Raw genomic sequence first — 140,002 nt, 5'->3', positions numbered from 1 at the left:
ATATATTCTCCAAATTCTAAAATTCCTGGAAGTATTTTAAATCATAAATAAAGGATAAATACTGTGACCACTGTTTTATTATATTTCAGTAGTCAGAAAACACAGTGGCATACGCATGACCAATATGAGATGGGCAGGATTTCGGGCCACCTCTCACATGTAAACCCTACAGATGGGGGTTGCCTCAAAAGTCAGGACTTAGACCTTCAATCAGGGTCTTCAGTGAGTGGACAGAACTTAGACCTGTCTACCAATTATTCCCTCTGCTGACACAGAGGGAATCTAGTCTCGCAGGCAGATCCTGCTACAGGAGCTGCCTTCCCAGGATCTCTGGGCCATATTTCTGTCGTGACACATGTGGTTCCACATCTACAAATCTTTCCCAATTCTAAAAAGCCCAGGAAGGAGAAGTAAATTCATATGGTTGGAGATTGTCACCTCTCAATCTTCCCCGCTTTCCTTGCTTTTTGTATCCCACTGAAAGGTTATTTCCTGAGCCCCGAGGGCCTCCAGGAGCTCTCTGGCCCTCCTGGTCCACACCCACTCTATGGTAGAGTTACGTCATACCTTTATAGGTATAAAAGGTATTTCATACTACAAAATTTTAGTGTGCTTTCTCTGGAGTCCTTGGCACTTTACTAGCAATATGTGATGAAGGCTACAGATACTGTTCTTGGGGGATTTCATTCTAATCACTGAAGTACATGCCAAACTGAAATATATATTTTTAAAAACCCATACAACTCAATAACAAAAAACAATCCAAGTTTTAAATGGACAGAGAACCAAACAGTTTTCCAAAGAAAACATCAAAATGGCCAACAGGCACATGAAAAGATGCTCACCATCACTAAGCATCAGGGAAATGGAAATCAAAACCACAATGGCGGGGGGGGGGAGGGGCTTCCCTAGTGGCACAGTGGTTGAGAGTCTGCCTGCCGATGCAGGGGACGCAGGTTCGTGCCCCGGTCCAGGAGGATCCCACATGCCGCGGAGCGGCTGGGCCCGTGAGCCATGGCCGCTGAGCCTGCACGTCCGGAGCCTGTGCTCCTCAACGGGAGAGGCCACAACAGTGAGAGGCCCGCGTACCGCAAAAAAACAAAAAAAAAAAAACAATGGGATTCATCTCATCTATTAGAATGGCTATCATCAAGAAGACAAGAGACAACAAGTGCTGGCGAGGAGGTGTTGAAAAGAGAACGCTTATATACTGTCTGAATGTAAATTGGTCCAGCCACTGTGGAAAACAGTATGGAGTTTCCTCATAAAATTAAAAATAGATCTACCATAAGATCAGTATATACCAAAAGAAATGAAAATAGGATTGCAAAGCAATACATACACTCCCATGTTTATTGCAGCATTATTCACAATAGCCAAGATATGGAAACAACCTAAATGCCCAATGGATGAATGGATTAAAAAAAAAGATGTAGTATACACACACAATGGAATATTATTCAGGCATGAGAAAGGAGGATCTGCCATTTGCAACAACATGGATGGACCTTGAGTATAGTATGCTGAGATAAGTCAGATACAGAATGACAAATACTGTGTGATATCACTTATATGTGGAATCTAAAAAAGTCAAAACTTTTGAAAAACAGAGTAAAATGGTGGTTGCCAGAGGATGGGGAGTGAGGGGATAAGACTGCTGTTGTTTAAGGGTACAAACTTGCAATGAGAAGTAAATACGTCATAGAGAGCCAATGCACGATACAGTGAATATACACGACAATATTGTACTACAATCATCAAACTTGCTGAGACTAAAACTTATCCCGCCCACTAAAAAGAAATGATAATTATGTAATATGATAGAGGCGCCAAATATCACTGCAACAGCAATCACATTACAACATGTAAATATATCAGATTAACATGTTGTATACCCTAAATTCACACAACGTTATATATCAAATATATTCAATTTAAAAAAGCGAAGAAGTGGAAGAAACTATGAAAATCGGGAAGCACTTGAGAGAAGCTAGACAAAGGCCAGACATGCACCATAGGAACAGACTAGCAGGTGTGGTACCCTCTTCCCCAAGTCACAACCTGGGACTTTTGAATGTTTACACTCAACTTTATCTCAGTGACTCAAATTCCTATTAGAGTTTCATTCAGGTTAGTAAGGTCCTCCTTTGAGTTTTAGTAACACCCCCAGGAGTCTGAGCAGCCATCACTCACTCACCAACGAGGATAAAGTCATCCCGTTGCCTATCCACCTCCTCACTTCTGACTGAGATCAAGGGTCCTGGGGGCGTGGGAGGTGTGACTGGCCGAGAGAAGAGGCTCATCACTGTGGGAAAAATACCGTGCCTGGGTAGACTCCCACCAGGTGTGGGGAGAGTTCTTGGGGCAGGAGGAGGGTGCAGAGGGCATCAGGAGACAGCTCCAGGGCCTGGGAGCAGGTGCAAAGAGGGAGGTAGAGCACATTTTGCCTCCACCCAAGAAAGAAAGGAAGCTCTCCCGTCTCCCCTCCCAGGTTATTATTCCGGGATCTCAGAATTAACTAAAGATACAAACTACAAAATCTGAAGTTTATAAGTTCAACTTAAAACTCTTACTATACTCGGGGAAAGGGCAGGGAGGATAAATTAGGAGTTTGGGATTAACATATACACACTACTATATGTATAATAGATAAGCAACAAGGACCTACTGTATAGCACAGGGAACTCTGCTCAATCTTCTGTGATAAACTACAAGGGAAAAGAATCTGAAAAAGAATAGATATATACATATATACACATATATGTATAACAGAATCACTGTGCTATACACCTGAAACTAACAAACATTGTAAATCAACTGTACTTCAATTTTTTAAAAATCTTACTATTCTACTATACTCTATCAATATGCAAATCTACTTAGTACTCTATAGCAAAATTTATAACCACTGTTAAGCTTTTGTTTAGTCCCATTTGCAAACTTAATTAAATCTCCCTAAGCATTTAAAATTGCACTTATAAACTTAATACATTAATCTATAACATAACACTACAGTAATTTGTGATATACTATAAATTTACTATGTTTCAATTTCACTTATAAATTTTTCTGTCATTTGTCTGACAAAACCTACCTACATACTTACATAACTCTTACAAATATAACAAACATGAATATTGTGGATCATAAGGTATCTTAACCACCTATTTATATATTCAACCAAACCCTCCCATACCTTTTAACTTAAAATTACAAGACTAAAATCAAATACTCAAGTTCAGTTTATTAAATTCTCGAATATGCCAAATTCTCTTAAATATTTCAAGTACTTTACACACCACATAGTCAAAGATAATTTCCAAACACCACACAAAAATATTGGGATGACTGGTTCAGCATCTCTATATTTAAGTTTTCTTAGGAATAAAAGACCCTTACCCAATAAGGAAACTATACTGTTTCAAGACATGTGGGGTGAACTCAGTGGACTGAGGTTATTAGCCAAAGTTTTGGGGCTCTGGACACTGAAGGGGATTTTTCTCATGACCCCAAAGGGAAAGCTGAGCTCTCCTATAGTCCCAATGTTATTAGGGACTCCAAGTGTATGCCTTCCAAACAGGGGTGGCTCATATCCCACTCCCCTAGATTCGTGTATAAATGACCTAGTTCTCAAGTTTCCTCACCTCTGGACCAGATTCTTTTTGTGCTGGAAGGATCTACAGTAGCCATAATTGTGTTTTCTGTGTACAAAAGCTTCCCTCATAAGGAAAAAAGCAAAATCAACAAAAAACAGCTAAGTGACAACATTGATAGATTTTTTTTTTTTTTTTAATTTTGGAGGAGTCTGGGAAATGCATCCCCAACTCCAAATAAGTGGCTGACAATTGTTCTAGAGCACAGCCCATTTCTACCATGGGGATTGTCACTCTACAGAGGGGCCTGTCGCTGTACCTTGGTGCAGCCCTCCCTGGCTCCAAGGCCATCAACACACAGCAGGCTGCAGCATCACTGAATGGCCTGGCGATCCTGCCACAAACCCTCCGAGGCAATGAGCTCAGGGTCCACCCTCTGCCTGAACGGAAGAATTGGGGGAAAGGGAAATATGAGCAGGTGGGTGGGTCTGTGTCTCAAGGTGCTACCCTACCTCATTCTGAATGATCTCAAATGTTGGTGATCTAAAGGGTAGGATCATCTTTGGGTTTCTGGGGCCTACCTGAAAAAACAAAATAGCCACCAGGGATACGGTTTGGAAAAGTAGGACTTAATGAAGGAATGAAACTGGAGTTGGTCTAGAGGCAGAGGGGGGTGGCCCTTAGAAGAGAGAAAGGGATTCCCCAAGGCTGGTGGAGCAGAGGGGTGGTGGGGTCTGGAGTGGCAGGGTCTGCCCCACTCCCACACAGCAGGAGAAGGTGGAGGAGCCTCCAGTGGGGCACCCGTGGGTGACTGTGGACTGGACACTTAGCCCGCACCCTGAGAGCAGAGGTGAGGGCTCTGGGTAGCCAAGGCTGCAGGGGCAGACAGGCCCATTATGAGCAGCATCACTGCAGCCACCAAGAAATGGCGCCCCCGTGTGGTGGAGGACCAGACGCCCGCAGGAACATCCAGTGGCTGAAGAGCAATGGTAGAGTGGGTGACCACCAAAGATAAAGCCCCCAGTCTCATATTCTGAAGCCATAGAAGCCCAGGGATACTGAATGGGGGCATGGGGGTGAGGGAGGAGCCCCAGGAAGAACTGACAATGGAGGTCGGCCGGATGAGTGGGCAGGAGGCCAGAGTGAGAGCAGGGGCATCTGCTGAGCCCCAACAGAGTGGAGCAAACAGAAGGAAAGTCAAGGAAGGGAGGACATGAGGGGCAGCGCCAAAGGGATCTGCACTCGGAGAAGAGAACTGGGCCACAGCGAGAGCGGGACCGCCTCCACGACCCACACTCCCAACGCCAGAAGGTGTTTCTGGAGACACTGTCCATCCAGCTCCGTTCACCAGAGGCAGAAGCAGGCAGCCCTAGACCCACATGCAGAAATGGGGAGCCTGCAAAGCACGTGTACTGTTCTAAGATAAAACTCCTGACCATGTGTTGTTTCTATAAGAAAGAATGGAATACAAGTTAAGAAACAGACCAATGAGGGCTTCCCTGGTGGCGCAGTGGTTGAGAGTCCGCCTGCCGATGCAGGTGACACGGGTTTGTGCCCCGGTCCAGGAGGATCCCACATGCCGCGGAGCGGCTGGGCCCGTGAGCCATGGCCACTGAGCCTGCGCGTCCGGAGCCTGTGCTCCGCAATGGGAGAGGCCACAACAACAGTGAGAGGCCCGCGTACCGCAAAAAAAACAAACAAACAAACAAACAAAAAAAAACAGACCAATGAGCGGTTTAAATGGGTTCAGCAAAATATTGCCTAAGAGAAGTATAGATGAATAAATGATACAAAATGAGAGCAATTAAAATACAAACAAAACAGCCTTGATTTCAGCTCCTAGCTCACACCACCAAGGCTGGACCCCAAGCCGGTTTCTTGAGCCACTACAAATCAGACTTGCATTATTCAGCTCCTACTGACTAAATTTGTTCTTAAAATCAAAAGCTGCCTGTGTTTAAACCAGGCCACATCCTTCACCTTAGAAATTCCACAAAATAGCTCCTGAGCCGAGGGGTCCAGATGGGTGGCTGGGTGGTGGAGCCAGGTCCCAACCCTGCCCTGAAGGGTAGCCCTCAGAAGTCACAGCTTCAGCTCAAAGTACTCTGAGCAAAGGATTCGTTTCAGTCCTTGATCCAAGTGGTGAACTAACACACAAGTTTCGCCTCCGTGAAGTTTAACTTGCTAAGTACTACCAAATTTATACACGATGAAGCACAACAGGAATCCCTGTCGGGAGCATGTGTGCCCACAAAAAAGACTTGTCCAACTAAGCGTGAACATCTGTTGCCACGTTTCAGGTTCTTAACTAAATACTTGTTCAGTAATGCTTATTTTATAGCATCCGCTAGAGTAAGCAGTAGCAGACATCCAAAGTCTAAGAAAAATTTATGGAAGGAAAATTCTTACCGAAAATTTCTCCGTTAATTTATTTTTAATGAGTTATCCTGTTCCCCAACCCTCTCCCACCAGAATTCTGAGGATGAGAGTTCGAGAACCAACATCTCGCAAGTCCCTTCTCACCCTGCGGTTTCTGTGAGCTCCTGGAGGATGAGGACTGTGCAGTTTTCATCTCCATCCCTCCCCTCTCCAACCCCCCACCCCCGCCCACATTAAAGTGTTGAATTGGAAAAGCCAACTGCATCAAGCCCAAGAGCAGTCGGCTTCAACTTCCTGTCTTTCTCCAGAGAATCCACTAGGTGGCGGCAATCCTCTAAAAATAGGCCTATTCTGAACAGACTTTTTTTTTTTAGCTAAAAGACAACTCCTAAAGTTCATTAAAAGTAAAATAACAACTACTACAGTTTATTAAAAACTTACTCTACCCCTAGCACTGTTAACTGCTAATAGTTCAGTGCTTAAGAACTCTTATTTACCAAAACATAACAACTAAACCAAAAACAAGCACCATACATGAAACATCCTAAATTTGAATTATTGCAGATTAGGCTCTGAATGAACACTGAAGCCTCATTTCCTTTGGTTTCTTTCAGGAATTGCCTAGAGAAGCCTTTTTCCATGTCCCTCAACCTAAATTCACATGATAGTCTTCTCTGTGAGCCAAGCAAAGAGCCATTCTCCATCCATTCATTATTCATTCATTCACTCACTCATTCATTCATCAAACACCCAATAAGTAATTACCATGTGCCGCACACTGTGCTAGGCACTGTGAGGGCTACAAAAAAGGTACACAAATGCAGTTGGCTTCAGTCCAGGCCTCTGTATGAGTAAAGTCATTTTCATTCTAGTACTGATCATAATTGTAAAAGTATTATTTATTTTAGAATTAGATGAACCTTAAAGCCAATCTCTAGATTCCCTTGCTCTTAGACTATCTATAACACATTTGTCTATTGGAAAAACCCCAACTTACTTAATCCTGAGAGTTCTTAGCTGGGTCAAAAGAACCTTGTCCTAAACGTCCCACCAGGAAGGATTTTCCAGGGAGCAGAGGGCAGAGTCCCAGGCCAGGGCAGGTGGCTTGACAGAAACTGATTGAGGCAAAAACTGGCCTGCAGGGGGTTTTCGTTGTCGTTTGGTAGTTTGTTGGTTTTGTTAACCTGATCAAACATTTAAAACACGGAAGAGTTCACATAAAAATCTGGATTTCCAGCTTCCCTCAAAAAATCAAAAGCTCTGGCCACACCATCTGCATTCCTGACCAGGAACCTCAGCGAGGGCTATGTCCGCCAGGTCTCCCAGGCCCCATTCAACCCTCGGCACTCAGTAGGCTCCTGCCTGGCTGCTACGGGCGTCTGAGTCTGACTGAGACCCTTAACTTGCCATATCCAAGGTACTCGGCAAAGCCAGCCGGGGAGTACAGAGAAGGGTTAGACACCAGCCCTCTGCCTGATGACCTGCTAGATACCTTGGCCCTAGTCCCACAGCTACTGAATGGCTCAGCCTGGGCTCTAATCCAAGTGTCCTAAGTCCTCGTCCTAGCAGGACTCCGCAAGAAACAGAAGGCTGTCAAATTCGTAACTGAGAAGACATTAATAAAGGGGCTAATGCAGAAGGTAGGGGCAGGTTTCGGGAAACCAAAAGCGAGAATACAGTATCCCTTCCTCTGCTGCCGCCCCACTCCACCCACCAAGCACGAGAGGGGGGCTGTTCCCACCCCTCCCCACCTCCCTTGACAGAACTAGAGGCAAGAGTTGTCACCACTTCTGGAGAGGGTGAGGGCAGTGAGTGCAGCCAACAGGACCTTGGGTAGAGGGGCACAGCCACACCCCACATGTGCAAAATCCCACGAAGGAGCCAAGGAAACAAGCAGCCCACCCTCAGTCTCCTCCCCCTCCCCGATCACTCAGACTCAACCAGAGCCAATGTGCCAGGGGGTCCACTGATGCAATATGCCAATGCCAGCCCCTCTAGACAGAAAGCAGAGGAAGGGCAGGTGGGGAGTGGGCCCCCCTTCTGACCCAGGACAAAGAGAAGACCCCCTACTTCTACTCCACCTTAATTCAGCTCCACCACACTGCCCTCTGCCCCGGGCATTGGACCAAAATATCACACACCAACACAGACAGGAAGGAAAAAGACTAACAGTGGGCTTCCCTGGTGGCACAGTGGTTGAGAGTCCGCCTGCCGATGCAGGGGACACGGGTTCGTGTCCAGGTCCGGGAAGATCCCACATGCCGCGGAGCGGCTGGGCCCGTGAGCCATGGCCGCTGAGCCTGCGCATCTGGAGCCTGTGCTCCGCAGCGGGAGAGGCCACGGCAGTGAGAGGCCCGCATACTGCAAAACAAAACAAAACAAAACAAAAAAGACTAACAGTAACAGCTCGACTCAGAGAGCATTCCAGACACCTTGTACACATTACATCTAATCCTGACAACAACCTGCAAGGGAGGAGGAGGGCAGGGGGAGGAGGGAGAGGATTCCCTTCTTGCAACTGAAGAAACCGAGGCACAGATTGGGAAAGGGACTTGGCAAAGGACACCTACTTTATAAATGGCAGAGACAAGATTCAAACCCGGTGTCCCTGGCTCCATAACCTGAAATTATTATATAGTTATAGAAAATATGCATCAATTGTGCAGAAGAGTTAACAAAGCAGGCCTGAGATTTCTATCCTAAAAGCCTGCTTGCAGTTTTGATCATGAAGAGATGTCGAATGACAAAATTGGTTTTTCCTCCTCTACTACAGGGACTGCTTGGTTATTCTGCTTTATTCTGTTTATACAGTGAATTACATTTTTAGGTGTCTTTTAATATTAAATCATTCCTTAAAAAAAAAAAAAAAGCCTGCTTGCCAAGTTGGCCTCTGGCTGGCACCTGAGAGCCTGGGTTTGGGAAGGGCTACCTCCATTCCCAGAACTGATAAGTGTGGCCCATATTGTACCATGTGGCTTATGCTGAACACCTGCTTCCCTGCCGGGCGTCTGGAACTTTGGTACATGCTAGGCAGAGTGTGCTTGCATGCCCAGCCCCCAGTAACAACCTGGCTGCTGAGTCTTTAATGAGCTTCCCTGGTGGACATTTCACATGTGTTGTGACAACTCCTTGCTGGAGGGGATTAAACACGTTCCTCTGGGAGAGGAATCTTGGACACATGCACCTGGTTTCCTTAAGATTTTGCCCCGTGCCCCTTTTTCCTTTGCTGATTCTGCTTTGTATCCTTTGCTGTAATAAATCATCACCATGAGCTTGTCTGTATGCTGAGTCCTGGGAGTCCCCTAGCAAGTCACTGTATGGGAGGTGGTCTAGCGCACCCCTGAAACATCAGGCACCTCTCACTAGCAGCTGAGTGAGGCCGTGGGGCTTGTCAAGTGCAAAGACGAAATGAAGGGCTATTTCTGCATCATTCATGAGGAAATAAAGAGGGATGCAAAGGTAAAAGCTAAGTCTAATAACTACAAATGCCCTGTGGGACCAGAGGAGAAGACTCACAGTGGAGACCACTGAGGTGAGACCCACATGACCAGGGGCAGAGACCAAATGGTGTGGCTTATTCAGCTAGTCCTGCACCTGGAGGAATTTAAGGTAGAGGCTACGACTCCCAATATCTGCTCTATCCTTCTTTCATAGGCATAGAGCCCACAATTTTACCTGGAACATAGATGCCTGGAATAAGTCTACATCTCCCAGATTTCCTTGTAGTTCGGTGTGGTCATATGACTAAGTTCCAGCCAATGGCATGTAAGCAAAAAAAATTATGGTAGCTCTGGGACTCTTCTTTTTTTTTTTTTTTTTTTGTGGTACTCGGGCTTCTCACTGTCGTGGCCTCTCCCTTATGCGGAGCACAGGCTCCGGACGCGCAGGCTCAGCGGCCATGGCTCACGGGCCCAGCCGCTCCGCGGCATGTGGGATCTTCCCAGACCGGGGCACGAACCCGTGTCCCCTGTATCGGCAGGCGGACTCTCAACCACTGCGCCACCAGGGAAGCCCTGGGACTCTTCTTTTAAAGACAGTTGATGTTTCCTCTCTATCCTTTTCTCCCTCCTCCTACTCTGGAATATGGATGTAACGGCCAGAGGTCCAGAAGCCATCTTCGACAGAGGAGAAAACTTCGGGAATGGAAGTGTCATAGCACAGAACAGGATAGAATTGGTACTGTGAAGTCACACACTGGCCCTAATATTTCTACATCTCGGCTTTTTGAAAATGAGAATTTTTTATCAGCATATTTGGGGCTTTTCTGTTACTCCCAGTTGAATTTAATTCTCCCTAATACAGAAGATACTCAGGATGGGCAAGTGTTTGCAAAGTTATGTATCCAAAACCATAAAATCACCAGATTTTGTATCTGAATGGTGATTAGGGACCATCTTTTTCAACCTCTCCATTTTACAATTGGAGAAACGGAGACCTGGTCATCTCTGATTTGTCAGGGTCCCATAGCTAGTTAGGAGCGGGGCTGAGACTAGATGCCAGGTGTGGGAACCTGCGGGCTCAAGCTTCTCCTTCTGCTGTGAGAACCACCTCAGCTAGGCCAGGTCAGAGGTGAGGTCTGAAACGCTGCTCCCCTCCAGAGCGCTCCAACAGAAAGTGCTAATAGAAGGTACGAGACAAAATTCCAGGAGTCTCCCTGGAGGCCACCACACCTCCTGTTTTGATGGGGAAGACCCAGCAGTGGAAGGTGGGCACGTCCTGGGACTTTGGAGGCCCCAGCTTTTCTTCTCCACACCTTCTTGTCACCCTCACCAGACTTCATGCCTCCATCTATCCTTGGAGCTCAAACCCGAGGCTACTGGGAGTGCCTCTGACCCATGTGGTGCATATTGAGCAGAACCCAGGCTGGACTTGAGCCCCACCTGTGCCTCCTTGGCCAGCTGCCTTTATGAAGCGCACAAAACCAGCAACTTTATACAGCTGACCCTTGAAAAACACAGGTTTAAACTGTGGGGAGTCCACTTAGAAGTGGGCTTTTTTCAACAAACACGTACTGCGGTAGTACCCAGTCTGCAGCTGGTTGAACCTGCAAGTGAAGAAACACATAATACGTAGGGTGGACTGTAAAGTTATACTGGATTTTCCACTGTGCGAGAGGGTCAGCATCCCCAGCCTCCATGTTGTTCAAGGGTCAACTGTACAGCGGCCCTAGTCAGCCTCAGGCTTGAGAAAGAGCTCACTGGCATCCATCTTGCTTCCCAAAGCACGCTTGGCCTTGCTTCCATCAGGGGAACTTATGTTCCTGCTGAAAAACACTGTGGCAGATGCGTTTGGTGTCCATCTCTCTCAGCACTTCTCACTCACTGATGTCAAACTGCCGGCCCTTTGTTCCAGAAAGTTCTCTGGTGCCGAGACAACTTTTCTACCCATGTCGCAGGCTGGAAGTACAAGGGAATTAAAGAGTCCCGGGAACAGGCTCCAACTAGCCCCTCACCTTGTGGGGGGATGCCCCTGAGGTATTGTTGCAATGTACGTAGAAGTGAGAGTTTTCTTTCTTCTCCTGAGGGCAAGGAAAGCAAAGGGAACCGCGAACAGGCTAGAGAAGAAACATAACCTGGCCTGAAAGAGTTAATCACTCCTTGTTTTACTCTGTCACTAATCTGTAGTAAATAGATTTGTACTTTACAAAGCTAACCTCACTCCCTGACACTATGTAATTTACATTTGGCACCTATTATCCCCAACTCTCCGTGAGTTACATCGATAAACCAGAGGCAAATGGATGCAATTACCCGGTGGCCTGACAACCAGCTATGACTGTCTTGAAATAATGTAAAGGAAAGGAAGAATGCAAGACCTTCACTACTTTGATCCTTATCATATACCCTGGACTGCGAGACCCACATATAAAATCTTCCCTGATTTCCAAGGGATGGGGGAGCACAGTTCTTGAGGCACTAGCCTGCTGTGTCTTCCCTTCTGCCCGGCAGAAAAATAAAGCCATCTCTCTCTTCCTCCAAATTCCCTGTCTCCGTATTTTTGTTCGGCACTGGTGCAGAGGGAAGCCGATATTTCGGCAACAGTATGTGTTCTCTGTCACCCCCAGCACGATGAAGCTCCAATTGCCTCAGTGGTAAATGCCTTCTTCTCCCTGCCTCACTCTCCACTCCCCTACCTGGGGTTCCTTCACCTCCAAATAAACAAGCTGTACTCAAATCCTTAACTCAGCGTCTGCTTCTGGATAAACCAACCAGAAGTAAACCTCCCTCTCTACTAGGCCACTTAGATTTTACTTGATCCAGAGTTAGGGAAACTGAGGCTTGAATGGATACTCAGTGCTCATGAACATGCGCACACATACAGACGTAGAAATGTCCAACTCCCCTCTGGAGCAGTCATCCCAAAGATATCCATGTGTCTCAGCCACTTAGCTAGGCTTCACTGTCCCTCCATGAATAGCCCAGAGGTCCAGTAAATAAAAGGAAAACGAGAACAATGAGGGCATAGTGATACTGGATCTCACTCATCTTTTCAATCATACCCGCCGTCCACCATCACATCCAGCCCACAGACTTTGGTAAATGCTCATTAAATATCTGTTCATTAGAGAAGCAGTTAGAAACAGGCAGCTTCCGCTGCACAACAGCCCACCTCCAATGCCCAACTATCTCATCTCTCTGGGCACCGAGGATAATTCCCCCACCCCTACTCTCTCCACACGTAGCGGTGCAGAAACTGTACTTGGTTTTTTTTCAAACTATTCTTCTGCATCTTCAGAAGCATGTGCCAGGAACATGCTCATGAAACAGCCTGCTTGTTCATAAGTACATTTCCATTTTAGCAAGCGCAACTGTCGTTCCTGCTGGTCTCACCCATGCCACCTGCCCAGAGGGAAAATTTAATTCACAGAAACTCAGAGTACCTCCCAATTCAGGGGTTCTCTCAAGAGCCTCCCTGACAGTTGTCATCTCGCTATTTCATGAATACCTCAAGTGACAGGGAACTCACTACCTACAAACGTTTGACCTGATAGGCTATAAGAGGTAGACACTAGCCTTTTGTTGGAAGGTTCTAATTATAATAGTTTTGAATAACAGACATCCATTAGACATTTACTATATGCCAAGTGCTATTAAAAGTGCTTTACCTGTGTGAATTCATTTAATCACCACAGCAACCCCATGAAATAGTTGCTATCGTTATCATCCCCACTTCAGAGCACAGAGAAGTTCATAGCTTGCCCACTATCACAGAGCTGGCAACTGGCAGAAGGAGATTTCAAATCAAGGAAATCTCACACCAGGGTCTTCCTTATTGCCTTTTTTTTTTTTTACTCGGGGTAGAAATCTCCCACCATATTAACTAATAAGCCCTTGTAGGTCCAGATCCTTGTGAAATTGTGATGAAAGCCAAGGACCCTCCCTCTCCCTTTGCTAATGTGCAGATGGACACAACATTTTGCATATAATTTCAGGGAGTCAACCTGCCCAGCCCATGGCACGCAGGTTAAGAACCACTACCAACACACCAACACAGAATATTTTGCATTTGCCTCTACTTGAAAGTCATTTGAGGAGATTTTATGTATCCAAAGGGCTTCCTCATGTTTCTCCAAGCTAAATTCACCCAGTTCCATTATGAAAGAATATTCAACCACCCCTCCCCCCAGTAACCAAAGAAAGACAAATTTTAAAAATAATGAGATTAAACAATAATGAGTGCTATTATGTACTTAAAACAAGCAACAATAAAGAAAGACTTAAAAATCATGTGCTTGAGGGTTGTACTCATTTGTTGCTGCTGGCATTGGACCTACATCCACTACCTTTAGAAAGAAATTTGGCAACACACAGGAAGGAGTGACGAAAATGCCCAAAAGCTTCTGACCTGACAATTCCACTCCCAGAATCTATTCCAAGACAATGATTTATGTGGAAATAAAAGCCATATATAGAAAGATATTCATAGCAAACTTACTTCTAAGAGCAAAAGAGAAAAAAAAGGAAAAACGTAATGCCCAGAAAACAATGGGATAATTATATAGTTATTAATAATGCAACATATCAAACAATGGAAAGCATTATAATAATATTCAGAGAAAAAATGTGTAACAGAGAAAGAAAGTCATGATTGTTGTTAATTATGGAGTGATAGGGCAGGAACGCCCAGAGAGTTTTAATTAGCTTTTTAGTGCCTCACTCTAAAATGTGAGACCAAACAATGACAATAAAAGCAGCTCAGAGGGGTGAGAAAGAGGCCATAAAAGGACCAGAGGAACAAGTAAAAGAAAAAAACTAAATAATACCCTCCTTGGGAATTCCCTGGCAGTCCAGTGGTTAGGACTCCATGCTTTCACTGCTGAGGGCCTGGGTTCAATTCCAGGTCGGGGAACTAAGATCCCGCAAGCTGCGTGGCACAGCATAATAATAATAATAATACCACCCACCTTGAAGTATGAGAAGATATGTGCTATGGTCCATATATTTGTGTCCTCCCTAAATTCATATGTTGAAATCCTAACCTCCAAAGATGATAGTATTAGGAGGCTGGGTCTTTAGAAGATGTTTATGTCATGAGAGTGGGGCCCTCAACAACAGGATTACTGCCTTATGAAGAAAAATAAAAAGGCTACAGAGACAGCCCAGCCTCTTCCACCCTGTGAGGACACAGCAAGAAGGTGCTGGTATGAGCCAGGAAAAGGGCCCTCACCAGAAGGCAACCAGGCTGGCACCTTGATCTTAGAATTCCCAGCCTCCAGAAGTGTAAGCAACAAATTTCTGTGGTTTATAAGCCACCCAGTCAGTGTTTTTTTTTTTTTTGTTAGAGCAACCTGAACAGACTAAGACAATATGCATCCATGAAACAAGAACAGAATGCTATTTTTAGGGAGGGAAAAGAATAATCAGAAAACAGAAAAGAACTCTTGGTAGATAGAATTATGATAGCTAACATAATAAATTCAACAGAAAATCTGGAAGATAAAATAGAGAAATCTCCAATAAAGGGAACACAATAAATAGAAAGTGGGAGAGAAAAGGTGACTAATCTGGAAGGCTCAGTATCTACCTAAGAGGAGTCCAGAAAGAGAGATCAGAGACAATTTCCAGAACAGGGAATTTAACTGGCCAAGGCAAAGGCATATACCCTGCCCACAGCTGGGCAGGGAGGGGAGGATTTGGCCTCTGAGTTCTTTAGAGAAAGGGCACTGCCTCCACCACAGCTATACCCAGGAGTATCGTCTCCAGGAGAGAAAGTAATAAGGTGCTATTAGGAAATGAAGTTTAGATAATGGACAGACAAAAACTACTAATGTCACTACACAGGAACACATGTTGACTCCTAGAAAACATTCTTCTCCAACTTCTGATAGAACACCTTAGAATCCTATCAAATGCAAAATCTCCCATCCTAGATCTTTTGTGTATCATCATAGGATAGATTTCTTGTGGTGTCCTACGTTCCAGTTGCTTCATATAAGTTATCTCATTAAAGCCTTACAACAAAGCAAAAAGGTAAATACTCTTAATATCCCCATTTTGCAAATGAGGAAACAGCTACCCAGAGAGGTTAAGAAGCAAGTTCAAATAAGAACCTGCTGTATAAAAAAATAAATAAAATTGTAAAATTCAAAAAAATAAATGAAGCAAGTTCACCCATCTAATAAGAAGAAAAGCCAGGATTTGGACCGAGTTCACCTGATTGTGGAGTATGCCCCCTTACCCATATACCACAGGACTTGATATTCCTCTCCCAAAAGGCTTCCCAGTGCTCCTAGAGACCCAGATGTCCCACCTTACTCAGGACTCCAAAGAGGATGTAAGGCAGCTCATTAAATGGCCCAGAGCCTCAGCAGAGCCATGTACCAGGAGCATGTAGCTCAGCATCTCAGCTCAGAAAGCCCTTGGCATCCATGGTCACCCACAGGAGGGCCATGAGCCTTCTCCAGGCACTTTTTTTCTGACATAAAACATTACTTTAGTTTCAGTTGTACAGCATAATGATTCAATTGATATTTGTATACATTGAAAAATGATCACAAAATAAGTCTAGTTACCATCCATCACCACACACAGAGACAAATGTTTTCTTCTTGTGATGAGAACTTTTAAGAGTTACTCTCTTAGCAACTTTCAATATGCATTACATTATTATTAACTATAGTCCTGAAATATTTTCCAGGCTAGATCACATGCAAGGCCACAAAACAAATCTCAGTAAATTTAAGAAAACTGAAATCATATCAAGCATCTTTTCTGACCACAATGCTATGAGACTAGAAATCAACTACAACAAAAAAACCTGCAAAAAACACAAACACATGGAAGTTAAACAATATACTACTAAACATTCAACAGGTTAGTGAAGAAATCAAAGAGGAAATTAATAAATATCTGGAGACAAATGAAAACTCAGTGATCCAAATTCTATGGGATGCAGCAAAAGCAGTTCCAAGAGGGAATTTTATAGTGATACAAGCCTAACTCACAAAACAAGAACAATCTCAAATAAACAATTTAACCTTACACCTAAAGAAACTAGATAAAGAAGAAAAAGACAAAACCCAAAGTTAGTAGAAGGAAAGAAATCATAGAGATAAGAGCAGAAATAAATGAAATAGAAACAAAGAAAACAATAGCAAAGATCAATAAAACTAATAACTGGTTCTTTGGAAAGATAAGCAAAATTGATAAACCTTTAGCCAGACTCATCAAGAAAAAAAGAGGACCCAAATCAGTAACATCAGTTATAAAAAAGGAGAAGTTACAAATGATACCACAGGCATACAAAGGACCATAGGAGATCACTATGGGCAATTACACACCAATAAAATGGACAACCTAGAAGAAGTTAACAAATTTCTAGAAATGTAAAATCTCCTAAGACTGAACCAGGAAGAAATAGAAAATACAAACAAACCAATTACCAGTAATGAAACTGAATCAGTTAAAAAAAAGAAAGAAAGAGGGAAAGAACAGAAAACTCCCAACACAGAGGAACCAAGATGGTAGAGTAGAAGGCCATGCTCTTACTCCCTCTTGCGAGACGCCAGAATCACAGCTAGCTGCTGGACAATCATCGACAGGAAGATACTGGAACTCACCAAAAAAGATACCCCACATCCAAAGACAAAGGAGAAGCCACAATGAGACGGTAGGAGGGGCACAATCACAGTAAAATCAAATCCCATAACTGCTGGGTGGGTGACTCACAGACTGGAGAACATTTATATCACAGAAGTCCACCTACTGGAGTGAAGGTTCTGAGAGCCATGTCAGGTATCCCAACCTGAGGGTCCAGCAATGGGAGGAGGAATTCCTAGAGAATCAGACTTTGAAGCCTAGTGGGAATTGATTGCAGGACTTTGACAGGACTGGGGAAAACAGAGACTCCACTCTTGGAGGGCACACACAAAGTAGTGTGCATCGGGACCCAGGGGAAGGAGCAGTGACCCCAGGGGAGACTGAACCAGACCTACCTGCTACTGTTGGAGGGTCTCCTGCAGAGGCGGGGGGTGGCTGTGACTCAAAGTGTGGACAAGGACACTGACAGCAGAAGTTCTGGGAAGTACTCCTTGGCATGAACCCACCCAGAGTCTGTCATTAGCCCCACCAAAGAGCCCAGGTAGGCTCCAGTGTTTGGTTGCCTCAAGCCAAACAACCAACAGGGAGGGAACACAGCCCCACCCATCAACACAAGTGGATTAATGTTCTACTGAGCCCTGCCCACCAGAGCAAAAGTCAGCTCTACCCACCATCAGTCCCTCCCATCAAGCCTCTTAGATAGCCTCATCCAGGCTATCTAAGGAGAAACACATCGAGACACATAGTAATCAAATTGGCAAAAATTAAAGACAAAGAAAAATAATTGTAAGCAGCAAGGGAAAAACAACAAATAACACACAAGGGAACTCCCATAAGGTTAACAGCTGATTTCTCAGCAGAAACTCTACAAGCCAGAAGGGAGTGGCATGATATACTTAAAGTGATGAAAGGAAAGAACCTACAACCAAGATTACTCTACCCAGCAAGGATCTCATTCAGATTCAATGGAGAAATCAAAAGCTTTACAGACAAGCAAAAGCTAAGAGAATTCAGCACCACCAAACCAGCTCTACAACAAATGCTAAAGGAACTTCTCTAAGTGAGAAACACAAGAGAAGAAAAGGACCTACAAAAACAAACCCAAAACAATTAAGAAAATGGTCATAGGAACATACATATCGATAATTACCTTAAATGTGAATGGATTAAATGCTCCAACCAAAAGACACAGGCTTGCTGAATGGATACAAAAACAAGACCCATCTATATACTGTCTACAAGAGACCCACTTCAGACCTAGGGACACATTCAGACCGAAAGTGAGGGCATGGAAAAAGATATTCCATGCAAATGCAAATCAAAAGAAAGCTGGAGTAGCAATACTCATAACAGATAAAATAGACTTTAAAATAAACAATGTTACAAGAGACAAGGAAGGACACTACATAATGATCAGGGGATCAATCCAAGAAGAAGATATAACAATTATAAATATACATGCACCCAGCATAGGAGCACCTCAATACATAAGGCAACTGCTAACAGCTATAAAACAGGAAATCGACACTAACACAATAATAGTGGGGGACTTTAACACCTCACTTACACACATGGACAGATCATCCAAAACGAAAATAAATAAGGAAACACAAGCTTTAAATCACACAACAGACCAGATAGATTTAATTGATATTTATAGGACATTCCATCCAAAAACAGCAGATTACACTTGCTTCTCAAGTGTGCATGGACATTCTCCTGGATAGATCACATCTTGGGTCACAAATCAAGCCTCAGTAAATTTAAGAAAATTGAAATCATATCAAGTGTCTTTTCTGACCACAATGCTATGAGATTAGAAATCAATTACAGGGGAAAAACCGTAAAAAACACAAACACATGGAGGCTAAAAACTACATCACTAAATAATCAAGAGATCACTGAAGAAATCAAAGAGGAAATCAAAAAACACCTAGAGACAAATGACAATGAAAACATGATGATCCAAAACCTATGGGATGCAGCAAAAGCAATTCCAAGAGGGAAGTTTATAGCTATACAAGCCTACCTCAAGAAACAAGAAAAATCTCAAGTAAACAATCTAACCTTACACCTAAAGGAACTAGAGAAAGAAGAACAAACAAAACCCAAAGCAGAAGGAAAGAAATCGTAAAGATCAGAGCAGAAATAAATGAAATAGAAACAAAGAAAACAATAGCAAATATCAATAAAACTAAGAGCTGGTTCTTTGAGAAGATAAACAAAATTGATATATCATTAGCCAGACTCATCAAGAAAAAGAGGGAGAGGACTCAAATCAATAAAATTAGAAATGAAAAAGGAGAAGTTACAACAGACACCGCAGAAATACAAAGCATCCTAAGGGACTACTACAAGCAACTCTATGCCAATAAAATGGACAACCTGGAAGAAATGGACAAATTCTTAGAAAGATATAACCTTCCAAGACTGAACCAGGGAGAAACAGAAAATATGAAGAGATGAATCACAAGGAATGAAATTGAAACTGTGATTAAAAATCTTCCAACAAACAAAAGTCCAGGACAAGATGGCTTCACAGGTGAATTCTATCAAATATTTAGAGAAGAGCTAACACCCATCCTTCTCAAACTCTTCCAAAAAATTGCAGAGGAAGGAACACTCCCAAAGTCATTCTATGAGGCCACCATCACCCTGATATCAAAACCAGACAAAGATACTACAAAAAAAGAAAATTACAGACCAATATCAGTGATGAACATAGATGCAAAAATCCTCAACAACATACTAGCAAACAGAATCCAACAACACATTAAAAGGATCATACACCATGACCAAATGGGGTTAATCCCAGGGATGCAAGGATTCTTCAATATCCGCAAATCAATCAATGTGATGCACCATATTAACAAATTGAGAATAAAAACCATATGATGATCTCACTAGATGCAGAAAAAGCTTTTGACAAAATTCAACACCCATTTATGATGAAAACTCTCCAGAAAGTGGGCATAGAGGGAACCTACCTCAACATAATAAAGGCCATATATGACACACCCATAGCCAACATCATTCTCAATGGTTTAAAACTGAAAGCATTTCCTCTAAGATCAGGAAAAAGACAAGGTTGTCCATTCTCCCACTACTATTCAACATAGTTTTGGAAGTCCTAGCCACAGCAATCAGAGAAGAAAAAGAAATAAAAGGAATACAAATTGGAAAAGAAGAAGTAAAACTGTCACTGTTTGCAGATGACATGATACTATACATAGAGAATCCTAAAGATGCCACCAGAAAACTATTAGAGCTAATCAATGAATTTGGTAAAGTTGCCAGATACAAAATTAATGCACAGAAATCTCTTGCATTCCTATACACTAATGATGAAAAATCTGAAAGAGAAATTATGGAAACACTCCCATTTACCACTGCAACAAAAAGAATAAAATACCTAGGAATAAATCTACCTAGGGAAACAAAAAACCTGTATGCAGAAAACTATAAGACACTGATGAAAGAAATTAAAGATGATACCAACAGATGGAGAGATATACCATGTTCTTGGATTGGAAGAATCAATACTGTGAAAATGACTATACTACCCAAAGCAATCTACAGATTCAATGAAATCCCTATCAAATTACCAATGGCATTTTTTTACAGAACTAGAGCAAATCATCTTAAAGTTTGTATGGAGACACAAAAGACCCTGAATAGCCAAAGCAGTCTTGAGGGAGAAAAACGGACCTGGAGGAATCAAACTCCCTGACTTCAGACTATACTACAAAGCTAGAGTAATCAAGATAATATGGTACTGGCACAATAACAGAAACATAGATCAATGGAACAAGATAGAACACCCAGAGATAAATCCACATACCTATGGTCAACTAATCTATGACAAAGGAGGCAAGATATACAATGGAGAAAAGACAGTCTCTTCAATAAGTGGTGCTGGGAAAACTGGACAGCTACATGTAAAAGAATGAAATTAGAACACTCCCTAACACCATACACAAAAATAAACTCAAAATGGATTCGAGACCTAAATGTAAGACTAGACACTATAAAACTCTTAGAGGAAAACAAAGAAAGAATACTCTTTGACACAAATCACAGCAAGATCCTTTTTGATCCACCTCCTAGAGTAATGGAAATAAAAACAAAAATAAACAAATGGGAACTAATGAAACTTAAATATTTTTGCACAGCAAAGGAAACCATAAACAAGACAAAAAGACAACCCTCAGAATGAGAGAAAATATTTGCAAATGAATCAACGGACATAGGATTAATCTCCAAAATATATAAACAGATCATGCAGCTCAATATTAAAGAAACAAACAACCCAGTCCAAAAATTGGCAGAAGACCTAAATAGACATTTCTCCAAAGAAGACATACAGATGGCCAAGAAGCACATGAAAGGCTGCTCAACATCACTAATTATTAGAGAAATGCAAATCAAAACTACAATGAGAGGGGCTTCCCTGGTGGCACAGTGGTTGAGAATCCGCCTGCCAATGCAGGGGACACAGGTTCGTGCCCCGGTCCGGGAAGATCCCACATGCTGCGGAGTGGCTGCTGGGCCCATGAGCCATGGCCACTGAGCCTGCGCGTCCGGAACCTGTGCTCCGCAATGGGAGAGGCCACAACAGTGAGAGGCCTGTGTACCGCAAAAAAAAAAAAAAAAAAAAAAACTACAATGAGGTATCACCTCACACCAGTTAGAATGGGCATCATCAGAAAATCTACAAACAACAAATGCTGAAGAGGGTGTGGAGAAAAGGGAACCCTCTTGCACTGTTGATGGGAATGTAAATTGATACAGCCACTATGGAGAACAGTATGGAGGTGCCTTAAAAAACTAAAAATAGAATTACCATTAACTAAAAATAGAAAAATGATACAGCAATCCCATTACTGGGCATATGCCCAGAGAAAACCATAATTCAAAAAGACACATGCACCCCAATATTCATTGCAGCACTATTTACAATAGCCAGGGCACGGAAGCAACCTAAATGCCCATCGACAGATGAATGGATAAAGAAGATGTGGTACATATATACAATGGAATATTACTCAGCCATAAAAAGGGGTGAAATTGAGTCATTTTTTGAGACGTGGATGGATCTAGAGACCGTCATACAGAGTGAAGTATGTCAGAAAGAGAAAAACAAATATTGTATATTAACGCATGTATGTGGAACCTAGAAAAATGGTACAGATGAACCGGTTTGCAGGGCAGAAGTTGAGACACAGATGTAGAGAACAAACGTATGGACACCAAGGGGGGAAAACCGCACTGGGGTGGGGATGGTGGTGTGCTGAATTGGGCGATTGGGATATATATGTATACACTGATGTGTATAAAACTGATGACTAACAAGAACCTGCAGTATGAAAAAACAACAAAAAGAAAGCAACTAATACTAAACTTTGAGTTATTTGTATGGAAATAGGTTAATATAAATGTTTCAGACATTACATGAAACTTCTAAAAATCTTATATGTTCTGATATAATAAGTCATAATTCTAGTTATTCCTTTAAAATGTATATCTCAGAAATAACTAAATTTCCTTGTCAATTGCATTATTATGAACTTTCATCAAATCTTTAACCGTGGTCATTTTCTTTTTTTTTTTTTTTTTTTTGCGGTACAAGGGCCTCTCACTGTTGTGGCCTCTCCCGTTGTGGAGCACAGGCTCTCCGGGCACGCAGGCTCAGCAGACATGGCTCACGGGCCCAGCCACTCTGCGTCATGTGGGATCTTCCTGGACCGGGGAATGAACCCGTGTCCCCTGCATCGGCAGGCAGACTCTCAACCACTGCGCCACCAGGGAAGCCCTAGCCGTGGTCATTTTTATGTCTTTTGTCATTTACAGACAGTTCTGGGTGTACTCTGATGCTTTTGCAAAAATGTTCCTATAAAAGGGTTTCATCTTCAAGGAATTCATGGAAAAGACTCTGACAAGTAGAGGTTTCTGGTAACTGACTATACTGCTGAACTGAATGAATAAGCATTTTCAGAACACTAATGGAAAACTGACGAATTCATAAAAGTGCTAACAAAAGATCAAGATGAAAAAAATAATTAATTACATGGGACTGAGTGAACTGACGAGGATGATTATAATTTTTGTGAATATTTGAATAAAAGAAAAATCAACCAACCAACCAAACAACAAAAAATCCCATCAGCCTCCCAGAGGCTCCTATGTGTATTTTAATAAGAATGATCATCATGAATGACGAGGACTACTGTCATCATCTGCTTTGTATTTAGGGGTGGGGAGGGCTCTTGGCTCTGCAGACTTGGCCTGGGGGGCCTCACCCAGGCCTCCCAGGAGGAAGGTGGCCGGTGTGCCTCTCCAGGCTTCAGAGGCACCCCGAGGGGCCTGCCCAGGCCCAAACAGCTGCACCTCAGGAAGAGGAAAGCCCTACCCACCACCACTTACTGTGGCAGGCTTTCCCGGTCCCCAGTCTCTCCTGGGCTACTCATCTGATATCCTTAAGCTTCATGGTTAAGAATGCAGTTTTAGGAGCCAGACAGGCTGGGTCTGAATGTGAGCTCTGCTATGTAATCTGGGCACAACTTCTCTGTGCCCACCTCATGGGATCATTTTGAGGATTACATGAATTAACACATGGATCATGCTTAGAACGATGCCTGGCATGAAGCAAAGCTCAATAAATGCTGGCTTTTATTAACAAACAAAAAAAACTCCCAACAAACAAAAGTCCAGGACCAGATGGCTTCATAGATGAATTCCACCAAACATTTAGAGAAGAGTCAACACCTATCCTTCTCAAACTATTCCAAAAAATTGCAGATGAAGGAATGCTTCTGAATTCATTCTACAAGGCCAGCATCACCCTGATACCAAAACCAGACAAAAAATATATCACGAAGAAAATCACAGGCCAACATCCCTGATAAACAGATGCAAAAATCCTCAACAAAATATTAGCAAACAAATTCAACCATATATTAAAAGGATCATACACCATGATCAAGTGGGATTTATCCCAGGGTTTTGATATCCACAAATCAGTCAATGTGATACACCACATTAAAAAACTAAAGAATAAAAATCATATAATCATCTCAATAGATGCAGAAAAAGCTTTTGACAAAATTCAACATCCATTTATGATTAAAACTCTCAACAAAGTAGGTACAAAAGGAATATACCTCAACATAATAAAGGCCAAATATGGTAAGCCCACAGCTAAGATCATACTCAACAGTGAAAAGCTGAAAGTATTTCCTGTAAGATCAGGAACAAGACAAGGATGTCCACTCTCACCACTTTTATTCAACATTCCAATACTATTCTTAGTATTGAAAGTCCTAACCACAGCAATCAGATAAGAAGAAGAAATAAAGGTATCCAAATTGGAAAGGAAGAAGTAAAACTGTCACTGTTTGCAGATGGCATGATACTATATATATAAAATCCTAAAAGTGCCAGCAAAAAACTACTGGAACTCATCAATGAAGTCAGTAAACTTGCAAAATTAATATACAGAATACAGATACAAAATTAATATACAGTAATCTGTTTTCGTTTGTATACACTAACATCAAACTATCAGAAAGAGGAATTAAGAAAACAATCCCATTTACGTCAAAAAGAACAAAATACCTTGGAATAAACCTAACTAAGGAGGTAAAAGACCTGTACTCAGAAAACTGTAAGATACTGCTGAAAGAAAGTAAAGACCACACAAACAGATGGAAGTATATACATGCTGATGGATTGCAATAATTTATATTGTTAAAATGAGCATACTACTCAAGGCAATCTACAGAGTCAGTGCAATCCCTATCAAAATATCCATGGCATTTTTCACAGAACTAGAGCAAATAATTCTAAAATTTATAGGGCAACATAAAAGACCCAAAATAGCCAAAACAATTTTTAGAAAGAAGAACAGAGCTGGAGATATCATGTACCCTGATTTAAGACTACACTACAGGGGCTTCCCTGATGGCGCAGTGGTTGAGAGTCCGCCTGCTGATGCAGGGGACGCGGGTTCATGCCCCGGTCCGGGACGATCCCACGTGCCGTGGAGTGGCTAGGCCCATGAGCCATGGCCGCTGGGCCTGCGCGTCCGGAGCCTGTGCTCCGCAACGGGAGGGGCCACGGCAGTGAGAGGCCCGCGTGCCACAAAAAAAAAAAAAAAAACTACACTACAAAGTAACAGTATTAGCAAAAAACAGACAGGTAGATCAATGAATCAACAGAATACAGAGACCAGAAATGAGCTCATACTTATAAGGGCAATTAATCGACAGCAAAGGAGACAAGAACATAAAATGGGGAAAAGACAGCCTCTTCAATAAATGATGTTGGGAAAACTGGACAGCTACATGCAAAAGAGTCAGACTGTATTATTCTCTCACACCATACACAAAAATAAATTCAAAATGAATTAAAGACTTAAATGTAAGACATGAAACCATAAAACTTCTAGAAGAAAACACAGGCAGTATGTTCTTTGACAGTCTTAGTAATATTTTTTCAGATATGTCTCCTCAGGCAAGGGAAACGAAAGCAAAAATAAACAAATGAGACTACATCAAACTAACAAGCTTTTGCCAAGTGAATGAAACTATCAACAAAGTGAAAAAGCCACCTACTGAATGGGAGAAGATATTTGCAAGTGATATATACAATAAGGGGTTAATATCCAAAATATACAAAGTACTCATACAACTCATCAGCAAAAAAAAAACAAACAACCCAATTTAAAAATGGGCAGAGGATCTGAATAGACATTTTCCCAAGACATACAGATGGCCAATGGGTACATGAAAAGATGCTCAACATCACTAATCATCAGGGAGATGCAAATCAAAACCACAGTGAGATATCACCTCACACCTCTCAGAATGGCTATTATTAAAAAGACAACAAATAACAAGTGTTGCAAAAATGTGGAGGAAAGGGAACCTCGTGCACTGTTGGTGAAAATGTAAATTGGTGCAGCCACTGTGGAAAACAGTATGGAGATTCCTCAAAAAATTAAAAATAGGACTACAACATGGTCCAGCAATTCTACTCCTGGGTATTTATCTGAAGAAAAGAAAAACACTAATTAGAAAAGATATTTGCATCCCTATGTTCAATGCAGCATTATTTACAATAGCCAAGATATGGAAGCAACCAAAGTGCCCACTGATAGATGAATGAATGAAGAAGATATGGTATATATATACACACAATGGAATATTGCTCAGCATTAAAAAAAAATCGAAATCTTGCCATTTGTGACAACATGGATGGACCTAGAGGGTATTATGCTAAGTGAAATAACTCAAACAGAGCAAGACAAATATTACATGATTTCACTTATATGTGGAATCTAAAAACAAACAAACAAACAAGGTAACAAAACAGAAACAGAGTTATAGATACAGGGACCAAACAGGTGGTTGCCAGAGGGGGGCAGGGTAAAGAAACAGGTGAGGAAATTAAAAGGCATAAACTTTCAGTTTCAAAATAAATGAGTCACAGGCATGAAATGTACAATATAGTCAATAATTATGTAATATCTTTGTATGATAACAGAGAGTAACTAAACTTATCGTGGTGATCACTTTGATACATATAGAAATATCAAACCACTATGTTGTATAACAGGAACTAACAGTGTTGTAGGTCAATTATACTTCATAAACAAACACACAAATGAACTCATAGGAAAAAGAGAACAGATTTGTGGTTACCAGAGGCAGTGCGGGGTCGGGGTGGGGGGCAGGGCAGTGCAGAGGGTTGGAGGGAAGGAGAATTGGATGAAAGCAGTCAAAAGGTACAAACTTCCCCTTATAAGGTAAATAAGTACTAGGGCTGTCATGTACAACATTATAAAGACAATTAACACTGCTGTATGTTATATACGAAAGTTGGTAAAGAGTAAATCCTGAGAGTCTTTAATCACAAGAAAAAATTTTTTTCTATTTCTTTAATGTTCTATCTATATGAGATGATGGATGTTTCATTAAGCTTATTATGATAATCACTTCATGATGTATGTAAGTCAAATCACTGTGCTGTACACCTCAAACTTATACAGTGCTGTATGTCAATTATATCAATAAATCTGGAAGAAAAAAAAGAACTATAGTCACCATGCTGTATGTTACATCCCCATGACTTAGTTATTTCGTAACTGGAAGCTTGTACCTTTGGATGTCTCTCACACCTTTCACTACACTCCCACCCCCGCCTCTGGTAACCTCCAGTCTCACCCCTCCTTCTCGTCTCAGGTCTCACTCAGGGGCTCTGCCTGCGGGTTTGCTCAGGCTATGGAACAGGAACGCCTGTTCCTTCCCAGCTGGGAAGCCAGACGAAACAGAAAGAAGCTCGAGCAGTTTTGAGAGCCCCCAGACCGCTGACACCTCCTCCCAAGCAGCAACACACAAGGCCGCAGTGCTTCACCAGCATGAGAGCGGCTACGCAAAGAGCACGCTGATCTCTGAGCCGGTGGAAGCTTCCACGGGCACAGGCTGTGGGTCAGGTGGAGACCCGCCTTGGAGCACGTGCCTCTTTTTTGCCTTACTCTTCCTTGTTGCTTTTCTTTAAAATGCTGACCTGGACAGAGAAGCTCTCAGCACTTAGGAAACGTTCACTCTAACTCCATCAAATGTGAGCTCTCTATAAAAGTTCCTGAAGTGGCTCCCAATCTCAGGCCACAAGTCCAGGTGTGCAGAATACACACACTTTTTCTATTACTGAATTTAATTTGTTTTGATCCCCATCCCACCAATGTGGCAAAAGCATAATCTCAGTTTGGAATTTACCCCCTGCCTGAACCTAAGATCTTGTCAAAGTCCCCCTAAGCTTTGAGGGTTGGGGTCTTCAATATTCTGGCTGTCCGTGTGTCTGGATGCTGTCACATATTGTCACTTTGTGGCCTGCACAATTGCAGGCTCACCATCCGAACATTTCCTATTGCTGCTGGAACAAATTCCCGCAAACTTAGCAGCTTAAAACAACACAAATATATATTAACTCACAGTTTCTGTAGGTCAGAAGTCCAACACGGGTTTCTCAGGGCTAAAATCAGGTGTTGGCCAAAGCGGGGCTTCTACTGGAGATCTTAGGGAAGAATCACTTCCAAGTACATCCAGGTTTTTGGCCCAGCTCAGTCCTTTGTAGTCAAGGGACTGAGATCCCCATTCCCTTGCTGGCTATCCACCAGGGTACCCCTAGTTCCTAAAAGTCTCTCTCTGGGCCTTGTACATGGGTCCCTCAGCACCAGCAAAGAGGCAGCAAACACTCCTCACCCTTGGAAGATCTTCTCTGACTTGGCGTCCTCTGCACCTCTCTGACCAGCTCTGACTTCCTCTCCTGCTTGATTCCATTGGGCCCACCTGGCTAATCCAGGCTGATGTCCCTATTTTAGGTCAGCTGATTAGTTACCTTAATTCACCTGCCGAATCCCTTCCCAGCTGTACTAGATTGATGCTTGATTGACTAACCAGGGGACGGGAGAATGGCTCAGGGAAGGCAAAGGGATCTTTGCAATTCCACCTACCACACAAACCCTGTGAGGGCACCTGGGGAGGCATGCAGTGCGGCCACCCTGCATGGCCACTGAGACATCACCTGCCCCCTCAGCCCACAGCCCCTGGAACACAAGACCTCCTTTCAAGGTCATGGTCCTCTTAAGGCTGACGCTTTGCTGCTACTCTCATGGCCATCTCAGGAAGGAACTTGCTATGCTCTGAACCACACTGGGACGGGAAGCTCTGGGGGCCAAGATGTCACTTCTGCCTGAACACACTGTACAAGCCACTTCCTCTTTGGGGTCTCCCAGGGCTCTTTCTAGTTCACAGGACATAGGACATCCCCCCCACCATAGGAACCCCCATTTCTGTAGTCATGGCTTTCCTTCTTCCTCCCTTCCCCCATCCCAGAGGAGTCTTTTCTTGTGTTTAAGTGAAATCATCCTCTCACCAAACTCCCCAAATCCCAAATGCTTTGGCTACATCCAGAGTCCTGTCCATTCATGAGCGGCTTTAGGCTTTTAGAACCGGAGGTCCAGTCCTGCTTTCCTCCCTGTTACATTCCTCACCTGGAGCCAAGGGGCTGGAAGATGGCTGCTTTAAAGTTCAAGTTGCCGGGGTAGGAGGCGAAGGGAGGGAGAGGGACGGCAAAGCAGGGAAACACTTGAGTTAATATTTCAAACATGTTTTCCTGCCACTCTCCTGACCTGGCCTGTTTTTTAAAATGCCCTCGGCATGCGGCCCATCACAGGAGTCCATCCTGGGGCACTAAGCTGGAGCCAGCGTCTCCCCAGCCCCAGGCTGTGCCTTCAAGTGCCAGGCCAGGAGGGGCTGTGGGCAGCTTTGAGGCCTGCACCTTGCAGTCTTTTTTGTTCACTTTTCAGAGCCTAATTCAGAGGTCACCTCTCTATGCGTCCTCTCCTTCCCTTCAGGTAAGTGTAAGCACTCCCTACTCTGGGCCCCCAAAGCTCTTTGACTTGTTTTTGACCACACGGCCAGGGGGTTCGGCCTGTGTTAAATCAAAACCAACCAAGATCCTCAGAGCAGACTCCCTCCACCGGGATTACAACTCTCAGCCCGTCTCTGCCTCAGAAATGCCACCACCGCTCCCTCTAGGGGCTCCTCATCCTCTTTGGTCCCCTGAGTGTCTCCCTGCCTCCCACCCCAGACTCCTGAGGCTCTGGCTGTCCCACTCGGCTCCCCCCAACACAATGCACAGCTGCAAGGGCTGCCCCTCACGACGGAGCAGAGGCTGGCATTCCAGACTCCGAGGATGCCATCATCATAGTTCAAATCAGACACACTCCTAGAAGGGCCTGCAGGGAGACCCAGGGTGCCCATGGACACTGGAGCAGAACTGGGCTTCTGTGACAGCTCAGGCTCCAGGACCTAGAGATGGTTTCCAGGAGGGGTCAGCAAAAGGCCCTGCAAACCAACCAGGTCATCGCTCTCCCCACCCCACTCAACAGCCATAGAGGCCTTCTCCAGAGCCAAGGGCTTCTTGGATATCTTTTCAAGGTCATGGCAACGCACTCCACAACCAAGAGGGCTTGTTCTCAGGATCAGATTGTAAGGGCAGAGAGATGAGGTCACAAGAACCTGCAGCCTCGATGAATGCAATGCTGTGCCCAGGCCCACCTGGAAGGACCACATGAGGCTCAGCCTCTCACCCTAACCATGCCAGAAAGTCTACGGGCAGAAGTGAACAGGAAGGGAGGAAAATTCTTCAGATCAACATGGTTTTATTGATCTTCTGACCAGCACTGGGCAAGGGCCAGTGGAATTTTTTAAAGGAACATAATCCTGGTCTTTGCCCTCAGGAAGCTTATGATTACTGAAGAGAACAAAGACTGTCACATAAGTAAATTAGGCCGGACACCATTGGGGGACGGAACAAGGCCTTGGCCAAGTCAAGTCTGTGTGTAATGGAAAGTGAGCTGAGCAAATAAGGAGAGAGAAGAGGTAGGGGGTAGGAGTTACCACAGGTGGTGAATCCATTTGCTAGGGCTCCTGTAACAAAGTACTGTCAACTGGCTGCCTTAAACAACAGACGTTTGACGTCTCCCAGTTCTGGAGAATTGGTTTTGGAAATCAAGGATCCTTCCGAGGGCTTTGAGAAAAGGATCTATTCCAAGTCTCTCTCCTTGGCTTGTCAATGTCCATCTTCTACCTCTGTCTCTTCACATCATCTTCCCTCTATGCACATCTGTGTCCAAATTTCCCCTTTTTATAAGGACATGAGTCATATCGGATTAGGGCCCACCCTTATAACTTCATTTTAACTTGATGAACTCTGTAAAGATCCCATCTCTAATAGGGTCACATTCTGATGTACTTGAGGTTGTGACACCGATATGTCTTTTTTAGGGGACACAATTCAACCCATAATAGATGGCTTCAGGGAGGACTTAAAAGACTCAAAAAATTTGCCCATTTGAAGGATCAGGTCCCCCAGCAAGGGTGAGAATTTTATGATTACTGAACAATCCCACAGGGAAGTACTTTCAGGATTTGGAACTGAAATCCTGTAGGAACATCAGGACCAGAGAACACCATGTTGGGCAGGCTTCCTTCACGCAGGTCCCGAGTCTGGGGGCAACAGAATCCTGGCCCCAGCCGTGTGCAACGGCTGAAGCCAAGCCTTTAGATTTTCCCACCAAAGGGGAAATCTTCTGGGATCCACATGAGGACGATAGTGGAGACTGGTTTAGAGGGCAGCAAGCAGCCAGAGTAGGCCAAGGGGGAGGGAAGAACCTTTCTCCCTGTTTCCACCCCCGCATACAAACACAAGAAAAATCAGACACCTCCTGCTGCCCACTTGGATGGTTTATGGGTCCAGGACACAGACAGGGTGGAGGAAGGAGGGCCACTGGGCCTGGGTCTTACATTCATGAAAGGGCTTTATTTTAGCCTTTCGATGTTATTTCCAAATGTTTGTTACGAGCTGAGTTGTATTCTCCAAAAATTCCTAACACCCAGGACTTCAGAATGTAACTGTATTTAGAAATAGGGTCTTTAAAGAAGTTAAAATGAGGCCATCAGGGTGGGCCCTAATCCAATATGACTGGTGTCCTTATAAGAAAAGGACAACTGCACACAAACACACAGAGAGAAGACCATGTAACAACATGGGGAGCAGACGGCTAATCTACAAGCCAAACAGAGAGCCCTCAAAGAAGGCAACCCTGTAGACGGACACCTTGATCTCAGACTTCCAGCCTCCAAAACTGTGAGACAATTTCTGCTGTTTAAGCCACTAACTTAGTGGTACTTTGTTCCAGCAGCCCTTGCAAACTAATACAGTGTTAAATCTATATTCACATTGTCTGTGTTTTTAAACATTAACTTTTAAAAAAATTTTATTTCCAGTGTACTTTTCTTTTTTTAATTTATTCATTTTTATTTTTGGCCGCGTTGGGTCTTCATCGCTGCAGGCAGTCTTTCTCTAGTTGCGGCGAGCGGGGGCTTCTCATTGCGGTGGCTTCTCTCATTGCGGAGCACGGGCTTTAGGCGCACGGGCTTCAGTAGTTGTGGCACGTGGGCTCAGTAGTTGTGGCTCATGGGCTCTTTTTTTTTTTAAATAACTTTTTTTAAATTAATTAATTTATTTTTGGCTGCGTTGGGTCTTCACTTCTGTGCGTGGGCTTTCTCTAGTTGTGGCAAGTGGGGGCCACCCACTCTTCATCACAGTGCGCGGGCCTCTCACCATCGCCCACAGAGGCGCGGGCCTCTCTTGTTGCGGAGCACAGGCTCCAGACGCGCAGGCTCAGTAGTTGTGGCTCACGGGCGTAGTTGCTCCGCGGCATGTGGGATCCTCCCAGACCAGGGCTCAAACCCGTGTCCCCTGCATTAGCAGGCAGATTCTCAACCACTGCGCCACCAGGGAAGCCCCGCAGGTGGATTCTTATCCACTGCGCCACCAGGGAAGTCTTAAACATTAATTTTTTTAATGTAAATATATTTTTTAAACACTATAACATTTAACCTGTTTTTCCCTAGCATTTTTAATGTATTGGAAACTACCACCACCCCTCCTCAAAAAATGAAAGTGGCCCAGGAGTCTGTAGCTCTAGGCAGCCCCTGGGAGAATCCAGCAGCCCAAACAGCAACTCTCTGGAGATCTGGAAGGATGGTGTGTCTGGACACAGCCTTCATATCTGGCCCGAGAGCCAGCTGGCACTGTTAGGCCGAGGAGAGAGCTCTGAGCTTCCTCAGTAGCTGGCTGCATCCCCGCCTGCCTCCTCCCCACCACCCACAAACCATCTGGAAAATGAAAATAATGCCTCTGCTTCCTACCAGGCTCCAGAGACTCTGCGAGAGACAGGGAGAGATTATCCACTAAGCCCCCCACATTCCTGGAGAAGGTTGCCCTGGAATGGGCTCTTGCCCAGCCTCCTTCGCCCTAAATAGCAGAAGTAAGACGCTCATCAGGGCTCTCGCCAGCTGCCCTGGCCTGGCCTCTGGAACCGCTTCTGCTCGGAGGCCACCCGATTGAAGGCGAGGCTTCCCACCGGCTCCGCTCCTCAGGGGTGTCCTCTTCCTACCCCGCCCCTCTTCCCCTGCAGCCTGTCTGAGATTCAGCCACCTGAGAGGTGACTCGGGCAGAGCTATGCAAAGGCAGCTGTGCTCTTGAGTCACCTGCAGATTTGTTAGAATGCAGAGTCTGATTCAGCAAATCTGCCCCAAGGCCCTGAGCTTCTGCCTTTCCCCCTGGTGATGCAGATGTCGCTGGTCAGAGTGGAACAGCGCTAGACAATACAGCGGGAGGGAATTATAGTCCCCAACGCATTCTGGCAGAGGCCAGCACTCCCAGTCAAGAAGCTTGACCACTGTTAGGAGGGAAACGTGATGCTCTCTCCCGCAGCTCCGAGGGGGATGCAAATCCACACAGGCTTCTGCCCAGCCGCTTTTCCTTGCGCTTCCAGGTGGGCACATAGCCCCCAAGTCAAAGCAGCGTTTAGCCAGCTGGCAGTCCAGCACCAGCAATTCATCTTTAAGTTAGGAACCTGGGAATCAATAGGCGGGCGCAGCTCAGTTTTGGGGTGTCCCTGAGAAACAACGCAGCCCCTCTCCAGATGGGCTTCTCTGCACCTTCCCTCCCTCCAGTGGGGGCTGGCCAGGCCCCAGGGTGGATTCGTTCTGGGTAATTGCACTATTCCTGGCAGGGCTTCCAGGCTCATGAAATTTATCTCTTGCCAAAGGCAGAGGATCAGCTGGCAACAGAGAGCATGGGCTGCAGCTAATCAGGTGCAATCATTTTTTTAATGACATCTTTTTCCCTCTAATTATCAAAATCATGCAGCAACTCACTTGAGAAAATTTAGAAAACATTGAAAATAGAAGGAATAAGCCTGCAATTCTACAATTCTAAAAGAATCCATTTTAACATTTTGAAAAATGTCCTTCCAGTTCTTTATGTGCATAAATGTCATCGGCATGCAGTTACGCACTGGGCTCCCCAAATTCTTTGAAAGCGTTTTCTTTTTTCAAATGATTAACATTTTATTATAGAAAAAGCATCCCAAATACAGGATTTTGTAACACTGGTAGGTGAACAAGTGCAACTTTAAAAGTAAATACAAAATAAAGAGGCAAAAAACCTATAAGCATTTTGCCTTCAAGAAAAAATGTAATGTTCTCCTGCAGAGCTGATCCCACCCAGAGCATGAATGTGGCTCCAATCCCCATAAAGGCATCAGGTTTACTTTCTGAACTATGCCCAGTTTATCAATTTCAAAATGATGGCAAGAAGTGGCATTGAATAAATCACTAAGACAGTTGCTTAACTTTCTACTGATCATTACTCGATAAAAGCTTCCCATCACACTTTGACAATTTAAAGCCTGTGTTCTGATTGTTTATACTTACAGAAGGGCTGGAACACTATCCATCCCTCCTGGGCTTATTCCACAGTATTTTCATAGATAGACCTGTATACATTAGGTATACAGAGATCAGAGAACTCTTGGAATTTAGTTCAAAATAATATTGGCTATTGCATATCGTGCAGTAAATCCAGCTACTTTCTAGCTTCCTTACCTTTTTCTACTGTCATTCGTTTAATACCTTTTCTCCACTTTGGAGAAACCATTAAGTAATCTCACCAGAAAGAATGATTTTCAATAGCTGCATAATAGTTTCCCCAAATAGACCTTGAGCAAGTTGAAGGCAGACTTGTTTTTTTCCATATTCCTAGAATTTGACAAACAATAGGTACGCAACAACACTTTGTTGAATAAACGAAACTTTCCTGAGTTTATGTTTACCGCATAAAAGTCTATACATTTTTGCTGTCTTGCATTTACTTCTTTTAAGGTATCAATATGCTGAAATTTGGTAAATATAATTTCAATCCCACTTGAATCCCTGAAGGCTAGGTAAGAGTATTACAAAAAATATAAAGTGCACTTACCGTCTGCGAGCAGGGCCATCTAGAACTCTTCTATGGCTCTTTAACAAACCTTCAGTGGGATTCCTACCTCCACTGACAAATGGGGAAAATTCTAGAAAGGAGGGAAGTCTTTTTGATTGGGATGCTTAACAGATTATTCACAAAGTTAATTCAACATTGGAAGGATAGAAGATGTCAATTCCACACAAATGTAGAAGAAATCAACAGTCTGGCCTCATGGAAACCCATGCTGGGGAAGGCGGGGGCAGATGGGGGAGGAGTGTAGGGGCAGAGCAGAAAGCCATTTCTTGGCTGCAGCAAAATGCAAAATCAGGCCCCTTACCTTTGGCCCCTCCAGCACAGCACTCCGTCTTATCTCTCCCCTACTTGGAGAAAAGCAAACTGTATTCAATCACCTTTTCAAATTCTAAAACCAGGCTTTCCTGTCAGAATCAGGCCCAGGAATTTTCCATTCCCTCTTGCACTGAGGGTATTTTACCTGGGTCTTAAGTCCATAACATTGAGAGCTTCTGAGAAAGGAATATAAATGAAAATCCAGCCTCGTGTCCCTCTCCTCAACTGAACAGAGGGTGGGACAGGCCCAGTCAGTCCAGATCACCACCAGCCCAGAGGAAACTTCAGTCCATATTCCCTATTTCCTTCACTGGGATTTGCATGCTCTACCTCCCTCCAGGCAGTGAGAGGCAGCGCTCACCTGCTTTCTCCCCACCCCTGTGTGCAGCAGCTCCGTAACTGAATGCAGAAACTGGTGGCTCACCTCCAAGAGGATGCCATACACTTCTCCAATGGCCCCGTAGCAGCCAGAGATCAGCTGGCATCCCGTCCTATTACAGTTCACTCATTAACAAACATCTGCGGAGGCACGCCTGCTGTGGCCTGGAGGGGCATGCCATACACTAGAGGACTCAGGCTCATGGAGCCCATTGCTCGGTCCACCCCTCTGGCTCTGGTCACCCAAAACGGTGGAGCCCTTAACTACAATGACTAAGCATGTAAGAATTTACTAAAAGGGAAGACGGTGTAGGGAACTGCTTAAGCCAAGACTCAGGAGCAAGACAGACCTGAGTTCCAGGCCTCCCACTGGCACTTATTCACTGTACAACCACAGGTGGGAAATCACCTTTCTGAGCCTCAGTTTCCTCATCTGCAAAATAGGATAATACTAGTACTTACTTCATAGAATTGATGGGAGTTTTAAATGAGGTAATGCAAGTAAAGCACTTAGTCTGGTACCTAGCACATATTAAGTAGTCAACAGTATCAGAAATGATGAAGGTGATGATGATGTAAGTCCAACACAGAGAAAGAGACAGGCAGGTACTAACAGATAATTACATAGGGCTAACTGACCCCTAATTTCAGTGATGTCTGTCTCTGATTTTCCATCTGTCAGCACACAACATAATTCATCCTTGAATTATATGCTCCCTGAGGATTTTGCTTAAAACAAATAGGGTGTATTAGTTTCCTGTGACTGCTGTTAAAAACAAAAACAAAACAGCCATAGACTGGTGGCTTAGAACACAGAAATTTATTTTCTTGCAGTTCTGGAGGACAGAAATCTGGAATCAAGGTGTTTTCCACACTCTCCATACTCTCGGGGACAATCCATTTCTTTCATCTTCCAGCTTCTGGTGACCATCAGCATTCCTTGGCTGTAGCTGTATCACTCCAATCTCTGTCTAGACGTCACATCTCCTCTTCTGTGTCTGTTTTCTCCTCTGTGTGTCTCTTATAAGGACACTTGTTACCCACCTGGATAGTTCAGGATGACCTCCTCACTCAAGATCTGTACCTTCATTACTTCTGCAAAGGTCACATTCACAGGTTCTGGGGGATTAGGATATGGACATATTCTTTCAGCCCACTGCTCAGAGAAACTAAGAACATGAGTTTTAGAATCAAACTGACCTGGATTCAAATACCAGATCCACAACCACTAGCTAGTTGAGTCACCTTGATTCAATTATTTAACATCTTTGAGCTTCAGTTTTTGGAAACAATGCCAACTCCTCAGTGTTTTTTGTGAGAATTAAATAAGCTAATATGTAAACTCCCTCTGTAAATGGTACTGCCTCTCATTAATGGTAGGTTTACCTTACCAGGCTAAAAGCTTGCAAGACCGGGCAGCATCTTGCTTTGCTTCGTTCATGGGTCCTTCTAGTACAAGTCTGCAAGCAGTCCATCCTCAGTAAAGACAGGGTGAGAAACTGGCAGAACAAGCAACCCAGGCAACCAACATCACCAATGACATGTGATTCTACAGATGATAGGGAGTTGGGTTCATGTTCTCCACATCTGAAGGAGGCTGTTAGAGGAGTCCAACAGTCACCCGAACCTGAGCATTGCAGGGTCAAGATGGGTGGGCTTTAGGCAGAGAATAGGACCATTTGGCAGGCATGCAACTGGCCTCACTCATCTCTGTTGTTACCATTAAAAAAAAAATCCCTCCCCAGTGACATGATTCCTTGGAGTGGGGCAGGGGAAGCTACTCTGGAGAAGCCCCAGAATTTCATAAACAGATCAGAACCCCAATTCCTAGCAAGGAGCACTTTTCCAGACCAGAACTGGGAATTCACCTACTCATGTTCATTTCAACACATCTGAATAACCCAGGGTGCTTAGTTAATGCAGATTCCTACCCCCTCCCCGACCCCAGACTGGCTGAATAAAACTTTAGTGGAGCGGGGCTAGGAACTAAACATTTCAAACAAACCACTTAGGTAATTCTGATTCATTTGGAGAAAACCAGCCATGATAATCAAATTATAATCCAACCAACACATCCCTAAACATGGGCTTGATCTCCAAACGTTCTACCGAAGAACTATTATATGTCAGACTGGAAAGAGTAAGAGTTTGGGAGTCAAATAGGATTGAGATCCTAACTGAGGTGCTTCACGTAACAGCTGTGGGACCCTGGGAAAATTATTTCTCTGGCTCTCAGCTCCCAGTTCTGTAAAGCAGACCAATATACCTCTCAGGGCTCTGGTGTTAATTAAATGAAAATTATGTAAGGTGCCAGTACACAGTAGGTTGAAGCAGAGACTGCTACTGTTCACCAATCCATTTCTTCTTCATTAATATACAGCTAGACTATATCTCCAAGCACCCTGACAGCTAGACATGGCCATGTGACTAGCTGTCACCAAGGGAATGACTGTTAAGTGATGTGTACTTCCACTAGACAAAGGCTTGAGGAACAGATGCATCTCCCTCATGTTCTTTCATCTTGCACCAACTGGATGTAGGTGACGGCCCTAGGGAAGTGAGGAGCTACAATATGGAAGGAGATACAATATGGAAGGAGATACGATATGGAAGGAGCCTGGGTCTCTGAATCACTGGGTAGAGGAAAGCTACCCACCAACCAGAATACCTGCCTTGGACTTTTTTTTTTTGCAGATGAGAACTAAGTCCCTATACTTCGGGAATCTATTTTTTACAACTAATGTATAGGTGGTCAGAAGATGTTCATCTTCTTTCTCGGCCTTCAAATAATAATTACACGTTACCCAGAACTGGTTCAAGAGTTTATCTCCACTCGGAATTTCTTCGTAGTAGGCAAATTCTAAAGACGGCCTCTCTGAGATTCCTGTCCCCCGACTCCCCCCACCCCCCACCCCCGTTATTCATTCAATTAAACACTAATCTAGAGACTTCTGTGAAGGAATTCTTCAGATATAATTAAAGTTCCAAGTCAACTGACCTCAAAATAAGGAGGTTATCTGGGTGGGCCTGATCCAGTCACATGAGTCCTTTAAAGGACAGATACGGAAGTCAGAGAGATTGGAGTGTGAGAAGGCTCCGTATGCCCTTGCTGCTTTGGAGATAGAGCACCATTTGAGAAGGAACTGAGGGTGGCCCCTAGCTGGCAGGCAGCAAGAAAACAGAGACCTCAGACCTACAGCCACAAAGAACTGGATTCTGCCAGTAACTTGAAAGAGCTTGGAAGCAGATTCTTCCTGGAGGGTGCAGATAAGAGCCCCGTCTAGCCAACGCTTGCTTTCTGGCCTTGTGATACCCTGAGAAAAGAACGTAGCCAAGCCCACCCAGACTTCTGACCTCCAGACCTGTGAGTGAATTCAGTTGTGTTGTCTCAAACCACTAAATCTGTGATAATCTGTCACAGCTGCCACAGAAAACCAATACGTTTTCTAAATCTGTTTCCTCACCTATGCTTTTAAGAATTCTGTGGGGTGGTGGTAGAAAGTAGGTTAGGTGATATCCAGGCATCCTTTTGGCTTTACATTTGTTCAGTTCCATGTCTCCATTGTATATTAGAGAGTCCCATGGCCCTACGGCACTTGGAATCTGGTGTGAACATGGCACAGTCTGGGTATTAGTTGTAGCTTTATGAGCAGATGATCCACTCCCACTTCACCAGCCCCCAAATCCAAATCTTAAAAGTAGCACTGCTGTCAAAGAAAACAAAGTTGGGCAAAGTGATTCCAAAGCCTACTGTGCTGACCTTCAATCTCTCAGCAGATCTCCAAGCCTGATAAATGTGGAGGATCCAGCCTTTACCACTGTTCTCTACCAGCTCTGGGTGTCATGAACGGGGAAGGTGGCTTATTCTGATCACATCTCCTGGAACCCTCCTGGTCTGATGCATATATCTTATTTCCATGTCTCTTACCCTAAAACACCCTCCAAACGCAGAAAGTGTTCCCGCACATATTACGCCCTTGACCAAGATGAATTTAAGAAGTTTTTTTTTGAAGTAAAGGAGTTCAATACATACAAGTATCATCATGAGATACTGAATATACAAATGGACAATGGCCAGACTATATATAAAAATAGAACTCTGGGGAATTCCCTGGCAGTCCTGTGGTTAGGACTCAGCATTCTCACTGCAGGGGCCGTGGCTTCGATCCCTGGTCAGGGAACTAAGATCCCACAAACCGTGTGGTGTGGCCAAAAAAACCCCCAAAAAACAAACAAACAAAGGAACTCTGACACACAACATGCAGCAACCAGACCAGGAATCCAAACAACCCTTGTAGCAAATGACTCAAAATGGCCAGGACTTGATTAATAACTGATAGCTTCCCTAATTTTTGCCCCCATTTCCAATTTAGGACTAACCAGAGAAAGCTAAATAGTCACCTTCACCAATCACACAGGATGCCTGCATCTAGTTAGCCCGTTAGCCTGCAAACAGCTTCCTCATGGCAGCAGCTTCCAATAAGAGCATCACTGAAGTCTTCTCTTTTCTCCACTATAAAGCGTTCCCACTCCTTTGTCTTTTTGAGCCTGCCAAGCACTGTTGACAGTGGCTCACTCCCCTGCGATACAGCAAGATCTGGAGAGCCTTTGCTTGTTCTCTTTTAGGTAGTCTTCATTTATGCACGTATTTTTCAAGCAGATTTAGAACTTTGAGACATAAAGTGACATACTGATTGTTTTTAGTAGTGTTACGTTATTCACACTAATTCCAATAATAAAAGGAAATTTTCATAGTAGGCTACAGGAGTGTTTACTGGAAACTCAGGGTCAAGAGAGCATCTGGGCCACAGGAAGACCTAGAACCATAGTCTGGAAAAGCCATCAGAGCTCTCTATCTTGCATCTTATCTCAGAAAGTTTCCTCTACCTTATCTTGTTGCAAACAGAAATCTCTGCTTTTCTGGCCCACAGGGCAGAAAACGTGACCATGAACAGGGCCTGTGTTTAGTGGTTCTTGTCCAGCCAAGGGGGAGTTATCTGCAGAGAGAACTCCCCTCCCCTACCTTCCCCTTCTTTTTTCTCTTCTCTTTTCTCTGTCTCGGTCCTAATTGCAAGCTCCAGGGTAAGGGACACAGACCAGGCCACTGGGTCTAGGGCCATCTTAGAACAGTTCACAAACTATTATAATTCTCTATTCTAGAATAAAATAATTCATCCTAGAATAGTCCGCAACCCCGAACCCAGGTGGTCAGTGGCTGTGGGCGGTCTTGTTTATGACCACGGCAATCAGGAGCCCATCACTGTAACTGTTTGAGGGGAAGGGGGGATGGGGACAGTTCCCAGAGAAAACGTACAGGGGCAGACAACCCAGTAGGGGTTCACTCCATTCCTGATGGCACAGGGAGAGAGTAGTTATGTGGTGCTAGATTCTATGCCTCCCAGTATCACTAACTGACATGGTCTAGTCACTGATTTTCGTTGGGAAGAGATTCATCCATCCATTTAACAGACAGCAAGTGCACATCCCAGCATTACGCTAGGCGCTAGGTGTACAATGGTGAAAAAACCCATCATCTCTGCCCTCATGGAGAGGAGGATATCACCACATAAATGGAAAATTAAAATACGGTGAAGAGTATTATGCTCAAATTATAACCCAAATCTGATCCGGGTGGGGCTGAGGAGGGAGCTGTTTCAAGAAATGCTTTCTTAAAGAATATGATATCCGAAAGGAAATCTTGAAAATTAGGGAGGTTGGTAGAAATAAAAGAAGGATGAATGTTCCAGGCAGAAGCAAGTTTCACTGTCAAGGAAGGGCATTTAGGAACACTGAAAGTAGTATAGTAAGGTTGACACGAGGAGTATTCGCGTGAGAGCACTGGGGAGGTAGACTAGAGAGGGGGTCAGAGACCAGGTCTAAAGGTGAAACCATGACCCTCAGATTGGGACTTGAAGCCACACTGCCAGGACTCGAACCTGGCCAAAACCCACAGTCTTCCAACTGATACTGCACACCGGGTTTCAGGACTTAATGAAGCTCAGGTTCCTGATGTCTCATCGCAGAAAGAATTCAGTGAGAGACAAAGTGGTAGGTAAGAAGCAGATTTATTTAGAGAGAAACATACTCCACAGAGTGTGGGTCATCTCAGAATGTGAGAAAAGCACGAAGGTAAGGAGATGTCAGTTTTTATAGAAGTGGGTTATTTCCCAGGCTAATGAGTGGGAGGAGTATTCCAGCTATTTCAGGAAGGGGCGGGGATTTCCAAGAATTGGGCCAGGGCTCACTTTTTGATCCTTATGGTCGGCCTTGGAACTGTCATGGCGCCTGTGGGTGTGTCATTTAGCTAGCTGATGTGAGCATATACTGAGGCTCAAGTTCTAGTGGAAAAAGTCGACTTGTCTGCCATCTTGGACCCATTTGGTTCTAATCAGTTTATGTCATGTCCTCAGGCTATGTTATTCTTTCAAAAGTTGTGCCCTGCCTCCTTCCCTCCTGTTTCAAAGGGACTTCAATGCCATAAATATATGACGAAGGCAATGGGCCCCTTACACAGGAGTGACCTAGATTACTAGATTTACATTCCTGAAAGGTCACCACGGCTGGTAAAGGATTGGGTGTACCTGAAAATGGAGAGAGCCAGGTGGGCAACTTGTGCAGTAACCTTGGGGTTCTAAGGTGAACTAAGACAGAAGGCAAACTGATTCAAGATATGTTACCACATGGATTAAGAAAAGGCCATGTAGTGGATGAGGTGGTGGGGGGAAGATATATAAATAAAGTTATTACTTGAAATAATGGAAGAAGGTTTGAGAGAGATTGATTCTATCACCATTTATTCGGCAGGATCACAGGCTCGATCATGAGCCTTCCTGCAACCTAATCTAAAGTTTGTTCAGTTCAGAGATTCTATCTGAGCAAGGAGGAGCTAATGAGTCAGTCACCTGTCAATGTGGTCTTGTGAGCTTTCTTGTCTCCAAGAGACAAAAAAGGAAGAGAAGAACACTTTAGGATTATAATTATGAAAATTCATTTAAATATACTGAAAAACCAAAGTGGTGGGGTAGAGGGGAGAACTGAAAATCTGATTTCATCTCAACCACCAAGTAGATTTGGGACAGAAACAACCAATTAGGCAGAAATCCAATTTGGATTACAAAAAGCTAGTTCATCAGTACTGACTGTAAAAATCAGAAGCAAATGAAGAGTCAGTTAAGCACAAAAGCTTCGCTGTGATAATATGCAAAGAGATCCAAGCTGTACTAAGTGTAAGTTTCCTGCCAAAGAGAAATATCATCTTCCCTGGTGGCAAAAATGAGAATTTCATGACATCAGCCAGATAACCACAAAAGAATGTATCTTATAATACAAAATGCCTCTATGCCATCATGAGACTATGCTCTCCCCACCCAACTAACCAACATTCATCAGTTACTGAGGTATGTATTTAACAAACACATTCCATTTTATAGCCACACTCTTTCTGAGCTGACAGGTTGGATAGAGAGATACCTAAAACACAAGCTCTCCAACATACATTTTTTCCTTCTGTGTTGTGAGATATTAAAACAGTTTTACACACATCACCCTTCCTATATTAAAAACAAGTTATCCACTGCCTTTTCTGTCCAAACAAAATTTATAAATTTTAATCTGGCTATGAAAATTTTAATTAAAACTTAAAATTTTTAATTTGGTTTCAAAATAACTATATATATTCATTATAGAAATTTTCAAAGAAGAAAATTAAAATCACCCTAATTCCAATACCCAGAAGCAATCACTTCTGTAATTTAAGACACATTGACATCATGTATGACAGGGGAAAAAAGTAAATTATAAGAATTTTTAAAAATCTCCTTATTCCCCATTATAGTAGGTTGTATTATTGTTCAAAATATCAGCTGCCCCACCCTGGGGGAGGGTAATACTTCCCTGCCTCATTGCATCAGCCTTGGCTATGACTTGAGGCACCCCTCCTTGTGGGAAGATTATATATCCCCACCCTGTGGACCTCAAGAGTAGCCACAGGACTTGCTTTGATCAATGCAGTGATAACAGAAGTGATGTGTACCACCTCTAGGAAGAAGCTTTGGGAGTCACCATGTGATTCTGCCATGTTCTCTCTTTCTTCCATGAGACCAGTGTGGGGGAGGAAAAATAACTTTCCCTTTACTCTTCTAAGTTCTTGGCTGAGACCTCTGTAATAAAACAGTTAACAAAAGACAAAGACATTTATTAACATGCATACCTCATGTATACATGAGAGATACCCAAGGGAAAAATGGCTCCCTGAAGTGGCTTAGAATTCACTTAAATACCATCTTAATAGAGAAAGAAGAAAGAGGATGTAGGCCTTTTAGGGGAGAGTAATGATTTTTAGGAAAGATGAATGGACCTTTAGAAGAACAGATGGGAGTTTATGTTGAAGTCTGTCTGGGTGTGGTGTCAACTTCTAGTCTCCTCTGGTTGATGAAATTCCCAGGGAAGGGATCTACGACTACTGAGCTTTTTTTGGAGGGTCTGTCTGTAGGCAGGTAAGGGGCATTCAGAGAAAGCTTCTCCCTACTTGCTATAGCTCAAAACAATCAGTATGCCAAAGTGGCATATTCTGTGGTGGCACGTTTTGCTACCCTTCATTCTATACCACATGTATACATGGGAGATATACTGGAAAAATTAGTAGTTCTCAGAAGTAGTTTAGAACTCAGGCTTATATACCATCTTTAGCTAAAGACAAGGGAAAAGTATGGGAGAAGCCAAGTATGAGGAGGTGACCAGGAAAAGCATGGTAAACTAGAGTAAGTTTTATTATGCAGATTTAAGTCAATGTCTTCTCCATTGATAAGGGTCCAAAGTTGTCCCCAGGTATTAATGTTTGTCCTTACTGGTAGAGAGGGGAGGAAGGATGCTTTTCTAAATTTATGTTCTGCTCTTAGGCAAATGGGGGAGGGCAAAAAAGTTTTCTTGTATCTTCTCAATTGCGTTCAGCTCAGAAGAATTCTTCTTCCAAAGTAGCATAGTTTGGAGTGGCAAATTCACCCACCTTCATCAGCAATGTCCCAAATAGGGGCTGCTGTATCAGCCCGGCTCTCAGAGTGAAGAGAACTTGGAGCAGAGCTGCAGACAGTCTACAACTGAAATGTAATGTGAGCGAGAACTGAACTTTAGTCATTGTAAACCACTAAGAATTTTAGACTTGCTTGTTACCACAGCATATCTTAGCCTATACTGACTGACACACCCAAAGTATCAACTAAATTTTTCTTATGTCTGAAGACAGCTTTTATGCATTGAAAGAGTTTCAACTTACATTTTATATAAATTATATGTATTTTTAAAATAATTTTTAAGCCTTTAAACTCATGTCATTTTATTTACAAATTGATTAATTTTGTGTTAATATTATTAGTCAATTTTGTTTTTGATTAATGTCTCCTTGGCTTATAAATGTGATACATACACCCAAATGTTTATCACGTTTTAAAAATTAAGTCTTAAAAATTTCAAAGTACAATCTAATTTTAACACATTTGATTTTCTCAAGCCCTTCAAAAACCCAATAAAGATGATTCACATTAGTACAGATAAAACTCTCTAAACATTTAAAACACATGACACCTAAAAAGTTTAACCTTATGAACTTAATAAACTATAATAACTTAAACATTGGCTTTAAACTTAATTACCTGTATCTTCTTTTGAATTTTTATTAATATTATAAGTCTAATTCATCAGTCTCTTCACTCACTTTCTCACCTTAAAAGGCAGAAAAACGCATAACATACTATAATGATTACAAACCTTATTTCTAGATAATAGTCATCGCTAGACATAACTTAGCTTGTCATCAGAGCATCTTTAAAATTATTCTTGTCTTCTGGTAATAACAAGATATTCCAGACCTTTATACTTCCTGCCCTAACATGTGCAGTGTGCTTCTCTTCAGGGAGCCCTGCACCCTTCCTTGGTTTTCTGTCTGTAATGTAGATAGGATGGATCTGCAAAGCAGTCCCTGGAGTCCACAAAAGAAAAGCCAGAAATTCACAGTAGCCTTTGGCCTGACATTGAGATGCTGAACCAAAATCCCAGGTGTTTAAGACACTGAGGTTCACTCTGCTACTCAAATGCAAGTCCTTACTGATATAATCCTTATGCAAATAGAAAAACCAAGAGAAAGCTCTATATGCTAAAAGGAAAAACTGATCTACAAAGGAAACCTTGGGAGGTGGAGAATGGTAAAGAGAAAAGGAGATGGGAAAGATGGGTGAGGAGAGGTGAGATCTGGCAACCTCTGTAAAAACAATTGCATTTAGTAAGGATTTTAAGAAAAGTTCGCCTTTTTCCTTCACGTGTAAAATGAGAATTAGAACAGTAACTTCCACAGGATCATTGTGAGAATTGTACCAGGCATACATCAAGTGCTCAGTGAATAAGAGCTATCATTACTATTTCAAGCTGGGGTTCCAGAACAGAATTCAAGTGGGGAACATTAAAAACACCCTAAGAAATCCAGAAGTCCATTCTCTCTCTCTGCCCCACCTCTTCTCTCTTTCACAACTACTCCTCTACACATCCATTTTAATCCTAGATCTTCCTGCAAATTGTCTTTCTCCCTGTGTTCTAACTAGTCACTAGCAACCATCTTTTAAGTTTCCCAACTCCTTGTTTCAAGTCCAAATTTCCAGAGAGGCTGATTGCCCAACTTAAATGGGAAGTCCATTCCTCAATCAATTAACTGTAGCTATGACAATTATGTGGAAAGAAAATAGCTGCTCCTGCTACAGGCATCAGAACAGTTCCCAAAATGTGGAGAGGGAAACACAGGGCGGAGGTGCTGCTATGAAGACAAAACAGTGTGAACACTTTGGGTGCATTCTCTCTGAGTGCGCAAGCATGCATGTGTGTTCTAACCAAGTCCCTCTCCTTGACCAAATGTTAGGCTCCTCTGAGCTCTCTTCTTGACTAGACCTCAACCTTAGTCTTCCACATCCAGCCTGTCCTTGCCAGGTGGCACAGCCTAGTCTTAGCAAAACTCCCCACCCTTGATATCTGACCAAGTTCTTCATCCCCTCTACCTTTAATGTATAAGTCCTTGTGTTACCCAAAAACTGGGTTCGCCTCTTCACGGGTGTTGAGCCAAAAGACACAACCAAGCCAAAGATTGAGAGAAGAATTTATTATTACTTGCAGCCAGTAAGGAGAACACCAGGGATCTTTCTCAAAGCAGTGTCTCCCTGAATAGCAAACTTGGGGAAGCTTTAAGCTAAGGGTCCATGCATGTTCATGGAAGGGCTTGTGTGGTATATGCATATTCATTAAGGGGTGTGAGCAGAGAATTCAGCATAGACTTGGGACAAAGGTTGACAGAGTCCAGGCCCTAGTTGATAGAAGTCATGAGGGTCAGAAAATGTCAACATCATCCCTTAGGTTCCAGTTAATCTGATGGTTGAGGACTCCAGGGGGGTTTGAATTCTGCAAAACAACTCAAGAACGTGCTTCAGGGTAATCTTTACCTTTCAAACAGAACTGGTAGTCTTTACAACTGATATATTGTCTCTGATAGTTAGGTTATCTCCTTGTCCTGGTAGAACTGTTTTTACCTTCTTTTTTTCCCTTAATATCACTGACTACTGAGACCTATCCCTCTGCAAAGGCAAGCACTGTGGCCAGGCTTAGATCACAAAATGGCTGAGGCCTAAAATGGCTTCTTATGTTGTTAATAAAGTTAAGTCTGGTTCTTTCTCTGGGGGCCCCCTACCCTATCTGCTTACACTTGGCCTACCTTTAACAAGAATCTCTCCACCCCCTGAGGTCTCCTCTTATAATTTTCCATCTACTGGACCCCCTCCCTCTGCTTGTTGGTTATCAATCCCCACTGTCCTTGTATTGAGTTGAGCCTGATCTCTCTGCCCTATTGCAAAACTCCTATTGAATGGACTTGAATAAAAAGTCTTACTGTGTTGTTGTTGTCATTGTTTTTTGTGTTTTTTTTTGGCCACACCATGGGGCATGCAGGATCTTAGTTCCCCGACCAGGAATTGAACCCAGGCTCCCGCAGTGAAAGCACCGAGTCCTAACAACTGGACTGCCAAGGAATTCCCAAGTATTACTGTTTTAACAAGTATGAGAATAATTTTCTCTTTAAGAGTTCACACAGGCAGGATTTGGATCACACTGTATATATGGTTTTCTAAATTACTTTTCATTTAACAACACATTGAAACACATTCGATGAAATATTTTTTCAACAACACTTTTTTTAACTACTCATCATTTCTAAGATGCCACAAATAAAGTGTGGCCTCAAGGTCAAGATAAAGCCTCTTATTATGACCTCAAAGATTTAAGGAAGTGCGTCTCAAGTCCTCCTGGCTAGTGTGTCTCCTAATCTCAGCTAGATAAAAGGGCTTCTGTAAGAATAAGGGTATTGTCACACAGCACTCTGACCTGTAGCCCAAAGTAGAGGGGAGTGTATCTGGAAAAGATTGGCGGGGATGGTTTTACCTAACATAGTGAATCCCAGTAAGAGTCACACAATGTTTTTAAGAGAATTGAACTAACAAAAGCACCACCAGCTTGTACCAATAGGGACAGGGACAGAGACGGTTCAAATTGAAGCCACTGGGCTCCCAACCACTTACGGGCAGGAAGCAGGCTGAGCAAACTATTCAGCTACAAATCAGGCCTTTTTTTAAGGAAAAAGAAGGATGACCCAGAAGGTGGGGCTTAGAACTAAGTCAGGTCCTGCTGTGGATGATGCTTCCAGGGGTGGTTCCTTGGATGTCGTTCTGTGGGTGCAGAGACTGGAAAACTAAAAAGACAAGTTTTTTTGTTTATTTATTTATTGATTGGCCACATTGGGTCTCCGTTGCTGCGCGCGGGCTTTCTCTAGTTGAGGCGAGCGGGGGCTGCTCTTTGTTGCGGTGCGTGGGCTTCTCATTGCAGTGGCTTCTCTTGTTACGGAGCACGGGCTCTAGGTGCTCAGGCTTCAGTAGTTGTGGCACACGGGCTCAGTAGTTGTGGCTCACGGGCTCTAGAGCGCAGGCTCAGTAGTTGTGGCGCACGGGCTTAGCTGCTCCACAGCATGTGGGATCTTCCCGGGCCAGGGATCAAACCCGTGTGCCCTTCATTGGCAGGCAGATTCTTAACCACTGCGCCACCAGGGAAGTCCCAAAAGACAAGTTATTTGCCTCCCATGATCTTAAGGGCAATGTGAACAGGGACAGGATAAATACAATAGACAATCCCTTTCAAAAGGTGGGGATGAGTGTATGTAAAAACCAGTAAAATCTGAACAAGGTTTGTAATTTAGTTGACAGTTAATACTGCCAAGTGTTGGTAGGTCAAGTAAGATGAGGACAATGGATTCAGCAACATGAAGGTTACCAATGACTTTGAAAAGCACTTTCTGAAAAAGGTATGTGTGAAAGCTTTACTGCAGCCGGTTCAATTCAAGAGTGAATAAAAGAAATGACAGAAGCATAGTTTTTGGATCTTCCTGAGTTCCGACACAAAAACAGTGCGAGAGGGTAACACAACCAAAAACCCCATAGAAAACACTTAAAACAGAAAGTGGTGAACCTCAAAACACAAACGCCAGAAGACCTGAGCAATGTCAGCATTTATGTGGGAAGAAGTGGTAGAGGTAGAGGGTGGGGATTGGCAAATTCATAGAGGTAGAAAGTAGGATGGTGGGTGGTGGCTGCCAGGGGCTGGCGAGAGGGGAACGGAGATTTGCTGTTCAATGGGTAGAGAGTTAGACCTTTGCCAGAGGAAAAGAATCCTGGAGATTGGCCGCACAACAATGTAGATGTATGCCAACTCAAGGTTGGCACCTGCCACATGCCTCTACAAGGATTAAATCACAAGCTGCTGGGACCGCTGACCTTCGACACCCCCTGAAAGGAGTTCAGGGTGGAGATCAGGAATGAGGCACTCTGTGCTCCGGGAAAAACTGGCAGAACAGGCCTTCAGATAGTTAGATGTTTGCAGGAGAAGATTATGAGCCCAATTCTTGCACCTCCTCATATCTAGAAAAGCACTAAAATCTTTCATGGTGACGTCTGCTCCTAATATACTGATCTCCCCCCGCCCCCACCTCTTCGGAACGGTTCCTCGGAGCTATCTGAAATGCTGTCTCTTGGGCTATAGTCCCCATTTTGCTCCAAATAAAACATAACTCACAACTCTCACGTTGTGCTTTTTTTTTTTTTCCAGTCGACATGTATTTAACACTGCTGACTGCACACTAAAAAACAGTTAAGATAGTAAGTTTTATATTATGCGACACATACTATTAAAAAAATCAGGATACTAACCTCACATACAAATGAGGATTGGAAGTATCAAGATTAAATCCCATACAAAGATATTTTAATAAAAACAAAAGTATCATTCAATACGGCTAAAGAAATTTTAAAAGGCCTATGTAAATGAAAGATACAATCATACATCAGAAGACTTAATGCTGTTATCATGTCAGTTCTTCCTGAATTGATCTAATGACTCAATGCCATCCCAATCAAGGGAACTGGCAAGTTAATTCCAAACTTCAGAGGGAAACGCAAAAGACCTAGAATAGGCAGATCTTGAAAAAGAAGAACCATGTTGGAGAACTCACACTACCTTGTTTAAAGACTTACTCTAATTCTCATATTTAAGACAGTGTCGTTATCGTAAAAATAAGAAAAAGGAAGCAGGTTGCAGGGGCTTTCAGAGAGAAAGAAGGCAAAAAGCTTGGGTTTTCCTGTTTGAATTTTCATTCTCTAGAACCAGAACAGACTCTATGAAGCTTAAGAGAGAGCAAATTAACACCTGAAGACATCTTTGGAAAACAGTACCTGGAAGACTTTAATTACAAATGCATTCAACAGAAGGGAGAAAAAACCAACAGTTTTCAATTTTATTAAAGTTAACAAGTTTTGAGTTTTCTACCTAGGAAAAGACTGGTCAACTTCAGCTGCTTCATAGAAAAATTAGTATCCAAGATAACAAACATAAATCCATAGTTGCCTTTGTGACTTAAAGGAAAAACAATAACTATTTTAAAAGTTACCAAAACTCCAACCATATCTGAGAGCATTATAAATTTCAAACAGTAGATTTACCACACATATTACATTTTCAAATTCTAACATAGCAAAACATAACCACATAATTTGGCTACATCTAATTATTTCAGAAAAGTTAAAAAAAAAAAGTAACAAAGTTACGACTATAAAACTTTTGTAGTTTTTTTTTGCAAAGTAAAAAAACCTTAAATCTTTAATAAAGGAAAACAAAACAATCCTTAAATTTCTTATAAATAGCTCTCAAGACATATATTACCCATCTGCTACAAGCTTTCTTTACCTGAGAGAATTTCCCAGGATCCTTCACCACAAAGGATTACCTTAAAGAATTCTAAAAAAAAAAAAAAGAATTCTTCCAACATTTTACTCACATAAATATGATTAAACATCTATAGAAGTGGATGTGGACAAATGCATTCTTAATCCACCCTTCCCCAAGTAAGTTTTTGCTGAAAGGATTTTGCTTTTAAAAAAAGAACACCTCTTTGGTAAAAAGCCAAATATTTCCTCCTTTCAAAATGAACACCTCTGCAAATGATTTACTGAGGAAGGGTGAAAAAAAGAAAAAAGAGCGAGAGGTCTTTAGAATGGCTAGCATCAATTCAAAAGATCTGTGTCCTGTGAAGCAGGTCTAACATTACAGAATGCATTTCTGCCTAAAATGCAAAACTGGATTAAAATGTCTGAGGCTTTACAAATATATTAAAGATGGCAGGAAACACAGTTAAGAACAAGGCCAAAGGGATTTAGTAAATTAAGGAGAATACCCTATAGAGAATGCCATGAATCCAGGGGCATTGGCACTGCACCTGTAAGGAGGGCCCAGCGTGCTCTCTGGACACATGGGGTCTTGGCCCAAGGTCACAACCTTCTTAGTTATAACTAAAACCGCCTTTCACTTCCAAGAAGTGTAGGACACGAATACATACCACGATGAGATGCTCATTAGAAAGGCAGTCAAAGGAGAAAAAAGGCCTAGGCAGCTTAAATGCACACAGGCTCTGGAATTCCCTTTGCAGGGTAACAGGAAGCACCAATGGTAGTAAATTTCTGGCCAAAATTAAGCACATAATCTTAAAAAGGCAGAAGGTGACAATTTGGGGGGAATTAGCACTGCACAGAGGTCACCCATAATGAAGGCACCGCTGAGCAACTGGAAATAAACAATGGGGTGTGGGAGCCCCTCTGTTAGCCATTCTGATGGGCACCAGAACCCCAAATCCCCAATAACCCCACCCTCCATCAGTCCAGACGCACATGGCCCATCTACTCTACAAAGGAGCTCCAAAGACCTCTGGAACAATTCTTTCAAGCCATTTCCCAAGAAACTGTGAGAACAAAGACAAAACCAACTAACCAGTATTAAAAAATTCAACCCAGTGAGGACAAAGTAGGGTTTCCAAAAGCCTTTGATAAAAACGTCTCTGGTCTTCAGTCAGGTGACACATGTAGACATACACTGCAACACTCCCAGAAGAATCCCTTCCCCTACTTAAGTGTCTGTACTCGTGAAAATGAGAGGGGAAAAAATTTCCTCATCGGATGAACGGCACAGAGAAAGCATACACAGTTTTAAAGTATCTTCGGCTTTCATCACTAAAGGAGTCTGACCAGCAGCTTCTGGGAATGCACTTTTTAAATCATGTATAAAAAGTTGTAGGAAGCAGAAGTCTATTATTTTAAAAAGATTATCAGTGAATTTATCAAATGAACATCATCCTTAAGAGCAACTCAGAGCAATTGGCACAATGTTTCCAGTTTCTTAAAACACAATAGCACAAAAATGTAGGTTTTTCTAAACCCATGAATGTTGACTTATCACCTGAGTATTGTTTATTACAATTAATAATTAAAGTCAACTTATTTATATGCCCTCTGTCCTCAGAGAACACCTACATCCCTTGATCATTCAGATAAGCTTGCTTAAATTTTCAGTTGAGAATAAAAATCAGAGTGACTGTAACTCTCCTTCTTGTGTCAGACCAACCTTCAGAAGGGAACATTATTAGTCTCAGGCAGCTGGAAAATGGGGGTTGGCTGTAGGAGAATTTGGGCGGCTAAGGAAGGAAACTCCGAGGGCCTGGCCACTGGCAATGTCCTTTCCCCTGTGTCTCCCTGAGCTTCCATCGGCACAGGAAGGGCCCAACGAAGGCCCGCTAAGGAACACAGGGCCCAGTCGGCTTGACCTTGACCTGCCAGAAGGGCCAGTTCTAAAGTCACACGGCAGGATGCCAGACCCCACTAGACCCCAGCAGGGAGAAGACACAACGAAACCAGTCACTGACGGCACCCCGACTCCTGAGCTGCCTCTCCTTTCGGCTTACCCAGAGCCCGTGTCACTGCACCGGCCGCTGCGGTGGCCTCTGCCAGGATGCTGCGACACACACAACCTGTCCGACCCACAGAGCTCACACTCCCACGCATAGCGGCCATTCATTTTGTGCCTACAGAAGATCTCTGGACCACCGAGCTGGAAGAGCTCCTGGTCTGAAAACAACTTGATAAAGTTTACAAAACAAGGCTCTCACACACACACACACACACAATGAGCGAACCTCCAACACTGTAAATAAGTTCCTGGAGGAATTCATCCATTGTTTGGGCCCCGCCCCCCAGTTTTCTTGAAAGGAGGGCAAAGCAGTGAGTGGAAATGAAGAACTGGACTAATTTCCCAGGCCGGCATTTGGCACATTGGAGGCCAGCTTAGGTGGGACCCAATGCATACAGCAGGGCACAAAAAGTACAGGCCAAATCTTTTCATCCTCAGACCCTCTCTGCCCGCGTGCGGAGAGGATTCTTTCCATCCTGCATGAAATACTAAGAGGAGGGTGCCCACCGTCCTCCATCAGGGTCTCTGATGGACTCTCCACTGCGTAAACTCTTCCCTGGCTCAGAGTATCAGCACTGAAAATAGACGTCTTCTTGGGCAGCTGCCTAGAGTCAAATCTTTCTTCAGTATCACCTTAAAAGTATGTATTTTGGAAATTTCTGCGGCTTTTGCTTATGGCTTAGTTAAATACCTCTCCCGCACCCACCCTTTCTTCTAAGTATATTTGGTCACTTGTACAACTTGTATAACTGGAGGCCTTACCTGGTCAGCCCTGTTTGAGGTGTTGCCTGTGGTCCTCACCTCAGCAAATCCACCCCCAAAATCATAATGGACATTAATGGTGTGGTCACATTACAGGTCTGGAAAACAAAAGTCCTTTTGCTTTTACAATTTCGAAGGCCTCAAGTGGAAGAGAAAACTGGCTGACTTTAGTAATGGAAAGAGGGGCGCAGCAGGCTTCAGTCAAGAAGCAACTTCCCAGGTTAGGTCCTAAAGTATCATGAATATCAATCCACAAACAAGAAAGAACTATAGCAAAGAAAACAACACGAATATTGTTCTCTAATCATGTGAGTAACACCACGTGTAAGAGTCATAGTATTGCAGTAACTCAGATCAGGTAGTGATAATCTGGTGGGGGATCCCATGGGTGGTGATGGCAAATTGTGCTTTTTCACCTTATAACAAAGATGTTGAACCCAGAAAGGGTGAGGGGAGCTCTGGGAAGGGCAAGGACAGAGTGAAGTTTGTGATTCCCAGCATCACAACTTCAAAGGGAAACGTTTGGGGGCTGGGAGGAAACAGCACAAGGGTGGAGTTAAAAGGAGATGCTTCCTCTTGTAGCCAATAAATAGCAGGGAACCAGGAGGAGGGGTCCCGCAGGCCGAGGTGTGGGAGAGGGGTCTACGTTCTGTCAGGAGCTTAGGGCCCCAGATTCTGTCACGTCTTTCTATTTCAAGGATAGGAATAATAGGCCACACAAGGTAAGCTTTTCTCCCTGTGATAAAATGTCATGTCCCAAACTCTGTTTTGGTAAAAACATGCAGAAGGAAAATACTTGCCTAACTACTATCCCAGTTTTTAGGGGTAAGACACATACAAAATATATCACTCAGGATCCACTCGGGTGAAAATTTCAATTTTCGGGGGACAAACTGGTAGCTTCTTTTCAAATTTCAGAATTAAAAGAGATAAGCAGGTGATTTTTTTTTCCCCCTGTAAGTTTTTTTAGACCCACTCAAGCCAGCCAGGGGGAATGCCAGCTTGTCACAAAGTACCAGTCACTGCTCAGACTCCTGGTACGTTTGTTCAAAGGACGTCACTTCCAGCCTGCAGAACCTAGAAGATTGCTCAGATCCTCACACGGAGAAGTGCGGAGAGGGTCGACAGAGGGGAGCGACCAGCGTTCCCAGGTATAACAGCACACATATCCAGCAGGAAGCCATCTTGACCCAGAAGATGGACCAGCTCCCGCTGAAGAAGGTTTCAATGTTGGCACTTTCATAGCTGCGGAAACAAGAGACCCAGTTGTGATCAGTGCAGGGAGAGAACAGGTGGTTGAGAAGGTCTCTTCCACCAAGTCTTGTCTCTCCCTGCTTCCACCACCTCCAGCCTTTCTTTTTTCCCTGGCAACTCAATTCAGGTGTAATTCACACCCACTTAAAGTACACGATTTTTATTATATTCATAGACTTGTGTAACCATCACCACAATCAATTTTAGAACATTCTCATCCCCCCAGAAAGAAACCCTGCACCCTTCAGCTGCCCTCTCATTTCCCTCCTCCTGCCAGCCCCTGCCATGCATTTATCCACTTTCTGTCCATATGGCTTTGCCTATTCTGGACATGTCACCATACATGGAATCACGTGGCCTCTTGGGACTGGCTTTTTCACTCAGCATACTGTTTTCAGGGTGTATCCATGTTGTAGTATGTAACTGTACTTTATTCCTTTCTGTTGCTGAGGAATATTCCATTGCGTGGATATAGCACCTTTTGTTTACCCATGTGTCAGCTGATGGACATTTGGTTGTTTCCACTTTTCGGCTATTATGAATGATGCTATTATGAACATTTGTGTACAAGTTTTTACGTGGACATATGTGGTTTTTTTTCTCTTGGTTATATAATTAGGAGTGGAATTGCTGCATCATATAATAACTCTGTGTTCAACATTTTTGAGGAACTATTTTCCAAAGTGGCTGCACCATTTTACCTACCAGGAGTGAGAGGGGGTTCCAGTTTCTCCACATCCTTGACATGTTACTTTCTCCCTCCATCCTTTCTTAAACTTCCGAAGCCAAAATTTTCTAGGAATTCTCCAGGTATCACTGGGAAGCATTAGAGGCTCTAACACCCTCTTCTCCCTCAGGATGTTGGGGAAGAATGTCCTCAGGGAAGCCATCCCCATCACTCTATTTGAAACCGCTGCCCCCAGCATCCCTGACCCCACTGGGTACTCCCCATTCCTCTTCTTCATTTTTCTCCCCAGTAGTCATCACTGTTTGACACGCTGTATTTGATGTGGATCACCGTCCATCTCCCCTATTAGAATATAGTCCCTACCACCCACAGCAGTGTGGCGTGAAGGAGCCACTCACATGTTTGTTGTACAATGAGTCTTAATGTCTATCCTAAGTTATTCTAATGTCTATCTTAGGTATATCCTCAGGCACAACAAATTACGATGCAACAGAAACTTTGGATTGGTCAAAGAAATCTCCAAAAGGAATCAAAAAGAACCTCCATGTAGTGACAGGGAAAGTCAGGCCCATCATGTATTGTCCATCACGTAAGTTAAAAAACAACCCGCAAGGGGAGAATATGTGTAATCACATTTATGTTTTAAAAATTATATAGGCTAGGGCTTCCCTGGTGGCGCAGTAGTTGAGAGTCCGCCTGCCGATGTGGGGGACACGGGTTTGTGCCCCGGTCTGGAAAGATCCCACATGCCGCAGAGCGGCTGGGCCCGTGAGCCATGGCCGCTGAGCCTGCGCGTCCGGAGCCTGTGCTCCGCAATGGGAGAGGCCACAACTGTGAGAGGCCCGTGTACCGCAAAAAACCAAAAAACCAAAAAAACCAAAAAAACAAAAAGAAAAGCATGCTGACAGACTGTCAGGAACGTGGATTGTTTCTGTGAAGATGAGTACAGCAGCACTTGGAGAAGAAGTTAGTTGACTCCAAGAGATCTGATCTTTGGGCCGTAAAGAATAGGATGTTTTTAACAAACAACCCAATCCAAAAATGGGAAGAAGACCTAAAGAGACATTTCTCCAAAGAAGATACACAGACTGACAACAAACACATGAAAGAATGCTCAACATCATTAATCATTAGGGAAATGCAAATCAAAACTACAATGAGATATCATCTCACACCAGTCAGAATGGCCATCATCAAAAAATCTACAAACAATAAATGCTGGAGAGGGTGTGGAGAAAAGGGAACACTCTTGCACTGCTGGTGGGAATGTGAATTGGTACAGCCACTATGGAGAACAGGATGGAGGTTCCTTAAAAAACTACAAATAGAACTACCATATGACCCAGCAATCCCACTACTGGGCATATACCCTGAAAAAACCATAATTCAAAAAGAGTCATGTACCAAAATGTTCATTTCAGCTCTATTTACAATAGCCAGGAGATGGAAACAACCTAAGTGTCCATCATCGGATGAATGCATAAAGAAGATGTGGCACATATATACAATGGAATATTACTCAGCCATAAAAAGAAACGAAATTGAGCTATTTGTAATGAGGTGGATGGACCCAGAGTCTGTCATACAGAGTGAAGTAAGTCAGAAAGAGAGAGACAAATACCATGTGCTAACACATATATATGGAATTTAAGAAAAAAAAAATGTCAAGAAGAACCTAGGGGTAAGACAGGAATAAAGACACAAACCTACTAGAGAATGGACTTGAGGATACGGGGAGGGGGAAGGGTAAGCTGGGACGAAGTGAGAGAGTGGCATGGACATATATACACTACCAAACGTAAAATAGATAGCTAGTGGGAAGCAGCCGCATAGCACAGGGAGATCAGCTCGGTGCTTTGTGACCACCTAGAGGGGTGGTAGGGAGGGTGGGAGGGAGGGAGAAGCAAGAGGGAAGAGATATGGGAACATATGTATATGTATAACTGATTCACTTTGTTATAAAGCAGAAACTAACACACCATTGTAAAGCAATTATACTCCAATAAAGATGTAAAAAAAAAAAAAAGAACAGGATGTTTTTAAAAGACTTTTTTTTAACAACTTCTAAAACATCTAAGACAACGGGGGCACTCACTTGAACCAGTTGGTGACGGTCATCATCACATAGAGGGAAGCCAAGAAGAATACGAAGTGGAAATAGGCATAGCTGTAGACAGTGCTTCTCTTCTCATCATAAATGACCCTCGGGCCCTCTTTCACATTCTGCTGCTCTTCTGTGTCTGTGAACCACAAAGCGAGCACAAGCCCAGTGAGTGAACACACGCATGTTTACCATTTTCGCAAAGCCACACTCGCTAGTTTCCATCCCAGGGGCTGTTGAGTAGAAAAGCTGTCAAAAATCATTTGTACCCTCAGGCAATTTCATCTATGCCATAAGCCCCAAACGCCCACCTCACCCCAAAACCTTCTATAACAGGATGAGTTACCTAATGTCGGTCACGTTTACTTTAACAGACGAGAGCCCTTAAACACACAAAACGTATTATAAGCTCAGAAGAAAATGAGAGGGCAGAGCAAGAGCTCTCAAGCCCCTGGGATGCTCTAATTCAAGAAGAAAAGTAAGCTGAACGAAATAAAATTTCCAAATTATCATTCCTTTAAAAAATGCACCTCCTGCTCCTTGAAATCTCACTGGGTAATGTAACTTATATAAACATGACCCAAAATATAGACTGTTCTTCGCTTGCCAGAATATCAACACAAACGAATCCCGGCAACCCTTTGGGAAGAATGTGTAAAGTATAACACATAACAATAAACCAGCTCTGGAATAAGAATTTCCTCTTACCACTCAAGTTATTTGTGCCTGAATCCCAAATGCCTACAGACTAGAGCTACAGGTCTGCAGGGCCACACGGAGCACAGAAGGAAAGCTGTCTACTTACCCTCTCCACCAGAGCCGAAGCAAAAACAACACCGGGCTACCTGCGAGGGCAAAACCAACAGTCAGGTGGCTTGCTTTCTGCTTTTCTGTCTCCACATTGGTTAAGAACTAAAGGCCACCTATGTGCCAAACCTTCTCCACCTGAACTATATCCCAAGCCCCGAACTGCACGCTTCACTCCTTCGAAAGGTTCTGATTACGTGTGTTCTTCCAAGACGCTCTGGGCGCTAGTGACAGGAAATAAGGACATGGAGGTGAGCCACCCAGATCCCGTTCCAAGGTGCTCCCTTAGTGCTTGCTCAGCTACTGCGAGGCTCTAGAAGGCAGCTCCAGGCCTTGCCCCAGCTGTGGGTTGCCCCACCCTCAAGGGAGCCTATCCTGGGCAACCCACACAGAATGACCGCTCACAGCAGGGCTGTAAAGGCGCAGCCACTGACCCCTGGGGGACAGCTCTGATGGGTCGTGTATCTGCTCCGAGTGCCCGGGGGGTGAACAGTGGCTCTGTCCAGCCTGCAGTGCCCTTCGACCTCACCCTCTGCCCCATGCTGCCCCCTTCCCTCCTTCCACATGTGTTGATCCCTAATAAACATCTGCATATCAGGCTCTGCCTCGGTGGCTGCTTCTGGAAAACTCAACCTGGAACACAAAGTGAATGAGACAAGGTCGCCACACTCATGGAGCTCACTCCTGGTGCTTTGCTCTACTTGCTACTTGATGAAATCCTCTTCAGCGCCTGGGGCTGGGATCATTATCCTGTTTACACGTGAGGAAACTGGGGTCCTGTGGGCTGAATAACTGGCCTGAAGTCACAAAATTAGGTGACAGACCTGGGAGAGGAACACAGTGAACCCCAATAGGCAGCACGTGGTATGTAGGAGATGGTGGGGCTGACAGACTCAGAAAGGGTAAAACAACTAAGGGATCTGGGGCCAGGAGGCCTGCCCACATTTCCTATTAAAATCGGGCTCTGAGCTGGCTGCCTCATGGGGGCAGGGGTGCTGGAGACAGCGATGGATGGGATGCTTTCCTTTAACAGTCCTTGGTTCCTTCCAAATGTCATGCCATGTTTCTGACCTACTCAAAACAATAAACGATTTAAAAAAAAAAATCAGGTTACGAAAAATTACTCCATGATTCCAGAAGTACTCTGGTAAACAGAATAAGAAATGCTACACACGCCAAGACAGTCTGCGAAGTTCTGGGTCCTCAGCACCTTCCGGCTAACAACAGTTTCACGACAAAGAACAGAGAGCCAGGGGCAAGGACGTAGGAGCTTGAGCCTTCGTCCCATTTCTACATCTCAAAGCCAAGCCCTTTTTCCTTCGTGCATCAAGGAAACTTGTCATAGAGGGATTGGCTCTGACAGAATCTTGGATCAAGTGATACAGTCTAAGATTCACTAATTCATTCAATGGGGCTAAGACATGGTATGCTGGGGTCCCAGTTCTTTTGAAGCTTAAGTTACAAGAAATGACTAACTCTCTCTTTCAAAGGCATATCTTGTGAAATGTGAGGCAAGGAGTTAGCAAACCAACTTCCATCCTGTGTGCTCTCCAGTTCAGAGGGAAACGCTGGGGCTCTTTCCTTGGAATGCGAAGAAAAACATCCTCCCTTAAATCTAACTCGGAGACTTGCTGTTCTTTGCACTTTAACTGTGTACACAATGGGGATATTGAAGCCAGAGCGGTCCAACCTCAGCAGGGGGGTGACCCAGTCAGCGGTGTGAACGACCACTTGCCTTCTAGAGGCCATTCTCTTCTGGAGAATAGGCAGTAACCCATTCAAACTCAGCACAGTTTTCTCCTTCTTCAAGAGACAGAAAGAGCTGGTGAATGATACTGGCAGACTGACAACCCCTCATAATGGTCCACTATCTCCAGGTCAGGTGCAGGGAGGACCATCCCCAGAGACCCACTGCAGAACAAAGTGCGCATATCTGGACAGACGCCAGGGCTCTTCCTCCATGCAGCTGGGGCTGGACGCCAGGCAGAATCAGAAGAGAGCAGCTGAATCTCGGGCAGTGGTGGTTAGGAACACAGCACAGACTCTGGAACCGGAGGGCACGGTTTACACGCTGGCAAATCAAAAGTTTCAAGGACTTAACTTTTCCCCCTTCTGTGAAATGGAGATAAAACCCTCCTTGGGTTTCTTTGGAGATTAAATGAAGTCACAGATGTAGCACTTAGAACACAGCTAGTCTTAGCCATCATCGGAACCTCCTGTTCGTTCCATTCTTGGGGTCAGGGCTGAGTCTCTTCCTGGCTGCCTCCATCTGATCAGACCTTTTGTGACCTTGGTGGATGTTCCACTGAGGGCCCCAGAAAAAAGACGTTTGCACAAGAAAGAAAATGACATTCTGCTGACTGACAGGCAAATGCTGACCAGCCTGGTTCTTCGGACGCCGACTGTTCACCATTCTTCGCCCCATGGGATGGCCCGCCTGCTGGCGCTGCTGCAGTTAACAAACTCACGTACAGACAGTGCCCAGCAGGGCGGTATAGAGCGCAGGCGCGTTCCTCCCCTCTCCTTCCCACAGCTACCCTATGACATCATGGCCGTGCCGTGTACGGAGAGCGCAGACAGGTAAAGACGAGGGGGATTGGCTAGAAGTTAAGACAACCCGCACACATTCTGTTACAACAGAGGAAACGAGCAAAGGGCAGCCCAACGAGCTACCCAGGCCTCTGGTGGGAGTGGGGCGGCCGAATGCCACACCAGAGGCCAAATTTGTTGGAGGAAGATCAAGGATTTATTTTAATCCTGTAGTATATTCAGGACATTTCTTTTCCTGGACGAAAACTGTATTCCTTCCTGAGGAGAAAAATGGGATCGTGGAATACAGACCACTAAGGATGCAAATAAACACATAAAAAGCCTTCTGAAAAATGGGTCTTCCGAGATGAAGCAGGGCCAGAAAAGGAAATGAGCTTACTTCCAGGTCAGGAGCTGCGTACCGCCCCTGCAGAGCATCCGAACTTGATCTGGTCGTCGATGTCAAGCTAAGAGATAAACAAAAAAGGTCAGCAAGGCCTATTAACGTGTTATATCGCATAGAAGGAGGGCAGAGTCTCCTGGCGGAGGCTCCAGTGAAAGGCTCACTCTAACCTACAGTCCTGCTTAAATAAAAGTTGTCTATTCTAACAACCCACTTTATTCCAAAACCTGTTTGATGGCTGATGTTTTTTTCCCATGTTGCATGAGATCATTTTATGCAAAGAGAAGTTTATAGGTTAAAAAAGATAAAAGTCATTTTTTTGATCCTATTATCTTGTTTTTCACTATTGGTTTCCGCTTCTCCTCCCTCAAATGCCAATAATTTTCAGATTTCATTTTTATCTTTCCCCTCCCTTTGACTAGTCTCACTTAGAAGGGATCAAAAGCAATGAAAGAAGCCAGAAATGGCAACAAAACGCAAAGGCATGAAAAGCAAAGGTCATCACTATTTTCTGTGATAATCAGCCTTTGGCAGAGCAAGGTTTTCTGTTTGGAAATTCAGCACAGAGTAGTTATCAGTGTGATTAAAAAAAATTCTTCCTGCCACTCTCCCCATGCCTAGAGAGGTAAAATGTTATAAAATCTGGCTTACAGGGGTGGTAAAAAAAAAAACAAAAACAGTATTTATTTTTCCTGGGGGAAAAAAGGACCATTTTAAGCAAATAGAAAAATATTCAATATATATGAATAATCTTTACAGATTGATTTAGCAAATATTTACCGAAGGTGTGCCATGCGCCAGGCCCTGTTCTAAGCACTGGGGACTCGAGGAAACACACAACAATCCCTGCCCTCCTGCAGCAAATGCGCTAGCCTGGGGGCGGAGGGGCTAGTGGAGAGGCAGGAATTAGCAGACTCATTTCAACCAAATAAACTGCAAGACACAGCACTACCTTCTCTGCTCATTCTCATCCTCTCTCCCAAGGAGAGAAGAGATCAATGAGATGCAAATAAACAATAAAAAGTTTTCCTCATAAAAAGGTCCTCTGGGATCCAAGAGCATTGCTTCTTTTGTGGTCCACTCAAGTCCGATGCCATCACTTTCACTTCTGCTTTGAACAGATGGATGTTAATGGAGGCCCACTCCACTCCCACTTCCTGACTTTGAACCTGGTCTGAGGAATGACAGGAACAATTCCCAATGGCTGTGCGCCCAAGAAACACATACATCTTGCTCCTGCACTCAAGGCATGCTACATTTTGTGCATATGAATTATGATTTAACACAGTATATTGTTTCCATGGAGGAAAATGTAACTTAACTTTAGGAAGAGATCAATATCTGGAATTTTCATCTGAAAGATGATATTTATTCTTTAAAAAAGTTCAAATAAATATTCCATTTCATAAATTCTTGGGAATAAAATGGTTTCAGAAAAGCAAAGCTTTTGATCCTGGCACCTCTGCCACTTTGCTTCCATCATCAGAGAGCACTTTAAAAGGGGAAGCTTTTGTTCTTCTAAAAATACCTATAATCAGTTCATCATTAGTGACATGTGACTTCTATAAGTAGATGTTACCATAAAATAAGGTCTTTATTCAATCATGGCCTTTACCCACAAAACACTCTTCTTAAAATTACTGAGAAAATATTGTTTTTACAAACTCTTTAAAAGCCTAGGAAATTCTTATTGTCTGCACTCTGGCTATTACTAAGACCCATCTGGTCAGCACAAGACAACAATTCCCGGATTATCCATAACCTCTTCCCTTCCAGGGCTAAGGCCTGAGTGACTTTAACCCAGTACTTCCTGTGGGGGTGGGAGGAGCCTGACAGCATTTGGTTGGGACAATGCTTCAGTGGACAGAGAAGGTCTAATCACCTTATTTGTTTACTATCTTGAGCCCTCTCTCACCAAAAGCCAGGGGCATCTTGCAGTTGTTGTGACAACCAAAAAAAAAAACGCCTCCCTGCTACCCCCAACCCCTCCCAACCTCTGTCATGCCCAGAATCTCTTCCATATTGGAAGAATGATTTGCAATGCAGGTGCCCCTCCACATCTGCTTCAGCGGTTCGGGAACTGGCCAAACTCCACTTGGTCACAGAAAATCTCTAGACAACACGTCCAGACTTTCCTATCGGAGACCACAGATTCTGCCCCCGACAAACTTACAGGGCCCTTGAGAGATCCCGTGACTGTTCTCAGACTTGGTATAATCAAGTTCAGTTATGTTCCCAGTGGAAACCAGAGTTGGTGGAAAGGGGTCCTCAACATGTTCCTGATGCAGAGACATGAAAACTTCTAGCTGGCAGGTTAGGCAGTAACAGGATTCCCAAAAGGTACTCCCCCCACCCCCTTCTTAAATAAAAGCAGTAGGTCCAGAACACACCAAAAGAATAGATAACCCTCCTTGATTTGCCAACTTTTCTCCATTTAAACCAATCTCTCCAGTGCCATCTTACCAATCTTGCACCTATTTCCATATGGTCTGCTATAGTGTTGTGAAATGTCCCATTTGGAACTAGCAAGTTGTTTGACCTTTATTAAAGATTCTTAGTTTTTCCAATTTTGTTCTCAAATTCCTAAGACAGCTGAAAAAAGAGTTATTTTTTTTCTCTTAAGCATAGCCAAAACTGAAATAGCCGGGAAACATTTTACAGCACAAATGCCTCCTAATGATGCAATTATGCAAGTCATCCAGCTGATTGTTCCACCTAAGTGAAGGACCTTACTCCAAGTCTTCCGGGGGGGTGGGGGGGGGGGTGGGGGGGTGGGGGGGTGGGGAATGACTATGAAGCTGTCTCTCCCAATATGCCAGCAAAGGAGATGTAAGGAAAGGTTTCCTGAACTGGGGGAGAAATATAGGAGCAGTCTCCACATGTCAATTTTCCTTATGTGTACAATGAGGGAATTGAACTTTTCTTTTTTTTGGGGGGTGGGCGTGGGGTGCACAGCTTGTGGGATCTTAGCTTCCCAACCAGGGATGAAACCTGGGCTGTCGGCAATGAAAGGACAGAGTCCTAACCACTGGACCGTCAGAGAATTCCCAAGAGGGAACTGAACTTGATCGACTCCATGATCCTGTCTCATCTGACAGTTTGTGAACTTGAATCCAACAGAATAACAATTTCAGTCAAAATCTAGAGACCAAGGAGGGACTTAAGGAATAGCTGGAGGAGGCCAGGGCCTATGACAGCAAGGATCCAGCCTAAGCGGGTACAGGGGCACCCGCTTATAGAAGAGCCATCGGGGGACTCCTGACGGGGTCCGGGCTGTGACATTGCTTTACAGCATAATGCCTGGGTACAGTAGAAGAGGCTTTGGGAGAAAGGGCAGCCTCAGTTGGAAAGCTGGCGAGTGAGTTTTGGCTGAGCCCTTCTTCCAAGCTAAGACAGCCAAGAGTAAAAAAACATCCTCATAGTGAGTGCCCAGAAGCAGGACTTGGGACAGAGAGCCAGAAACTGAGACTGGAGGTCATCATGAGAGTCTCCTAAAGAAGTGTTTGAGAGAGAGAGAGAGAGAGAGAGAGAGAGAGAGAGTGTGTCGGGGGTGAGGAGACTCCAGTTGGGTGAGAACATAGCACAGTGAGCCTCTAAGATCTTACCAAAAAAAGTTAACCCCAATCCCAAGCAATCCTGGACTTCCATTGAAAACAGGTGATTTCTTCTCCCTTCAACGCACACACCACCCAATCTTCTGGCTTCCTACAGAGTCTATGGAGAATTCTAGATATTCCTGCAATCATCTTCAAATGACAGTTTTCGCCCAGGCAGTGCAGCCTCCTTCTGTAGTATCTTCCAATCTCTCAATCCTCTGAGTCTAGGAAAGTCAAGATTTGAAACACTCCTAATTGGGTTGCCTCTCACACCTCCCTGTTCAAGGCCCTCCTAGGCTGAACTCAGTACCCCTTGAGCTCCAAGATGCTTGGTATAAAGTTCTCAAAGCCCATTCCTCCTGGAGCTGTGGTGGGTAATCAGAGCAAACATCAGTCACTCAGACACCCTCACCCCACCCTGTGCAGCACTTCACTGACCCCTGAGGAATCACCTGTCATCACCAGGCAGTGTGTCCACGCCATGTGTTACACCAATACCCTGGAGCTGCCTGGCTACTCCTCATCTCCACTCGGTGTGGCTGCTGTTTTCTGTCTCCTCGTTCCTTTGCACACTATGGTTTTGCAGTTTGATTACCAGCATTCAAAAATGTTTGTTGGGCTTCCCTGGTGGCGCAGTGGTTGGGAGTCCGCCTGCCGATGCAGGGGACACGGGTTCGCGCCCCGGTCCAGGAAGATCCCACATGCCGCAGAGCGGCTGGGCTCGTAAGCCATGGTCGCTGAGCCTGCGCGTCCAGAGCCTGTGCTCCGCAACGGGAGAGGTCACACCAGTGAGAGGCCCGTGTACCAGGAGGCGAGGGGAGGACACTTTGTTACTGGCATTTAGACAGATGTTAAGTAGCAGCTGTCAGCTTTGAAATTTGTTATCTTTTGGGAATATCAGATTAGACCATACCAACCTCCACTAAAGTGCCTCTAAATTCCAAAAGGAGCAATGTTTTATTCATCATTTCTCACTCAAGGGTGGCAGTGAAAATCTAACAGGGTGGAAATTCCACACCACAAACCAACACCACTGGTGGCAGTTCCATCAGCACATTAAATAGCATTTTTGCCATCTTTTCCATTGATGGGCTTATAGCAAATCTATGCCCTATTTTTATCTAAGGGCACAAACATTTTTTATCATGCAGGATTAGGCATTCAGCAACTCAAAAAACACATGATTTTATTGTATCCAATATCTTTACAGCCTTTTCTTTTCTGATAGCACAAACAAAAGAAACACTAGCTCATTGTAAAAAAAAAAAAAAAAAATTTTTTTTTTAGAAAAAAACATTATCCCTAATACCACCACTCTTACAAGCTTGGTTTATCTCCTTCCAGGAGTTTTTCTACATGTGTAAATACAACTATATTTTATTTTAAAAATGGAATATTCTACACTTATAGTTTAGTAACCTACTTTCTCCTCACTGGATTTACCAATACAGAAAAAAATGTGAGTGACAAATTGCAAAATTAGCCATGTTGCTGACACTTCTCCCCAAAGCCCAACAATAACAGACTCAGGAAGGAAAAACTTAAGAAAGGAAGGGCTGAGAATCAGCATTAAAATGTGGGTGGCCTTTATGGCTTTCCTGAAAACATTCATTGATGAGGGCCCGAATCAGTGAACAAGTATGGAATTAATAACGGTGCAAGGCCAGAAACCGGTCACCACAGTCCCTTCTGCTGCATCATGGAAAGGCTGTCACCACATCACAGACAGGCTGAGAGCTTGCACGCGTTTGAAAGCTTGATGCATGACTGTGAACACGTGCTTTATAAAACTCAGTTCTCTTGTCTACGTCTGTCGTCTATGTCTGTTGGTCCCTCTCTGTGGCATTAGGGGGTGTTAGAAGCTCTAAGAGAAAAAGCCAACATGCTCTGAGAGACATTCTATTTATACAAGCTATCACCACCAGGATAGTACAGTTTTGGCCAGAGGAAGATTACCACGTGCCTGTGACTAGCTGAAATTTTTAGACACTGAAATATAACAAACGAGGGACTTCCCTGGTGGTCCGGTGAGTAAGACTCCATGCTCTCAATGCAGGGGGCCCAGGTTCGATCCCTGGTTGGGGAACTAGATCCCGCATGCATGCCACAACTAAGAGCCCACATGCCGCAACGAAGATCCCGTATGCCGCAACTAAGACCCGGCATAACCAAAATAAATAAATAAATAAATACACATATATATATATATTTTTTTTAAATAAAAATAAAGAAGAAATATAACAAACGAAATGTAAAACACAGAAGTAAAACCTAAACATGAAAGGGTTACTGTCAAAGGGAAGCTTGATCATCAGTGAAATATGTACCTGAAGTAAGAAACTTATCATTCCTACCCTTTACTTTTCTCCTTCTCGTATCTTCTACAGATTTTGAAGGTGGAATAAACCTCACCCCAAGCATCTGCAACACAGCCTGTTTATGTATCACACTTACTTTTGGAGGAATGACTTCGCCTCCTTAATAGCAATGTGGGTTTTAGCATAAAAGAAAAGGGATGTTTCCTGTCTTTCCTGGACCAAGCACAAAACGACTGTGCATGGAGTACTTTGTACTCTTTCCATCAACAAGAGAACAAACGATATTTCCGCTGGAGTAGAAAGTTGCCAAAACATTCTGGCACATTCCACTTCTTCCTCACTTTGTGCTCCCTTACCCTCCAAAAATGCTTTAGCAAGTAGTACTCAACTGTCTGTTAAAGCATTGCAACGTACCATATATATTTATTTTATTTACCACATAGAAATACAAGTTAGGCAAATGAAGTCCGAACACCTAGATTGCATGCTGTAATACCACCTTTTTACTTCAGGCTACATTTTCCCTCTTCCTCAGATGGTATTTGTTTGGCTGCCTCATACCGCCAAAACGTATTTAAATTCTCCTCTTATACTTTTAAAGTCTGCAAAGATGGCCTTAGGTAACTCCTGAAACTTACCAGGAATACAAGATGCACGCACACAACAGAGTGGTACCCAGTCCAGCAACCAAGTTTTTGTCTCTGTACAGGTCCTGACCAAAGTCAGGCACGCAGATGGTGACATTCTTCCCATGTTGATCTAGAACTTGTGAAGAAAAGGGAAAGGAATCAGAGCCACATTAGAAAAGCCCGCTGTAACTCAGGGATGCATTCACTTTGGGAAAATTCATGCAGTGCAGAACACTGAAGACTCAGCACTGGAAGCTTCTCCTCTACTGTCCCACTCGGCTCAGACTAGATTGTTACTACTGTGAAGCACCCTCTGCCACCTAGGAAGCCTCTCGGAGCAAGACCCTCGGGTTCCAGCTTAGTGCTAAAGGGATCTTCAGTCCCAGGACTTTCTAAGAGTCGTGCTATTTTTCAGTACCATTGAAACGATAGTAAAGAGTAAACTTAGGTCATTTTTCAGTTGATTGGGCAGTTGATTGGCAGGTAGAGTGCAGCTAACTGAGAGCATCCTCCATGTCTATCCTCCCTGGAGGAGTGTCAAGACTATTACATCAAACAGGAACCTGCAGGAACTGCTATCTGGCCGACAGCCTCCACCCAGATGAGAAGTCATTTTACTGTTGGTAATAGGACAGTCATGACATCTTACGGCTGTAACCTGGGAACCTCCTCAAGTGGTCTAGAGCTTTAAAAAATTGTGAGAGGCAAAAAAAAAAAAAAAAAAAAAAAAAAAATTGTGAGAGGCTACATAACAAAGATTTGGATCATATTACCATCACTAGTCGTTTACTTTTTATCTATCACAGAGTCTTCAATTTTGAACACCCAAGCTGGGTCTGTTTGCCAACTCTGCCCCAAAATAAGGAACATAAACATAAAATAACAGGCTAGAAACCATTTTACAAACATGCACATTCTAAGAGTTTAAAGTTGGACTAAAATTATTACTGGTGCTCCCACTTGAAACTGTAAACTGTGTGTGCTGTGGTTTAAGGAATCTTTATTCTTAGGCCAATGAAAATTTTCTTTACAAAACTGACCAAAATATGAACTTTGCTATTTAAGTAGTACCACCCAAAATTAAAAATAAAAGTTTTTTTCTGTATTTAAGTGATACCTGCCATTAAAAAGAAAAATGTTGTAACCAAAAACCCCGTTAAGTTAAAAACAGAGATTAATACATAAACAGTCAAAACACTCATAAAAGTCTTAAATAGAGTAGACTTAAATAAACTTAGAGTCAAGAGAGATTTAAAAAAAAAATATCCAGGATAGACTATACTTAATATAAGATGTACAATTATATTTGCATTGTACTATAAATAGCTATAAAGGCAAGACCCATATGTAGTACATGTATATGTTAAAAGTTTCAAATTATCTTTGCATTTGCTTTCTAAATTTAAAAAAGGAAAACAACTTCAATTTTCTATTCTAGAGAAAAGAGAGTACATGTATTTCACCTGATGTATATAAGATAAAATGTACCCAAACATACTCACATGTATATGAGTATACATTTATATACACATTTATATATCACAAAAGTGATAAAGATGATGAAATATAATGAGTTTGGAAATCAACACAAGAAAATTTGGTCCTTTACTGGGAAAGCTTATAATATAATAGTGCTTTTATAGTTCTCAAATATTCATTGCAACCACTCTACAAGAATAATAGGCACCCTTTATATAGCACCTACTACATGCCAGGAACTGTACTTATACTTACATACACACACATACTCATTGAAATCTTAAAAACCACCCTATAAAAGAAGAATTTTATTTAATTATCTTCTTAAAATAATAATTAAAATTCTTATTTTAGGGGATTCCCTGGTGGCGCAATGGTTAAGAATCCACCTGCTAATGCAGGGGACACAGGATCGAGCCCCGGGCCGGGAGGATCCCACATGCCACGGAGCAACTAAGTCCGTGCGCCACAACTACTGAGCCTGTGCTCTAGAGCCCGTGAGCCACAACTACTGAGCCTGAACACCACAACTACTGAAGCCCGCGCGCCTAGAGCCCGTGCTCCGCAACAAGAGAAGCCACCACAGTGAGAAGCCCACGCACCACAAGAAAAAGCAGCCCCCGCTCCTGCAACTAGAGAAAGCCCCGCATGCAGCAACAAAGACCAGATGCAACCAAAAAAAAAAATCTTATTTTAAAGGCGAGATATCTAGGGAGACAAAAGTGACTTCATACAAGTTACTTAAGTAGCAGAACCACTCCCATGCTCTTTCTACTCTCTGTTACAGTCAGAGAAATGATCACCTAAGAAAATTAATAACCATCTAAAAATAATAATTAAAAAAATAGAGCAAAAATTTTTTTCTTGAATATTTTTGATTATTTCTTGAACATTTGAGTATTTCTGAGCAGGAAAATGCAGATTAGGCCTCAAAGCAAACTCAACAGCCCTCCTTAGTTCACGTCTTTCCTGAACAGCAGGAAGACTCAGGAGAAGGAAGTTTCATGTTCATATCCCATGTTGAGGACCTCATTTAATGAAGAAGTCTAGATCATCTCTCTATTTTGATGTGTTGTATCCCTGATACTTAAACGATAGCTCACAGAGACATAGTGCTCACTCCAAAAATGACAACATTCATCCTGCAAGCACAGGCTCCCTAACAAGCTGGCTTACCTACTTCTACAGGTTTGCTGGACAGAGCTGAGAACGTGAGATACGTGACGTAGCAGCTGATGAGACCCGACTGCAGTAACCCAGAGTGCGGCTGTCCTGGAGAATGAGAAGAAACAGTGTTTTAAATCAATGATAAGAAAGCATATGTGCCTTAAAAAAACAGGTCTCCCCCAAATGATATCCCTCCAACTTGGAGCCCCACCCTTCAACGTAAGAAGAGGTACGTAATGTGTTTCTCAGATGACACCAAAACATTTGGGGAGGGGGCGGGGCGGGGAGTGATACACTGAACCTAACTGCTGTTTTAGAGATGACAAGTTCTACCGAGTTCTCTCCCAACACCCTATTTTGATAATAACTACAGCTGTACTGAAACATATTGCCTGGTCTCCGTGAGGTTCATAACATTAGTTCTTAAATCACAAAACCTCCAAAGAAAATTTACCATCGTTATTTGTGAGATCACATAGTTTAGTGGGGTAAATGATGGATTTTATAGGGAGGGCCTGGATTCCAGATGGGGAGAAAGCTCGTATCTGTCAATGGACAAAAAATCCTTTGGGAATACCAGAGCTGGTCCAAACCAAAGAAGAAGGCTATGGGACTGAGCATTCACTAGGAAAAGGGCTTCAATGTTACAATACTTAAACTGTTTGGATGGTTGAGAGTAACCAAGATGTGATAAAAGGGATTTATCCTTTTTTTGGTGAAATTTTCAACCACCTGCAGACATAAAAGGATTTAGTTTCGCCCAGTCTTCCATTTGATTAAATTTATTCCCAGAGTTATAATTATTAAATTATAATGACCAATAAAGGTAAAAAATAGGCCCTTTTATAATGTTGCTCTTTGGCATGGGAATAAGATTCACCTTAACAATTAATGGCATTAAACCAAATATTTCAAAATATTATAACTATTTCAAAAAGTAGGATTTAACCCAAAGAACATTTTAATCTGAATACTAATGCTTTAGGAAATTCTTAATTGATCAATTAAAGGAACTGGAGGAGTAATAACCATCTCAATTTCAATAATGAACTTCCATCATCTCTTCCTTTTAGCTTTGGAACAACCATGAGCAAGATCAGGCTCACAGGTTTCTGTTGGCTTCGCAGAGGAAGGATTGGGGTATGAGAACGGTTAGCTCCCGGAGCTAGCTGCTGGCAGAGCCAGGATCAGATTTCCTGCTTCCTGACTCTGGGACCACGCTGTCCTCAATTTGTGGTCCACAGTGGTCTTAAGTGAAAGATGAGCCCCAGACCAGCTCCTTCCGTAGCCCTCTCACTCATTCAAGTTTTACACAGAGATCACAGGGAAGAGCTGAGTATCCACTAAAGGTGTTTTCCATTGAAAGGCTCCTTGTAGTACATTATGTAATGGCAACATCTATCTCCTTATTTATTGGCTTCATTACACTCAAATCTTGGACACAAGGCATGCGTGACTATCACATTTGCCCCAGTGTGGGGCATGAAGGGGACACTGGGGTCCCACCTTTCCTATTGCTGACCCACCCATGGTAAATTAAGGAATGACCATAATTTCCAAAAAGGGAGGGGTGTTGCTCAAAGACATTTATAATATGAATAAGGAAGAATGGAAAAAAAACTCTGCTTACGATTTTGGACACAGGGTGAGATGGCTACCACTGAAATAAGCAGACACAGGCCTCCGTTTACCCCCAGAAGAATTTTATTTTCCAGGCAACCATCTTTCTGTGTATAAAACACTGCCATCAAAATCAAGCCTCCCGTGGCGATGGAGTACATGATGAGAGTCACCAGGGACAGAGAGGCGTACCACAGCTTGTTGCTAGCTGTGCCTGCGGTCCTGTTTCTCCAGGAAGTGGAGAAGAGCAAGGGGAGAGAAGACAGGTCAGTTGATTCTCCGACAGCATCTATCATCCCTCAGGCATTATTCACTAATGCTATCAGGCCCCAGCCCATAGTAATGAGTTATCCAGAAGGCCTATCATTTTACCCACTAGAAGCTAGAAGGTACAGGTAAATATGCAAAAACTTCTTGGCTCAAGGATAGAATTTTTTCTAAACACTGATAAAATTCCATCTTTGACTCAAGTGTATTCATCAGCTAAAATGAATACACCACAGACTTTATTCTAGCTTCCCCGTTCTGGATGTCAATTACCCCGGGACAGGTTTTGGCAGTATTAAAAAGTGGCTCTTTGCTGGAGTTGGAGTTTTCCCCATAAACACAGAGCCTGGAGGTGCCAGTCTCTTAGCCAAGTGCTGCAGCTCCTGCTGACACTCATCTTCCCTTTAGGGAGAGAGAAGCAAATGAACTTCACCCGGAGAAAGACTGGCTGACCTCAGCTCTTCCGTCTCTGCACTGAAAAGGAGAATCTGTACCAGTACTGCTTCTCCCAAACAATGCCAGGTATGATTAAGGAGAAGTTTGACATTAGAAAAAGTGAAGACAGGAATTCCCTGGTGGTCCAGTGGTTAGGACTCAGTGCTCTCACTGCCAGGGGCCCAGGTTCAATTCCTGGTTGGGGAACTAAGATCCCGCAAGCCTCGCAGCACGGCCAAAAAAAAAAAGGGGGGGTGGGGTGGGGTGGAGAATAAAATCAGCCGGGAAAAGAGTAGAAATTTTAATGGGATTTACAATAAAGAATCTAAAAGAGGAGGTTAATGTGCCCTCTGGTTTATGTAAACATTAATAAAGGGATGGGAGAAATAAGTAGTGATTTAACAATCTACAGAAACCGTTCAGAACAAAGAAAAGAGGGCTTATTGATGCTAGATGAAGAGGACAGAACAACAGGGGGATGGACTGAATCACTGTCATCTGCCTTACGATTCAATTGCCCTTTGTAACCACACTCTCACAAGCCTTCACAGAGAAAGCAACATACTTACTGTCTTCACAAAGCTGGAGAGTGTTCAAGCAACCCAGCTAAAATGTTTCAATTATGAAGTTACTGCAGCCCGGAGACAAAGAAAACAGGGAGGAAAGGCCAAAATGACAATGACCATCATATTCCTGAAACGGAGCCAGGTGCTCCGAGGACCACAGAGTTATTCTAACAGGGAAGGCACACAAAGCAAATGAAGAGAAAATGAAACTAGAGAAAGGAAGGAGCCAAATGGTCATCGACAACAGGGAGAGAAAACGGATTAAGTAGAAAAAGGTGAACACTGCTGACCAGTGTGTAGGTGGGGTCCAGCTGTTTCCTCACTAGTCTTTTGGGCTATGTTATTACTATAAGAAGGACTTTCTTAACAGTTAATTTATGCTCAGATTCCAAAGGTTAAATCTTCAACCCTAATCTCTCCCCTCAACTCCAGGCTCCTATTATCCAACTGTTAACGTCTCTGCTTGGAGGTCTAATCTGCATGTCAAACTTGGCAGGTCCAGATTAACTTCCCAATATTCAAACCTCCATCCCCAAACGTGCTCTTCTGTGATCTTCCCAACCTCAGAACATGGCAATTCCATTCTTCCCATTAGGGGTGGGGGTGGGGGGAGATTAAAGAATTGCAGTTGCTCTTGACTGCTGTCTTTTTCTCTCCCTGCTCCTCTCCTCTCCCCACCACCATGCCATCCCCAGCAGCAAATTCCACTGTTTCCAACTTCAGACTATATCAGAATCTGACTGCTGCTACCATGTGGCTTGCACCCTTCCCTCACCACTGGGGTCCGGCCACAGTGGATGTCCCTGTGCCCCTTAAAGAAGCCAGCACGATCCTGCCTTAGGCTCTCCCCAACTTCCTTCGTCTCCCTCACACCTCGTCATGAAAGCCTTTCCCTGCTCTGCTCACCCCAATTCCCACACCCTTTCTTTTTCTCCAGAGCACTTTTCACCATTGAACCTAGTACGTATTTGCTTGATTATAAGTTGATTATCTTTCCCCCCTCTCCCCAGGAGAATGTAAGCTCCACAGAGCAGGACACGGTTGCATTCACTGCTGCTCTCCTACTGTCGAGTGCCCGGCAAATAATAGGTGCTTAATGAATATTGGTGCAAGGACTGCCAACTGTCAGAGGATAACTGGATGCAGCAATGGTGGCAGAGTGGCTGTGATTCCTGCTGCTCCAGACTCAGTTGGTCCTCCCAATGACATCTTCTATAGACACCCCAAATAAGTGCTGTGACTTATTATCTTTATACTCTTGGTGCCCGGCACACAGTTAATACTCCAAAAATTTTGAATCAGTGCTCAATAAGAAGCACTTGGATGGAGATTAGAAAAAGACCGGGCAGTGGGGAGGAGTGTATGGACACAGAAGCAAGCAGGTTATCAGGTTAGGAAAGATGTCTGGGCTCAGGCTTCGGGTGAGGGTTAGGAGTAAACAAAACCCAACAACAACATTAATTTAAAATCCATAAAATGTAATAAATAAATAAATAAAATCTAGAAAATGGGTCTTTATTAGAAACACCTAAATAGGGTTTCCCTGGTGGCGCAGTACTTAAGAATCTGCCTGCCAATGCAGGGTACGTGGGTTCAAGCCCTGGTCCGGGAAGATTCCACGTGCCGCGGAGCAACTAAGCCCGTGCACCACAACTACTGAGCCTATGCTGTAGAGTCCATGAGCCACAACTGCTAAGCCTGTGTGCCCAGAGCCCGTGCTCCACAACAAGAGAAGCCACCGCAATGAGAAGCCCGTGCACCACAATGAAGAGTAGCCCCCGCTCACCGCAACTAAAGACCCAATGCAGCCAAAAAAAATAAAAATTAGTTAATTAATTTAAAAAATGCAACTCCCTCCAAAAAAGAAACACCTAAATATACTGTTTACTTTTTGTTATTTCAGTTTTTATATAGAACTGATGCTTCAAATTATAAAAATTGACCTAGAAAGTGTCAAAAACAAGACAACAGGCTTAGAAAGGAGTCGCTTATGCTAAGCCCCACATCACCAAACCAACACAACTTAGAGTTTCAGCTCTCCCAGAAACAGAATCTTAAACCAGTCAATCAGGAATCCCCTGATTAGCACTAGTTATGTCACCTAACTGGTAGATGCCTGCCATCCCCTGAAGGGAAGTTACCTCACAATAACCAACCTGCTTTTTTGCCTAATATAACTTCCTTGTCCCTGCTCTCTGCTGCCTATAAACGTCTTTTATTTTGTACAGCTCCTCGGAGCTCCTTTCTATCTGCCAGATTGGAGGGTGCCCAATTTGAATCAATTTTTGCTCGGACAAACTCTTAAACTAAATTAGATGAATTTACATAAAAATAACAATACTTGTACATTTCCTAGCTTAATCCTAATTTTAGGCAGACCAACCAGCTGTGAGTATGTGGACAAAAGAGATTTTATTGGGACACTGGCCTCAAAGCCGGGACAACAGCAACATCAATCGTTGCAAAGCTCTTAAGCCATTCCTATTGGGTGGTTTCTGGCAAGTTTTTAAAGCAATCAAACTCTTCCAAAATGCCCATTAAAACTTGGCATCGATAATTAGTCCCAGAAAATGGCTTCAGAATCAATCAAAACATTAAAGTCAGAGTAAAAAAGCACAAGTATTCTCAAGGAAGCATACTATTTAATGGGCAAGTCAGGCACTCAGTATCAAAGATATTAATTTTTTTTTTTTTTTTTTTTTTTTTTTTTTTGCGGTATTCGGGCCTCTCACAGTTGTGGCCTCTCCCGTTGCGGAGCACTGGCTCCGGACACGCAGGCTCAGCGGCCATGGCTCACGGGCCCAGCCGCTCCACGGCATGTGGGATCTTCCCAGACCGGGGCATGAACCTGTGTCCCCTGCATCGGCAGGCGGACTCCCAACCACAGCGCCACCAGGGAAGCCCCAAAGATATTAATATTTTATCATAAGTTCCTTACTCGAAGTTTATTTGTAAAAATTTTAGAAAAAAGTGTGATGCATTCCTTTTGTCAAATAAAAAATTCAGAATGAAAGTACGTAAGAATCACCAGGGAATTCCCTGGTAGTCCAGTGGTTAGGATTCCATGTTTTTACTGCCAAGGGCCCAGGTTTGATCCCTGGTCTGGGAACTAAAATTCCACAAGCCACATGGTATAGCGCCCCCCGCCCCCCCCCAAAAAAAGAATCATCATCAATGGAAAGAATGGTATTTAATCAATTAAAATGCATTTCCAACTTACTGTGCATATTTCTTCTGCATAACTGAGAACAGGGTCACATAAAACTATAGTCAACCATTTGACTTATCTTTAGGAAAACTTTGCTGCCTCGAAACAAGATCTAGTAGAAGCCCCAAACATACTAGGTTTCAGGGATGACTCAAAATGCAGGACAGCATGCAATAATAAACTTATATATGTACTCAGACCTAGAAATCTGTATTATCATAGAGATTAAAATTTGAGGGGAGTTCCACGGCAGTCCAGTGGTTACGACTCTGCACTTCCAATGCAGGGGGCACGGGCTCAATCCCAGGTCAGGGAGCTAAGATTCCCACATGCCGCGCAGCGCGGCACCCGCCCCCCCCAGCCTCCGATGGCTCCCACATAGCGCCAGGCTGCAAATAAAGATTTGAAAAAATACCAAAACACGCCTGTAGTGCTACCTGTATGACTATTCAATGTGCTGCAAACATTTTTAAATTGGTATTTGGGTGCTTACTCCAATATTTACCAAATAATAAAATGTTTAACCTATATTTTCACTCAGGCATCTCATGATTCGATTTTCAAAAAAACAAGACCAAAACAAAACAACTACTACTACTACCAAGCTGAGGAATATAATCACGATGAAAAGTGTTTTGAGAGAATTTGGACAGTATATTTTGTTTTGTCCAAAATAAAAAATAAAATTCACATTCATATAGAACTTTCAGATACCCGCCCAAACAGTACAAAATAACATGATGCCTACAAAATCTACAAAATTACAAAAGCCTTACTGGATATAGCAGGCAGTTATTTTCATTCATATTTTATAAGTAAAGTAAGACAGAGCACTTCAGTGCTTTGCCCAGAGTCACAAAGAGAGTCAACCTTAGCACCGAAGGAGCTGGACCCCTGTCTAGCTGTCACTTCCTCAATGTGGCTCAGCAAGAAATAAAACGAGCCATTAATAGTTTGGCATTCCCCATGTATTCTAGGATGTGAATTCTATTTTCAAGGCACTTAAAAAGGGTCTGTATTTTTTTTAAAGTCGGGGAGGCTTTCTAAGGTAGAACAACAGATCTTCCTAATGAAGGGGTCCTTCCCCTCCTAGGCAGTTGAGAAGGAACAAAAATTTTTTTAAAAAGAAAATCACTATTTCATTGAATATTCTTTGCAGAACATTGAACCTCCAGCTCCAAAGTACTTTTTTCTTTTTAATCTCCTAAGGATGGGAGCCTAAGATATAGCCTACCCAAATTTTCAGCCACTAACGCAAGCACGGAGCAGGGGCTGCGAGGTGTCAGCAGTGGGGTTGAGTGTGGCTAAGTCTTAGAGCCCAAATGAGAGGATGCAGGGAAAAGAGAGCCAAAGAGTGAAAAGAAATGAAGTCGAAAAAGGAAAAGTAGAAAGGCGAGAAAAACAGTATGGGAGAGGAGTAAATGAAGAGGTCCAAATAGCAGGAGGGAAGGGAGAGAACAAGCAAAAATTGTTTTTGGTGTAAGCAGGCTGCTAATTCCTGGCAATACAACTCGGGGAAGAAAGAGCTCATTTCAACAATGGGCACTTTCTGAGAGAGTGAGTTCACGTGGAAGCTCTCCATAAAGGCACATACCAGTTCTTGTTCCATTTATGTGCAAACTCCACAAGTAAGAGGAGCTGGATGCCTATGAACAGGAAGCCTCCGATGGCTCCCACATAGCGCCAGGCTGCAAAAGAAGACCGTCCGAAAGGAGATGAGGTGACTGTCCCGAGTCTTTAACTCAAAAGAGAGTAATGACTACAGTTAATTTTTACTGCAGGCTCCCTGTACCAGTAACACATTTAATTCCCACACAACCCTACAAGGTGGGTACTACTATTACCCCCACTATACAGATGAGAAAAACTGAGAGTCTACACGTAAGTTGACAAGGTCCCATAGCCAGTAAAGGGTGGGGCTGGGATGTGAACACAGGCAATCTGGCACCACAGCATCCAAGCTTCACCTCCATGCTATAAATAAATGCCAGATATCCTAACAGATGCAGTAATTCATAAAATCAACAATGACCCTCAATTTAAAAGTAAAATCACATGATGCCAGAAAAACCAAGGATTCAAATTTTACCGGAGACCCACCAATGTCCAGTGAGGAAATGAGGTTCACATGGGGGGCCACGGACTCAGGTTCTACTTCTGGCTTGGCCACAGAGAAGCCCAAACCTTGGATAAGCGCATCACATTTCTGGGTTGTCTATAATACAACTGAGCTGTGCTAGAGGATGGACAGCTAGGTCCTGTCCCATTCTAAGTATATTATTCTAATATATACAAGGACCTCTGTGGAGAATAGAAAACTAGTTACCAGTATTTTAGGTAAAAAGACAACTTGGATACAACTTCCTGAAGGAGTACATAAAACCGGTATGACCCTAAGAAACTAGCTGGAGCCTGATATGTGGCTATTTGAGGGACTATGGCTGTTCCTTATTCACAATGTGAGTATTTTTACTATCTTAATAAGGAAAGTGAATCCATTTGGGTCTGAACAGTGTTCTGAACCTCTAAAACTCAGGCTTTTTTTCTCCTCCCTACCTCATATGAAGAAGGGACCCTTGTTTCAGCTATGATTGAATGCATTATATTAAATAACTTTGGTAGGTTCTATCGATAAGGAATATAATTCAGTGTTGTACAGTTTCACATAAGGCAAGTTTAGAAGTGGTCTGGAGGATGCCTTTCTTACCCCATTATAGCTACAGCAGATTTAAAGCTGCTAAGAAGCCTTGGGTTTGTGTGCAGTGCTCAGAAAGAACAAGGTCTCCCTGGGTCACGCTGACATGCTAAACTAGTTTTCAATCAAGTTTTAAGTGCTTCATTTTCCCTTCAGGCTAATAACCTTAATTTCAATTCTTCAACCGGTAGAGTAACTAAAGGTCCTCTCACCCCTCCCAGGGAGGGAGAAGTGGAGGTGGCGGGGGGGTAGGAAGTACAGAGGGTGGGTGAAGTATGGGCAGCTGAGGTAGGATTTTTTTTTTTTTTTAAGCTACAAGAAAGTTAGTAACCTACAATATCAAAGGCACCCTGGACTACGCTTTCGAACAGTTTTACAAAGTGAATAAAAACACAATAAATAGATACCCCCCAATACCCCATTTGTACCATTTAGAAAGGTCTCCTGATCTGGAATGAAGAAGGCTCCTGAGCACATGGCCCCCAACAGCAGAAGTTTAAAGAACCAAAAGCTGGAGGGGAAGAAAAAAAAAAAAAGGAAATGTATTTAAATGATATTCAAGGAAGGACAAAAGACCTCTTAGAGGTAAGCGTGTCAATTCACACGATTCTGTTCTCTCCAAATGGAGGGGAAGTAATTAAGTGACTGGAGACTGCCTTTTCCCATAATTAGACAGACTTCGGTGTGGCCTCTGATTATGCAAGACCATTTTGTTGCAGGGGTGGAAGTGACCTGGGGGAAGCTCTTGGTACAAGAAATAAACTCTTATCTCCAATGCATTTCTCATTATGGTACCAGGTGTTACAAATAGGATTCCAGTTCTTAGGCCACTGTGTGGTAAGTATAAGTTCCACCTTCTCTAAAATCAGTGTCAACAATTTCAACTAGAGGAAAGCAGTCAGAGGGTCTGAAGAGTGGAAGAGGTCCTGGAATGTTGCTCTGAATATAAGGAAGGGTGAAAGGATCCCCACAAAGACTCACCCATTGTGAATATAGGCTCTACAACTTTTACTGTTGTTGATTTTCAAGGTCAGGAGGCAGAATATAAAGAAGAAACAGGCCATTCCAAAACAGACTCTATATACCGCAGAATACCCCACCAGCTTCTCACAGGTGTCGCCAGCTTTAATGCCTTTACACATATCTTCGAAAAAAGGGATCTGAAGAAAAAGAGAAAAAGTAATTTGTTAAAACTAGGAAAAGAAGGGCTGCCAATGGAGTGTTCTTTCAGCCTACAAGTCAAAATCCAATGTGAAATACACCATGTGCAGAGAGAAATTAAGACTGAGAAGAAAGTCTCTCTTCCAAAGACCTCTTTCTTTCTCTGAATCTTTCTTAAAAATATAGTGCTCATAACATACCACTCCACCTCCACCTACTCCTAATGAATTCTGAAATCCAGCATCAGAGTTTTAAAAAATGATATTTATAATACACAGGTATATTTTTCTTTATTCATTCATTCATTCATTTTTGCTGCGCCGGTCTTAGTCGCTGCACGCGGAATCTATCGCTGCGGCCTGCAGATGTCTTAGTTGCGGCCTGTGGGATCTAGTTCCCCAACCAGGGATCGAACCCAGGCCTCCTGCATTGGGAGCTCAGAGACTTACCCACTGGACCACCAGGGAAGTCCCACAGGTACATTTTTCTTGAAATGCATAAATATGGAGAATAATTGCACATTTGCCATTATTTATATAGGATAAGCTCCTGACCTGGAAATGAAATCAGTGGGTCAAGTAGTATCTACATTTTAAAATTTCAAGAGATAAAGTCAAATCACACTTTTAAAGGCTGCCTTTACATCCTACCAGTAATATTTGAGACTGCTCACATTCCCAACCTGAGCACCAAATTTAAAGGTTAAAAACCACTATCTTGTTTTAATGTCCGTCTTCCTCATTACTAGTAAGGTTCACATCTTTTCTTAAATTTATGGCCATTTGTATTATTCTCTGTGAATTGGCAGTTAATTGGATTTTTTTTCTTGATCCACTGGAGCTCTTTATTTACGGACCTTACTCTTCTGATAAATGTTGATAATGGTTTATTCTAGTACAATTAGAAGGTTTTAATGTAAAACCCACTTACATTATCAGAATAATTAAAATCTTACATTATGAGAACAAGCAGCACGTTTCTATTAATGTCAGAAAATAAAGATTTAGTCAGTGTTAAAAAAAAAAAACTTGCTTCTTACCAACATCAAAGCTGAACACTCTTTAGAACAGAAAATAAGTTGAAAATCACATTACAGCCTTTACTCACAAGACCAAAAAAAAAAAAAAAAAAAACCCAGGAAAAAAATGACATAAAACTAGAGGTAAAACTGAAGCATGATAATTTAGTTTCTTCTCCAGAAAATATCCTAAAGAAACAACAACAGTGGAGGTTATTAAGATTTCCATAAACAGAAGGAAGACTACACTTAATTGCAGTTCATCTTCCTCCACGAGGGTTCCCTCCCTCAGAAAAGAGCTGCAATCATTACTATACCTGAATCTCAAACATGCTTTTCCAAACAAAGCATGTTTTTCAAAATTAGTGTCTCAGGCAAAAAAGCATTAATACTGAGACCCTATTAGGATAGCTCCATTTCCATGAATAGCTACAAAAGATTTCATGCGACTTCCCTGGCAGTCCAGGGGTTATGCTCCGCACTTCCACTGCAGGGGACACGGGTCTGATCCCTGGTCAAGGAACTAAGATCCTGCATGCTACGTGGCACAGCCAAAAAAAACAAAAAGATTTCATAAAGAAATGCCAAATATTTTGCAGTCAGCAAGTTCCTGCAACTCCAATTTCTTTTTGATCAGAGCGAGAAATAAATGCATAAAGAGAGACACTACTATATTTTTGAGCAAGCCAGGTAAAATACTAAGCCTAATGAAATACAGAATGTCTAGTTAAATTTAAATTTTGGATAAATAATAACTAATTTTTTAATATAACAACACTTGGGACATACTTAGACTAAATATTGCATGGGACATATGTATGCTAAAAAAGCATTCCTTGGGAAGAGATGAAGCTCAAAAGAAGGAAGGGTCTTGGTGGGAAGGGCCAGGTGTATGCCATGCTAAGGAGTCTGGCTCCCACCCTGTAAGGGAAACAACTATTTAAGCTGGAATGCCTTTGGCTGCAGAGTGGAGAACATATGGGAAAGGGATAGGTTTGAGGCAGGAGGATAAATTAGAGGGCCACTGGATTAACAGTCCAGATAACAATCGAAGAAGGTAAACTACTAGCAGAGAAAACAGAAATTGTGTGGCTAGAAGTCATAGTTAGCAGGACTGTAGGGATGGCGAGAAAAGTGAAGGATGGGGGGACGGTTCTCTTCTGCTTTATTAAAGCTGTTTGGGGTGGTGGGGGAGTAGGGTTGGCAGAGGACGAAGAGTGGAACTGAAAAGAACAGATCGGGAGTTTGCTTTTAACATATAGGGTTGGAAGCGCCTTGGAGCATCCCAGTGAGAACGGCTGGTCTGGAAATTGCTTCAGTATAGCGATAAGGATACAGGATACAGGAAGTGCCTTCACACAGGTAATGAGAAGTCAGGAAGGGCCTTCTGAAGGACCTTGAACTTTTAGCAGTGTTTCACAGTGAGTGAGCAAACTCACATGGTTAAGATCCTCATATACTGAAGTAATGGGGGATGCCACACAAGTGAACGTTTCAGAGCCTCTAGCAGGAAACAAAAGCTGCACCCGTATGAATGGTACCGATAATAAGGAGGTAACACTGCATTAAATCTGTAAAAGGAGGCGCCATGCCGCCTCACTCACTCCTGTTTTGTTCATATGGGATTTACTGTTCTGTAATATTCATGGAACTCTTCTTTTCCCTCCCTTCCGTGTCCCACTCTATCAGCAAAGCTAATCCCTGCTGCACACCGCTGCCCTCACTTCCACTGTAACACGTGCGTGGCAGCATCCCTTTCGTCTACACCAGCCCATCTTTCCCGATTAGACTCTTCTCCACCTCCCTGCCCCACAGCCACTTCTCTCTTCTTCTCAGATCAGTTCAAGAAGAACGTTACTGCCAGCAGGCCTGACCGCCTACCCTACCATCCCCCACAAATCCCCCCTCCCCTAAAACCCTTGTTTACTGCCAGAGGCCCTTAGGCTCATCAAAGGGTGCGTATGTGGCACTGCATACTTCATCCAAAATATCAGTAGGCAAACAACCCCCTGCTCAAATACTAAGACCTGCTTTATGCTCTGTGGGTGACTTAGTCATTTAGCCTTCAGTACGTGGTGAATATTTTTTGGCAAAGAATCTCCGAGTTGAACAAGCTGGCAGGATTTTGCAAGGGGAATCTGCTCTGATTAAATATTTGCTGTTCCAAGCTCCATCCCGGTTTTAGAAAAAGAAAACATACATTACACACAGATTCCACACCATGGGGTAGAAGGGACAGGCCTGCTAAGGGTGTTACCTCTTACGTCTGGTTCTGGACATCCAAGGACGCTGCATCTGTGTTGGTTCTGTACAGACCCAAGGGCAACGGTTTCCCCACAAGCCTCAAGCAACAAAACTCAGAGCCACAAATTATCAGGAAGAATAAAAAGCTCACATGGACTTCCAACCCTGAGAATTAAATCAGTGAATCGTTGTAAAAAGTGCTCATCACAGTTCCTAATCCATAGTAGCCATTAAGTAAACTTCCTTAACTCTAAGGTACTATTTTATAAAAAGAACTTCTCGGGGAGGGAGTTAGGCACATTACATGAACCCCTGACTGGTTGATGCATACTGATTTAAACATGGGGGGACATGAACATCTTAGAACTCAGTAGATGCTCTATTCACTTTACAAAGGATTCATATTGAAAGTTACAGTTGGACCCCCATATCTGCCAGTTCTGCATCTGTGGATTCAACTAACCACAAATGGAAAATATTTTTAAAAATTTTTTTATTTTTCAGGAAGCTCCAAAAAGTGAAACTTGAATTTGTCATGTACCAGTAACTATCTACATAGTATTAGATATTATTAATAATCTAGCGATGATTTAAAGAATATAAGAGGATGTGCCTAAGTAATATACCATGTCATTTTATGTAAGGTACTTGAGCATTGGTGGATTTTGGTATCCGATAGCATCCTGGAACCAATCCCCCACAGATACCAAAAGACAACCGTACCGGGTAACTTTCAATAAGATGAATCCTTCCCTGGCACATATATATAGGCATACATGAGAGATATTGTGAGTTCAGTTCCAGACCACTGCAATAAAGCAAATGTCTCAATAAAGCGAGTCACACAAATCTTTTGGTTTCCCAGTGCATATAAAAATTATGTTTATACTACACTGCAGTCTATTTAGCGTGCAATGGCACTATGTGTTTTTCTTTAAAAAAAAAAAAAAAGCAGTGTATAGACCTTAATTAAAGAATATTTTATTGCTAAAAGAACACTAACCATCATCTGAGCCTTTGGTGAGTCATGGCAGTAACATCAAAGATCACTGATCACATAACAAATGTAATAATGAAAAAGTTTGAAATATCGCGAGAATTACCAAAGTGTGACAGAGACATGAAGTGAACAATGCTGTTGAGAAAATGGCACCAATAGACTTCTAGATGCAGCATTCCCACAAACCTTTAATTTGTAAAAAACGCAGTATTTGCAGAAGTGCAATAAAGGACAACAAAACAAGGTATGCCTGTATAAGAACTGAGTTCTAAAAAACAGTGCTCACTACCTATCTTTCAGAGACCTAGTTGCCGCCCAAAAGAAAACACGTCTGAACTCCCAAATCAGGGAAGACATTTTGAAACATCAACACAAGTATTAAGCTCAAAGAGATGGAAGCTAGAAAATCCCTGTAACTCATCTATATAGAAGAGAGGCTAGCTATGCCTCCAAAACAATTTCAATCTCAGGTAGATAAATATAAACAAACAATGGAAGAGCTATAGAAAGGCTTACAGGTCTAGTTGGCCAGGGGCCCACATGCTGCAAACTTAGAAATAAAGTATAGAATTTGGGAGTGTTTCTTACAGAAATGAAGAGGAAAAGGAGCGGCGTGTTCCTATAATATTGAAATATTATTTGGGAGAGATGAGAAAATGGCATATTAGCAAAGCGAATGAGTCTTACAGTTCATTACATCAAATTTTTAGGGCATTGAATGAAACCAAGCTGCAGAGAAAGCTTTGGGCAGCTGAGCAGGAGTGATACCATAGAACCTAGAAGAACCATGTCTGTAGGTTCTGTTTAGTATCTCTTACTTGAAATGAATTTCAGAATCGAGACCCTCTCCCCTTTTTGATATTCCACTTATTTTCAAACTTTCTAAGACAATTTCTTTTTGTCTGTGGAAAAACTCCAGTGTCCATGAGAGTGATGCCTGTCTGTTACCCACCCACGGACAGGAGCTGTGAAACAGGGAACATTAAGATCCGCTTCCATCCTCCCCTCAGCGGCCTCTAGCAACCAAGGCTCATTTCTCCGTAAATTATTACCTTTGAGGCCCTTTTTTTTTGGGGGGGGGGCTATTTTTAAAAACAGTAACAATCTCACATCTCTTTTGTTCGGGTTTCTAGACATTTTTACAAGAAAAGTCTACATTGTGCCATTATTAAAAGCCATAAGGGGAACTAAAATTTCACGGAGCCTGGTTTTATTTGACCCTGCCACCTCTGCCATCAGGAACCTAACATCCCCAAATAGTAACTCCCCAGAATCTCGGAAGCATGCAAGACAGAGACAGCACTGGTGCTCACAGCTTCTCCTCCACCATGAGCATTTCGTCAGGATCAAACCACCCCAAATATGATTAGACAGTTAGAAAACAACTCCAACCAAACTTTAAATAATAAGCTTTCAACCCAAACAAGACAACTTGCAGAGAACTGACTAATAATGATGGCACGAAGGGCTCTTCCTCAGGAGGGAAGCAGGCGACAGCTAACGTCGATCTGCTCAGGGAATTAAGGTAACATGAAGGCAGAATGTACTAACAAGAATCACGCCAGTTATTAATCTTGAAGGAGAGATAAGAGTTAATCCCAGCGAAAACTCATATAAATCTTCAATTAGGCAATGGCAGTGGGGATTGGGGCCGTGGAATAGACAGGTCCCGTGGAATAGACAGGTCCCGTGTGCTGATTTGATGGGGCCTAGGAAGAAAGGCAGAGGAACCCAGAACTAAGATTCCCAGTTCCTAGCTTGGCAGTTGGTTGGATGGCGGCCCAGCAGTGGATAGGAATCACAGAAGAGCGGTTTCAGGATGGAGGGGCAGTCATTCACTGAACGACAGGCGGCCAGTATCCGGGGGAAATGTGGGCAGATGGCTAAGCAAGGATGCAGTGCTCCAGAAAGATAGCAGGACTAGAGAGAAGGACTTGGTAGTGACCAGCAGAGATGGCAAAGGAGGCACTCAGTGGAGTAAATAAACTCACCTGGAGAGGAATGTGGGTAGAGGAGGGGGAGGGAGACAGGTGGGAACAGCCCAGAATGCTGGGGAATACAAACATTTGGGGACTACTGGGACGAAGGGGAAAAAAACCAAGGAAGAAACTGAAAAGGTACAGAACCAGAGAGAAGTTGAGGGAGGCTTTCAAGAAGCAGAGTGTGTCAAATACCACCAATGCGATGACGACGCAGATTGGATTTGCCAACAGAGTCATCTGGGGCAGTGATCAGAATATTCTCTCGAGCAGATGCGGGCAGAAGCCAGACTGATGGCTGAAGGCTGAGCAGAGGAGACAGTCAGGAGGGCTGGGTAGCGGGCAGGAACTGAACCCAGCAGTCCTTTCACCCCTGCTTTCAAGAAATCTAACTGCAAACATAAGAGTCCAAGCATCATTCTAAAATATATTTATTTACAATTATACAAGCAATACATAATTATATTCTCATTGCCAAAGAAAATGTAAATTATAACAGATACAGATAACTGAATCTCCTTGCCCATCATTACTCCAACCCTAACCTGACTGCTTCTCAGAGGGAACCATTGTCACACTTTCATGTGTATCCTTTTAGGCCCTTTGCTGTGTTATTCCCCTCTCATTACGTCTCACAGATTGTTGCACGTTCAACACATAAATCTAGTTGCATCCTTTTTAACTTCTATACAGAAATCCACAACCCAGACCAATCATAATTTAGTTTCTGTGATGCTAGTGGCAGACATTTACATTGTTTCTGAGTTTTCACTCTTATAAACAATGTACAATGGTTAGTTCCCATATTGTGCATGTCTCTCTCTGCACATGTAGAGCATTTAGGAGGACTGACATCCACAAGATGAATACTGAGTCATAAAATTGGTTAAATTTTAACCGACACTGCCAAACTCTCCCCAGGGAGGGTTTCTGAAAACCCTAGGTTTGGGGGGAACAGGGAGAGCAGGAGAGAGACATAGAGATGCCCACAGAGCCCCCTACACACCCATCTCGGAGCCAGGAAAGTCTCTGCTGCTCCCCCCTAGGGTCAGCACCTCAGTAAGCACTGCCCCCCATAATCAAGAGAAAAGGGGTGGAAACAGGAGGCCCTCTGAGTCCAGAAAACAAATCCACACCTAACCTCAGAGACAAAACTGCAGCTATGGAGGCCTGGACTTTGTTTTAGATGGCAAATACGGTTATTGGCCCACACTCCCTCCCACAGAATGCAGGGTCTGATAGAGAACTCTGTGCCCCCCTGAGAGAAACAAGGCCCACTGACAGTTGTCTCTTGAACACAGAGATGCTGAAGTTTCAATTAAGAGCACTAAATGTCTAAACAGGCAGAGCTTTCTAGTCAGACCACTCATCAGTGGGAAGATGTGCTTATGGCCTAAGTGAGCACCAAATCAGCTAACTACCTCTTGAACTTGTAAACCTGGAATAGAGTGGTGACATATCATATGCAAATCCAGCTACGCTCATGGCTGTTTTCTGTAAATAATTATTAAAAGCCCAGTGAAATTAGAGTTTACGTGTGTATTCTTCATCCCACATGATGTATTACATAACTATACCTAAGCGTCACAGCACAGGGTTTGCTCATTCCCTGACTCATTCATATCTACTGTGTACAGGTACTGTTCTAGGATATGGAGATTCAAGCAGAGAATATAAAACAGGTTAAAAGATCCATGCTAACAAGGAGCTCCCTTTCTAGTGAAATGCTGTACACACAAAGCCATGTGTGCTCTGCTTTATGGATATTTCAGGCATTTTCATGGTTTAATTTCAACTATCCGTGATTTTGCCTTAGGTGGGACACAAGAACCTAATATGCTCCAAAAGACTGAATCCTACCAAACCTATACCCTCAAGGTTCTGAGAGTCCCTAGTCACTTGTTCCCCAGGCAGGCGGACATTTCAGTTTCTGGCCCAGCATCCTTCCCATTTTACACTGGACCAGGAATTGGGGGCCCCCAGGAGCAAAGAACTGGGGTACCCACACACTCATTTTCTCCATCCCCACTTCTTCCCAGTCACCAAAATGATTGGCTTGGCTACCTAAAAAGAGGGGCTGATTATTATTATTTTTTAACCTGTGAATGATTTACCACGTATTTCAAAAGGCCAGGAAGAGTAAGACATCATACTGTTGAATGTGTCACACTGAATTTACCCCTACATTGTTCTTTCCTAGTCAACCCAGTACATACGAGCTCACACAGCCCAGTATTTGCAACTTCATCAGGAGCTCCGGTACCCTCAGCACAAAGTTGAGGCCATTCAAGTTTCCCCTTCAGGGAGAAGGGGAGAATAACTGCACATGACAGGCACAGGGCCACTGAGGTCTACCACAGGCCAGCGAAGCAAAGGACAGAGTGTGGGTCAAATCCAGCTAGCTCCTGTTCATGTAAATGGAGAACAGAGCCACACTCATTTGCCAGCATTTTGTTTTGGCTGCAGATTGAGTAGTTGCTAAAGACCGCAAGGCCCTCACAGCTGAAATGTTTACTAGCTGGCTCTTTACAGGAAAAGCTCCCCCGGCCCAGGACTAGGAAGCAGAGCTGAGGAGCTGCGCTGAGCCGCTGCTGAAGCATGAATTAGCATCTCAAAGGCAAATGACAACTGGTGATGACTTACTCTACGGATCATAAGTCAAAGGAACAGCGGAGACGCGACGGGCGGAACTTGGGCTTTGAGAGAATTAAATGGTACATCTCCCGTATGTCATTTTCAGAGCTGCAGCTTAAGGATTTTAATTTATCTGCCTGCAAAAAAAAAAAAAGCTTTGTGGAGGAGGTGGTGGAGGGCATGCCTGCGAGTTCAATGCTTTTTTCTTCTGCGGGTCAGAAGCCCGCATAGTAGGAAAAAAAACCTCACATCTGTTATACAAACATGGCGTGTAGAACCAAAAATAAAACCCACACTGATGAAAGCCGGCATGTAGAGAGATAATTTTAGACTTACTTTTAAGACTGTATAAACAGCTTCACTGACATTTAAAAACCACACCCTCCAAATACCCAACCCCCCTTGTGATTAAGCTCAGCCCTGCTTTAGAGGGCGACACACTCCAGTCCCTTTTACAAACCTACCTCACCTCGGCTCCCAGTCTCCTAAGAGGACGGCTCCCAGTCTCTCATGAGGACGGAGAAAAAGCACTCCTGAGTCCTAACGTCACCCCAAAGGTCAACAGAAGGGACAGCTGACACCACCGTCTCCAACAGTTGCTAACGGAATTCAGATTTTTTTTTTTTTTTTCGGTACGCGGGCCTCTCACTGCTGTGGCCTCTCCCGTTGCGGAGCACAGGCTCTGGACGTGCAGGCACAGCGGCCATAGCTCAGGGGCCCAGCCGCTCCGCAGCATGTGGGATCTTCCCGGGCCGGGGCACGAACCCGTGTCCCCTGCATCGGCAGGCGGACTCTCAACCATTGTGCCACCAGGGAAGCCCCAGATTATTTTTAACTATGCAGCCTAACGCTGGGGGCACCTTCTTTATACACTTTCCACCTGAGGCCCAGTTCTCTAAGGACAACTGTATGTTACTCACACCCACATCCCCTGCACCTGCCACAGTGCTTGGTAGTTACATAGGCAGGAAAGAAAGGAGGGAGGGAGGGAGGGAGGGAGGAAGGAATCAATTACGTGACTTAAAAGATATTTTAAAACATGAACTCGGATTACAGTTTAACCAAGTAACACGATCACCCTTTTAAACTCTGTTATCAAGTATCAAGACTCAACTATTCACAATATTTATATCTCCTGCTCCCAGCGATCTGAGGCTACTGTTGTTTGTGTATTGTGCTATTTGTTCCCTCTGGCTCCAATTTTATAACAGAGCTGTTTCCAACCATAAGCTCTTGTCTGTCCCATTTATCTGCAGAGAGCTGCGTGGTCCCGTCTATGGACAGTTGCTTAACAGGTGCCTTTGATGGTCACAGAAAAAAGGATCAGGAAAACTTCAGTTCTCACATCTTATCATTGTACCCCTCCTACAGCTGGATGGATCCTGAAACAGAGATCCTGTTAACATCCGATGCTCCCCCAAAGCTTCTGGGTAACAGATCCTCCAGACCAAGGACAATAACTATTGTTTCTTGTTTTCTGGCTCCTGGTAAGCTCATTATTACTGGACTAGGATCAAACCTCTTTGTCTTTGGTTCAGACTCAAAAAGGCTCTCAGCAGGGTTTACATTAGTTCAAATCACTGCCTGTAGAACCAGACTATTTCCCACAATCACTCTCCCCGCATTCACTGAGCGCAGGAGGTTGGGGCCTGAGCCATGAGAGAAGCGAGGGATGGGAGGGCTGCAGGGACTGTTTTCTCCAGGTGGTGTTATGCCTGGATGAACTTGAGACCTAAGATAAAACTGTTTGGAAACATGTGTCCCCAGAGTCACCCCAACTTAGAGAGGAGGGGACCCACAAGATTTAAGAGGTGGAACCTCACTGCCAGCACACCCCAGGGAAACTCTGATCAGGCCACAGTGAGAATCTTCCCTCCGTGTTCTACAAAGAACTTGAAGTTCAATGGCCCAGGCCCACCTTTAACCTCAGAAACACACTCACTGATACACTGGACACATATAAGGTACAACAGTACAAAGAACTCAGCTGCTGTTCAGAACGAGGACTTTTGAAAAGCATTCTATCTCAGCTGGATTAAAAAAAAAAAATACTCCAGACTCAAATAACTGGGTCAGCAATATCTTTTTTGGCACTAATTCAACACTTGTTCTAACACAAAAGCATATAATGCCAGCTGAGAATGGAGAGTTCTACTTCCTAGAACTTCAATGCACGACAGCAACACCTGACGCTACGTCTCAGGTACACAGTTCTCCTAACATTCAACCAGTAAAGACCAAGATCAAGACAGGAGCCAGACTTCCCAGCTTCAGCGTGAACACCTGTCATTCTACGCTGCGACAAACTACATGGTGTTTGGGATCAAACTGGAATATTTTTCGTTGCTGCTGTTTGTTTACTTTGAAAAGACGGTCACACCAAACACAACTTGAAGGCAGGTTCTATTTCCCATGCAACGCCCACGAATAAATAAATACTGGATTTGTGGTTGCCCCTATTTTCTATTTCAGACTAACCATCATCCCTAGAGCCCAGCTTCTGGCTTTACAAAGGGAAGGAGGCACGTGAGGAAGATAAGCTAAGAAAGCCACTGAGGGCCCGAGGTGGTACTATTTCCAGAGGAAATACTTCTCCCTCACCACCAAGTCCAGAAGAAAGATCAGAAAGAAGGAAGGATAAGTTTGCTAAGGCTTCTTCTGCTACCTCTGTGAACATCTGAGCAACAGCGGACCCCAGCCGTACAGGCCAGAGAGGCACCCCTGGCCGGGGACCAGCAGTCCTGGGTCCTTGTCCCAGCTCTACCTGGTGTCACGGCCTTGGACAAGCCACCTCACTGCCCTGAGCCACATCCTCTCATCTGTCAAACGAGAGGGGTGGTTAGGGTTATAACAAGATTCTTCCACTTTAAAATAATGTTTTATCCAAATTATACTCTAAAAAGAGAGCAATATTTTCTCTGCATGACCCTTAACATCGCATAGTATCTGCTGTCTCTTCACTGGGCAGAACGCTTATGAATGGGAGCTGCATCCTTTTTTCCATTTCTTACCTGTTTAACTAGATCCTTTAACTAGTAACTTTGTTTCATGTATTTTTTTTTTTTTTTTTTTTTTTACCCCCTGTGACTGGCACGGGAACGGGAATGGGAGGGCTTTCCCAAAACCAATACTTATTCTAATGCTTTCATATTCCTAATACTGTAGGTTAAAAAAAAGTAGAGTAGCTCGTTACCAAATTTCAGCATCTGTAACATGCTGGATCAAAGCTCTGTCAACTCTAGGAACCACCCAAGTATGGTTAAATGTCACTGTGAACTGACCACAGGGTGTACTCAGGAAAGCATTTTGAAATCTAAGTCGTCTCTAAGGAAAGTAGCTTCTGTGTTCATCTACAGTTGCTACACTGTGGGGACTCCAGAATTTGAAAATGGAGTATCATCTGGGAGACGTACAAGTACAAACAGCAACCTCATGGGGTCACCCACGGGGTTAGTTCTCTGGAGAAAGAAGTCTGAGGGGAAGTGAACGTGTGAAGCTAGGGACATGGGGACAACCCAAGTCTAAATAAGACAATTGGAACAGGACATCAAGGAGCCCTGGTGGGGTCGAATCAGGACTGCCTGAATGCAGAGTAGAAACCCAACCCTTTTATGACCTGCCTGGGGCAAGTATGTCGTCAGCACTGGACCTAGAAAAAGGGCGAGAATGGATCTGTCCCCAGCACTGTCCTGAGAAAAGTGTGCCTCAGCCAGCAGAAAAACATTAGGAATAACCAAAGCCGGAAATGAAAGCACGGCTCAGGGAAAGCAGGCAGAGGAGAAGGGCTCAGGCCAGGAGGTGACCACTACACTCGGCGCGGGGGTGGGGTGGGGTGGGGCGATGGATGACCAGATGTGGATATGGCCTCGGAACAAGCCTGGCTATAAACAGTCCTCCTTTATTCCATTTTCATCCACCTACTTCCACGTAATCTATGTTAATACAGCTAATATACATGAATTTCCCATTACCACATCTCCTTCTCCTTCTAATGAACAGTGAAAATGACTGAGAAATACAGACCAAAGCTAATTTATATATCACCTCTAGGGAATGTGTTGAGAGAGAACTGGATTTTTCTGAATAAATAGAGAAAAGTCCTTTAAGCCCATCCTGCTACCTCTGTTCCAGGGGCCTAAATCCACAGTTGGCAGCCTCAACATTCATCCCTGTTCCCCTTCCCTGGCAAATTATGGACTTCATGATAACTGTAGAAATCGCGAGTAGAATACCTACTTAAGATTTTTTTAAAGGGGTTGAGGGAGGTGATGACTGTAACTTGGGAATGTAACTGAAGGAGGGGCAGATTTAGATCCAATCAGGGTCCCACCTCCACTTAGTCCTGAAACTGAGTGGTCCATTGAGTTCAGTGGACCAAAGTGACCAGAACAATTTCTAAATAGTCACTTGAATAAAAATGCCAGATTCCAGCGTGCCAAGGGTAGACGAGTCACGGAAGAGACAGGCTTCTCGGGCCCTGGCCTGGGGTTGTGCGTGAAGATCTGCAAAGACCACTCGAGCACATTCAGCAACCTCCCTACCGCTTACTGTCTGGGGTAGGTAAGAAGCCTGGTGTCCGTTCTGACATTTACAGCCTTTTCAGAAACTCATGAACTCAAAGAATTTAAGCTATTTCAGGAGTTTCAAATCCAAATGCTATTCTTGGGGGGCAAGAAATAAGGGTAAATGTATGGGACCTGATGTAAGTTAACATCCAGTGATGGGGCCTGTGGCGAGCTACAGCATGCTAGCCCCTTCTCGCCAAATGCAAGAAGCAGGCGGCCAAGTGCACATTAAAAAAAGAAAACTCTGCTGGCCAAACAAGAGCCTGTAAGCCAACTTAACAATGGCTGAGCTAGGAGATTTCCAGGCGCACCTGAAGTCTCTGGGTGTATCACTGGCTAGTGGGGGAGGCTGGGGCATCAGGGGTTCTACCAACAAGAGCTGGTTTTCATTAAGTCCAGGGAGAGAATGGAATTCAGAAGCTGCTTTTAAGACACTGAGGAGACTGCAGCCCTCAGCCCCCCTCACCTCTGGGCCCTGTCAGCTCTCGTCCAACCCTCCTTTGAAGCCCACTCTACCCTGCAACATTATCACCCTGTGCTGAAAAGAACGGAAAAGCTCTTCTCATCCAATCATGGGAATGGTTCAATTTCCACATTCTTACTCACTCAGAGGAAAACTGACCCAAACCCACCAGCAGAAAATAATGTATAAAGCAAACCATGTCTCCAAAACAGATTCAGTAAGAGTACAAACAAAACGTTAACACCTTTTAAAACGACTGAAGGGGGCTTCCCTGGTGGCGCAGTGGTTGAGAGTCCGCCGGCCGATGCAGGGGACTCGGGTTTGTGCCCCGGTCCGGGAGGATCCCACATGCCGCGGAGCGGCTGGGCCCGTGAGCCATGGCCGCTGCGCCTGTGTGTCCGGAGCCTGTGCTCCGCAACGGGAGAGGCCACAACAGTGAGAGGCCCGCATACGCATACGGCAAAAAACAAACAAACAAACAACTGAAGGAACAAAAAAAGATTGCTACCAAAAACAAACATCATAGGAGATTCTCCTCTCAATACAAGGAATGATTCTTCAAGATTTAAATTGCAAGCAAAGAAACACACTAAAACAACAACACAAACGCGTCTTCCACGATGTGGGAGGTATGTTTTGGTTCTGGAAGAAAAAAACAAAAAAACGCAAAGGTTCAGGTACTACCTACCACCCATGTCAATGCCTCAGAGCAGCCTGGGCACCAAGTGGAATGCGGGATGGAGAAAATGGATTCTTCCACTCAGGAACCTTTAGGGCTCTTCTTCCCTCGGCCTGGCACACAGCTCACAGGAAAGAAGCCCTGAGGGCCACATAGATGCCCTGTCCTCCCTTTTCCAATGCAGGCTTAGTCTTAGGGGCTCCTGTCCCACAGGAAACAAGAAGAGCCTTCCTTTCTCCTCCCTCCCCAAATGCCCGCGCAGCTTCCTAGGACGCCCAAACTCAAAGTGTCATCATTGGTCTCCACACAGAAGTTACACCTTGATTTAGTGGTGCCGGTCAGGAGGCTTAAATCTCTCGCCCATTTTGTGGTTGCTGTTCTACATTCTAAAATGGATTTTTAATCCCCACAAGCATCAAATATCTCAAGACCGTTCCTGCGTGAATTACATGGTCACTGACAAGAATGACCTGCAATAAAATGGCTGGTATGTTTTGAGATGGGAAAAATGCTCCAGGAGAAGACAGAAATCGCGTCCCATTCAACCAGCACAGCAGAGCCGAAGTTCTCACGGGAAAGAGGAGTTTCCTGAGAGAGATGAGGCGGGACGAAGTCTGGCCCAGCAGCTCTCTACAGTTCCCTCTTGCTCAAACTACAACACAGGCCGCATTGGGAAGCCAAGGCAAAAACTGAAAACAACTGAAAAGGTGCTGCCTTGTGTTCAAAATCCGCACACCAAAGGCCACGTGGCTCCGGACGGAGCCCTGGCCACTGCGCAGGAAGGCAAGGATGCCGGGTAGGAGGCAACTGCGCTCTCCCATCTGGGCTGTTACAAGGATATGTGCTTCCCCTCTTCCTGTCACACCCTCAACCATTTCCCCAGGCCAACAAGGAGGGAGGACTGCAGCAGAAGCCCAGTGTGCATCCCCCAAGGGACCTTTCAGCGCCCGCCCTCAAGCACTGCCTGAGGGTGAGGCCAGCCTCTATTCTATAGGCCCAGAAACAAGCTGACTTGGTGACCAGCTGGCTGGCCCCCTGTGAGGCCTTAGAGATGGGAAAGTGTTGGTTTCGCCCACAGGGGCCTCATTCCCTATTCAGGAAGCCCAGCCAAACCATTTCCAAATCAGTACCTTCAGGGGACAGGCATAGAAACATTTACAAGAGCCTCTGTGAGGCCTCGGGGCTGCTCCTTCCCTCTCGCCCTCCTTCCCTCTGCTCCGACCCCAAGTCACACTGCACACACACCACTGCTGGGCTCACCTCCCTGAGTATCTCGGCCTGTTTCTATGACAACAGCCTCCTACTCAAGAATCTATAATGGCTTCCCACTTGCCATGAGACTATGGCCAAATGCCTCACCTTAGCACTGAGATTCCTGCAAGTCATTCTAACTTCCCATGTTTCCTCCCTGTCCTTCTACACATGTATTGTCCTTATTCTACCTACAGAGCCTAGTCGCTAAGAACTCAGTCAGTCTGGATTCAAATCCCAACTTGACCACTTAGAGCTGGAGACCTTGGGCAAGGTACTTAAATGACTCAGTACCTCAGTTTCCTCATCTGTAGAGCAGGGTAATACTGCTCAGGTGAGTACAGTGGTCATGAACTGAGATGATAATGTAAAACGCCTAGAATAAAACCTGGTACATGGTATCACCCAACAGATATTAGCAATCGAAATATTCATTATTATCACACAAGTCACTTCTTCCACGAAGCCCTCCCTAGCAACACCAGTCAACACCTTCTGTTTCTCTTCTTTCTTTTCTTTTTTTTAAATCTTCTGTTTCTTAAATGTTCTATGAACAGTCAGATACTGACTGGAGTTGTTAGGGACTGTTCCATAAGGCAGGTTACTTGGAATGGTTATCAAATGTTAAAATTTTTATTATGAAGGTCATATCCTAAAATAGGTCCTGTGGTTCCCAAATTATCTTTACCTCCAGTAACAATGTTTCTGATGGGTTCATCTCTAAGAGGTACTATACATTTGTAGTTTCAGATAATGTTTCTGGGATCCAAAGCCTAATTCTACGGAAACTGAAAGCTTCTTAAGAGCACCATGGACACACTGGCAGTTCCTATCACAGTGACACACTGGGGCCTTTTTTTTTTTTTTTTTTAATTTTTCCTTCCTTCCTTCCTTCCTTCCTTCCTTCCTCCCTCCCTCCCTCTCTCCCTCTCTCTCCTTCCCTCCCTCCATCCTTCCTTCCTTCTTTATTTATGGCTGTGTTGGGTCTTCGTTGCTGCACGTGGGCTTTCTCTAGTGGCGAGCAGGGGCTACTCTTCGTTGCCGTGTGCGGGCTTCTCATTGTCGTGGCTTCTCTTGTTGTGGAGCATGGGCTCTAGGCGCGCCATCTTCAGTAGTTGTGGTACGTGGGCTCAGCAGTTGTGGCTCGCGGGCTCTAGAGCACAGGCTCAGTAGTTGTGGAACACGGGCTTAGTTGCTCCGCGGCATGTGGGATCGTCCCAGACCAGGGCTCGAACCCGTATCCCCTGCAATGGCAGGCGGATTCTTAACCACTTCGCCACCAGGGAAGCCCCACGCTGGGTCCTTAAGCCAATGCTTGTTCATTTAAAAAGAGAATATTAAGTTACCTGAAAAGCTAAGGTAAGAAGTGGGAGATTAAACAGACCTTCAGAATAAGAGTTAAAATCTACCCTTTCAAGTATTCCTCCTCTCAAACTTCTTGTCACAAACATTTAAGATTAAACCAAGTTAAGAAGAAGAGAAGAGTGGAAACCACCACCGAGATGGAGTAGGACCTGGTGTAGACGAACAAGGCAGCCTTAGCCCTTGGTCTCCCTGCCTCCAAACTTCCACAGCACTTCACACATGCTCTCATAAGACACAACTTCTACCTGGTTTTAAGCCTCAGAAGACTTCATACTTGTCTCTGGGTTAGAAGCTCCTTTCCTCTCAAGTTTGAATGGCCCATGGCTCCCATGCAGGGCCTTACTGAACAGAGATCCACTGTTTAAAGCAATCAGAGGAGAATCTAAACTTCACAAGTTTTCACATTAGTTCCAGTATATTCCAGATCATACCACCACAGTTATAAAAGGATTACCCAACAGAAAGCTTCAAAGGGACTACTTTAACGGATAAGAATATAACAAGTGCTTCTAAAAACATGGTTGTTCTGAAGCCCTTCAGTGCATTTAAAGTAGTCTGCAGTTTCAGAATAAGGTTGGGGAGAACAAACACTTCCTCAGGAGTTGCTCCTGGCGATGCCATCTCCAGGCTTCCGGTAGGGCACTGCCCTGACCTTGCCCCCCCGACCCCTCACTCTGCTGGCCCCAGGAAGATGCAGTGCTCAGCACTAAGGCTGTGGGACAAGTGGGGTCTGGCTGGCGAGCCTTTCTTCTCCGGCTTTCCCTCCGAGGAGAGCTGCCCCCAGTGAACACACCTGCAGCTCTTCCCAGCGAACTGTGCCCCTGCAGAGGAAGTGCTCCCTGGCTCAGGTGGGGTCCCCAGATGGGTTAAGTCTGACTCATTTTTGGGTTCATTAGTAGGAAGACCACTTCCTTGCAGATACAAGTCACAATGTCTTACCATCAACTTCTGGGGGGATAAAGGTGATGTTTGGCATCTACCCGCTGAAATTGTAGTCTTTTTTGTCAATTTGTTCAAAACCTCAGAGGGAAAGGATGGTGTTATTTATTGGGCTCCCTCAGAACCCCCAACACCTCCCCCCATAATCAGGCCTACTATGAGGAAATTCCAGACAAAGGCCCTATATGTGTCTCTATCAGCATCATGTACCAGGGATACCTTTGTAGACACTGCACAGGAAATGGCTGGAAGCAAATCCATCCCTCACCCCCGGAGACACCCACCCCACAAGTGACATGTCCAGAAAAGTAAAACTTACCCAATAGCCCACTCCTCATTACCTGTGGGATTATGTAGGCTTTACCATACTGGCCACATTAACTGTTTATATATAACAGCTGCTACTAGAGACACTGGCAGACAGCCTTAGGACAAGGGAAGAGTACAAAGGTCTATAAGAAAAGCCTACACATCTAATCAGGAAATGCCATCAACAAGGCTAAGATGGGACTTCCCTGGCGGTCCAGTGGCTAAGACTCCGTGCTTCCACTGCAGGGGGTGTGGGTTTGATCCCTGGTTAGGGAACCAAGATCCCGCATGCCATACGGCATGGCCAAAAAGGAAAAAAGACAAACAAAAAAAACCCCAAAATGAAGCCAAGACAACACACACAACCTTCTGCACCAAAAGCATCAGATGGCATCTGTCCTTCTACCAAAGATAGAGATGGTGAAGGGTTCGCCCACTTGGAAGGAAAGCACTGAAGAGGCTTCAGGGAAGTTTAGGGAGAGCAGGTATAACCCTAAACCATCCTCTAAACTGAATGTTTCCCACACACCCTCATCGACCGTTCATCAGCAGCAGGAAGAGGTGAAGGGCTGACTTACATGCTCCCTCATCCCGTTGGCCACGGTGTTGGACATCATGATGCAGCAGATGATGACGACCAGGATGAAGTAGAGCGCGTACATGAAGCGGGTGCTCCGGGACTGGCGGATCTTGGGGCAGCAGCCGCAGCAGTAGGAGCAGCCAGCATTCCCACAGCAGCAGGCCAACTAGGAAAGGAACACAGAACATCCTCTCGGAGCCTCTCCTTCACAAACCTGCTTACCCCAGACCTCTGCAGATGAGCTACCGTTCTTCCAAGGCGTCCTGCCCATAGGACATGTGTGAACAGTTACGTGCGTGAACAAAGTTTTCGCCAGAATTGGTCTGACATTGTCTTTAATACACATGATGGCTTGGGAGATGCCCAATACTTAAACAGAAAAGGCACACTTCACCTGAAGCACTGTGATCATTTAGACAAAAATCAATCAGGGAAGAGCAGGAGAAGAAGCCAAGAACTAGAAAAAGGACTAAGTGAAGTGGGAAGGACGGGAATACCAAGAAGTTGGGCCCAAGAAAGGGACCTGTCAAAATCCATGAGCCAAAGAATGAACTGCATTGGGCGGGGGGGGTAACTTGAAGCACAAAAGGCACAGGTGCCTCTTACACGTGTGTTTTTGACCACAGCTTCACGCCCCTAAGGGTAGGCTTTAGGCTAATGAGTGGCGCAGGATTGGGCTTTACTGGTCAATGCAACCGGACATAATTTTATTTGAGAATATTAAATAAAATAGGGGATTAAGTTTTCAGGTTTGGGTCTGGTGTTAATATTTTTCTTCTTCTCAAAGAGCTTGTTTTTTTAGAGTAGTTTTAGGTTCACAATAAAACTGAGGGGAAGGCACAGAGATTTTCCATATGCCCCCTACTCCTACACATGTATAGCCTCCCCCATTATCAATATCAGTCACCAGAACGGTACATTTTGGGTTCACTCTCGGTGTCGTATATTGAACAGGTTTAGATAAATGTATAATGACATATATGCAACATTATGTATCAGAGTATTTTCACTGCCCTAAAAGGAAACTAGATCTTTAGTAAGCCTGGGTTTGGGGCCTTGCTCTGCCACCTACCAGCTATGAGCATTTTCAAGACTCAGACTCATTTTTTTTTTTTTTTTGCAGTACGCCGGCCTCTCCCGTTGCGGAGCTCAGGCTCCGGATGCGCAGGCTCAGCGGCCATGGCTCACGGGCCCAGCCGCTCCGCGGCCTGTGGGATCTTCCCAGACCGGGGCACGAACCCGTGTCCCCTGCATTGGCAGGCGGACTCTCAACCACTGCGCCACCAGGGAAGCCCCAGACTCCTCATTTTTTTAAAGTGAGGGTGCTAACAGTACTTAGTGTACTCGGTGGTCTCTTGGACAACCTAATCAGACACACCTGGTGTTAGGGAGGGATATCCGTTTAGCAAATAGGGAATAATACAAAAGAGATTACCATAAACCACGAATAACAACCAAACCTACATGTATTAACACTATACATAAAACCTAACAATGCAATCTCTTGATAATTATTTAGCAGGAAGTTCAGAGCTTTGCATGGCTTCAAAACAAGCATCAATTAGAAGGCTACACTATAAACATCACTTACAGTAAGAAGAGATCACAGGTGTAAGACCACAACAGGTTATAATCATAATGACGTTAGGACAGATCTTAGAAACATACGCATTTCCCAAGATATTTCATCTACTTCATGGAACCGCCATTGTTGGAGCCCTTTGTCATTCTGTACTATTTCATTACTTGTAATTTCTTAATGTACTCTCTCCATCTTACATTCAGTTTTCTAAGCCATTTTTCTCAAGACTCTTCTTGCCTCAGAAGGCTGGGACTGCTTTGCAAGACAAGCTATTCTATCGGGCTGAGCTAAGAGATCACCCAAGTGGGATCCTAACACTGCCTGTGTGGTGTTCTACAGGCCACCTTCCTTTACAGTTCACTCATCCATATTCTCTGTCCCTGATTTTATTGATCCCTTTCCACTCATATGCCCCAGTTTTTCTTTCCTCTCCCTCCCCGGCTCCCTCTTCTCCTCTCCCACTGGCTTAGTTGGCTTCTGGCCCAGACCCGCCTCCCTCCTCCTCTGCCTGCCAAATTCTTTCCAAACTGCCTCATTCAACGGTTGCTAACTCTTTAAGCTCTATGGTCTTAGATAACCAGTTTTACTGTATTTCAAATGTGATCAAATATTTATCCTATCTGGAAAAAGAAATACTTAGAAGCAGTTGATACATCCTCTGAGAGAACTTACCCATAGCAGAATCAACATTTACACTTACTATCTCCACAGAGGGGAAAAATGAGCACATACAGACATAATGTCAGCCTAATTGGTCATTTAAAGACAAGTAGTGACAGAGGAATGTGATCATGGAAAACATGAAGAGAAAATCACATTGGTTTAATCCTACTCTGTCATTAAAGTCATGTGTCATTGTATGGATCTAATTTTTTAAACTCTCCTTATTTTTCACTTTCACCCTACAAGTGGTGCTATGATATGTATGTGTGTATACATATATACAGACAAGTGTACATACATACACACATGCCTAATATTAGAATCAAAGAGCACTTCTCTACTAGCCTAAAAGTTATTTATGAAAGCAAACGATGCCAATCACCAATACCATAGTACAAGTGCATTATCTCAAGCTAAACGCCGATATGGAAGTGGAAATTCAAAACAGCATCCACACAAGCAATGTTATGTTAGCAGTGAGGAAAATCTCACAGCCCTGCTGACGTACTACTTCTTTCCGGAAGAGCATAATTTAGAATAAAATGGGTTTACCTTTTATTCCTTGCCACTTACAGCTTTATTACTGTGAACATGTCACTCCCCTACTCTTCACCCTCAAAACTGGAGAAAGCAACTCCTGGCCAACCTAACTTCTGGGGCTGTCACAAGCTTGGAGAGAAGTGCCTCTGTCTTGTTACCCCCGACTCCAGAGGACCTAAACATTTTACTGAACAAGTCAAGGTATAAAAAACAAAGGTAGAATGTACAATACCAAGAGTGAACCCTAATGTAAACTATGGACTTTAAATAATAATGATGTGTCCATGTAGGTTCACTGGTTGTAACAAATGTACCACTCTGGCGAGGGACGTGAATAATGCGGAAAGCTGTGCGTGTGTAGGGGCAGAGGGTATACGGGAAATCTCTGTACCTTCCTCTCATTTTGCTGTGAACCTAAAATATCTCTTAAAGTCTATCAAAAAACAAACAACATATGAACAAAACAGTGCCCATCAATGGCTCAATAAATGTTGAATGAATAATATATGATAAAGTCCTAACAGCAACACTCCTCAAACAAAAGGGCTGGCAATCCCACTCCACAGGGCCAAGGGCACAAGTCATGTGCTGCACTCTGAATTTCTCACACCCACATTGTATCACAAAGAGTTCATTATTAAGGGCTTTAATTTGTAGATACTGCACACAATCTTTTTCCACAAGAAATCAGTAGACATTCAAGAGGGACCCAGGACAATCTTTTGGGAGGACGATGCTTACAATTTTTCTAGAAGTTCATCCTGCAGGTATACTTACACAAGAGCACAGAGATTTAGGTATAAGGTTGTTCATTAAAAGCATAAAAACGGGGACTTCCCTGGTGGCGCAATGGTTAAGAATCTGCCTGCCAATGCAGGGGACACGGGTTTGATCCCTGATCTGGGAAGATCCCACATGCCGCAGAGCAACTAAGCCCGTGCACCACAACTACTGAGCCTGCACTCTAGAGGCCACGAGCCACAACTACTGAGCCCATGTGCCACAACTACTGAAGCCTGCACGCCTAGAGCCCATGCTCCGCAACAAGAGAAGCCACCGCAAAGAGAAGCCTGCGCACCGTAATGAAGAGTAGCCCCTGCTCACCGCAACTAGAGAAAGCCCGCTCGCAGCAATGAAGACCCAACGTAGCCAAAGATAAATAAAATTAAAAAAGAAAAAAAGCATTAAAAAGGTCTTATTCTCCAGCTACACAGGGGCAGAATAAATGAATTATGGACTATCCATACAATAGGACACAGTTTAAAAGAATAAGTCAGTGTTATGGGCTGAACTGTGTCCCTGCCCCTGCCCCTCCAGTCATATGTTGGAAATCCTAACCCCCTGTATCTCCAAACATGACTTTAGACAGATGGCCTTTAAAGAGGTAGTTAAGATTCAATATGGTCACTGGGGTGGACCCTAATCCAATATGACTGGTGTCCTTGTAAGAAGAGATTAGGACACAGAGACACACGGAAAGAAGACCATGTGAAGACACGGGGAGAAGACAGCCATCTACAAGTTAAGGAGAGAAGCCTCCTTAATCTCGGACTTCTATCTCCCAGATCTGTGAGAAATTAAATTTCTGTTGTTTACACTACTTGGTCTGTGGTACTTGGGTTATGACAGCTCCAGCAAACGAAGACAGCCAGTATGCCCGGATATTTTATACGTACGCATATCTGTACGTGGGGAATATGTGTGTGGACACAAAGACCGCTAACATCAATCACCTGGGCCTAGATGAGTGGGCCTAGATGTGGGGAGGAAACTAAGACAGCCATGTCTCACTGTTTTGCTCTCCTGGTCTGGGTTTTTACCATGTGTACGTATTACTCTCGTGATTAGAAAAAGAAAACGGACTATTTAAGAAAAGTAAGTTTCAAGATAATGATATAGAAGTATTTGAAGTGTGGTATTGACTTGTGTGTTTTCTTTCTTTCTGAAGAAACTTTCCCTCCCTCAAATATACTGAAAGAGAAAAATTTCAAAGAGCCGTTCACACCCTCTATCTAACTTCCTTTGCAATGGCAACAGCATGAATAGCAAAGGCTTTTCTAAATAGAAGGTGCTTTGTCCTTGCCGGGCAGAGTCTAAATGAAAGGATTAGCCAGCCTCTTGCTGCTACCTGGAGCTGGGCCTCCCCCTTAGTGTTAGTTTTCTTCTCCTGTCTAAGGTGCGTGCCCTCGTGGGCACGGGCGCGTGCACACACACACCACCAAAACCACAGTAAATAAATACACTCTCCTTGTCCTCCCACTGGCCTTGGGCTGACAGTTCTTCTACGGACTGATGCCAGGCACGTGAGGAAGTGATCACAGAAGCGAAACATGAGCTAGGGCTGGTAGTAACTTCCGGGTTCTTTTGTTAAACTAAAAAGCACAATTCCTTTATTACCTAGAATTCCCTGCTGACAACACCACCAATTGGAAACAGCAAAGAATCAGGAAGAAAGCCAAAGAGATGTCATAGAATCAGCACAAACACATGCTCATGTATCTTGTGAGAGTTCCCCTCTTCCTCCCTCAGGTCTTTTTTTTCACAGTTCCAACAGGCTTGCTTAAGCCCACTGGTGGGAAGAGTACAGGTCTGAGAACCAGAAGGCCTGGATTCTAACTCTGTGCAGCTCTGGGTCTTGGTTTTCCTCACTTGCACATTGAAGGAGCCTAGGCAGATGACAGAGGATACGTAAACAGGTTTCATCTGATGCTCAACTCATTGGCAGTGGTGGTCCTGAGGTAGGTTTTAAGGCTGAATGTCTCAATCCACAGGGAAAATGCAAGGACCAATGAGCACCATGTGCATGGTGGCACCCATGCTACAGTCTGGTCATCCCTGTAAGAGGTGATCTGATTGATCCCTACCATCCACAAGTTCTTAGATGTTGAAAAATGACCTGCAAGAGGCAAGCACACTGGGTTAAACCCAAAGCAAGAAGAGAGAGAGAAAAATCGATCAGAAAGAGAAGAATTAAAAAGTGGAGCAGTCAAAAGCTCTTCAAGGAGGCGCGGGTTCTATGAGCATCACCCCACTGCTTCCTGGGCTACATCCTGCGATGTTCAGCTCCCACGGCAGTGAGATAACTCACATTCAACATAATGGCTCAGGCACCCCATTAACTCGGGTTCCCTTCGTTCCACTGAGGAAGGCAAACGAGTTGCGTAGGACACTTCTGTCGCAAGAATCACCGCAAACACGGATCACAGTTTTTTCAGTTCCAATGCTTTAGTTTGGGGGAGTGTAAATCCCTCAGCAAAGTGGAAAACATTCATTCATTCAGACTTATTCCTTGAGAGCTCTGGACAGCCTAGTTGGCTTTAGCACGCACGTCAAAACTAAGTTGAAACTGCAAAAGGAAAGATTGCTTCAAATCTGACACGGACCTTCATTCAGTCCCTTTTCCTGACTTGGAAATGCAGGAGCCCTAGCAGAGCTGAGGAAAGACCTAAGAGATTGTTTGTTAACTACAATAATTACAATATTGTCGCTTAATAAATGGCGAGGAGGCGGGGCAGCAGTAAGGAAGTTCCTAAAGAACTGAAGTTGGTGAAGCTGCTGGAACCCAGGTGTTCCTCTATGAGCTGGTGGTGGGGGGGTGTTAATATCAAGGAAAGAGAAGAAAAACACACAAGACATAAAACCAGGTTCAGATTATTTTATTAAAGTGAACGGTGCTATCTTTTAATTTCCATTTCCACATCTTTTGGTAACACACAATACTACTCATGCCATGTCACAGCCCACTTTCCTTCCTTCTCCTTTGAGGTTTTAGGATTATCTATGAATCACCAGCGGTCAGCAGAGAGGTAAGGAACAATTGATTCTACTTTGATAGCAGTATTTATTTAAATTCTGGACTACACAACCAATATTTTGCACCTCATTCTCCTCACTAGATGCTCAGAAACAGCTTCCCACTGAGCTTATACAGGCCTTTCTCTCCACTACAGTCAGGAGGCAGAGGCAGTGGTAAATAGCAACTCTTGCCACCGTGGTGCCATGTGCTGCCCTTTACCGGTAGCTATACGAGAATGATGCGACTTGAAAGCTGGGAGAACAAGAACACACAATTCCTCTGCTCAATAAAGGCGTATCTTACTGCACAAGAAATACAGGTGGCAGGTAGTCGCTAATTCACAAAAGGATTGTGTTTTAGAAACCTCAACACATATTACACATGTGTTAGTAAGTTGGTTTGTTTGGAGCTTACAGTGGATTTCTCCCACACAAAAGAATATAGGGGAACCTAGTAAAGCTTACTTAATCCATAATAATATTAGCTAACACTTATTAATCCCTTGCTCTTTGCAAGTTACTACAACTTATCATTAGCTGTTATATCAACCCCATCGGACAGAGCTGGTGAGTGGTAGAGCCAGGATTAGAATCTGTAGGCTCTTTGCCATTCTGCTCTATTCACTGCTGGCATATACAGAGGGTGCACTGGACAGACAACACTGGCCTGAAACCTTGGTTTCCTACAGAAGGGAAATTGGCTGTGTGGGAAGGAAGCAGCAAGTGAGGAAGCAGTTTTTCTCTCCTGCCCTCAGGGGTACAGTAAGCACTCAACAGGTGTCTGAAGAAGGCATCTCCCTCTGTGTGCCCCTCCTCTCTCCTGGCAACCTCTGGCTGCAGTGGACCTGGATGCCCTCTATTAGCGCCCTGCCAGAGCGGCTCAACCACTCCCATTACCAAGCTCCCCCCTCTCTCACCCCCAAGCCCTAGCCCACTTTAAAAGCCCTACCCCTAATCCTATGGAAATAACCAGGCTATTCATTCACTCAACTAATGGTTAGTATACTACATACCTAGTTGTGCAACGTTAATTCCTGGGAATGCAGCAATAAACAACAGACCTTGTTCCTTCCCGTGAAATGACCCTATGGGGCATTCCCCCAAACCCTCTGCTTCAGCTCCTCTCTGAAGTACCTAGGTAACAGCATCTAATGCACATTCCTGAGTTGCTTGGCAGATGTGAAAACCTCCACCAAATGAAAGAGGTGAACTACCTGATGACCATGAGCACATAGCCCCCAGACCTACTGGTGCCTAAGGACTGGTGCCTAACCCCTGTGACACTGCCCTGTTACCTCACCATCAGCCAATCAGAGAACTGTGCACAAGCTGATCACATACCCTGTGACCCTCTTCCCTCATCTGGCCTTAAAAATGCTTTGCTGAAACCCTTCGGGGAGGTTCGGGGTTTTGGAGGGGGCACGAGCCACCTGTCTCCTTGCGTGGCCCTGCAACAAACCTTTCTCTGCTCCAAACTCCAACGTTTGGGTTTGTTTGTCCTCACTGTGTGTCGCGCACACGAACTTGCGTTAACATAACAAGTTGTTTAGAAGAAAGGAACCTGGATGCTCCTTTCTGTACTGGAAGGAGTACTGATCACTGACATAATGGTGCATTCATATCATTGAATCCAATGCACCCACTGAAATGATTATACAGGAAAAGTTACGGCCATGGAAAGATGTCCACACTGCATTAACTGAAAATAGATAATAACACAACAGTATAGAGCATGATAGCATTTGGGGTAAAATTATAACAAGGTATAGATCTGCAATAACAACAACAAAAAACAATCTAAAAGGATATACCAGTATGTCAATGGTAGTTAACAGAATTGTAGGATTATGAGTGACTAAGCTTTTCTGTATTTTCTGAACTCTTTGTAACCAGCACATATCTTGTAATTAGAAAAACACTTCAAGTTTCTCTTTTGGAAGAAAACAAAACAACATTTCTCTTCTACCTTACAGGTAGTAAGCACTCAAGTATTTGCTAAACGAATCAGCCAGCGAGTAAATGAGATCTACTTCTGCTACGTGATTGGTAGAAAACAGCCAGAGTGAACTATCACTGTAAATGAGGCATAAAACTAAAAAATTCTACTGTGCTGTTTTTTTGTTTGTTTTTTTTTGTGGTACGCGGGCCTCACTGTTGTGGCCTCTCCCGCTGCGGAGCACAGGCTCCGCATGCGCAGGCTCAGTGGCCATGGCTCACGGGCCCAGCCGCTCCGCGGCATGCGGGATCTTCCCGGACCAGGGCACGAACCCGCGTCCCCTGCATCGGCAGGCGGACTCTCAACCACTGCGCCACCAGGGAAGCCCTGTGCTGTATTTTTAAGTATCGTTAAGACAGTGAATTTTGTTTTTACCTCAATTTAAAAATTCTTTAACCCTTATAATGTTTTTTAGAGTTTAATTGCTATAAATAAACCTCTACTTGGTAGAATTTGAAGCAAATGAAAATGAAATAGGAAAAATTCAATGGCTACCTAAGAGTGCAAGTTGAACAAGAAGCTGTGTATTTGCCTGGCCCGGAAATTGGCTCTTGTGTTTCCTTCATTTCAGGTTCTTAAGTTTTTCTCTTTTGAGTTCAGAGAATCACTTAAAGCTCCAAGGTTTTCACAATCTTTTCCATAACTGTCACGACACGATTCTGGAGGGTTGTCGGAAAGGAGTTTGGGACAGGAGGTTTCTCACACAGGTTTCAACATTCTAGAATGTGCTGGTTTCAACAGCATTTCCATGAAAAGCATTGTCAAGGGTCAGTGTCCTTCCTTCATGAGCACTGAGTACCCACAGCCACTGGGACCGAATCTGAAACAGGCAAAGGACAGGTCATCAACACCCACCAAGCCATCACTGGCTTTTGGGTCACAACGAATCTGGACACAACCGTTCTCCTTGTTGGGAGTCTCTTTCTCACAAGGTTAGGGTTACTTACAGAATGCTGATTGAGTTCTCTGTTCTCAGACAGCAGTTGGATTCTTTGAGTCATTCCCTCACACCACCCTCCGCTTATGCATCTTCTAAAAAATACCACACTCGATATACTTTAGTAAGTTGGTGGAGAGAACCTATAAGAACCTATAAGGTTTAAGGTTAAAAGGTAAACTAACTGTTTTCTGTTGAACTGCCAGAAAGCAGAAACACTCGTGGGAGACAGATCATTTAGAGCAAAGTTTGTCAAACTCTTTGGGGCACCATTGGGAGCCCCATAATTCTTTGAGGGGGGCGGTTGCTGTCCTGTGCACTGTGGCATGTTTAGCAGCATCCTTGGCCTCTCCCCACTACATACCAGTAGCAACCCGCCCTCTTCTCCCTCACAAGTGGAGATGATCAGAAATGTCTCAGACAAGTGCCCTCCCCTGTTCTCGATGGAGCCAGGCTGTCTGGGTTCACACCCAAGCTCCAATGCAGCCTGGTTAAGCGGCCTTGGGCCAGTTCTTTACCTCTCCAGGTTTCAATTATCTCATTGTTAAATGGGAATAAAAATACCTACTTCACAGGGTTGTTGTGAGGATTAAATGAGTCAGTTCAGGAAAAGCTCTCAGCGCAGAGCCTAATACAGGGTACCCATCCACTTTCCCAAGAAAGCCACCTGTACTTATCATCTACATCATCAATAGTCATGTCCCTCCTCCCCAGAGAGGCCCCCCTCCTCAGTCCATCAGGTAGATATGGAAAGAGGTAAAGATAAATCATTACTACCTCACTTACAACAATGCTTTCATTTTCCTGCCCTAATGTGAATGACAAATGCATCTGTTGAAGGAAAATACTTTCAGAAATAAAACTTCTGAGATCTAAACCCAGGAAAGCATCCTAGCAACTTGGGGAAAAGTTGTCATGTGTGTGGAAGCACTTCCCACGTGCCCTCTGTATTTCCACTGAGGAACAAGCAAGGCAATCAGAACATTCATTTGCACCCACTGAAGCCACAAATACCTGCAGCAGAACAGTTCTGAGAAAGATGAGTTAAGCAAGTTCCAGGAAAAAAATGCTGTAGGAAAACAAAACCTTGAAATTCAAAATGGAAAAGTGTAGGACGATGGGAAGAAAAGTGCTCATTAGGTTTAAACCATTTTTAAAAGTCAGTTTTAAGGCTTCTCATCAAAATGAGAGAGGGGGGGAAATCCTGCTTGTTCCACTTCATAATAGCTTATCAACAAGCAGTTAATGAAACACAAAGCCCAGAATTTGCCTGATGGTGTCGTGGAGATTATGCCGCAATGAAGAAATCTGCCAAGCCCTTTCTAAGAGGTGCTTTACGCCAGCCCAATCCCCAGAGGCTGCCAATCCTGGTGATGGAGGCCACAGAGCCAACTAGATCTGTGCTCTGGGAAGGAGAACAGAAATGGGCTCATTTCACAGACAGTTCCAGCAGGCATGACCTCAGAGCTCAGGTGGGCCGGCAGTTTCCAGGGGTTAGCAGTGCACTCCTTTCCCTACCAAGTGAAATCCCATGGGCAACTCCAATGTATAAAACATATGGGTGCACTAAAACACTACAAATGTTCTTATATATACATACAACACATATTTATCAAATGCTGACTAGTGACCAGGCACTGTTCTAGGAGCTAGTAGCACAGTTGCTGCCCTCATGAAGCTTACATTCTAGTCGATTTATATCAAACACGGCATCCCCCAAATTCCACCCAAACTGGGACATGTCGCAGCACCTAGGTTGAAAACCTCTGATCCAGTCCAGTCCCCTCATTTTCCTGATATGAAATCGGAGGCCCAGAAAGTTTAGGTTATTTGACTGAAGGACAAATCTAGTGATGGGCATCAGTGGACCAGCAAAAAACACAGCATTTGAGACAATTCAGCAGTCTGGAGGCAGGACGAGCTAAAAACTCAGTCTGTGGGTCCCACACTTCTGCATCCATAGCGCAATCAACTCACAGACACGCAAACCCACTAAAACATGGCACCATAAGTAGTTTAAACAACGCTCTGTCAACTCTAGCAAGAAGGCAGTAAGTGTCTAAGTGTCTAGTACAGTTTGAAAGGTTTCCATCACAACACAGTTAAAGTGATGGCATTTTATGGCTCACGATGAGTCAGCCCTGGGGTGGCCACAAAACTGACCTCTCTGGAAGCTACGGGCTATGGCTGCTAAGTGCCCAAGCCCCTGAGGCGCCTCCCTCCCTACTTCTGAGAAGCAGGCAAGTCCCTCCCCGCATCCCTCACACAACCGCAGGGTCAACTGCTGGTCACTCTCCCTCCCCGCCGTAGGAAGAGGCCACTGCTCAAGACACCTCCGACCCCTGACAAGTGACAAGCTGGCTATCTCTGAAGGTGAGACTAGCTGCAGTGGTTCTGTGCAAGGACAGACTCACACACGCCTCCTGCCCTAGATTTTCCAGCAGTCAGGATTTCATATAATCCTATTCTTTAGGATTCCCAGAATGCCTGATAGAAGGTGACATTTTAAACCTGTTTTCACATAAACGAATAGAAAAACTGGAAAAGAGAAATGTCAGACAAAGGCCTCTGGCTTGGAAAACCCCATTCCCGTATGGCACCAGCCCTCAGGGGCAGGGAAGGGAGAGAGAAAGGGCCGCAGTAGCTCTCACGGGGACCCTCCTACAGGGACGCCCTCACCCTTCTCTCCACATGAAAGCCTGGTGGCCACATGAAAGGTCCTGGTCCCGCAGCCTTTTCTCAGAGCTGGAGTAACAGCTGCACTGTTTTCCTACAGCTGAGAAAACACCTTCTCACAGTTGAGATTGCCGTTCCTCAGTCCCTCAAAGATTCAGGAAGCCTTCTTCCCAGCCCCCCTCTCCTTCCATCCCCGAAGTTTACCTCCTCCCTCATACTTGTAGCTTGAAGAGGAAGGAATGAATAGGTGTGTACCCTTCCCCCAGGCAAATATCCACAGTTAACTGCCTTTTTTGGTTGAAGAGCTGCCCAGGGGCCCAGTGGATCTTATCAGCAACCCGCCTACCCTCTTCTGAACCTGGGCCTCATGACAAGGCCAGCAGGCACCAAACCCTAGGTGTCAGGGTTTGTGAGTTTGCTTTTATTCAGCGACAGGCAGCTTTCACCACACCAGCCGGCAGAGAACTCTCACACACGTGCAACTCCCCCCTGCGACCACACCCCCATCCTGAGAAGCTTCCTGTTAATGTTCTTAAAATACCTCTGCAAAAGGAACCAAGGCCACACACGAAGGAGTGCATGAATCATATTTTTTCTATCAAAATAACAACAGAAATGAAAATATTCTTATATAGCACCCCCCCCCCCCCGCCCGCCGCAACCTTCACCTTCATATTTTTAATCCATCAGAGCACTGGCTGTGCCAGCAAGGAGGGAAGAGGGGAGTCTCAGGGAGGTTCTCCCAGGGGCATTCTTTTCAATGAAAGAAGTCACTTCCCAAGTTGGGAGTGGTGTTCCCTCTGCCACTTAAAACTACAAAGGTACAGCCCTTCTACTGGCCCTACACTGTGGAAGAACAGCACCCCGGCATCAAAACCAAACGCCACGGATCAAAAAGCTGGGCTGATGCACATACTCAGTGAACTGTTACTGGGCTGCAAGGTAAATAGGCCCAAGGGGTAGGCGGTTCAGGAAATGGACCTGAATTACTGTGATTGGTTCAGTCACACCTGGTGTTTCTCAAGCCAGCTGGGTGGAGTGGATAGGGGGTAGACAGATTAGAGGGTTCCCTGCAGAAGTCTGGTCTGTGTCGCCCCTCCTTCCTTCCCCCAGGGAAATCCAAGGGTCAAGGGGCCCAAGTGGGGCAAATGCCAGGTTGGGGCCAGGGCAGGACTGACGGAGGGTGCCTCTGAAGCAGGACCCTCCATGGAGAGAGAGGGAATCAGCCAGCACAAGGCCCGAGCGCCCGCACAGGAAGCTGGGGGGATGGGGGCAGCAAGGAAGTCGCGAAGAAACCTTCCTGGCCCCTGACTTGGTGGTGGCAGAAGGGGGAGGCCCAGGAAGCCAAGAGCTGCTGGAGTGACAAGAGCGCATCTGGTGGGGATGTGGTGAGAGCACAGGGCTATGGACAAGAGCCTGGATGAGGGGATGGAGAGAGGAAGTGCAGGAAGGCCCCCAAACAGACGGGCCCAGAGTCGACTAAGGCACAGACAGCAAGAGCGGAGAGCGCTCGGCAAATTCTGAGGTGCCCGAGCTCGAGGTGCCAAGTGTGGCTCCTGGGCCAGCAGTGTGGGCATTGCTGGGAGCCCGTCAGGTCCCAGCCCCCAACTACCACTCAGAACTGGAACCTGTGCTTATTCAATAATAAGCTCCCAGGTGATCTGTGGCTCCTTCGATGCTGTACCCAAGCTCAGGGAACTAGGGTGAGGGCTTTGCTTCTGCAGCGGCAGGGCCTCCTCTTCCACGGATCTGGAACAAGCCAATGGCAGGTGCGGGTGTGTGTTTAAGGAAGACATTTCACACCCTTCACAGGAAGCTCCCGAGCTCTCCACTCAGGAGGACTCTTCAGGGATGGTGAATAGGGAACGCACGTTTCGAGGGGGATCAAACACTGCTTCAATATGACAAGAAAAGGGGATTGCGACAGACAAGTATGCGGTCCCTGAAAAAGATGTCGTTAAATAATTTAATATGGGAAAATGCTCACGGACACATCCCTGGGAAAAGACAGAGTAAACACACTAAAATATTAACCAGAGCTGTGATTTTTAAATCATCTTTGTGTTCTTTACCTTGTCCCGATTTTTCCAGGTTTTCAACATTAGGATGAATTTCATAACAAGTTCTTTCAATTAAAAGAAAATCATGCAAAATTTTAATCAGTGAAGAATAAAAGAGTAGAAGTCTTCCGACCCGGAAAAAAGTACAAAGCCCATTGAATTTGCTACCTTCCACATACGCTATGACTTGCTATCTAGCTGTCTATTTTATTTATAAAATTCATTCTAGGAATTCCCTGGCAGTCCAGTGGTAGGCCTCTGCGCTTCCACTGCAGGGGGCACAGGTTTGGCCCCTGGTCGGGAAACTAAAATCCCGCACGCCGCGCAGTACGGTGAGAAAAAAAAACAAAAAAAAAGAAAAATTCATTCTCTTGGGGTACATTAAAAAAACAAGACAACCTTGGCAAAATCAAAGAATATCAGAAGGGAAGAAATACCGTAAGCAGCTCATGCAGCTCAATATCAAAAAAACAAACAACCCGATCCAAAAGTGAGCAGAAGACCTAAACAGACATTTCTCCAAAGAAGACATACAGATTGCCAACAGACACATGAAAGAATGCTCAACATCACTAATTATTAGAGAAATGCAAATCAAAACTAAATGAGGGGGCTTTCCTGGTGGCGCAGTGGTTGAGAATCTGCCTGCCAATGCAGGGGACACGACACCAGTCAGAATGGCCATCATCAAAAAATCTAGAAACAATAAATGCTGGAGAGGGTGTGGAGAAAAGGGAACCCTCCTGCACTGTTGCTGGGAATGTAAATTGATACAGCCACTATGGAAAACGGTATGGAGGTTCCTTAAAAAACTAAAAATAGAACTACCATATGACCCAGCAATCCCACTACTGGGCAAATACCCTGAGAAAACTACAATTCAAAAAGAGTCATGTACCACAATGTTCACTGCAGCTCTATTTACAATAGCTAGGACATGGAAGCAACCTAAGTGTCCATCGACAGATGAATGGATAAAGAAGATGTGGCACATATATACAATGGAATATTACTCAGCTATAAAAAGAAACGAAACTGAATTATTTGTAGTGAGGTGGATTGACCTAGAGACTGTCATACAGAATGAAGTCAGAAAGAGAAAAATAAATACCGTATGCTAACACATATATATGGAATCTAAAAAAAAAAAAATGTTCTGAAGAACCTAGGGGCAGGACAGGAATAAAGACACAGATGTAGAGAATGGACTTGAGGACACGGGGAGGGGGATGGGTAAGCTGGGACGAAGTGAGAGAGTGGCATGGACTTATATACACTACCAAATGTAAAATAGATAGCTAGTGGGAAGCAGCTGCATAGCACAGGGAGATCAGCTCGGTGCTTTATGACCACTTAGAGGGGTGGGACAGGGAAGGTGGGAGGGAGACGCAAGAAGGAGGAGATACGGGGATATATGTATATGTATAGCTGATTCACTTTGTTATGTTATAAAGCAGAAACTGACACACCATTGCAAAGCAATTATACTCTAATAAAGGTGTTTAAAAAAATGACATAAAATTCAAAAAAAACAATCCAAAGAATTATATGCTGTTCTGCCATCAAAACGCTGAAAATTAAAGCTGGGAATGTCTTAAAAAAAAAAAAGACTGGGAGTGTCTTAAGCAACCAGGGAGATCCTTCTACCCAGTACTCATTATAAATAATAGTTACCTACCATTTCTTAAACACATCCTCTGTATCAAGGTACTACACTAAGGTGTTTTCAAGACATTCTTTGATTTAATCTTTTTTTTTTTTTTTTTTTTTTTTTTTTTTTTTTTATGCGTTACGCGGGCCTCTCACTGTTGTGGCCTCTCCCGTTGCGGAGGACAGGCTCCGGACGCGCAGGCTCAGCGGCCATGGCTCACGGGCCCAGCCGCTCCGCGGCATGTGGGATCTTCCCGGACCGGGGCACGAACCCGTGTCCCCTGCATCGGCAGGCGGACTCTCAACCACTGCGCCACCAGGGAAGCCCTGATTTAATCTTTTTTTTTGGCCGCAAGGCATGCTGGATCTTAGTTCCCTAACCAGGGATTGAACCCGTGCCCCCTGCAGTGGAAGCGGAGTCCTAACCATTGCACCGCCAGGGAATTCCCTGATTTAATCTTCAGAAGAGCCCTATGATTTAAGTATCACAATCCCCATTTTACAGATAAGGAAACCTCAATCTCTGATTGCAAAGCCCATCAGGATTTCGAAAACTGCTGTTACATTACCACATACCCAGGAGACCTGGAGTACACTGTTTTAAAGCCTCCTCCACCTGCCCCCATACAGAAACATAAAATCAAGAAAGACCCAAAAGCACCTAAATGCACACAAGACCTGAGGCAGTCCAAAGGGCCCATTAGATATGCATCGTCCTCACTGGCCCTCACTCAGCACCATTCCAAAGGCTTGCTGTAGTATAATACAGCCAAGGCCTTCAGCATCAAGTATCATTCTGAAAGATATTTGGCAGTGTTTATTCTTCTTATAAGTTGTGGTAGCTGTAGTCATAATAATTTTTTTAATAATAGAAAATTGTATTCTCTAGGTGCCAGGTAGGGCCCTAAATTCCTAACATAGTTTCATTTCATCCTCACAGTCCTGTGAGGCAGATAATGATTTACCAGTTTTTCACTGGTATTTTTGCCATCTTTTCACAAATGAGAAAGTATTACTTAACTTTTTGGCATGAAAAGGTACCACTTTTAGAATCAGAGAAAAAATTTATAAGTTATGCTGACTTTGAAAGAGTGATATAAAGACAAAAGAAAAAGCAGAGGAAAGGAGAAAAGAGAGAAAAAGGAAAAAAGAATGTCGATTCCATTTTCTTCACAAACGAGAAAACTGATGTGGACAGAAGTGAGGCAACTTTCCTAAGGTCCTGAGATGTGAACTCAGTCAGCCAGGTCCTAACACTCAAACCCAAACCTTTATGGTGCCATCTCTAGGATGGAGCAGCCATCAAGAGTTACTGGCATACACTCAGGATAAAATTATAGTCTACAGAGAGGGATGATGTTTAAAAGTTTCTAGCAATTATTTCGGACTCCAGCTTTAAAAACAGACACTAAGCATAAAATAGAGTGAAACTGAGTTTGGCACTTTGCAGCAAGCCTAAAATCTGAACTACAATCCAAATCTCCTTTTATCATTCGCCTTCTTCTTTCAACTATTACGTTAAGGAAAAAAAATTCAGGTTGCCTACATTCTCAATCATTATGATACTGCACAAAATGTCCATTTCTAAACTGTCCCATGATTCACATTTTTCCCATTGCTAACATGAGAACACCTCCCACGCTTTCTAATAGAAATGAAAAGATCATTCTGAACTCTTCCAAACGAATTATACAACAACAAGATACTTAAGCAAAAGACAGAAAACAAAAATTACATTTAGGCTTAAACTAAATTTCATGGTAAGTTCAGAAGACTCCCTTTCCCTCAAAATATCACATAGAAACTTCTTTTTTTAATTTAACTTCTTGGGATCATCTCTTCAGAGACTACATAAAACAAAATAGTTTTTCAACCAACCTCTGAAGTTATCAAATAACTGAAAAGTGATCAATATAAACAAACAAGAATTTGAAGTCACCTACATTAAACATTCACAGTTTAAGACAACACTAGGCAAGAGTAAAAGTAAACAAACAACAGAAACTTGCTCCTTTGTAGGCAGGAATCCCTTGGCCAGTGGAGCAATGCAAACAGACTTGTTCCCCAGTATCAAGGCGATAATGATGACATCTTTAAGGAGGACATGAGATCAGCCACGTAAAGTGCTCAGCCCACGTGCCTGGCACATAGTAAGTGTTCAACATTAGCTTGTATTAAATGCTCATCCCATCAATACAAGGTTACTTATCAGCTCTGCACCTCAATCACCTCATCTACAAAATAGAGGTAATACTAGTTCCAACATCACAGGATTGTTAGGACAGAAAATGTAGTAAAGCACTTAGAACAACAATGTTAGTTACCAATATTATTCTCAGCGCCCTCAAAAAAGAAGCTGAGAGGCTTACAGGGCTGGGGTCTGAACCCAGTAGCTCCAAAGTAGCTAGCATCTCATTTCCTCAGACGCAAAGCTGGAGCTGACGCTTAGGGAGATTTACCCGGCTGCCAGCTCTCTTCCCACGGCACAAGGAACAAGGGGACAAGGAACCTGTGGAAGCTTGTTCCCAAAGGACAAGGAACCTACGGGCTCCCTTCTTCCTGGCAGCTCCACCTGCTCCAGCAATGTGCAGCTTCAGCATCCTCAGCCCCATCACCCAAACCTCACATCTAACCAAAAAGTTATTCCCCTTTGCATTTCTGTTTGCCGACTTTTTCCAAAAGGATTTTGTTGGGGGGTGGGAGGGGGGTGTTTTGTAACTATGTAAACAAACAACAACAACAAAGGCAACTGCTCCCATTTCTGCAGCACTCACTCCCAAATGCTAGGATGGACCCTTACGTGTGGATAGTTTCTTCCAACCTGTGAGATACTTACTTTTGTTATTATCCCCACTGCCGCAATGAGAAACTTGGGCTCAAGGAGATAAGTTGCCCAAGGTCACAGCTCATTAAGGGTGAGGACAGGGCCCAAACCCAGGTGTGATTTAAAGTCAGCATTCTTAACTGCCTCACCAAACTAAATGTGGAAAAGAAAAAAGGAAAGAGGGATTAGCACCTTCGAAAAACAATAACTGCTTTGGAAAATCCAATCAAAATTCATTTTCTAATGAAGTTATTGCTTAATAAATGAAAATATTACATAAAGAGCTGGCTAGCGCTACATACAGCAAGGAAGCGTACTTTAGCCCTGACAACTCCATGACTCAGAAGCACAGTTTAACAGTGATATAGGGACGACTCCAGTTTCCACTGACACCGTATTTATACTTTGTGATTTGTATAAACAAAACCATCTTTCATGCCTCCCAACATCTACCACAGCCCTGTGAAACCTACAGTTAGAAATCTGAAAATATTTAATCTCATGACCACACGAAGAAATGAGCCAACCATCTAAGACTGACTGGTCACAAGTCCCCAAACTGCAACCTCCAGCTCACTGACCAACAGTCCCACTGTGTCTAAATCCCAGATGGATAATTCCTCCAATGTAGGATCAATTTTTAAAAATTAATAGAATTGAGAGCCCAGAAATAAACACTAACATTTATGGTCAATTAATTTCTGACAAGTGGGCCAAGTTAATGCACTGGAGAAAAAAAACAGTATTTTCAATAAACAGTGCTAGAGCTATTGATAGATACCCAAATGCAAAAGAATAAAGCTGGACCCATTCCTTATACCATACACAAAAATTAACTCAAAAAATGGACCAAAGACCTAAACGTATGAGCTAAAACTATGAAACTTAGAAGAAAACACAGGGCTAAATCTTCATGACCTTGGGTTGGACAAAGCATTTTTTAGACACAAGATACAGCACAAGCCAGGAAAGAAAAAATTGATACATTGGACTACACCAAAATTTAAAAAATTTTTATGTTGCAAATGAGGCCATCAAGAAAATGAAAAGATAACTCACAGAATGAGAAAACATTTGCAAATCACATATCTTACAGAGCTGGTATCTAGAATATAAAAAGAACTCTTAATATTCAATTTTGAAAAAACAACCCAACTTAGAAATGAGCAAAGGATCTGAACAGATATTTCTCCAAAGAAGATATGAATAGACAATAAGCACCTGAAAAGATGCTCAGCATCATTAGTTATTAGGAAAATGCAAATCAAAACCAAAACGAGATACTTCACAAACTAGGGTGGATATAATTTTAAAAAAAGAAAAAACAGACAATAATAAGCATTGGTGAGGATATGGATAAATTAGAACCCACATACACTGCTGGTAGGAATATAAGATGCAGCAGCCTCTTTGGAAAATGATTTATTTAAAACAGCCATAAAGTGGAAACAACCTAAACAACCATCAACTGAAAAATGGATGAGTTAAATGTGGTATACGGCATAAAAAGGAATGAAGTACTGACACGTACTACAACATGGATGAACCTTGAAAACATGCTAGGTGAAAGAAGTCATAAAAGCCACATATTGTACAATTCCATTCACATGCAATGTTCAGAATAGGCAAATCCATAGAGTCAGAAAGTAAATTAACAGTTGTCAGGGATCTGAGGAAGTTTGGGGAGAAACTGGGAACAACTGCTAATGGTCACAGAAGTGATAAAAATGTCCTAATATTAGACTGTAGTGATGGTTGTACAACTTTGTGAATATACTAAAAACCACTGAATTTTTACACTTTAAATGGATGAGCTAGGGACCTCCCTGGTGGTCCAGTGGTTAAGACTCTGGGCTCCCAATGAAGGGGAACCGGGTTCGATCCCTTGTCGGGGAACTAGATCCCACATGCCGCAACTAAGAGTCAGCACCCCACAACTAAAAGATCCTGCACACCGCAACTAAGACCCAGCTCAGCCAAATAAATAAATATTTTTAAAAATAAATAAATGGATGAGCTATATGGTATGTGAACTATATCTCAAAACTAACTTAAAATTTTATAAAGAATTTCTTTAATTAAAAAAACCTAATATAGTCATTTTTATAAGACAAATAAGGAAGTATCCAAAAAAAGAAAAAAGAGGAAACCTAAAATAATAATTTTAAAAGGCTGGACATTTCTGCTCAAGAGAGAAGTAAACGCTTGGGCATTGCTCCAACTCACTTTAAGGATAAAAATAAAACTATGAGGTTTTTTTGAACACCTGTTAATTTAAACAGGAATAAAGTGTCCCCAAGGGCAAATTCCCAGCACTTTGGAGCTGAAATTGTTCCATGTGATTCTTAAATTATTGGTCAGCTATAAAATGCTTTGTGAAGTTTACATTAAGTATTTCATGGATCTTTCAACATTGAGTTTTCTTAAGAGACTGCACATTGGAAATGGCTGATTCTCAGTACTGGAGGCTCCCATTCCTCTAACAATTTTCTTGTATCAAAAACAGCCCTTTCAATACTTCCTAGTAACCCACAGCCAGCAGCAGCACCCTGACAAAGACTGATCTGACAGCTTAACTATAATCTTGGCACCCACTTTTATGGGTGGCACACTTTTTTTTTCTAGTTCTATTCACTTCAGTACACTTTAGTCAAGAAAAGCCTGCATTTACATATGTAACTTGTGGGTAATGCAGATAATAATAAATCATACCACACACCCTTATGAACGGCGCAACCAAGCTGATAATCTCAGTTTCCTGTCTCTCTGGACTCAGGCTTCTTGTCACCAGAATTGGCTCTTAATTATTCAACTGTACTGTCTCTGGACTACCCACAAAAAAAGCTTACAAAATGCATACCGGAAATACATCTAAATGAACTCTCTCACCTTAAAGCATGCTTTTCCTTCTCCTATCAAACACATAACTTTATCTAACTAGCTTAGCTTAAGCACTCAATCTTAATATGACACTTCTGAGCAACATTTAAAGTAAACTACATCCAAAATACAACCTGCTGTCTGTATGTCAAGTTTTGAATGCATGTTCTATAAGTCAAGGTGGTGCTGTGGTAGAATCATCTACCTTGCTTATCTGTGTCCTTTTTCATTTCTGTATGTACTACTGGAAGTAGGATTCAGTCCATTTTGCAGTTCTAAACTCCATGGAAAAATTATCAAGGCCAAACCACCAAGTGGTTCTTATCTGGGTAGCACCATCCTCCCTCTGTGGCCTTGTGGGTTGTTGCTTATAAAGGTGGAGACTGTTTTCACAAAGACTGGCGAGTGCTACTGATATCTAACTGGCTTAGCTTAGGCACTAAATCTTAATGTTATCAAGCATACTAAATACCAGCTCAGGACTCCCTCAAGAGAAAGAACTGCTTCACCCAAAATTCCAACAGCACTGCCCCGGGGACCCACTAGTTAAAGAACATTCCTCCCAAATGCCACAACTCAATTAGTTAGAGCTTTTTCTTTAACTCTTCTAATAAAAGCCCTATAGAATAGATACTTTTTTTTTGATCAGGAGCTCCCTCCCTACTTTCTCTTAGTACCTCAAGCATTTTTATTACTCTCAGAGTCTTAGAAAGATCGGGAAGGGGGAATGGAAGCACAGTGCTAAGTGGAGAAGAGGGGCATCTCTCTAAAATCTGGGAATTCAGTCAGGTCGGACTCACGATGAAGGGAAAATGGGATAAGCGTCAGCCTCTTCCAGCGCTCTGTGCCCTGCTTTCTTTCTGCCATGTCACAGCAGGAAAATAGTCAGAGACTCAGCTCTGCTGCACCTCTAGCTTCCAAGAAAATACAATCCCATGACAACTCTCACCCCTCTCCCCCCCATCATAAGGAAATAATTTACTGCTTCATGCTTTCCAAAGCCTGCAGCCAGAAGCCACTGCTGGGTATGACAATTTGCATAGAGCGCCTCATTGGTTAACCAGCTCAATCTAAATGGCCTAATACCCCTTACTCAGCAACCTGCAACTTTCACAAAGTACACGGCTTGGTAAGAAATAGAAAAGCACATTCTAAAAAACCGCTTTCTGGGCTTCCCTGGTGGCGCAGTGGTTGGGAGTCTGCCTGCCGATGCAGGGGACACGGGTTCGTGCCCCGGTCTGGGAGGATCCCACATGCCGCGGGGCGGCTGGGCCCCTGAGCCATGGCCGCTGAGCCTGTGCGTCCGGAGCCTGTGCTCCGCAACGGGAGAGGCCACAACAGTGAGAGGCCCACATACCGCAAAAAGGAAAAAAAAAAAAAAAAAAACCGCTTTCTGCTAAAGCCCATGATCCACAGATGAAGCAGAACTTCCTGGAAAAAAGAAATTCAAACAACTGCTTGGGAGTTTAAGAGAAGAGAGAGGACAAAAGGTTTAAACTGATTTTACTGCAGCAAAATACAGTGGAAAAAAACCAATGTGAGATTTCAACCATAAGATTATGTTTAAAATCTGCAGCCATGAGCTCTCTGTTGAACTGCAGATGTCTTCAGAAAAAGCCCAACACTCACCCATTCTCTCTCTTGTCATTTACCAAATGTCCACTGTGTACAGGCCATGGGGGCACACCAAAGGCCAGGGTAGCAGGCCAGGGTGGCAGTCCCTGCTGCATGCTGATTAGCTGTGTGAACCTGGAAGAAGGCCTGAGCTCTGCTGGCCTGTCTCTTCTTCAATAACACGAGAGGGTGGACATGCCACTCCCTTAAGGATTCATCTAGCTCCAGAAGATGACGGTGTAACTAACCAGATTCTCACAGTCCATAAGGTACCTGAGAATGGTAACCCACCAAAGGAGTGACAGGCATCACTCACATCAGAAATCTCATGGCCAGCAGTGAGACTTTCTCTGGCTTGCTGCCAACCACAAACTTCCCATGATGGTTCTAATTTCAAACTGCCTGACCATTATCCTTAAAAACTATTTGGGAGTGCTAGAAGTTCCAATAATTTGGCTTCCAACTGAAACTTCTCATACCCAGAGGTACAATTCCCCTCTGTCAGCATGTCTCAATTTTCAGTTTAAGGTTTGGGTAGACAGTGAGGATTTTCATAACCAGGAGAGCTGCGTCAACCCAACTGTGGTCCTCTATTCCCCAGGAGCCAGAGCCCATTCCCACCTTCAATGCTGCCTCTTCTATTCTACAAAACCACTGCAACTCTCTCCAAGTTCTGGGACAGCAAGTCATTTCAGCCTGGGGAGGCTGGCAGGAAGAGGAATTCAACCAGAGCTCCCTAAAATGAAGTAGAGCTGTTTCCAAAGATAGGAAGAGTTCCTATCTCTGAAGTTGTTCACTTACTATAGTACAAGAAATCTGAGCACAACTGGGTGGGAGGAGCAGAAGACCCTTCCAGCCACTTCCAGTACCAACTTTCTGGGAGTTGGTCCAAAGAGAAGCAGCAGGCCCAGCTACTCCCTCACGCAGCTAACAGACATACGAATTGGTTGGCCTTTCTGAAGGTTTGCAACATCCAGGGCTTCTGACATGCATTTTATAGTTGGTTCTGCTATACTTGCTCTGAAAATACAAGTTTGTTCCAACAGGATTGATAATGGAAGGAGTTTAGAGCATCTCACCCCAGGATACGCCACTTTGGCATATTGATTATTTTGAGTTAAGGCACCGAGAAACAGCAGGTGCAAGAAGGGCACTCCGACCTTCATGTTTCTTCCTGAAAGCAGAAGATAACATTCCCACGTGAGAGGTGCCCTCCCTGTACCAGAAGGAAGACATTCTTAACAAGGACAAGAAGCTGAGATGGAGAGAATTCTACACAAAGAGACCTCATTAAAATAATTTTTATCTTCCTTTCACCTCCCCACATAATTTAGTCATTTTTCCACAACTGCCTCTCTTTGTTCAATCTAATATAAAAGTAGGTTTCACTGTTTCTTGGTTCTTCATTTCCTTATGAGGGCTCCCAGGTCACATAAAACTTGTGTTAAATGAATGTGTACGTTTTTCTCCTGTTAATCTTCGTCAGTTTAATTTTCAGATCCAGCCAGAGACCCTAAAAGGGTCAAGGAAAACTTTTTCCTCCCCTACCACGTTAGGGGACAATATGAGCAAAACAGGACGTGCAGTTTTGTCTGTGAGAAACATATACTGAAGGCAGAACACTGTGCCCAGCTGAACTGAGCTACATAGAACATATGAAACACACACTCCTCCACTCCACCTGCATTATGAGTCACTCAAAAGCACATCTGGTGTTAACAACTTTCCATCCAATTTCAGATAACCCTCCATCCACCACTTCACAACAACTCACAGCTGCAACTTTTCCGACACCTGCTTCCACAAGCAAATTTCAGGTCTTTTTCAAGGTCAAGTGCCAAATTTTCGTACTATTACGTATCTCTTAACCATTTAACATTTGTAGAACTGTAATATCATTTTTACCAGGTTCCCTTTTGTGTGTGTGTGTGTGTGTGTGTGCGCGCGTCACTGACAAAACGTTCAATACTGCGCTCCAACCCCATTTTCCCCACAAGATCTGTGGTTTTTGCTGTTCCATTTTGCATAGTGTGATTTTTAGGAATGCATATTCATGTTGTGTTACAGAAGGACTATTTCCAGAGCTCTAACCTAAAGGGGCATGGGACTAAAGAAAGATTACATTAAGAGTTACTTAAGTTTTTTGTGTTTTTTTAATGTACTAAACATTTAATAAAGGGTAAATAGTGAAATAAATGTCCACGTGATCAATTAAATGTGATACTGCCATTAAAATGTTCTCATTCTTACAATATGTGGAAATGTCCATAATGTTGTGTGAAAGTAGCTAGGATATAAAACAGTACATAAAGCATGATCTAATATTCATTCATTTATTTATTTATTCATTCATTCTGCATGGCTTGTGGGATTTTTAGTTCCCTGACCAAGGACTGAACCCAGGCCATCAGCAGTGAGAGTGCGGAGTCCTAACCACTGGACTGCCAGAGAATTCCAAGTCTAACAAGGGTTTGTTCTCTCTAGGATTATAAATGATATTCATTTTCTTCTTTATACTTTTCTACATTTCCCAAATTTTCTATGATAACTATATATTATTTTTATAAAGCAGAAAGTACTGTTTGTTACTTGTCATTTGCTAAAAAGTCTAGTAAACTGACCCACTCTTATCCTTTCTTCAAGATGCTATAATACATACTATAATCTTTACAAAATTTTAAGGAATAAAAAGGTAATAAAGAAGATAGAATACTGAAAAACATTTAATTAATGCCCATCCTACCCCTTCTCCCAAAAAAAGGTAAGAAAGAACAAAGAACAGACGAGGAAATGGAAATGACCAACAATATATGGCCTGAAGTTCAAGCATGAATAATTACATTAAATGTAAATGATCTAAACATCCAATTAAAAGGCAGAGACTGTCAGAAGGGATCAAAAAGCAAGTCCCAACTACATGTTGTTTATAAGAGCATTTTTAAATCTAAGACACAGATGAGTTGAAAGTTAAAAGGGTAGTATGGCCATCAGACAAAGACATGAAGACAAAGAGCATTACCAGAGATAAAAAGGATCATTTTATAAAACGATCAATTCATTAAGGAGACATAACAATCCCAAATGTGTGTATACATAATAGAGCTTCAAAATATACTAAACAGGGGCTTCCCTGGTGGCACAGTGGTTGAGAGTCTGCCTGCTGATGCAGGGGACACGGGTTCATGCCCTGGTCCGGGAGGATCCCACATGCCATGGAGTGGCTGGGCCCATGAGCCATGGCCGCTAGGCCTGCGCGTCCGGAGCCTGTGCTCTACAACCAGAGAGGCCACAGCGGTGAGAGTCCAGTGTACCGCCAAAAAAAAAAAAAAAAATTCTACTTGAAAATATACTAAACAAAAACTGACATAACCAGTGGCAGAAAGAGACAAAAACACAATCATATTTGAAAAATTTAACACCCTTCTCCCAGTAATTGACAGAATTAGACCCCTCTATCAGTAAAGATAGAGAAGATTTGCACAACACTAGCAACCAACTTGAACGCTATACCCAACCTGCTGGTAGTATGGAAAAATGAGCAGGCAGCAAAGAGACTAGGAGAGGAAAACCAGTTCACACGATACGCATTTCCATCTTCTTGCCTTTAAGTCAACCCCCTCAACACTCTGGCCTTACTTGTAAGGCTGTCATTTGGTCAAGCCACGATGGGCACAGTAACTACCCAATAACTGTAGAAAACATGTTCTTTTCAAGAGCACATGGAACATTCATCAAAATGTATCATTTTCTGAGCCATCAAAAAGAAATACATATATACAGAATATGTTCTCTTATCACCACAAGCATAAACTAGAAATCAATAGCAAAAATACGCCTGGAAAATCCTCAAATACTTGGAAAATAACAACACACTTCTAAATAACCAACAGGTCAAAGAAGAAATCACAAGGGAAATTAGAAAACATTTTGAATTGAATGATAATGAAAACAAAGCATATCAAAATGTGTGGGATGTAAAATTATTTTAAATATTCCCTTGAGAGGAAAGAAAAGATTTAAAATAAGGGTTTACGGGGCTTCCCTGGTGGCACAGTGGTTGAGAGTCCGCCTGCCGGTGCAGGGTACATGGGTTCGTGCCCCGGTCTGGGAGGATCCCACGTGCCGCGGAGCGACTGGGCCCGTGAGCCGTGGCCGCTGGGTCTGCGCGTACGGAGCCTGTGCTCCACGGCGGGAGGGGACGCAGCAATGAGAGGCCCGCATGCCGCGAAAAAATAAAAAAAAAAAAATAAGGGTTTACGTTTCTACCTTTAAAAAAATCCATAAAATAATTTAAAATAAATAATAATAGATTAAGTAAATAAAAATGGGGAAAAAGAGCAGAAATCAATGAAATAGAGAATAAGTAAATAAAAAAATCGTTTCTTTCACAAGATTAATCAGATTGATAAACTTCTAGAGTCATTAAAAAAAGAATAAAGAACACAAATTACTAATATCAGGAATGACTGAAGAGACGTATTAAGCACATTTTTTTTTAAGAATATAAGTTATCTCGATACAGACCACTAACAGATTCCTACAAAAGACTTGCATTTAGAAAATCCACTATGTTAACCCCAATGGTGTTGAAAAATCAGGCAGGGGATGACATGATTAGGACTATACTTTGGTAGAAGGATCAACCTGCTGGTAGTATGGAAAAAGGAGCAGGCAGCGAAGAGACTAGGAGAGGAAAACCAGTTTGCACGATAACGTATTTCCATCTTCCTCCCTTTAACTCAACCCCCTCAACACTCTGGCCTTACTTGTGAGGCTGTCATTTAGTCAAGCCACGATGGGCAGGAAGTACAGCACTCACTAGGGTTATTACACTAGTTCCTCCTAGCTTGTGCTCCACAGGGATAGTTCTCTCATTCAGCCTACATTCCCACCTTCTTCTATGGGTCTTCCAGTACTGAAGAACCTGGAAAATGTAACCACATTTCTCAGACTCCTTTGCTGTTGGGGACCTGACAATTAGCAACAGGTGAAAACAAGGTGGGGGCCATCCTCCTGCTGCAGTGTCTGCTTCCCAGCAAGGTCCTAGGACAATGGCCAGACTTGGGGCTCCCGTGTTAAGCCGCCAGCTGTGTGGGTGTCAAGAGGCGGGGGGGCAGCAGCCTGGGCTTTCAGACTTCTGGATTACTGCTGGAGTGGTGTGGCCTTAAATCCAAGAGTTCAAAGGCTGGCCCCCTGACTCTTGCTCCTCTAGCTCTTTCATTTCTTCAACAGTTAATTCCCTACATTAAATCGTTCGGCTTAAAATACCCAGAGCAGTCTCAGTTTCCTGCACTGAACCCTGACACACCTGCATCACCAACTTACAGATAACAAAGAGTCTTAATATTGTCTTGTTTTCATCCCTTTCAACAATCATATAAGGGAGGCAAGACACAAATTTCCCCCGTTTGATGAACAAAGAAACCAAGGCTCAGAAAACTTAAAAACTGGGAACGGCAGTGAGCTCCCCAACACTGGAGAGGCTCAAACACACCAGAGGTACACTTAGGAGGGGCAATTTTACAAGACGTCTCAGCTTCAGATGGGGAATTAAAAGGGATGCCTTTTAAAGCCTCTTCCAAAAGTTTCTCTGATTCCACGATCTGCCTCATCAATCACCACACAAATAGCCCAACCTGGGCTAAGGATCATAGCATTAGGCGACTCAGCCCTCCGTTAAATTACTGAGATACAATGCAAGAAACAGAACACTGGGAAAAAATCCCGTAAAGACCTCATGAGCTTTGTTTCAAAGAGCAACTGGCTAGTTGATAAAAAACGATATTTAAACAAACATTAGCCTGATTTTCCATCTCTCCTAGTAATCTCTGCCTAAATAAGATTTAAGCGGTTGTGTGTATGTGTTTTTCCTACTTTTGTTTAGACTAGACAGTTTTCATGAGGGGGAGAATGCTGTCTAATCACTATATTTTGTAACCTTACTTCAAACCAAAATTGTTTCAAAATTTATTCTGTGATAAGAACCCACCCTAAGTTTTTCCATAACAGCTGTTTTCCTTAAACATCAGCTCAACTTTAATCTCACAAGGCAAACTACAGAAGAAAAGCCAAAAGTAAAGTCCTATTTCCTTCAAAATTCAAACAGATGTTTTAATGTAATCAAACAAATCCATTGTTTGAATTTCCTACCCACACACACTACACTGACTCCCAGATTATGTTCTAAAATCTTCTAAAATATCATTAATACACAAGCTAGAAAATAAGAGGATGTCCCCCCTGGAAATGTTTAAAATTCATTTTAACAAGGGTTGCAAAGGTTCACTTTGGACTACTTGAAAAACCTGATCGTTAGGGACAATCAAGGTGGTCTAGATGAGTAACTTGATCCATTGGATGCTTGCTCTCAGCATCCCATCGCAATGGCAAATTCAACTAACAACAGCAGTATGTAATGACAATTCACTAACAATGCCGGTTGACTCAGGACACTGAAAGTACACAAGATCTTTATCTATAATTACCATTATAATTAAAGATACAGAAAGCACTTTAGTCAAAGGGTAAAATGGAATTTTTGTCTAATGGCTAGTTCTGCAGACATACCATGCTACACTAGGACTTCCTTTTTAATGTTAAATTATCATAGGTGAACAGGCCACATACTGCTCTCCTGCTCTGAATACAAGTAGACAATGCCCTCGTTATTGCTCTGTCCTTTCTAAAGGCTTCTAAAAGGCGATTTACATTAAAACACCTGGGAAACTGAAAAGTAAGCTTCTGAGTCTCACAGTTAACTCACTCCCAGATATTCAATATCTCTGGGAAATTGACAGGCGATATTCATAGAGAAAACGGGGGTGGGAAGCAAGCAGTAGGCAAGAGGGTGTTACCTTTTATCTCATTAGCAGAGAGATGAATCAGAGGCTGCCCTCTACTCCCTACAGATGGGCCCTCCCAGTAAAGCAATCCCACTCAGTCCTGCTGCAGCCCAAAGCTATTTTGCCAGCCTGCCCAGGTCAGCTCTAAAGCCACCCAAGAAAACAAATCTGAATGAGCAACCTTCATGCCGACTCTCCACCTACAATGGCAACCTTCACTCTCTTCATTGTTCAAGGTCAGTGACAAACTTATCTTTCCAACAACGTGAACTTGGCTAACTACACAGACGCATCTCCAAACCACTCTTTCTGTATCAGCAACAGTTCACCGTCAGCTGTATCACCACCACCTTTGTCAGTATGGTAGAGCAACGATGTGGCCATTTTACTGCAACTTGCCCGCATTTTATAAAACGCATAGAAAAATAAAACTGCCAATACTAGTGATAAGCACAGGACTCAAATTTAATGCAACTGAAACAAAGAAGGGCACCTTTATAGAGCAAGAAAACAGAGACAGAAAACACCATCTAGACAGATGGTATCCACATAAGTGACTGTAAAAAGACCAAAGTTAAAGATGATGTTGAAAATGGTTATTGTCGATGGCATCTAAAGGAGGTGTAGCTGGGATTTTCTTCATTATTTTTAGTCTTTTGGGAACTGAAACACGCGCGCACACACACTCGTATTAACACATAAGCCTATTAACTGACTTTCACATATTTACGTTTACTTAATACCTCTGGAAAAACTGCCATGTTTGAAGGCAGAGGACTGCACTACTTTCTGGGTATAAGCCCAGAAAACATGGCTGCAAATGAGTGGCTGGTGCACTTGAAAAACTCCTGTAATTCAGCAGAGTTGAATCAAACATAGCACCTACAACATAATCCCAACTCCACAAAGTAAAATCATATATATTAAATGTGAGTGACTGTTATAAAATATCAAAATACAGTTCTCTCTGGATGATATGTATTTCACAAATGCCCCAAACTGTTCAAAAAAGCATCAGTCATGCAAAGAATGAACTTTTGTGCCTAGATCCCTTCCAAGGGTGGAAGCAACACGTGATATAATGAGGACCTAACATTTCCAATCACTATAAACAAAGAGCTGTAGGGAAAAAGTTTTGTAACCAAAAGCACACAACAGGGGGTTCATCTAGGTCACACAGTACATGCTCTGTCTAGGAGAGAGGAGATGCACCCACACAGTAACCAGGAAACAACTCCAGTGCATCAGATGACCACATACTAGGTGGTGTGGACAGGTTTTGTGTGCAAGTTCTGAGAACTCTTAAAGCAAGAGGAAGGTCACTTCTTAGGAAAATGCTTCCTGAGCTTGGCCTTAAAAGCAGAGATTTGGGTTTTATACAGGAGGAAGGACATCTCAGGGAAACTAGTACTTTTATGTGGTATGTAATTTACTTTTTAAAGAAGTCTTCATGGATTGTGTGTGTGTGTGTGTGTGTGTGTGTGTGTGTGTTTTAAGCTACAGTCTAGAGGTGATCAGATGCCCTAATGAGGAAGACCCATTCCAGCTAACACTTAACAAAAGCCAACCTCTAAAAGCCTCCTGCGTGGGCTTCAGTTACTTCTAACACCAATGACCCCAGGCTTTGTTAACCAGCGTAATGATGAGACATGGTGAAAACTGCAAGAACTCTCGATATACAGCAACTCTACTCAAACCCCTGCACGAAGGACTTGACCAAACTTTAACAGGCTTCTAGTAGCCTGAGGTTGCATCCCTGGGATGACCTAGCTGCCTTTTGCCTTTTTGAGTTCTTGTCTGGAAAAGTTCAGGGCTGTAAAAAGAAATTTACTGTTTGTTCTAGCCAGCACCTAAGATAGGCCCTAACCTCCCTTTTTTTTTTTTTTTTTTTTTTTTTAATTTATTTATTTTTGGCCGCGTTGGGTCTTCATTGCTGCATGCAGGCTTTCTCTAGTTGCGGTGAGCAGGGGCTACTCTTCGTTGCGGTGCACGGGCTTCTCATTGCGGTGGCTTCTCTTGTTGCAGAGCAGGGACTCTAGGCATGCGGGCTTCAGTAGTTGTGGCTTGCGGGCTCTAGAGCGCAGGCTCAGTAGTTGTGGTTTGCGGGCTCTAGAGAGCAGGCTCGGTAGTTGTGGCTCACGGGCTTAGTTGCTCCGCTGCATGTAGGATTTTCCCAGACCAGGGCTCAAACCCGTGTCCCCTGCATTGGCAGGCAGATTCTTAACCACTGCACCACTAGGGAAGTCCCTAACCTCCCTTTCTTAAGAGCATTTACTAAATAGGGCTAATAATTGTGAATCCTTCCTCTGCCCCTGAGGAGAAGGACAGATAGGACACATTTCCTACAAGTCTGGAGTGTCTTTCTCAAGGACTTAAATGCCATTCCTTTGAAATGTAATCAATCAGGAAGGATAGGGTCTATCTCCTAGTCTCAGTGGAAGGACAGAATCTAACCTGCCAGCTATCAGACCCAGTTGGCCTCATCACCCATACTCCAAACAAACTCTGGAACGTCTCACTTCCCTAACTCTACTTGGGCCTCCATTCACTCCTCCCTATTCCCTCATCGTCCCTTGAAAACTCCCAGTGATCTGTGCTAATCAGGATGGAGCTCAGGTCTTTCTGTCAGTAAGTGGTCACTGAACAAAATCTGTTTTCATTGCTTTAACTAACGTCCAGCTTTATTTATCTTCGACAGTGGACAGTCCCTGGGGGCATTCTGTGGCTTTGTCAATCAATTAATATAAAAGACGTTAGAAATTTGCTTTCATTGGGGAAAATCTTAGGGATCAAGTAATACAATCTGGCTGGAAACACCCTGGCATAGGCATTCCCACCCTTATATGAGCCGGCTACAAGGACAAGGAGTGTTCTGCCTGAGAGTGGTACCGTGGGCTTGATCCATCCATGAGGTCCTGCGCTTCAGCAGTCTTGGTCAAGTTCTTCCTTCTAGAAGGTTGTCACATCTGCCTCAGGGGAACATGCAAGTTGCGTGTCAGTGCACCAAGAAGGGCAAAGAGCTGGAACTTCGTGAAGCCGCAGATCAGGCTGTGTAACTGCTGTGCCTGCCTGCCAATAAATGCCCGCACAAGTGACAGAATTTGGTCTGAGACTTGCTGTCTTTATAACCTGGACCAGACTGTGAGGAAGAAGCTAAACCCCACCCACTGGTAACTCCTGGCAACCACCAATATCTACCAAGACAGCCTCACAGCTATGCATTCAAAGCTGCCTTAGGGTCATTATAAGCAACAACAATGGGCAACAGTTCCTCATGATTTATTCATACTGTATTTAGAATAATAAGGAATAACAGTTTCCCAGTTAGGAGCTCCAACTTGAGTCAGGTGGACCAGTGTTGAAGGCCTGGCTCCACCACCATGTAAATATCAGTCAAGTTAATTTCTCTCTCTGCACTTCAGTTGCCTCACCTGCAAAAGGAGGCCAATTAGAACATTCCCCAACCCTGTAGGGCTGCTGTGGAGAATGAGTGATACAACGTAGGTAAAAACAGCACACTTGTGAGCATGAAATAAGCTTCAGCTATTGTTACTATTATCATTAATGCTTATACTTGCCTGGAGTAAACCCTGCCAAGCCTTACTCTCAAATTGCCTTGATGGGGTGTCTAGATCTTCCAATTACACATCTCACTTCACCTCTGACAGGGTGTCCTGTCACTTTCTGTAGTGAGCTTCCCCCACACTTCCAATCCCCAACTAGCCCTTAAGTTCCAGGAGAGCAAGGATGCACTTTGTTAATCACCCAATGCCCAGGGGCCTTACCACTGTGCTGGGTACCCAGAAGGTGTCGACTGACCACTGTCCTGTGACCTCTGCTTCCATTAGCATCGATCAGCCAACAGCCTAAGCAAAAGCTAAGTATATCAGGGTCAATGCAAAGATAAAATGACCCGGAGACTGTCCAGGTAGAGGTGGATAATGGTCACTAAGATTTTGGGGGTTCCTTACTCTGTGCCAAACCCTATACTAGAGACATTATCGCATGTAATACTCATAATAACCCCATTCAACCTCGGACGAAAACTGAGGTTAATTGAGGGTAAGTGACATGCACAGTCACACCACCCCTCCGTGTCCAGATTTCCCAATTCAAACCCAGACCTGAGTCCAAAGCCCAGGCTCTTTTCTGGGTTACACATTGTTTCTGACAGTATCAGTTAAAGTCCCCCAAATTTCTATCTCCAACCTCAAACTTCTCCCAACTTAAAAATCCAACCGATGACTTGCCATCTCCATTTAATTTATAATAGGCATCTCAAATGTAACAGAGCCAGAAGAAAACTATGGGTTTTCCTTGCCAAATGTCTTCCTCCCTTCAAGCCTCCTACCTCACCTCAGTGAGGCACTATCACCTATCCAGTTGCTCGGGTCATAAACCGAATCTCTCTCATTCCCACACCCCACTTCTAACCCATGTAAAAGTCCAGCTCTACCTCTACAATATGCCCAGAAGCCAATGACGCCCCACCGTAAGCACCACGACGCCCTAAATTAAGGTACCACACTCTCCCCTCCTTGGCCTAGGGCAACAGCAGGTTGTCAGGATTCAAGCTCCATCAAGAAGAATTCGGGCTCACTGCGGAAGCCCAGACCACTGCTCAGACGCAGGAGGAGGCAGCTTAAAAGTATTCACCGGGGAGCTTCCCTGGTGGCGCAGTGGTTGAGAGTCCGCCTGCCGATGCAGGGGATATGGGTTTGTGCCCCAGTCTGGGAAGATCCCACATGCCGCGGAGCGGCTGGGCCCGTGAGCCATGGCCGCTGAGCCTGCGCGTCCGGAGCCTGTGCTCCACAATGGGAGAGGCCACAGCAGTGAGAGGCCCGCGTACCGCAAAAAAAAAAAAAAAAAAAAAAAAAAAAAAGTATTCACCGGGTGGCCAGCTCTGACTGCTCTCCCTCCATGCCAGTCCCTGAGAGTCAAGTCTTCACAGCACCCAAGGTGACCACTTCTGTTCCTCCAACACCCTGGAAGACTCCCTACCCAGGCCCTGACGTGGGTGCCTCTCCTCCTTTATCAGTCTCAATTCCCAGGGCATCTTCTCAGACAGACTTCCCCAGCAACCCTACCCAAAGCCACTCTGCCACCAGGACCTGTGGCAGTACCAGCACTTGCTGGTACTGGTTTCGCTGCTTCCATGCTTATGAAATGCTGCCCCACCCCAGTCACTGAGGGCAGAGATGATGTTTGCCTGGCTCACTGCCATATCTCCAGCTCTTGGCACACAGGAGGTGCTGTGATATTGTGATATGATCAGAAATATTTATTCGGTCTTCCACCCCGGTGTGGGAGGCCCAGAAGACTTGGGATTGGCAGCTGGAGTGTGCGGGGGAGGAGAGGGGGAGGAGGGCGGACCCCTAACCTGTGGGATATTAACTCCAGGTAGTGTCAGAATTGAATTGTTGTACAGCCAGTTACTATCTGGGGAGCTGGGGAACTGGCTGGTGCGGGGGTAAAAACAAAACAAAAAACCCGTACACTGATGTCATAAGTGATATAGGTAAAAACAATGCACAGGTGCTCAAAATTTTTTTTCAAAGGATTCACAGACGTAGATATCTTCTGACAGTGCTGCATTGTTTTTTTAATGCAAACTTAACAGCCCCATTCATACGAAATTATAGTGCCATCACCCCCTCCCTGTGTTGAGAGCCACCACAGTGAAGCCTCAAGCAGTCTCTAGAAAGCAGAAGTTAATTTTCCTGTGATGAACGGCCAGGATTTGGTTCTTTCCAAAGTCCTGAGAGGGGGATTTCAGAAACAAGTCACGAGGACTTCCCTGATGGCACAGTGGTTAAGAATCCACCTGCCAATGCAGGGGACATGGGTTCGAGCCCTGGTCCGAGAAGATCCCACATGCCGCAGAGCAACTAAGCCTGTGCGCCACAACTACTGAGCCCGCGTGCTGCAACTACTGAAGCCTGCGCTTCACAACAAGAGAAGCCACCGCAATGAGAAGCCCGCGCACCTCAGTGAAGAGTAGGCCTCGCTCGCACAACTAGAGAAAGCCCGTGTGCAGCAATGAAGACCCAACGCAGCCAAAAAGTAAATAATTTTTAAAAGTTCTCACTTTAAACAAAAAGAAACAAGTCATGAAACCCTGCCAAAATATCAACCATACCAATAATTCTTTTATAAGACCCACTTGAGTACTGGCAATAATTTTCAGAACCCTAAATCACCTGCTGGGAGTCACAGAAAACCTCAAGGGGCTTTCAAGGGACTGGAGAACAGGTGCCCCGAAATATCTGTAACGTAATCACTATATAATGAAGTGTCACATCAAATTAGAACTATCTCAAAATAACAACAGTGAACGATTTGCAAAGCTTTGTTAAGATTTGGAATATTCTGAAAACAGCCTTTTCCCGTCCACTTTGGTCTCCAAAGCCCTGAGAAGGTATTAAATGTCTTCTTGTCGCCTTGCCTGACTCAGGGCAAGGCATTCCACCTCAAGTTAAAAACCTCAATTTCCTCATCTCTGCAAAGGCCAGCTTGAATGCATGCCAAGTACAGTATTAGACCTCAAAAACCAAGTGATAACTTCACACGGCCACTGGAAAGAGGACGGATTACCTATCAGTGTAATCGGCGGGTTAGAGAAACCCACAGCTTAACCCCTGCATCAGTTACGGGCTGGCCTCTGACTGTCGCAAGGCTGAATGTATTAAGAAGCAAAAATAGCCCGGTATGCCCTCCGGAGTTAGACTCATTTGAGAAAACGCACCATTAAAACCTGTACAGAAATGCCGATAATCAACACGGCTAGGAAGGAGGGAGCGCGACGTGCGGAAGGCTTTACCTACTTCTTTTTTTTTCTAACTCTGCAGGAAGGAGTGAAATCAACATTAAAGGTTAAAAACTACTACTAATTCTGCCCTGCTGCACTACTAACCAGTAGAAGACGCCCATCCCAAGCGGACACAGGTGTTTTAAGATCTCATGAGTTAAACAGCCGAGAGTTACAAAACAGGCTCGGGCAAGTTCAGCTGAAAGGAGGGATGGCTTCAGGCTCGCGCTCTACCCAGTCAGCCGCGTTTGGGTCCAGCCAGGGTTGGGTCGGGAGACTCAGGAAGCAGGGCTGAGTCTTCCCAGCGCCCAGACCTGAGCACCGCGGTTTGGAAAGCAGTCAGTCTTCCAGACTTTCTCGAAGAAAAGGAGCCAATGCTCCAGAGCCTGGCGAGATGTCAAGCGCAACTCGTCTGGGCCACTTACGACCCGTTCAGGGCATGGAAAAGGAGTGGCTGCCCAAACCCACGTCTTCTCCTGGGTTCATCGGGTTGGCAGAGCCAGGTGGCCTACGGAGCTGAGCACCACACACTTTTGTCCTGGGGAGGAGGCGACACGCTCCTGAAACAGTCGGGATCCTCCGCCCGAACCCTGCCCGCCCCGCCCTAAGCTAAGTTCCTAAGGCCGAACGGGAAGACCTCGGGGTAGCCTCTAGGGCTTCCCCGTGTCCCTCTGGCCGGCCCGCCCGCCGCGGCACACGGTTTTCCCCGAAGGCCGAGCGCCGCGCTCCGGCCCGGAGCACTCACCCAGGCGGCGCAGGGTCACCCACCCCACTTTCGGCGGCGGAGCTGGGACCTGCACCCAGAGAAGCCCGCGTTGCCTCGGCTCCTGGCCCGGTCTCCCGACCTGTCTCTCTCCACTCACCTGGCCCGCACAGCACTGCGCTGACATCGTGGCGGCCGACCACCACCAGCGCGCTTGCCGGCTCCCAGCTTCCCTCTGGCCCTCCTAGCTCCCTCCGGCCTCGAGCGTCCCTCTGCGAACCCGCTCACGCCTCCACGCGGCGTAGCCCCAGCTGAACGCGATGCACTGAGGCCTTGGTAAAAACAACTGCCGCCAAACCCCGCCCCGCCACCCCAGGCCCCGCCCCGCCACCCCAGGCCCCGCCCCACTCCCTCGCTCCAGCCGCGGCGGCCGCCCGCAGCCCCGCCCCGTGCCCGCCCCTTCCCGGGCGCACCGCCTCCGAGCCCGCCAGCTCCCGGCTCTCGCTTCCGCTGGCGTCAGGCGGTGGGCGGTGGTCATCACTTCCCGGTGCAGTGCTGGACTGCGAAGGCTGTGCTCCAACGCGCCGGCCAGGTATTACCGGGCTCCTACGACGGCCTGGCGGCGCTCGGTCCCCGACCCAGAAGAGCGCGGCGCCCTTAGTCCCCGGCTGTGGTGGAATAGCTGATTGCTGACTCCAATAAACCTTGGAGCCTTTAATGAGCGATTCTGAGTGTCCTGCACTGCACAGGCGCAATAGGGGTGGCCGGGTGCTGGTCTGTGCTGCGCCTCGCGCCAAACTGGGTTATCCACGGGATCCCTGTTCCAGAAATCCCTTTATCTCCCTCATCTGCCAAGAAAATTTCTCAACTTTTGGGAAAGTTCCCTCGGCCGAAGCTTCGAATCCCTGGGCTTGGCTGTTCTGCCCTGACATTACCATGGCACTTGGGGGATCCTGGGAGAACCCTTTCTGTGCTTCCCTGGATATTGATCTATTTTCTAACCTCTCCTCCACCACCCGCGTAAGAGCGCATCCTGGCCCAGGGACTTGGTTTGCATCCCTGCTTCCTCTCGCCCAACTCCACTAAAAAAGGGTTCCCTATATTTGTTTGTTACATGCAGAAAGCAGAGAGGGTGCCCCTAGTTTATCTCCCTACCCAAATCTTCTCTCCTCGCGGCCACCTCCCCAAGAAGAGGAATTTCTGTTACTACAAACTTTGTGCCAAGGCCTTTTTACTCCTTAAAATAAGCATTACTGTGTATATTTTAGAAATAAGGCAACTGAAGCCCACACAGGTTAAATAACTTGCCCTAAGCTTAACAGCAAAGCTGAAGAAGCAATACTGGGACTGGAATCCACGTGTCTGATCCCCTCGGGCATGATTCAAAGCTTGACCTTAAGCCTTTGGCAAAGTAGTGTCTTTGAGGGCAGTTTAGGAGGTGGAGACTAAGAGGAAAGTCGCATGGAAACCAATCCTTGGATTAGGAGCAGCACAAGATCTCCTAGAATTGAGGCAGGCTGGGAACTGGGATCCTCTACAAGAGTGCTTGCACCTGGACAAACGTCTCCTTGAGCAATAGGATACAAAAAATTATAAGTGACTAAAAATAACTGCACACATGCACAGTTGAGGCAAAGCTGAGCAATAGGATACAAAAAGACCAGGGACAAACTACAAGTTGTTGAGGTGCCAGGAGCTAAAGCATGGTACTGTGCATGATCCTGTCCACTGCACCACCAAAGAGGTGGACAGACCACGTAATGTATGCCTCCTGCCAAACCCACCCATCCATCCCTGTTGTTACCCCATTTAAGGACCCAAGCAGCTTCACTCCGAGAGCTGGCAAGGGTACCTGTTTCTTTTCTTTCTTTTTTTATTTTTTGTGGTACGCGGGCCTCTCACTGCTGTGGCCTCTCCCGTTGTGGAGCACAGGCTCCGGATGTGCAGGCTCAGCGGCCATGGCTCACGGGCCCAGCTGCTCCGCGGCATGGGCATGTGGGATCTTCCCGGACTGGGGCACAGATCCGTGTCCCCTGCATCGGCAGGCGGACTCTCAACCACTGCGCCACCAGGGAAGCCCAGGGGTACCTGTTTCTTGCTTTTGCTCCCTGATGCTGCAGCTCCAGCCCCAATAAAGCCTTGCCTGAAATTCTCCTCTGACTTCTTAACCAACTTCTATTGATTAAAGAGTCCAAGGGCCCGGGTGAGTAACAGAAGCTCCTAGAATCTCAGCTGCCAGTGTTTAGAGGAAGAGAAATAATGGACCAGGCCCTATTCAGAACCATGGAAAGTAATGAGAGTTGGCTCTAACTAAAATTTTTTAAATAACAGTATTAAAAAGAAAAACAAAAGGGCTTCCCTGGTGGTGCAGTGGTTGAGAGTCTGCCTGCCGATGCAGGGGACACAGGTTCGTGCCCCAGTCTGGGAAGATCCCACATGCCGCGGAGCGGCTGGGCCCGTGAGCCATGGCCGCTAGGCTGCGCATCCAGAGCCTGTGCTCCGCAACGGGAGAGGCCACAACAGTGAGAGGCCCGCGTACCGCAAAAAAAAAAAAAAAGCATAAGCAGTATCAGACCAGTGCAGCCACCTGCTTAGTGGCTGCCTATGATTCATCAGAAGCCAAGGATCTCACCAAGACTGTCTAGTTAGGTTCACTGTCGGCTGGCGTGGTCACTCTGACCCCATTTCTTGCCCTGGGAGATTACTTGCGTGCCAGGAGATTCCTATCCCCTGGGAAGAGCCA

At 44.0% G+C, this 140,002-nt stretch overlaps 1 protein-coding gene across 3 annotated transcripts; it reads right to left on the bottom strand.

The window, feature by feature from the left end:
- Window positions 1–50,455: 50,455 nt before the first annotated feature.
- On the bottom strand, window positions 50,456–137,594 carry SERINC5 (serine incorporator 5). Of its 3 annotated transcripts, none has more exons than XM_032625856.1 (12): window positions 137,420–137,593; window positions 99,688–99,855; window positions 80,484–80,662; window positions 79,931–80,013; window positions 78,402–78,495; window positions 72,342–72,553; window positions 70,721–70,816; window positions 68,075–68,201; window positions 61,520–61,586; window positions 58,589–58,628; window positions 57,778–57,922; window positions 50,456–54,985 (listed from the first exon to the last, which is right to left on the bottom strand). In XM_032625856.1, exons 1-12 carry the CDS (start codon window positions 137,444–137,446, stop codon window positions 54,838–54,840), a joined length of 1,386 nt encoding a protein of 461 aa, XP_032481747.1. In that variant the 5' UTR covers window positions 137,447–137,593; the 3' UTR covers window positions 50,456–54,837. The 3 variants fall into 3 exon arrangements, with proteins under 3 accessions (XP_032481747.1, XP_032481749.1, XP_032481748.1); XM_032625858.1 differs by lacking the exon at window positions 137,420–137,593 and adding an exon at window positions 89,548–89,675 and having other exon boundaries at window positions 99,688–99,813; XM_032625857.1 differs by lacking the exon at window positions 99,688–99,855 and having other exon boundaries at window positions 137,420–137,594.
- Between the last annotated feature and the right edge of the window lie 2,408 nt (window positions 137,595–140,002).

This window comes from Phocoena sinus, chromosome 3 (genome assembly GCF_008692025.1).
Source record: "Phocoena sinus isolate mPhoSin1 chromosome 3, mPhoSin1.pri, whole genome shotgun sequence".
NCBI lineage: Eukaryota > Metazoa > Chordata > Mammalia > Artiodactyla > Phocoenidae > Phocoena > Phocoena sinus.
The sequence above is the reverse complement of the archived record's forward strand: the minus strand, read 5'-3'. Positions and strand labels throughout refer to the sequence as shown.

What these genes read in the sequence shown, in the direction of transcription:
- SERINC5 (XM_032625856.1), bottom strand. Translation starts at nt 137,446, where the DNA reads ATGTCAGCGCAGTGCTGTGCGGGCCAG. An exon ending in CCAACGGGATGAGGGAGCAT is followed by an intron (nt 80,663 to 99,687) that starts GTAAGTCAGCCC and finishes CTTTTTCTTCAG; the next exon opens with ATCCCTTTTTTCGAAGATAT. An exon ending in CATAAATGGAACAAGAACTG is followed by an intron (nt 72,554 to 78,401) that starts GTATGTGCCTTT and finishes CTGGAGAAACAG; the next exon opens with GACCGCAGGCACAGCTAGCA.